Source organism: Pleurodeles waltl, chromosome 4_2, assembly GCF_031143425.1.
Source record: "Pleurodeles waltl isolate 20211129_DDA chromosome 4_2, aPleWal1.hap1.20221129, whole genome shotgun sequence".
NCBI lineage: Eukaryota > Metazoa > Chordata > Amphibia > Caudata > Salamandridae > Pleurodeles > Pleurodeles waltl.
The window spans coordinates 1,035,333,900-1,035,478,078 of record NC_090443.1 but is presented as its reverse complement, the minus strand read 5'-3'; the positions used below and the strand labels follow the sequence as shown (position 1 = coordinate 1,035,478,078).

The window sequence follows — 144,179 nt, the reverse complement described above, 5'->3', positions numbered from 1 at the left end:
ACAATACTACCACGATGTGGTACATAAACAAACAGGGAGGAGTAGGGTCGTACCTTCTCTGCAGAGAAGCTCTTCGACTATGGTCCTGGGCAAAGGACCATCCGATTTGCTTGGTAGCAAATCATTTGGCCGGGGTCTTGAATGTACGTGCGGACAGTCTCAGTCGCCAATTCTCGGCCGACCACGAGTGGCGTCTCCATCCAGATCAAGTCAGTTTAATCTTCCAGATGTGGGGGTTTCCTCGGATAGATCTGTTTGCCACTCGGGAGAACGCGCATTGTCCGTTATTCTGCAGCCTCCAGTATCCGGTGCAGGGAGCATTGGGGGACGCGTTACTGATAACCTGGTGGGACCAGTTGCTTTACGCGTTTCCCCCCATACCCTTGATTCCTCGAGTGTTGAGGAAGATTTGCCAAGACCGGGCCCAAGTCATCTTAATAGCTCCGGATTGGCCAAGGAGGGTGTGGTACTCCGACCTTCTCCAACTCTCAATGTGCCCTCCGCTCCGTCTCCCTCTCAGGGCAGACCTCCTCTTGCAGTCGCAGGGGCAGGTTTTACACCCCAACCTCCAGAGTCTACACCTACATGCCTGGAGATTGAACGGGGCAACCTGAGTTCCTTCTCTCTCCCGCCTGATGTAGTGGATGTTATATTAGCGGCCAGGCGACACTCCACTAAATCTATCTACGCTAATAGGTGGTCTAAATTTGTTATGTGGTGTGGGGAGAGACAGATTGATCCCTTACATGCTCATCTGTCGGACGTTTTGTCTTTTGCTCTGTCTCTAGCGCAGAAGGGTTGTGCAGTGGCTACCATTAAGGGTTATTTGTCGGCTTTGTCAGCCTTCATTTGTCTTCCAGATCAACCATCGTTATTTAAATCCCCTATTGTTCTCAGATTCCTGAAAGGTCTTCTAAATAAATATCCTCCAAAACCATTTGTTATGCCTCAATGGGATTTGTCCTTGGTCCTCACTTTCCTTATGGGGTCCCCTTTTGAGCCTATGCATTCTTGCCCCTTAAGGTATTTGGTTATTAAAACAGTCTTCCTGGTGGCTATAACATCTGCAAGGAGAGTGAGTGAGTTGCAGGCCTTATCGGTAAAACCCCCTTATACAACTTTTTATGGGGATAAGGTGGTGTTGAGGACCAAGGCTGCTTTCCTCCCGAAGGTTGTTTCACCCTTCCATTTGGCCCAGACAATTACTTTGTCCACGTTCTATCCTCCGCCTCATCCTTCAAAGGAGGAAGAGAGACTACATCGATTGGACCCAAAGAGGGCGTTAAGCTTCTACATTGATAGAACGAAGGACTTCAGGCTGGAGGATCAGCTGTTCATCGGATACGTGGGCAAGAGGAGAGGAAAGGCAGTCCACAAGAGAACACTCTCCAGGTGGGTTGTTCTTTGCATTAAAATCTGTTACTCTTTGGCAAAGAAGGATCCGCCTGAGGGCATTAGAGCTCATTCCACCAGAGCTAAGTCGGCCACTTCGGCCTTGGCCAGGGGTGTTCCTGTGGTCGACATCTGCAAGGCCGCAACTTGGTCGTCTCTTCACACTTTTGCGAAACATTACTGTTTGGACTCTGAGGTCAGAAGGGACGGCCATTTTGCACGGTCAGTGCTGCAGGATTTCTTGGTTTGACCATTTCGGCACCCACCACCGGGAGTGGTACTGCTTTGGGACTCTATTCATTAGGTGAGGAATCCACAGGTAGTTGTATCCATCAGAAGAACGAGTTACTTACCTTCGGTAACGACTTTTCTGGTGGATACATTAGCTACCTGTGGATTCCTCACGGTCCCACCCGCCTCCCCGTTGCCTTTCTGGTCTTACCAAGTAATCCTTGAGTGCGCTCCTCTTGGTCTTCAAGGTTGCAATAGATGTTGTATATATGGATACTTGTATATATTTATATGTATATATATATGTATATATCTTTGTGTATATACATGATTTGCATATATTTGTTGGTTTAAAAAAAAAAAAAAAAAAGAGAGTTATATTAAATCTACAGCCATTTTATTGCAATGTTGTGTATTTTACAATGTTATGGGATGTTGCCTTGCTCTTTCATTGCATTGGGTTGTTGTTCTCATGCACGTAAAAAATGTTGGTACTGACGTCGGCACGTCGGCGAGGACCTCTTATTGCCTGTATGACGTCAGACGGTGTCGCGTGGGCTAGAGTGACGTCCTCGTCGACGTGCAGAGACTAGGAAGAAGATTTCCGTCGCATGCTGGCACCATGGGAGTATTCATTAGGTGAGGAATCCACAGGTAGCTAATGTATCCACCAGAAAAGTCGTTACCGAAGGTAAGTAACTCGTTCGTCTTGCCTATACAAGAGCTACTGGCTTTGGCAATGTGTTTTGCCATGTTGTACACCAGTGTGGCTGCTGTTCAGTATGGCTAAAAGTAAGTGGCGTAGAGTGGGGAAATAGAGTGTTGTAGAGTTGAGAAGAGGGGAGTAGAATTCAGTGGTTCAGTGGCAGAGAGTGTCGTAGAGTGGAGTGGAGTAGGGTAGAATAGGGTGGAGAGGTTTGGAGTGGATTGAGGTAGTGGGGTGGATTGGATTGGAGTAGAATGGGGTGGATGGGATTGGGGTAGAGTGAGTGGATTGAGTGTAGTGGGGTAGATTGGACTGGAGAGGGGTGGGGTGGATTGAAACGGGGTGAGGTGGATGGGATTGGGATGGATTTGAGTGGGGTGGATTATATTGGTTTGGGGGGGTGGTTTCGATTGGGATGGGGTGTATTGGATTGCAGTGGGCTGGATGGATGGCATGGGTGGGGAGGACTGAACTGGGATGGGGTGGGTGGATTGGGATAGAGTGGATGGACTGGAGTAGAGTGTGGTAGATTGGAGTGAGTGGGGTGGATTAGTGTGGGGTAAAGTAGGGTGGATTGTAGTGGGGCGGATTGGAGTGGGTGGAGTGTAGTGTACTGCACAATTATGTGTTAAAACATCATTTCCAAAATTACACATGATAAAATAACAATGTCGCTTTGCAATATTTCGAGCAAGTTAATCGTCATCTTTTGAGAAGAGCGCCAACGAGCAAAAACAAAAGAAAACATGAGTGGAAAGTGAGAAAAGAGAACTTGGCAAACTAAAAGAAAGTTAGCTTTAAAAAAATTAACTTTGCCATTTTGTTGTCTTGCTGGGCATGTTTTTGCCAGTCACAAGCTTTCTGCTTGCGGGGCACTGGAAGTTAAAAAGAACAAAGTAGTCCCTCGATCACGTCAGGAGCAGCGGACAGGCACTAATTAAGTTGAATCAATCAGTGCTTCGTCCCTGCTCCACACAGAGGAACAGAAATGATGACAGGCCTGCTTTGACGAATTACGAGGCTGTAATGAAGACTGCCACGCAAACCAACAAATGGTGAGCGACAGGCGGGGTCCAAGCCCTTTACTGTACACAACAGAGTTTCGCAAGCGCATGCACTGGCAGGCTCGACCCTAAAAAATGCAGTGCTCCCAGGTGAGTGGGCGCGCCGTGTGTTAGGGAGTGAAGTGTAGAGATGTGAGGAAGTGGATTCAGGCGACAGTGAAAAGAGGTGATGAAGAGGAAAGAGATGCAGTGTAAGATATGGAGATGGAGGAGAGAAAAATGGCTAAATGTCAAAGTCATAGTGAACATAATGGGAGTAATGGAGACACCCTGATGGCCACTGCCCCTTCCACAGGCCTTGGTTGTGTTTAATTCACAGTATCATACTTTCAGAACTTAAATATTTTCAGTATTATTTATAGCAAAATCATTGTTATAGTTCATTTGTCTAAAACAGCTAGCAATCATTGACAAAGCTAATAGTTTTGGCTGGTTTTAGATGAACTTCAGTGGTTGTGTTGAACATCTAGATACAATAATAGAAAGCTGAGGGAGAGCCAAATTTCCAGTCCGGTTCCGCACTGTAGGAACCACAGAAATGTCGTTTACATTGTGTCTAAACCCCACCCTTAGTTACAAAGGTCATGCCCCTTTTACAGACGCCCCACCTCCCCCTTTAAAAAAATATTTTTATCCAACTCAAAGCCCTTGGCTTGAATAGCCTACAGTGGAGCAGTGCTTAATTTGTGCTTGCTATTTCCGGTGCAGAGCACCGGCACTTATTTTTAAGGTCTGGGGCATAATTGTGTGCCCCAAGCATTTACTGCGAGCGAAAGACACGTTTGGGAAAGAGGAAGGAAGAGAAAAACGAAAAAGTGCCACATTGGGAGAAAGCAGAAAGCTGCAACAGTGAGCTGAAGGGACAGGGAGTGGCTGTAAATGGATTAAAGAGACCCGTGTTGGCTTCAGGATTACGCTGCCTCAGTATTCAGTGTTCCCTCATTTAATTGCAGCAGCCGCGTGTTTAAGAGGAGCACTTTGGGCACCGGCACGTTTTTATTTACAAATTAAGCACTACAGTGGAGGTGCCACTTCCTACGTAAGGGTGTAAAACGCTGGTGGGCGCTGCAACTTACTTCCTCTGTCTGACAACTCCTTTTACATCCGTAGCCGCGCTCCGTGTGATCTGAGCACCCTGGGACAGTGAGCTCCTCGGAGGATAAACAAACCCTCTCACGCTGGGGGTGCCCCAGGGGAGTCACCTCTGGCACCCCGGGTACCCTGCACTGCACCTCATCTTGGCATCCGGCTCGGAGGGGCGGGGCTGGGGTGCGAGACACAGAGGGCGCACAGGGCAACTTTCCCATTTTTTTTGTCACAAATGTAAATTTGATAATTTTTTTCCTGCGTCTCCCTCTTAAAATTTCCCTAACTACCATGACCACCAATATACGTGTATAATTCTTGTTTTCTCTTCTAAATTCTCTGTCTCGAGGGTTCTGAGGTGTTGGCAGGGACTCGGGAGCACAGATAAACAAAGAGAGACGGGCCACGTACGGTTCGGGTCTTTCATCTGACAGCCTAATGCATTCTGGGAGCTGTAGTCCTGGATTCACCGCATTACTGGGACACGTTTCCTGAAAACAGATATAAAAGAAAATCACGGGACCAGAAACATTGAGGCCTGATTTAAAGTTTAATTGGCAGAATTTCTGTCTGCTGCTGCAGTGAACTTTCACCCGCCGCCACGTTATAACTTTATTTGAAGTCTTTTGTGAGGCTGGCAGTACTACAAATAAAATGCGCACCTCAAGGGCCCTTTCTGCTGGCGGAAACCCCGACCAGTGCTCCAGAGAAAAAGAATGCGCTGTTTTATAATAGAATTACCGCCACATCTGCCCAGCGGTGATTAAACTTCCGGCATTTCCGAGCTATCCCTCCACTGACGAAACCTCTGCCTCCATTTACATACACACCAGCCTGGCACAAAGTTGTGAAACCCACCAGCTGTATCAGTACAGATAATACCCATCCGAAAATGTGCCTCGACACCACACGGTGCGGGAATGAAGCAATTTAAGACTTCATACGGTGTATAAATGTGTCTATTTAAATCAACTTTGATTGTCTTGCAGCTTGCGCCTCGCGCTGTGTATTTAAGTAGTCTTCATTGTGCTTCAAACAAATGCCTCTCACTTTTAGAAAAAGAAATCATTTTGCTTACACTCGCACTGTGTGGAAATGAATCAAGTTTTTCTTGCTTATGAGTGTGATGACATGTTACACTGTTGTTGTTAAATCTGTGACACTATCATCAGTGTGGGACCATGACTAATTGTTGGAATGCCAATAAAAATAAACTTTAAAAAAAGTTGTGCCTCGCAGTGAGTGCATATGTAAGGCAACGTAATTTTGTCAACTACGCCTACGTTACTCTAATTATGTTTAGATCAGTTTCATTCTGCTGCATCACGTTTAAATTTAGGTCAAAATTACCAGTTAGTATGTATTTAACACCTCCGATAGTTAACGGATGCATTAAATACCTTAAGTGTCCTTAAATTTTGGCAGATCAAACCTGCTGAAATTTACCCACGGAGAATCCTATAGTATTTACCATATCGAGCGGATTTTGGCGCATTATACACCAAAATCCACGTTATTCCCCACAAACTCGTGATAGGTGTTATTTATTGCATTCGATAAATAACGTACATGAACCCTACCGGTACTCATAATCTGGGCTCTAGTGTTGGGTTTAACAGTGAGCCACCCCAGCACAAAATGTTGGGGTTTACTTTTCAACATAAATCTTGCTGTGCGTCAGAAAGTTGCCTCAGGTACCTCTTTATTTGTGTCAAGAAGGCTTCCATGGATGGCACGCGGGTATGTCTTGCAACCTCTCATGAATTTTGACAGAAAAGGTAAAAAAAAGTTCCCATTGTAAAAAAAACATAATAATTGGAACATAAATTGGCCTACCCACCCTGGTACTGAAGTGGACTACTTTTTAGGTGGTTGAGCGCATGGGCCCTCGGCCCCTACTGACTGTGTTCTTGCGCAGCAGCCCTGCGTCACGAGTCCCCCCAGAGGTACTCTGTGGTGGTTGTGGGTCCCCGAAAGAGTGCATGCCCAAAGAGGTGATCTTCGGATGAGTGCTGTCCCTCCCGGGCTACCATGACTGATCTGTAGCTCTGGCCTTTTTATGCACCAGGAGTCTCCAAACCGTTCTTTAATAAGAGCTCCTTATGTTTAATCGAAAGCACCCCGAGCTACAAATAAATATTACCTGTGTTGTAATTGTGGCCACATCGGACAAGAAAGCCTTAGTTGTCACCGTGCAAAACTACCACTTGTAAGGTTCTTGGTGCATTAGCTGTAATGTCAAACATTCTTTACCGGTTTGGAATGCCTCAAAGTGGATAACACACCAGCCATTGTTTTAATGCCATGGCATTAATGTAATATCATTAGTAAGAAGTCTCCCCAGTGCTGCACGATTTAACATTCAAATATCAGCACTAACTATATTTTGGAAGTTAAATCATTTTTCTCCAAACATCACCCTATGAGTTCTATACACCTTTCACATTTTATATACATATATAAACAAAAACTTTTAACTAATAATTTGGGCTGCACAGAAGGGAGCTACTTGCTGGAGAGCTTCCAGTAGCTCACAAGCTACTCGTTGGAGATGCCTGATATACACACTCTAGTGGGGAGTCTGCCTACCAGCTCTCTTTGCGTGTATCTGTGTAGTCTGTCATGAGTGGACTCTCTGACTTTCCGAGTGTAAGTGATGTGTGCGTGTGTGCCGTGCTTGGATACATGTGGAGTGGAATGCTCCTAGTTGGAGCCCCATATGTATGTAGTTTATATGGTGGTAGGATGCCTTGTAATGTTTAGTAGTAGTTATAGTTGCTGTCTCTCTTCCCTGTTCAACCCTCTCTATGCAGAAATCATTGTGTACCGGTCTGGCACTGGAATGGAGAAGTAAATATTCTTTGTGTTCACCATCCCTGCAGCAAGTCAACTCCAGCAGGTCATGAGCAGGTATGAGGTGCAAACCCTGCGCAGAGACCTGCGACCAACAGCAGAGCTGAAGGTAAACAGCTGCACAAAGACTTGCGACCAATGGCAGAGCTAAATGTGCAGGACACCTGTGCAAAGACCTGCGACCAACAGCACAGCTTAAGGGCAACACCTGTGTTAGAAATTGAGTTTCTGGTTGGCTATGGTAGGCACCTAACCCAGGCAGAACCCACCACTCTAGTCAGGGTAAGGGAGCTACACACCCAAGATACCCCCTGCTAACCCTTTTAGTAGCCTGGCCAGAGAGATCAGGCTTATCTCAGAGGTAATGTGTGAAGAGTTTGCTCAACACACAAATGACAGTACCAGCATTGACCCAGAACACTGGCGCTCCTATGAGGGTCAATATGGAACTCGTGGGGGTCGTCACGGAGGAAACCCCTTCGCTCCTCCTGAGGGGGTTGCCATGGTGATCCACTACTTCAATGCGGAGTGAACTCCAGGCCCAGCTCAAGGTAAAGAAATGCCACAGGGGGGAAGCATGCATACAACTCAAGCCATTGGAAGGTCCTGCTCACAGAGACTGGCTGCTTGCGAACGCATGGCACAGCTCCAACAGCTCACTACCTGCCACAAGACTCCCTACTCTCGGGGTGTGAGAAAGTAGCCTCTTTCTAGCATGGGTACCCCCATTTTTGGCCTGTTGGTCAGTGTGTTTGACTGTGCCACTGGGATCCGCTAGCCAGGACCCCAGTTCTTACGGTTTGTGGCCTACTTGTCAGTATGTTTCACTGTTTTTGTCAGTATGCTTGACTGTGTCACTGAGGTCCTGCTAACCAGGACCCCAATGATTATGCTTTCTCTGTTCCCAAATTTGTCTCTACATACTGGTAACCCAGTATTTCATCCCAAATTGGCATACTGGTCACCCCTTGTAAGTCTCTAGTATATGATACTTAGGACCCATATATTTTGTACTGTTGCCACCCATAGGGAGCCCATGCAAATGCTTCTAAGGACTGCCATTGCAGCCTGTGTGAAATGGTGCATGCACCATTTCACAGCCATTTACACTGCACCAGGTCACTTATAAATCACCTATATGTCAGGCCTTCCAACCCTGAAAGCTGGGTGCAAAGTACGTGTGTGAGGGCACCCCTGCACTAGCAGACGTGCTCCCATGTCATCAAGGACCATTTTCCCAGACTTTGTGAATGCGGGGATGCCATTTTACGCGTGCACTGGACATAGGTCAATACCTCTGTCGAGCTTCACAACGGTAACCCCACATATGGCCATGTAAGGTGTCTAAAAACTGGGAATTGTACCCCAATACTGATTCCAGTATTGGTTGCATACTCCCATGCACTGTGGACCCCCAGTACTACCATACCAGCCTTCTGAGGTTTTCCAGGCAGCCCCAGCTGATGCCTCCTCACAGACAGGTTTCTGCCCTCCTGTTGCTTGAGCAGCTCAAGCCCAGGAAAGCAGAACAAAGGATTTCCTTTGGGAGAGGGATTTTACACCCTCTCCCTTTGGAAAAAGATGTTACAGGCATGGGAGGGGTAGCCTCACAGAGCCTCTGGAAATGCTTTGAAGGGCACAGATGGTGCCCTCCTTGCATAATCCAATCTACACCGGTTCAGGGACCCCCAGTCCCTGCTCTGGCGTGAAACTGGACAAAGGAAAGGAGAGTGACCACTCCTGTGTCCATCACCACCCTAGGGGTGGTGCCAGAGCTTCTCCAGAGTGTCCCTGAGTTTTGCCATCTTGAAATTTAAGGTGTTGCGGCATTCTGGGAGCATCTAAGTGGCCAGTGCCAGTAGGTGATGTCAGAGCCCTCCCCTGAAAGGTGCTTACCTGGTTAGATGACTATTTAGGGTCTCTCCGCTGGGTGTTTCTTTCAGATTCAGATTGCAAGACTCCAGCAGGAATTCTCTGCATCCTATACTTCATCTTCTACCGACGGAACCAACCGCAGCGGAACCCTCCAGGAACTCTACAAACTGCAACAAAGAAGCAAAGACGACTTCTGCAACATTGTAACTTCAGCTACTGTCAGCAACTGCAACAGTTTCCAGGTCGTGCATCCTCTGAGGACTTCCTGTCTTCACCTTCCACCAGAAGAACCGAAGGAATCTCCTGTGGAGTGACAGAGTCACTTCCCTGCTTCAGCAGGCACCTTTCTGCAGCGATGACCGGTGGCATGGGTCCCCTCTCCAAATGACAAGCAAGGATCCAGCAACACAGGTGGTGGACTAAAGTGACCCCGACAGTTCCAAGGTGCAGCTATCCAACTTTGGTGGAGGTAAGAGCTTGCCTCCCCACGCAAGACAGTACCCCCTTGCATCACATGACTTGCAGTTGCCAAGGCTTGTGTGTGACCTTCCAAGAAGTTCTTCATGCACAGCACAGCTTAGGCCCCCAGCACTCTATCCTGCGATGCACAGCTTCCTGAGTGGTTCTCTGGCGGCGTGGGATCCCTTTGTGTCGTGCTGCGTGTGCCTCCATTTGCACTTTCTTTGTACCTGTGCTGTGGGACTCCTTTGTGCGCTGCCAGGTCTTCTGAGGGCTCTCTGAGTTGCTGAGGGTGCCCTCTGTCTCCCTCTCCTGGGTAGAGACCATCAGGTCCCTCCTGGTCCCGAGCAGCGCCATTTTCTGCTAACTGCGAGATTTGAGTGTGCCAAGGCTTGTTGGCGGAATCCTGCGACACAAACCAGACTGCAATCACCCATCCAGCGTGAGACATCTTCTTCACCAACCAGGAACCTGCATCTGTCTTCTTGGGTGCATAACCGACTTTGTCTTCTCACTGGTGGTTCTTCTTTTGCACCTTCATCCGGGTTAGCAGGGGCTCCCGTTCTTCCTGGACTCTTCAGTGCTTCTTGGACTTGGTCCCCTTGTGCCACAGGTCTTCAAGTCCAGGAATCCATTGTTGGTGTCTTGCAGTCGCTTCTGGTTCTTGCATAATCTTCTATCATGACTTCTTGTGTGTTTCAGGAAACTTACTGTGATTTACTCCTGCTTTCCTGGGCTCTGGGGTGGGTTCTATTACTTATATTTGGTGTTTTCTTACACTCCCCGCACCCCTCTACACACTACACTTGCCTAGGTTGGAAACCGACTTTCGCATTCCACTATTTTAGTATATGGTTTGTGTTCCCACAGGCCCATTGCAACTTATTGTGATTTTCACTATTTGCACTGATTTCTGACTTTGTACTTACCTGTTTTTGGATACTAGTGTATATATTGTGTATATCACTTACCTCCTAAGGGAGTATAGTCTCTAAGGTATTTTTGGCATTTGTGTCACCAAAATAAAGTACCTTTATTTTTGTAACACTGGAGTATTTCTATTTCATGTGTGTAAGTACTGTGTGACTACAGTGGCATTGCAAGAGCTTTGCATGTCTCCTAGGTCAGCCTTGGCTGCTCTGCTACAGCTACCTCTAAACATCCTGGCTTCTAGACACTGACTACATTTCACTAATAAGAGATAACTGGACCTGGTATAAGGTGTAAGTACCTTTGGTACCCCCTACAAACCAGGCCAGCCTCCTACACAGTACTCCGGTGTAAAGAAATGGCTCCCTGTTGCAGTTACCCCCCACTTTTTGGCTGATACTGATGCTGACTTGACTGAGAAGTGTGCTGGGACCCTGCTAACCAGGCCCCAGCACCAGTGTTCTTTCACCTAAAATATACCGTTGTCTCCACAATTGGCACAACCCTGGCACCCAGGTAAGTCCCTTGTAACTGGTACCCCTGGTACCAAGGGCCCTGATGCCAGGAAAAGGTCTCTAAGGGCTGCAGCATGTCTTATGCCACCATAGGGACCCCTCACTCAGCACAGACACACTGCTTGACAGCTTGTGTGTGCTGGTGGGGAGAAAATGACTAAGTCGACATGGCACTCCCCTCAGGGTGCCATGCCAACCTCCCACTGCCTGTGGCATAGGTAAGTCACCCCTCTAGCAGGCCTTACAGCCCTAAGGCAGGGTGCACCATACCACAGGTGAGGGCATAGGTGCATGAGCACTATGCCCCTACAGTGTCTAAGCAAAACCTTAGACATTGTAAGTGCAGGGTAGCCATAAGAGAATATGGTCTGGGAGTCTGTCAAAAACGAACTACACAGCTCCATAATGGCTACACTGAATACTGGGAAGTTTGGTATCAAATTTCTCAGAATAATAAACCCACTATGATGCCAGTGTTGGATTTATTAAAAAATGCACACAGAGGACATCTTAGAGATGCCCCCTGTATTTTACCCAATTGTTCAGTGCAGGACTGACTGGTCTGTGCCAGCCTGCTGCTGAGAGACGAGTTTCTGACCCCATGCGGTGAGAGCCTTTCTGCTCTCTGAGGACAGAAACAAGCCTGCTCTGGGTGGAGGTGCTTCACACCTCCCCCCTGCAGGAACTGTAACACCTAGCAGTGAGCCTCAAAGGCTCAAGTTTCGTGTTACAATGCCCCAGGGCACTCCAGCTAGTGGAGATGCCCGCCCCCTGGACACAGTCCCCACTTTTGGCGGCAAGTCCAGGAGAGATAATGAGAAAAACAAGGAGGAGTCACTGGCCAGTCAGGACAGCCCCTAAGGTGTCCTGAGCTGAGGTGACTCTGACTTTTAGAAATCCTCCATCTTGCAGATGGAGGATTCCCCCAATAGGAATAGGGATGTGCCCCCCTCCCCTCAGGGAGGAGGCACAAAGAGGGTGTAGCCACCCTCAAGGACAGTAGCCATTGGCTACTGCCCTCCCAGACCTAAACACACCCCTAAAATCAGTATTTAGGGGCTCCCCAGAACCTAGGAACTCAGATTCCTGCAACCTAAGAAGAAGAGGACTGCTAAGCTGAAAAACCCTGCAGAGAAGACGGAGACACCAACTGCTTTGGCCCCAGCTCTACCGGCCTGTCTCCCCACTTCTAAAGATGCTGCTCCAGCGACGCTTTCCCCAGGACCAGCGACCTCTGAATCCTCAGAGGACTGCCCTGCTCTAGAAGGACCAAGAAACTCCCAAGGACAGCGGCCCTGTTCACCCAAGACTGCAACTTTGTTTCAAAGGAGCAACTTTAAAACAACTGCTTTTCCCCCCGGAAGCGTGAGACTTGCTACTCTGCACCCAACGCCCCCGGCTCGACTTGTGGAGAAACAACACTTCAAGGAGGACTCCCCGGCGACTACGAGACCGTGAGTAGCCAGAGTTGCCCCCCCTGAGCCCCCACAGCGACGCCTGCAGAGGGAATCCCGAGGCTCCCCCTGACCGCGACTGCCTGACTCCCAGATCCCGACGCCTGGTAAAGACTCTGCACCCGCAGCCCCCAGGACCTGAAAGATCGGACCTCCAGTGCAGGAGTGACCCCCAGAGGCCCTCTCCCTTGCCCAGGTGGTGGCTACCCCGAGGACCCCCCCCCCTTGCCTGCCTGCATCGCTGAAGAGACCCCTTGGTCTCCCATTGATTTACATTGGAAACCCGACACGTGTTTGCACACTGCACCCGGCCTCCCCGTGCTGCTGAGGGTGTACTTTCTGTGCTAACTTGTGTCCCCCCCCGGTGCCCTACAAAACCCCCCTGGTCTGCCCTCCGAAGACGCGGGTACTTACCTGCTGGCAGACTGGAACCGGGGCACCCCCTTCTCCATTGAAGCCTATGCGTTTTGGGCACCACTTTGACCTCTGCACCTGACCGGCCCTGAGCTGCTGGTGTGGTAACTTTGGGGTTGCTCTGAACCCCCAACAGTGGGCTACTTTGGACCCAAACTTGAACCCAGTAGGTGGTTTACTTACCTGCAAGAACTAACAAACTCTTACTCCCCCTAGGAACTGTGAAAATTGCACTGTCTACTTTTAAAATAGCTATATGTGATTTATTTGAAAACTGTGTATGCTATTTTGATTATTCAAAGTTCCTAAAGTACCTACCTGCAATACCTTTCATTTGAAGTATTACATGTAAAATTTGAACCTGTGGTTCTTAAAATAAACTAAGAAAAGATATTTTTATATACAAAAACCTATTGCCTGGAATTGTCTCCGAGTGTGTGTTCCTCATTTATTGCGTGTGTGTGTACAACAAATGCTTAACACTACTCCTTTGATAAGCCTACTGCTCGACCACACTACCACAAAATAGAGCATTAGTATTATCTCTTTTTGGCACTATCAGGGCTCTGACAACAGGAATGGGTGCCTGCTTGTGCCCCGGGGGCACTAGGTTGTGCGCACTTCGTCCGCGCTTGTCAGCAAACTCCTCCACACGCCCCGGGCACCAGGATGAAAGAAAAAGAACACATGCTGCTTAGGGAACAGGAGAGCGCTTAGCCTGTACCCTGCAAGGCAATTACTAGTGCTTCCTCAATGCTGACTCACAGTTGGAGAAAGTCGGCAGAAAACAAAGCGCTCACCATGCCGACTCTTACTGGTCACAGTGCCTCTCATGCACTGCTCACCACATGCTGGAAACCTCAAGGACGCCCTCCTGGACCCCGGAAAACCCCTCACAAGAGTGGGGGCAGCCTATAAACCACTGGAGAACACTAGAGGCACTAAACGCATGGTGCAGGCATGCAAAAAAGCACAAGGGCCCTTGTAGCAAGGTGGCAGTCCTTCTCTCAGCCTAGCAGGCAGCAGTACAGCACTCCAAAGCAGCAAAGTCCAATTGTAGTTCCTCCTGGCAGTCCTCTGGCAAGGTGACATCTTTAGAGCCAGAAGTGTTTGGTTACAAGTCCATGCAGTGTCTTAAAACAAGGGGTACAACCCTTGTACTTATACTCAAAATGTCCTTGACCTAGGGGCCACTTCAAAAGAACGTTAGAAGTGCACAACACACCCTTTCAACCCCAGGCCTCCTGGCCCCTACATATCAGTAGGGGGTAAATAAGCCCTTTGTGTGAGGGCAGGACACAGCCTATACAAATGTAAGTGCACCCGCCTCCCTCTCTCCCAGCCCGGGAAGACCATTCAGTATTGTAGGAAAGTACCATCTTGCCTGGCATGTTACCCCCATATTTCACTGTATATATGTTGTTTTAGTTGTATGTATCACTGGGACCCTGCCAGCCAGGGCCCCAGTGGTCATATGTGTGCCCTGTATGTGTTACCTGTGTTATGACTAACTGTCTCACTGAGGCTCTGCTATCCAGAACTTCAGTGGTTATGCTCTCTCATTTCTTTCCAAATTGTCACTAATGGGCTAGTGACCAATTTTACCAATTTACATTGGCATACTGGAACACCCTTATAATTCCCTAGTATATGGTACTGAGGTACCCAGGGTATTGGGGTTCCAGGAGATCCCTATGGGCTGCAGCATTTCTTTTGCCACCCATAGGGAGCTCTGACAATTCTTACACAGGCCTGCCACTGCAGCCTGAGTGAAATAACGTCCACGTTATTTCACAGCCATTTACCACTGCACTTAAGTAACTTATAAGTCACCTATATGTCTAACCTTTACCTGGTAAAGGTTGGGTGCTAAGTTACTTAGTGTGTGGGCACCCTGGCACTAGCCAAGGTGCTCCCACATTGTTCAAGGCAAATTCCCCGGACTTTGTGAGTGCGGGGACACCATTACACGCGTGCACTATACATATGTCACAACATATGTATAGCGTCACAATGGTAACTCTAAACATGGCCATGTAACATCTCTAAGATCATGGAATTGTCTCCCCAATGCCATTCTGGCATTGGGGAGACAATTCCATGATCCCACGAGTCTCTAGCTCAGACCCGGGTACTGCCAAACTACCTTTCCCAGGGTTTCACTGCAGCTGCTGCTGCTGCCAACCCCTCAGACAGGTTTCTGCCCTCCTGGGGTCCAGCCAGGCTTGGCCCAGGAAGGCAGAACAAAGGACTTCCTCAGAGAGAGGGTGTTACACCCTCTCCCTTTGGAAAAAGGTGTCAGGGCTGGGGAGGAGTAGCCTCCCCCAGCCTCTGGAAATGCTTTGATGGGCACAGATGGTGCCCATCTCTGCATAAGCCAGTCTACACCGGTTCAGGGATCCCACAGCCCTGCTCTGGCGCGAAACTGGACAAACAAAAGGGGAGTGACCACTCCCCTGACCTGCACCTCCCCTGGGAGGTGCCCAGAGCTCCTCCAGTGTGCTCCAGACCTCTGCCATCTTGGAAACAGAGGTGCTGCTGGCACACTGGCCTGCTCTGAGTGGCCAGTGCCAGCAGGTGACGTCAGAGACTCCTTCTGATAGGCTCCTCCAGGTGTTGCTAGCCTATCCTTTCTCCTAAGTAGCCAAACCTCCTTTTCTGGCTATTTAGGGTCTCTGCTTTGGGGAATTCTTTAGATAACGAATGCAAGAGCTCATCAGAGTTCCTCTGCATCTCTCTCTTCACCTTCTGCCACGGAATCGACCGCTGACTGCTCTGGAAGCCTGCAAAACTGCAACAAAGTAGCAAAGACGACTACTGCGACCTTGTAACGCTGATCCGGCCGCCTTCTCAACTGTTTTCCTGGTGGTGCATGCTGTGGGGGTAGTCTGCCTCCTCTCTGCACTAGAAGCTCCGAAGAAATCTCCCGTGGGTCGACGGAATCTTCCCCCTGCAACCGCAGGCACCAAAAGACTGCATCACTGGTCCTCTGGGTCTCCTCTCAGCACAACGAGTGAGGTCCCTTGAACTCAGTAACTCTGTCCAAGTGACTCCCACAGTCCAGTGACTCTTCAGTCCAAGTTTGGTGGAGGTAAGTCCTTGCCTCCCCACGCTAGACTGCATTGCTGGGTACCGCGTGATTTGCAGCTGCTCCGGCTCCTGTGCACTCTTCCAGGATTTCCTTTGTGCACAGCCAAGCCTGGGTCCTCGGCACTCTAACCTGCAGTGCACGACCTCCTGAGTTGTCCTCTGGCGTCGTGGGACCTTCTTTTGTGACTTCGGGTGAGCTCCGGTTCACTCCACTTCATAGTGCCTGTTCCGGCAGTTCTGTGGATGCTGCTTGCTTCTGAGTGGGCTCTTTGTCTTGCTGGACGCCCCCTCTGTCTTCTCACGCAATTGGCGACATCCTGGTCCCTCCTGGGCCACAGCAGCATCCAAAAACCCTAACCTCGACCCTTGCAGCTAGCAAGGCTTGTTTGCGATCTTTCTGTACGGAAACACCTCTGCAAGCTTCTTCACGACGTGGGACATCCAACCTCTAAAGGGGAAGTTTCTAGCCCTTGTCGTTCTTGCAGAATCCACAGCTTCTACCATCCGGTGGCAGCTTCTTTGCACCAACAGCTGGCATTTCCTGGGCATCTGCCCACTCCCCACTTGATCGTGACTCTTGGACTTGGTCCTCTTGTTCCACAGGTACTCTCATCTAGAAATCCATCGTTGTTGCATTGCTGGTGTTTGTCTTCCTGGCAGAATTCCCCTATCACGACTTCTGTGCTCTCTGGGGAACTTAGGTGCACTTTGCACCCACTTTTCAGGGTCTTGGGGTGGGCTATTTTTCTAACCCTCACTGTTTTCTTACAGACCAGCGACCCTCTACAAGGTCACATAGGGTTGGGGTCCATTCGTGGTTCGCATTCCACTTCTAGAGTATATGGTTTGTGTTGCCCCTATCCCTATGTGCCCCCATTGCATTCTATTGTGACTACACATTGTTTGCACTGTTTTCTATTGCTATTACTGCATATTTTGGTATTGTGTACATATATCTTGTGTATATTTGCTATCCTCATACTGAGGGTACTCACTGAGATACTTTGGCATATTGTCATAAAAATAAAGTACCTTTATTTTTAGTATATCTGTGTATTGTGTTTTCTTATGATATTGTGCATATGACACCAGTGGTACTGTAGGAGCTTCACTCGTCTCCTAGTTCAGCCTAAGCTGCTCTGCTAAGCTACCTTTTCTATCAGCCTAAGCTGCTAGACACCCCTCTACACTAATAATGGATACCTGGACCTGGTGCAAGGTGTAAGTACCCCTTGGTACCCACTACATGCCAGTCCAGCCTCCTACATTGGTTGTGCAGCGGTGGGATAAGTACTTGCAACTACTTACCACTTTGTCATTTTGTACTTTTCATAAGAGAAAAATATACAAAGCAAGTTCAGTGTATGTACACCTAACCAAAAAGTTTTGCTTTTCTTCTCTTACTCCTTTGCTAAGTGCTGAAAAGTACCTCTAAAACTTTCAAAAAGTTCTTAAAAAGTTTTAAAAGTTTTTTTTTTCTGTTCCTTAAAAAGTTCTGAAACTTTTTCTTTCTTTTTCTGTCCCTTAAACCTTTTCTATAATGTCTGGTACAGGTCAAACTGTTGATCTGACCAAAGTTGCTTATGACCACCTTAGCTGGAAAGGAGCAAGGAGTCTCTGCATTGAAAGAGGTTTAGGGGTAGGGAAGAATCCCTCAAGAGAATTGTTGGTCAATATGCTCATTGAACAGGATAAGACCTTAGTTGGCACCTCTGGTGAGAGATTGGCTGATGGTTCACACTCTGATTCTGGGGCACCCCCAGTAAAGGGATTGGAAGGGAACCTTCCCAACTTGCCCCTTAGCAGGCCACCTAGCAGGGTTGGTACTGATGTGAGTTCTCATCATAGTATAGAGGTTACTCCTTTAGGCCAGGTTGTTAGAGTGCCATCGGTTAGGGACAGGTCTCCCTCTGTTCATTCTCACCATTCTTCTGTGTCAAAGCATGCCCAACCCACCCACCCTGATGACAGAGTGTTAGAAAGGGAACTCAATAGATTGAGAGTGGAAGAATCCAGGCTGAAGCTCAAGAAGCAACAGCTGGATTTAGATAGACAAGCATTTGACTTAGAAAAAGAAAGACAGAGGTTGGGGTTTGGACCCCATGGTGGCAGCAGCAGTATTACAGATAGTAATCCTGTAAAAGAGCATGATTCTAGGAATCTGCACAAGATAGTTCCCCCTTACAAGGAGGGGGATGACATTAACAAGTGGTTTGCTGCACTTGAGAGGGCCTGTAATGTACAGGGGGTCCCTCAAAGGCAGTGGGCTGCTATCCTATGGCTATCTTTCAGTGGAAAGGGTAGGGATAGGCTCCTTACTGTTAAGGAAAGTGATGCCAATGATTTTACAGTTCTTAAGAATGCACTCCTTGATGGTTATGGCTTAACCACTGAACAGTACAGGATCAAGTTCAGAGAAACCAAAAAGGATTCTTCACAAGACTGGGTAGACTTTGTTGACCATTCAGTGAAGGCCTTGGAGGGGTGGTTACATGGCAGTAAAGTTTCTGACTATGAAAGCCTGTATAACTTAATCCTGAGAGAGCATATTCTTAATAATTGTGTGTCTGATTTGTTACACCAGTACCTGGTAGACTCTGATCTGACCTCTCCCCAAGAATTGGGAAAGAAGGCAGACAAATGGGTCAGAACAAGGGTCAACAGAAAAGTTCATACAGGGGGTGACAAGGGTGGCAAGAAGAAGGATGGTAAGTCTTCTGACAAAGGTGGGGACAAATCTAAAAATGTGTCTTCATCAGGCCGACAAAAACACTCTGGTGGGGGTGGTGGGCCCAAATCCTCTTCAAATCAAAATCAAGTAAAGAAACCATGGTGCTATTTATGTAAAATAAAAGGCCATTGGACAACTGATCCCAGTTGTCCAAAGAAAAGCACCAAGCCTCCTACCACTACAACCCCTGCTGCTACACCTAGTGCCCCTAGTAATAGCAGTGGTGGTGGGAGCAAACCTACTAATAGCCAATCCAAGGGAGTAGCTGGGCTCACTTTTGGTAATTTAGTTGGGGTTGGTCTGGTTAGGGAGACCCCAGAGGCTGTGTTAGTCTCTGAGGGGGCCATTGATTTGGCCACCTTGGTTGCTTGTCCCCTTAATATGGATAAGTACAAGCAACTTCCCCTAATAAATGGTGTTGAGGTTCAGGCCTACAGGGACACAGGTGCCAGTGTTACCATGGTAATAGAGAAACTAGTCCACCCTGAACAACACCTACTTGGTCACCAGTACCAAGTGACTGATGCTCATAACAACACTCTTAGCCACCCCATGGCTGTTGTGAATCTCAACTGGGGGGGGGGGGGGGGTTACTGGTCCAAAGAAAGTTGTGGTTGCCTCAGATTTACCTCTAGACTGTCTACTAGGGAACGATTTGGAGACATCAGCTTGGGCAGAAGTGGAGTTGGATGCTCATGCAGCAATGCTGGGCATTCCAGGGCATATTTTTGCTTTAACCAGAGCTCAGGCCAAAAAGCAAAAAGGACAGGGTGACTTGGATCCTGGAAGAATGGACCAAGTGCTACCTAACGCTAGGGTTAGTAAAGGTAAAACACTACCTACTATCCCTCCCTCTACAGTGGATTCAACTTCTGAGGAAGAAGAATTTCCACCCTGTGCAGAACCTACACCAGAGGAGCTGGAAGCAGACACTGCTGAGCTTTTGGGTGGAGGGGGGCCTGCCAGGGAGGAGCTGAGTGTGGCACAGCAAACCTGTCCCACACTAGAGGGTCTAAGACAGCAAGCTGTCAAACAAGCAAATGGGGATGTCCGTGACTCTCACAGAGTTTACTGGGAGGACAACCTCTTGTATACTGAAGCAAGGGATCCAAAACCTGGAGCTGCCAGGAGATTGGTGATTCCTCAGCAATACAGAGAGTTCCTCCTAACTTTAGCCCATGACATTCCCTTAGCTGGACATTTAGGACAAATGAAAACTTAGGACAGGCTTGTCCCCTTGTTCATTGGCCTAGAATGTCAGAGGACACAAAGGAATTTTGTAAGTCCTGTGAAACCTGTCAAGCCAGTGGCAAGACAGGTGGCACTCCAAAGGCACCCCTTATTCCACTGCCTGTGGTTGGTGTTCCCTTTGAAAGGGTAGGGGTTGACATAGTTGGCCCCCTTGACCCTCCTACTGCTTCAGGCAATAGGTTTATCTTGGTGGTAGTGGACCATGCCACCAGATATCCTGAAGCAATTCCTCTAAGGACCACTACAGCTCCTGCAGTGGCAAAGGCCCGCCTGGGAATCTTTTCCAGGGTGGGCTTCCCAAAAGAGGTGGTATCAGACAGGGGAAGCAATTTCATGTCTGCTAACTTAAAGGCCATGTGGAAGGAATGTGGTGTTACATACAAGTTTACCACACTCTATCATACACAAACAAATGGACTGGTTGAGAGGTTTAATAAAACTCTCAAAGGAATGATAATGGGACTCCCTGAAAAACTCCGCAGGAGATGGGATGTCCTGTTGCCTTGCCTCCTTTTTGCTTACAGGGAGGTACCCCAGAAAGGAGTGGGCTTCAGCCCCTTTGAACTCCTATTTGGACACCCTGTAAGAGGTCCTCTAACACTTGTGAAGGAGGGTTGGGAACAACCTTTAAAAGCTCCTAAGCAAGACATAGTGGACTATGTACTTGGCCTAAGATCTAGGATGGCTGAGTACATGAAAAAGGCCAGTAAAAACCTTCAGGCCAGCCAAGAGCTCCAAAAGCAATGGCATGACCAGAAGGCTGTTCTGATTCAGTACCAACCAGGGCAGAAAGTGTGGGTCTTGGAGCCTGTGGCCCCAAGAGCACTCCAAGACAAATTGAGTGGACCCCACATAATTGTTGAAAAGAAGGGAGAAGTCACCTACTTGGTTGACTTAGGCACTGCCAGGAGTCCCCTTAGGGTGCTCCATGTCAATCGCCTGAAACCCTACTATGACAGGGCTGATCTCACCCTGCTCATGGCAACAGATGAAGGACAGGAAGAAGAGAGTGACCCTCTCCCAGATCTCTTCTCTTCCACAGAACAAGATGCTCTAGTGGAAGGTGTAGTACTGGCAGATTGTCTTACTGCTGAGCAGAAAGACCACTGCATAAATCTCCTGGGTCAGTTTTCTGAACTCTTTTCTACTGTGCCAGGCACCACTTCTTGGTGTGAGCACACTATAGATACTGGAGACAGCTTGCCTGTCAAAAGTAAGATCTATAGGCAGAGACATGTCAGAGACTGCATAAAACAAGAGGTGCAGAAAATGCTTGAACTGGGAGTGGTTGAGCACTCTGAAAGTCCATGGGCCTCTCCTGTGGTACTTGTACCAAAACCTCATTCCAAAGATGGGAAAAGGGAAATGAGATTTTGTGTTGACTACAGAGGTCTCAACCAGGTAACTAAAACTGATGCTCACCCTATACCCAGGGCAGATGAGCTAATAGATACACTGGCATCTGCCAAGTATCTAAGCACCTTTGATTTGACTGCAGGGTATTGGCAGATCAAGTTATCAGAGGATGCTAAAGCAAAAACTGCATTTTCAACCATTGGAGGGCACTACCAATTCATACCAATTTTGGATTGAAAAATGCACCTGCCACTTTTCAGAGGTTGGTGAATACAGTCCTGCAAGGGCTGGAAGCTTTTAGTGCAGCATATCTAGATGATATAGCTGTCTTTAGCTCCAGTTGGGATGATCACCGGGTCCACCTATGGAAAGTTTTGGAGGCCCTGCAGAAGGCAGGCCTCACTATCAAGGCTTCAAAGTGCCAGATAGGGCAGGGGAAAGTGGTTTATCTGGGACACCTGGTAGGTGGAGAACAGACTGCACCACTTCAGGGGAAAATCCAAACTATCATAGATTGGGTTCCCCCTATAACTCAGACTCAGGTGAGAGCCTTTTTAGGCCTCACTGGGTATTACAGCAGGTTCATAAAGAACAATGGCTCCATTGCAGCCCCTCTTAATGATCTCACATCTAAGAAAATGCCTAAAAAGGTATTATGGACAGCAAACTGTCAGAAAGCTTTTGAGGAGCTGAAGCAGGCCATGTGCTCTGCACCTGTCCTGAAAAGCCCCTGTTACTCCAAAAAATTCATTGTCCAAACTGATGCATCTGAATTAGGGGTAGGGGCAGTCTTATCACAACTTAATTCTGAGGGCCAGGATCAACCTGTTGCTTTTATCAGCAAGAGGTTGACCCCTAGTGAAAAGCGTTGGTCTGCCATAGAGAGGGAGGCCTTTGCTGTGGTCTGGGCACTGAAGAAGTTGAGGCCATACCTGTTTGGCACTCACTTCATTGTTCAGACAGACCACAAACCTCTACTTTGGCTAAAACAAATGAAAGGTGAAAATCCTAAATTGTTGAGGTGGTCCATATCCCTACAGTGAATGGACTATACAGTGGAACATAGACCTGAGAGTACCCACTCCAATGCAGATGGACTCTCCAGATATTTCCAGTTAGACAATGAAGACTCATCAGGTCATGGCTAGTCTTATTGTCCTTCGTTTGGGGGGGGGTTGAGTAGGAAAGTACCATCTTGCCTGGCATGTTACCCCCATATTTCACTGTATATATGTTGTTTTAGTTGTATGTGTCACTGGGACCCTGCCAGCCAGGGCCCCAGTGCTCATAAGTGTGCCCTGTATGTGTTACCTGTGTTATGACTAACTGTCTCACTGAGGCTCTGCTATCCAGAACCTCAGTGGTTATGCTCTCTTGTTTCTTTCCAAATTGTCACTAACAGGCTAGTGACCAATTTTACCAATTTACATTGGCATACTGGAACACCCTTATAATTCCCTAGTATATGGTACTGAGGTACCCAGGGTATTGGGGTTCCAGGAGATCCCTATGGGCTGCAGCATTTCTTTTGCCACCCATAGGGAGCTCTGACAATTCTTACACAGGCCTGCCACTGCAGCCTGAGTGAAATAACGTCCACGTTATTTCACAGCCATTTACCACTGCACTTAAGTAACTTATAAGTCACCTATATGTCTAACCTTTACCTGGTAAAGGTTGGGTGCTAAGTTACTTAGTGTGTGGGCACCCTGGCACTAGCCAAGGTGCTCCCACATTGTTCAGGGCAAATTCCCCGGACTTTGTGAGTGCGGGGACACCATTACACGCGTGCACTATACATATGTCACGACATATGTATAGCGTCACAATGGTAACTCCGAACATGGCCATGTAACATGTCTAAGATCATGGAATTGTCACCCCAATGCCATTCTGGCATTGGGGAGACAATTCCATGATCCCCTGAGTCTCTAGCTCAGACCTGGGTACTGCCAAACTACCTTTCCCGGGGTTTCACTGCAGCTGCTGCTGCTGCCAACCCCTCAGACAGGTTTCTGCCCTCCTGGGGTCCAGCCAGGCTTGGCCCAGGAAGGCAGAACAAAGGACTTCCTCAGAGAGAGGGTGTTACACCCTCTCCCTTTGGAAAAAGGTGTCAGGGCTGGGGAGGAGTAGCCTCCCCCAGCCTCTGAAAATGCTTTGATGGGCACAGATGGTGCCCATCTCTGCATAAGCCAGTCTACACCCGTTGAGGGATCCCACAGCCCTGCTCTGGCGCAAAACTGGACAAAGGAAAGGGGAGTGACCACTCCCCTGACCTGCACCTCCCCTGGGAGGTGCCCAGAGCTCCTCCAGTGTGCTCCAGACCTCTGCCATCTTGGAAACAGAGGTGCTGCTGGCACACTGGACTGCTCTGAGTGGCCAGTGCCATCAGGTGACGTCAGAGACTCCTTCTGATAGGCTCCTCCAGGTGTTGCTAGCCTATCCTCTCTCCTCAATAGCCAAACCTCCTTTTCTGGCTATTTAGGGTCTCTGCTTTGGGGAATTCTTTAGATAACGAATGCAAGAGCTCATCAGAGTTCCTCTGCATCTCTCTCTTCACCTTCTGCCACGGAATCCACAGCTGACTGCTCTGGAAGCCTGCAAAACTGCAACAAAGTAGCAAAGACGATTACTGCGACCTTGTAACGCTGATCCGGCCGCCTTCTCGACTGTTTTCCTGGTGGTGCATGCTGTGGGGGTAGTCTGCCTCCTCTCTGCACTAGAAGCTCCGAAGAAATCTCCTGTGGGTCGACGGAATCTTCCCCCTGCAACCGCAGGCACCAAAAGACTGCATCACCGGTCCTCTGGGTCTCCTCTCAGCACGACCAGCGAGGTCCCTTGAACTCAGCAACTCTGTCCAAGTGACTCCCACAGTCCAGTGACTCTTCAGTCCAAGTTTGGTGGAGGTAAGTCTTTGCCTCCCCACGCTAGACTGCATTGTTGGGTACAGCGTGATTTGCAGCTGCTCCGGCTCCTGTGCACTCTTCCAGGATTTCCTTTGTGCACAGCCAAGCCTGGGTCCCCGGCACTCTAACCTGCAGTGCACGACCTCCTGAGTTGTCCTCTGGTGTCGTGGGACCTTCTTTTGTGACTTCGGGTGAGCTCAGGTTCACTCCACTTCGTAGTGCCTGTTCCGGCACTTCTGCGGGTGCTGCTTGCTTCTGAGTGGGCTCTTTGTCTTGCTGGACACCCCCTCTGTCTCCTCAGGCAATTGGCGACATCCTGGTCCCTCCTGGGCCACAGCAGCATCCAAAAACCCTAACCGCAACCCTTGCAGCTAGCAAGGCTTGTTTGCTGTCTTTCTGCACGGAAATACCTCTGCAAGCTTCTTCAGGACGTGGGACATCCATCCTCCAAAGGGGAAGTTTCTAGCCCTTGTCGTTCTTGCAGAATCCACAGCTTCTACCATCCGGTGGCAGCTTCTTTGCACCAACAGCTGGCATTTACTGGGCATCTGCCCACTCCCGACTTGATCGTGACTCTTGGACTTGGTCCCCTTGTTCCACAGGTACTCTTGTCTGGAAATCCATCGTTGTTGCATTGCTGGTGTTTGTCTTCCTGGCAGAATTCCCCTATCACGACTTCTGTGCTCTCTGGGGAACTTAGGTGCACTTTGCACCCACTTTTCAGGGTCTTGGGGTGGGCTATTTTTCTAACCCTCACTGTTTTCTTACAGACCAGCGACCCTCTACAAGGTCACATAGGGTTGGGGTCCATTCGTGGTTCACATTCCACTTCTAGAGTACATGGTTTGTGTTGCCCCTATCCCTATGTGCCCCCATTGCATTCTATTGTGACTATACATTGTTTGCACTGTTTTCTATTGCTATTACTGCATATTTTGGTATTGTGTACATATATCTTGTGTATATTTGCTATCCTCATACTGAGGGTATTCACTGAGATACATTGGCATATTGTCATAAAAATAAAGTACCTTTATTTTTAGTATATCTGTGTATTGTGTTTTCTTATGATATTGTGCATATGACACCAGTGGTACTGTAGGAGCTTCACTCGTCTCCTAGTTCAGCCTAAGCTGCTCTGCTAAGCTACCTTTTCTATCAGCCTAAGCTGCTAGACACCCCTCTACACTAATAAGGGATACCTGGACCTGGTGCAAGGTGTAAGTACCCCTTGGTACCCACTACAAGCCAGTCCAGCCTCCTACAAGTATGCAGGTGTAATCCTGTTACACCTTCACCCTCCCTGTGTGATGGCTGTCTTGAAATTATGCACAAAGCCCAGCTGTCACTACCCTAGATGTGTATTGGAGTCAGGCTTCAAAGCACAAGAGTCATAAGCACAGTGAAATGCCCACTTTCCAAAAGGAGCATTTCCACAATAGTAATAAAAAATCCACCTACCGATAAGCAGGATTTCTCACTACCATTCCAAACATACCAAACATGCCACACTACTCCTCACAGATCAGAAATTACCACTTAGACATATGTAAGGGAATTCCCAATGCAAACCTATGAGAGGAGCAGCACTCACAGAAATGAGAAATCAAATAGGCTGTCACTACCAGGACATGCCACACAATGAAGGCACATGTCCTACCTTTTACCCACACCGCACACTGCCCATAGGGCTACCTAGGACCTACCTTAAGGGTGACCTATATGTAGTAAAAGGGGAGTTTCAGGCTTGGCAAATAACTTTAGATACCAAGTCAATGTGGAATTAAATTGTGCACACAGGCCCTGCAGTGGCAGGCCAGAGACAGGTTTAAAAGCACCGCAGGTTACCGCACCGACCCCCTCAGACCACGCCCGCAACCTCGGCTTCATATTGGACCCTCTTCTCACCATGGCCAAGCAAGTCAACGCCGTGTCCTCCGCCTGCTTCCTCACCCTCCGCATGCTCTGCAAGATCTTCCGCTGGATCCCCGCCGACACTAGAAAAACCGTGACCCACGCCCTCGTCACGAGCCGCCTGGACTACGGCAACACCCTCTATGCTGGGACCACCGCTAAACTCCAAAAACGCCTGCAACGTATTCAAAACGCCTCGGCCCGCCTCATCCTCGACGTACCCCGCAACAGCCACATCTCCGCACACCTGAGACACCTGCATTGGCTCCCAGTCAGCAAAAGGATCACCTTCCGACTTCTCACCCACACACACAAAGCCCTCCACAACAAGGGACCGGAATACCTCAACCGTCGCCTCAGCTTCTACGCCCCCACCCGTCTCCTCCGTTCCTCTGGCCTCGCGCTCGCTGCCGTCCCTCGCATCCGCCGCTCCACGGCGGGTGGGAGGTCCTTCTCCTTCCTGGCAGCCAAGACCTGGAACACCCTCCCCACCAGCCTCAGGACCACCCAGGACCACTCCGCATTCCGGAGACTCCTCAAAACCTGGCTTTTCGAGCAGCAGTAACCCCCCCTTCCCCCTAGCGCCTTGAGACCCGCACGGGTGAGTAACGCGCTTTATAAATGTTAATGATTTGATTTGAAAAGCGTACCTCTGTGGGTGGGGCAAGCTACACTGCAGGCCCACTGCCAGTATTTAATTTACAGGCCCTGTGTATATGGGATACCACTGTACAATGGACGTAAAGGTAATTTAAATGTGCCAAACAGGTGTACGTCAATCATACCAAGTTCAAAGGAGAGAGCACTTGCACTTTAGCACTGATCAGCAGTCATAAAGTGCCCAGAATCCTAACATCGACAAAAAGAGGGAAGGGACAGAAAAACAGGAGGAGGAAAGCAAATAGTTTGGGGATAACCCTGGAAATAGGGCCAGGTCCAACAACCTGCGCAAAGACCTGTGACCAATGGCAGGCATAAATATGGAGGACACCTGTGCAAAGACCTGCAACCAACAGTACAGCTTAAGGTCAACACCTGCACAAAGACCTGCAACCAACGGCAAGGTTAAAGGTGGAGGACACCTGCACAAAGACCTGCAACCAACGGCAAGGTTAAAGGTGGAGAACACCTGCACGAAGACCTGCAACCAACGGCAGGGCTAAAGGTAAACAGCTGCACAAAGACCTGCGACCAACGGCAAGGTTAAAGGTGGAGGACACCTGCACGAAGACCTGCAACCAACGGCAGGGCTAAAGGTAAACAGCTGCACAAAGACCTGCGACCAACGGCAAGGTTAAAGGTGGAGGACACCTGTGCAAAGACCTGTGACCAAGAGTCAGGGTAAAGGTGGAGGACACCTGTGCAAAGACCTGCAACCAACGGCAAGGTTAAAGGTGGAGGACACCTGTGCAAAGGCCTACAACCAACAGCAGGGCTAAAGGTAAACAGCTGCACAAAGACCTGCGACCAACGGCAAGGTTAAAGGTGGAGGACACCTGTGCAAAGACCTGTGACCAAGAGTCAGGGTAAAGGTGGAGGACACCTGTGCAAAGACCTGCAACCAACGGCAAGGTTAAAGGTGGAGGACACCTGTGCAAAGGCCTACAACCAACAGCAGGGCTAAAGGTAAACAGCTGCACAAAGACCTGCGGCCAACGGCAGGGCTAAAGGTGGAGGACAGCTGCCCACAGACGCAGCCATGAGCTGCCTGCCCAGCTCCCACGCCCCCTGTTGAGCCCATTGCTTCTGAACATAAGGTGGCCGCTTTGGCTTACTCTGAGTTCATGCTTTGACCTGGAAGTGGTGTGCATACCTGTGCAGATTAGGGGTGTTTCCAGAGGGAGGAAACTTGGTCCACCTACCATGAAGGTGCGGGACTGATGCCGCCACCATGAGGAGGAGAAGAGGTCCAGGTGCAGTGCAGAGCTTTGTTCAACAGAGACTGACGAGAGACTGCCTGACCAAGGTCATGACACCAGAGTTTCCGCCCGCGGGCCTAGCGGGAAACGCCTACACATTGTCTCTGGCTCGTTGTGCTATCTGTGCACCAACTTTGTGTAAATCCTGCTGTATTTCTCAAACTAAGCTATGTCCTAATAGGTCGATTCACAAAGTACCAAGTCATAGTACGTCGCAATTCAACCTACTTCATGAATAATAGTAAGGTAGGTCACTAATTGTGGCCCACTACAATTCGCTACCATCACAGGGGTTTCTTGACCATTCACAGGCCCTTTCTGTTTGCAAAAGGGTTACCACTCCCTTCAGTAGTTGTTAAAATACTAATGTTTTGCGACTGGATTATGGTCACAAAACTTTAATCCATTCCATTGCAAATTACTTTTTGGAAGGGATGCCCTAAAGACGTCCCTTCCAAATAGCGATTCCTAACTGCTCCCTAAACCCATTTAGAGATTCAGTAGCAATTCACTGAATCTCTAAATGGGTTCTTGTCACAACTCAGCGATTTATCGAGTCACAGCGCCTGCCACCACAAAATGTTTGCACGTCTTCCCTTTGTTCCATGATCTATCATCACAATCATCACCCCTCGCTTTTATTTTCTTGCCTCTTGTTGGTTGGATCATTTTCCTCTTGCATTTTTCCCTTGGAATATTCTGGTTCTTCTCTCCTTCATGGTATCAGGAGGACTCTGGTGCACTCCTGATTTCTCCAGCGGTAGCTTCATCTTCAGTTAAGAATTACAGGACTGCCCAGGGAGATTTCTTCCAGTTTGTGGGTTTTTGCTCTTAACTGTGACCCACCAGAGAACATACTTGTTACCTTTACAAAGATAGTTCTGTGCTGGGGGCACCGTAGCTACTGAGAGGAGTTTCTGTTTCCTTAGGCATTCAGTCAACAGGCTATCTTAGCATCTAGTCTGTGATACTCCACCTGATTTCTCAGAAGAACCACGATTTCCTCCTGTTCCTTAATTTCCTTATATACGTACATGTATCTGACTCTTCCCCGGCCGACAGACTTACTCCTGCCAGGCTCTATCCGACCCCTGGTGACCTGCAGAGGGCAGCTCATGTCCACAGCCCTTTCCACAGTTGTACTGAACTTTGGTCTAAGGGGCATATTTACAAGAAAGTGGCGCATCGGTCCCGATGCACCACTTTTCTTGCGTCACGCCTGCCCCACCTAACGACACCAAGGCAGTTGTTAGGACAACAGCGTCAACGTTTTTTATGCTATTGTGACGCTTGGCTGCACTACCGTCCAAAACGTTGACGCTAATGCAGCAAAGCACAGGGAGGCCCATTGATTAAAATGGGTGCGTCATTTTAACGCCTGCTCTGAGTAGGTGTTAAAAATGACGAACACAATGGCGCAGTGAAATGAAGTGTAAAGTTCACTGTGCCATTTTTTTGGGCCTCCCTGCGTGGGAACGCCCCCTTGCATACATTATACCTGGTGCAGGCATAATGAGGCGCAAGGGGTTACAAAGTGGCGCGTTGTGTGTATTCTGCCACTTTGTAAATATGGCGCACAGTGCGGGCAGTGCAAGTCGCTTGTAAATTTGCCCCCGGCCTGCCTTTCAAATTAACTACTGGTGCTGCCACCAGGCACCAAGCAACATGGTCTCACAACTCAAAAGTAACAAATTATTAAAGTTAAGTAGCTATGTCATTTTCTTATTACAGGTGGTTAGTGAAGTCTTAATTAAGCTGTAAGAAAATTAGAGGCCGGTATTTATACACGTAGTGCAGGCTTCCATGTAACATAAATAAATCACAGCCAGCCTTTTGAGCACATTTGTCTGCTAGGGGAAGAGGTGGGTGAAGATGTGAAACTTCCCTCAGCTTCCACGGATTTCTGTCCTGTCATGTGTCAGTCTTAAAGTTCTTGAGAAATGTACTTTACACCCACACGTGTGCTGTCCCTGGCTCCCGGGCTGCGCATGCGCAGTCTTATTTAAGCTATTTCCTGATCTCCGCGCCCTTCCTTGTAATCTCGGGTAAAGACTGACTCTTGAGGGAAATCCTTCTTAACGGTCCCAGAACCATTCCTCGCCCAGGAGCTCACTGCACCCGGACAGGTAATGGCAGGCTTAGACACCTCTCCCCCTCGCTGGTAACTCACCTCAGGTCTGACTGCATACCCCTATGCTGTCCAGTACTGGGGCACCGGAGCTCCAGCAGGGGCACTCAGTCCTGACGTGCAGCACCTCTCCTAGTACTGGGACAGAGCTCACCAGTGCCCCCCTGTTCTTATCTGCAGCGCCTCCCCTGCCCTAGTACTGGGACAGAACTCACCAGTGCCCTCAGTCCTGATCACAGCACCTCTCCTAGTACTGGGACAGAGCTGACCAGCCTAGTACTGGGACAGAGCTGACCAGCCTAGTACTGAGACAGAGCTGACCAGTGCCCCTCAGTCCTGACCACAGCACCTCTCCTAGTACTGAGACAGAACTCACCAGTGCCCTCAGTCCTGACCACAGCACCTCTCCTAGTACTGAGACAGAGCTGACCAGTGCCCCTCAGTCCTGACCTGCAGCGCCTCTCCTAGTACTGAGACAGAACTCACCAGTGCCCCTCAGTCCAGACCTGCAGCACCTCTCCTAGTACTGAGACAGAACTCACCAGTGCCCTCAGTCCTGACCACAGCACCTCTCCTAGTACTGAGACAGAACTCACCAGTGCCCTCAGTCCTGACCACAGCACCTCTCCTAGTACTGAGACAGAGCTGACCAGTGCCCCTCAGTCCTGACCTGCAGCGCCTCTCCTAGTACTGGGACTGGGACAGAGCTGACCAGTACCCTCTGTCCTGATCTGCAGCACCCCTGTGGGAGTTACCACCTCAGCTCCCCTAAGGGAGTTACCACCTCACCTTCCACTGTAGGAGTTACCACCTCAGCTCCCCTGTAGGAGTTACCACAATAAGCAGTGACTACCAGTGACCCCTGGGGGGAGGCCACGCCACGTTTGACCCTCTGCTCTTCACTCCTCAGGATGTCCAGCTTCCAGGACATTGTGGACCGTCTCAGGACCAGCTTCAACTCGGGCAAGACCCGACCCCTGGAGTACCGGATGTCCCAGCTCCAGGCCCTGAAGAGGTTCTTGGACGAGAACAAGGCCGCCATTAATGAGGCGATGGCCCAGGACTTAAGGAAGGTGAGAAGGGGTCTGAGCTCAGGAGCAGGGGGTGCAGGGGCACCTGGGCCCAGAGGCCTCAGCATCCCACTGAAGCCTGTTTATTGTTGTATTTTACTAGCCACCCAGAGGTACACGAGGCGGTCACTAATGATCCTCTGGCCTTAAACTAGGGGTGAGGAGGGGTCCGAACGCAAGAGGTGGGGCGGGGGGGATATGCACAAAGTAGCCAGGGACGAGGTGCTGGCCCAAGGCTTGCTCACGATGAGGAGGGGTCTGAGCACAAGGAGGCACATAGAAATGTCCGCAATGCAGCCATTAATGAGGGTCCGACAAAGCACTTACCTAAGCACAAGGGAGGAGGGGCATATGCACCAAGGGGCCATTATTGAGGGTCTGTCTGGCACAGGGGCTCTGCACAGGGGCCCGAGGACTCGGGATGCGGGTCTCAGCGATGCACTCAAAACACTCATAGAGCCAAAGTTATGGGGATTTGTCGTGGGGCGGCACAGAAAGTCTTCTTGCTGCGTTTCCCTACGCCAAAGGGAAAGGGCAGGAAGGCACTGTATTTATGCAATACGACGCATTCCTGTCCTTTTCCCCTGGGCTGGTGCAGTTTTGTCAGCCAAGCGCCAACTTGCACCATGGCGCAAGGGTGCCTCCGTTGCATGCAGGATTGCTTTGGCGCAAAAAGGAGCACCTTCCTGCACAAAAACAATCCATGAAGGCGTTTCCCTCTTTCTATGTGTGCTGCAGAATGCAGCACACATGGAAAGATTTAAAAGCGAGGAGAAATAAAAGTAGTTTTCCTCGTTACGCCTCACCTCCGGAGGTGTAAGGTTTTGGCGCTTCCCATGGTTTACGTGATTTTGTAAATCTGGGGCAGAGTCAAAACCCATGAGTGTTGCGTGGGAAACCCCAAGCAACGCCCATGGAACGCTTCCCTAACTCAGAGTAAGGCAACGCAGTGAATTGCACTGCCTTACTCCATATCTATGAGGCCATTCAAGGATGTGCAAAGTGCCTCATAGACATGGGTTTATAGTCTGTGTGGCCAGAGCACCAACAAAAAGTGAAGCTTGGGCGGCCATGGGGCTCATAAGTATGCCGCTTAGTGTTCAGGGAGAATACTCTGGGCGGGCAGAGTATTGCTACTCGTGGACACTTTCGCATAGATTCCAATTGTTGGGCTATCTGTAGATCACAGCGGTTCCTGCCTTCACATTGTCTCTTCTTGGAAACTGGTGTGCTAAAAATGTGTTTTCTTTTTTCTCATTCGATAAGTTTAAAACTGTTTTGGCGGTGAGGCATGTGGCTGGTTAGAGGGGGAGGGGGAGGGCTGACCTACTGGTGGTCCAAACACTTCAGCTCTACCTTTGGGATGCCCTAAAGCATTGGAGAGTAAATTCTGAAATTGTTTACTCTGTCTAAGTACTTTCTACTTCAGCTGTAAAATTTAATTTTCAGTTTCTGTTGCAGTATTAGATCTCATTTGATGATTCACCCTCTGACTGCCTAGGTGTGTCGTGTTCCCTTAAAGCTTGCCTTTTGACTCCATTACCGAAAAATTGAAGACTTCATCCTGGGGTTCTTGTCAGCTTTTAGATCAAAACTGGGATAGCCTTCTTGGCCAACAAGCTGGAGGGCAGTACAGTTATCCTTATATAGTATGTGACATGTTGGGTTTCCCGGAGGGGCTACAGCACAAAGATTGCCGCCTTTAAAGCCTTGTTCCTGCATTGGTTGGTCCTCTCTGTGGCATTCTGTACTAAAAAACTTGGCGTTTTACTTAGTATGCTGCACACTTTGATGGGATTGGATGGGATTTGGGGGAACAGTCCTCAACTGGTTAGTGGCCTTCCTTGCTGGTCTATCTCAATAGATGAGTGTAGATAGTGCCTGGCAACCCCCTTCTCTGTTTGTGGGTGTCGTTCAGGGCTCAGCCTGGTCTTCCCCATTGTAACCCTTATATGAGGCCGCTAGGAGTGATGCTCAGATCTGTACATACAGGTTCTGCTAGCATGAGAGTGACACTCACCTGTAGCATCCTTCGACTAGTTAGAACTCAATGGCAGCGCATGTGCTCAGATTCAACCCCAGGAAGCCTAGGTTTGTACTGTTTAGTCCGCAGGTCAGTGTCTGTCCTCTGCAGTATGGCTACGGGTGCTTGCTGAAGGTGGCATTACCTCAGTAACTACCCCTCAAGTCAGGTCCTTTCATTTTGCTTCTCATTCCAAGATCCTATTAAAATGGCTGCCAGTCCACGCAATCCCAGTTGCATCTTCTGAGGGGGTGTATTCATGCAGTGATCTTAGAACCAGGGGAGGGAGCCTGGTTCTGGTGGAAGGACCGAGGTTCCCTCACTCCCTTGAAGGCGGCTCTCCAATCTGCTGCCAGAGTGTCTAGGACACATGCATTCTATCCTGAGTCCCTTATTCTTGTTTATCACCCCTGGTGCTAACAGTTTAGGAAAAAAGTCCAGGTTCACCTGTCTTTTTGTAAAATAGAATTCTATCTTGGTTGCTGTTGTTGTTACAGCAGTTTTATACACTAGAAGTAGAGCAAACTCTTTTACAACCAATAAGAACATCCTTTCAACACTACAAAAAAGAAAGGCTTCCCTTAGTTAAAGTAATTTACCAAGGACTATATTAACAATATAGCCAATGCACCACTCACTGCAACTACACAAACCATCCAATATTTCTTGGGTTATATTCAATACGTATTTTTATTATGCTGAATCCATCAAAACAGCATAACATTTCTGTCTTAGAAACATCCTGCAGAAGCTGGATAAAAGGATCTCATAACGCCGAAACGCAGCATCTACTTTGTAGATACAGACTATTGTCAACTCTCTAGATAACACCTGGACGAACGAAGGATCGCCAGTTGTCCACTGGTGTTTTTATGACGGCTATCCTGTCCACCTAAGTATAACTCCTGTAGGATATAATAGTATTGATATTTTGGCAGATGGGATATCCATCACCGCTGTGACAGTGTAACCCGTCTGCCAAACTCTAAATCAGGCATTTGTTGTCTATGAATTGTGTTTCTATGTGCTATATGTTTGCTTGGTAGACTGGGTCCTCTTCATGTGCTGGGTTCTCTTCTTCATGTGCTGGGTTCTCTCTTCTTTGTGTTGGGTCCTCTCCTCCGTGTGTTGGGTCCTCTCCCTGTGTGTTTAATCCTCTCCTCCGTGTGCAGTGTCCTCTCCTCTCTGGGTCCTCTCCTCTGTGTGCTGGGTCCTCTACGTGTGCTGGGTCCTCTCCTCTATGTGCTGGGTCCTCTCTTCCTTGTGTTGGGTCCTCTCCATGTGCTCGGTCCTCTCCATGTGTTGGGTCCTCTATGCCGTGTGTTGGGTCCTCTCCTCTGTGTGCTGGCTCCTCTTCTCTTTGTGCTGGTTCCTGTCCATGTGCAAGGGTCCTTTCCTCCATGTGTTAGGTCCTCTACTCCATGTGTTGTGTCGTCTCCGTGTGCTGGGTCCTCTCCTTCCTATGGTGGGTCCTCTCCTCCGTGAGTTTGGTCCTCTCCACCGTGTGTTGGAGCCGCTCCTCTGTGTGTTTGGTCCTCTCCTCTGTGTGTTGGGTCCTCACCTCTGTGTGTTGAGTCCTCTCCTGCATGTGTTGAGTCCTTTCCTCTATGTGTTGGGTCCTCTCCTCTGTGTGCTGGGTCCTTTCTTTTCTCTGTGTGCTGGGTCCTCTCCTAGTGTATTGGGTCATCTTATCTTTGTGTTGGGTCCTCTCCTCCTTGCGCAAGGTCCTCTCCTACTTGTCCATTGTCCTCTCCTCCGTGTGTTGGGTCCTCTAATTCATGTGTTGGGTCCTCTAATCCGTGTGTTGGGTCCTCTCCTCCGTGTGTTGGGTTCTCTCCTCCGTGTGTTGGTCCTCTCCTCCGTGTGTTGGGTACTTTCCTCTGTGTGTTGGATCCTCTCCTCTGTGTGTTGGGTCCTCTCCTCTGTGTGTTGGGTCCTCTCCTCTGTATGTTGAGTCCTCTCGTTTGTGTGCTGGGCCCTCTCTTCTGTTTGCTGGGTCCTCTCCTCATGTGTTGGGTCCTCTCCTCTGTGTGTTGGGTCCTCTCCTCTGTATGTTGAGTCCTCTCGTTTGTGTGTTTGGCCCTCTCCTCTGTTTGCTGGGTCCACTCCTCATGTGTTGGGTCCTCTCCTCTGTGTGTTAGGTCCTCTCCTCCATGTGTTGGGTCCTCTCCTCCATGTGTGGGGGCCTCTCCATATGTGGGGTCCTCTCCTCCGTGTGCAGTGTCCTCTCCTCCATGTGCAGATCCTCTCCTCCATGTGCAGATTCCCTCCTCCGTGTGCTGGGTCCTCTCCTACGTGTGCAGGGTCCTCTTCTCCATGTGCAGGGTCAACTCCTCCGTGTGTTGGGTCATCTCCTCTGTGTGTTGGGTCCTCTCCATGTGCTGGGTCCTCTCCTCTGTGTGTTGGGTTCTCTCCTCCTTGTGTTGGGTCCTCCCCTTCATGTGCTGGGTCCTCCCCTTCATGTGCTGGGTCCTCTCCTCTGTGCGTTGGGTCCTCTCCTCCGTGTGTTGGGTCCTTTCCACCGTGGGTTGGGTCCTCTGCTCCGTGTGAAGTGTCCTTTCCTCTGTGTGCTGGGTCTTCTCCTATCTGAGTCCTCTCTTCCGTGTGCCTGGTGCGCTCCTCTGTGTGCTTGGTCCTCTCCTCTCTGGGTCGTCTCTTCCGTGTGCTGAGTCCCTTCCTCTGTGTGCTGGGTCCCTTCTTCTGTGTGCTGGGTCGTCTCCGTGTGCTGGGTCCTCTCCTCCATGTGTTGGCTCCTCTCCTCCGTCTGTTGGGTCCTCCTCACCGTGTGTTGGGTCCCCTTCACTGTTTGTTGGGTCCCCTTCACCTTGTGTTGGGTCCTCTTCTCGGTGTGTTGGGTCCTTTTCTCTGTGTGTTGGGTCCTCTCCTCTGTGTGTAGGGTACTCACCTCTGTGTGGTGGGTCCTCTCCTCCGTATGTTGGGTCCTCTCCTCCGTATGTTGGGTCCTCTCCTCCGTGTGTTGAGTCCTCTCCTCGTGTGTTGGATCCTCTCCTCTGTGTGTTGGGTCCTCTCCTCCTTGCGCAAGGTCCTCTCCTACTTGTCCAGCGTCCTGTCCTCCATGTGTTGGGTCCTCTAATCCATGTGCGGGGGCCTCTCCTCCATATGTGGGGTCCTCTCCTCTGTGTGCAGGGTACTCTCCTCTATGTGTGGGGGCCTCTCCTCTGTGTGCAGTGTGCTCTCCTCTGTGTGCTGGGTCCTCCCTGCCTTGTGCAGGGTCCTCTCCTTCGTGTGCAGGGTCCTATCCTCTGTGTGTTGGGTCCTCTCCTCCATGTGTTGGGTCCTCTCCATGTGCTGGGTCCTCTCCTCTGTGTGTTGGGTCCTCTCCTCCTTGTGTTGGGTCCTCTCCATGTGCTGGGTCCTCTCTTCCCTGTGTTGGGTCTTCTCTGTGTGTTGGGTCCTCTCCTAGTGTGTTGGATCCTCTCCTCCTTGTGTTGGGTCCTCTTCTCCGTGTGTTGGGTCCTCTCCTCTGTGTGTTGTATCCTCTCTTCTGTGTGTTGTATCCTCTCCTCTGTGTGTTGGGTCCTCTCCTCCATGTGTTGGATCCTCTTCTCTGTGTGTTGAGCCCTCTCCTCATGTGTTAGATCCTCTCCTCTGTGTGTTGTATCCTCTCCTCTGTGTGTTGGGTCCTCTCCTCCATGTGTTGGGTCCTCTACTTCGTGTGTTGAGCCCTCTCCTCATGTGTTAGATCCTCTCCTCTGTGAGTTGGGTCCTCTCATTTGTGTGTTGGGTCCTCTAATCCGTGTGTTGGGTCCTCTCCTCCGTGTGTTGGGTTCTCTCCTCCGTGTGTTGGGTTCTCTCCTCCGTGTGTTGGGTACTTTCCTCTGTGTGTTAGATCCTCTCCTCTGTGTGTTAGGTCCTCTCCTCTGTGTGTTGGGTCCTCTCCTCTGTGTGTTGGGTCCTCTCCTCTGTGTGTTGGGTCCTCTCCTCTGTATGTTGAGTCCTCTTGTTTGTGTGCTGGGCCCTCTCTTCTGTTTGCTGGGTCCTCTCCTCATGTGTTGGGTCCTCTCCTCTGTGTGTTGGGTCCTCTCCTCTGTATGTTGAGTCCTCTCGTTTGTGTGTTTGGCCCTCTCCTCTGTTTGCTGGGTCCACTCCTCATGTGTTGGGTCCTCTCCTCTGTGTGTTAGGTCCTCTCCTCCATGTGTTGGGTCCTCTCCTCCATGTGTGGGGGCCTCTCCATATGTGGTGTCCTCTCCTCCGCGTGCAGTGTCCTCTCCTCCATGTGCAGATCCTCTCCTCCATGGATAGATCCTCTCCTCCATGTGCAGATTCCCTCCTCCGTGTGCTGGGTCCTCTCCTACGTGTGCAGGGTCCTCTTTTCCATGTGCAGGGTCAACTCCTCCGTGTGTTGGGTCCTCTCCTCTGTGTGTTGGGTCCTCTCCATGTGCTGGGTCCTCTCCTCTGTGTGTTGGGTTCTCTCCTCCTTGTGTTGGGTCCTCTCCGTGTGCTGGGTCCTCCCCTTCATGTGCTGGGTCCTCTCCTCTGTGCGTTGGGTCCTCTCCTCCGTGTGTTGGGTCCTTTCAACCGTGGGTTGAGTCCTCTGCTCCGTGTGAAGTGTCCTTTCCTCTGTGTGCTGGGTCTTCTCCTATCTGGGTCCTCTCTTCCGTGTGCCTGGTGCGCTCCTCTGTGTGCTTGGTCCTCTCCTCTCTGGGTGCTGAGTCGTCTCTTCCGTGTGCTGGGTCCCTTCCTCTGTGTGCTGGGTCCCTTCCTCTGTGTGCTGGGTCGTCTCCGTGTGCTGGGTCCTCTCCTCCATGTGTTGGCTCCTCTCCTCCGTCTGTTGGGTCCCCTTCACCTTGTGTTGGGTCCTCTTCTCAGTGTGTTGGGTCCTTTTCTCTGTGTGTTGGGTCCTCTCCTCTGTGTGTAGGGTACTCACCTCTGTGTGTTGGGTCCTCTCCTCCGTATGTTGGGTCCTCTCCTCCGTATGTTGGGTCCTCTCCTCCGTGTGTTGAGTCCTCTCCTCGTGTGTTGGATCCTCTCCTCTGTGTGTTGGGTCCTCTCCTCCTTGCGCAAGGTCCTCTCCTACTTGTCCAGCGTCCTTTCCTCCATGTGTTGGGTCCTCTAATCCATGTGCGGGGGCCTCTCCTCCATATGTGGGGTCCTCTCCTCTGTGTGCAGGGTACTCTCTTCTATGTGTGGGGGCCTCTCCTCTGTGTGCAGTGTCCTCTCCTCCGTGTGCTGGGTCCTCCCTGCCTTGTGCAGGGTCCTCTCCTCCTTGTGCAGGGTCCTCTCCTTCGTGTGCAGGGTCCTCTCCTCCGTGTGTTGGGTCCTCTCCTCCATGTGTTGTGTCCTCTCCATGTGCTGGGTCCTCTCCTCTGTGTGTTGGGTCCTCTCCTCCTTGTGTTGGGTCCTCTCCATGTGCTGGGTCCTCTCTTCCGTGTGTTGGGTCTTCTCTGTGTGTTGGGCCCTCTCCTAGTGTGTTGGATCCTCTCCTCCTTGTGTTAGGTCCTCTTCTCTGTGTGTTGGGTCCTCTCCTCTGTGTGTTGTATCCTCTCTTCTGTGTGTTGTATCCTCTCCTCTGTGTGTTGGGTCCTCTCCTCCATGTGTTGGATCCTCTTCTCTGTGTGTTGAGCCCTCTCCTCATGTGTTAGATCCTCTCCTCTGTGTGTTGTATCCTCTCCTCTGTGTGTTGGGTCCTCTCCTCCATGTGTTGGGTCCTCTACTCCGTGTGTTGAGCCCTCTCCTCATGTGTTAGATCCTCTCCTCTGTGTGTTGGGTCCTCTCGTTTGTGTGTTGGGTCCTCTCATCCTTGCGCAAGGTCATTTCCTACTTGCCCAGTGTCCTCTCCACCATGTGTTGGGTCTTCTAATTTGTGTGTTGGGTCCTCTCCTCCATTTGTTGGATCCTCTCCTCAGTGTGTTGGATCCTTTTCTCTGTGTGTTGGGTCCTGTCCTCCGTGTGTTGAGTGCTCTCCTCCTTGCGCAAGGTCCTTTCCTACTTGTCCAGTGTCCTTCCCTCCGTGTGATGGGCCACCTTCTCTGTGTGCTGTGTCCTCTCCTCCTTGCACAAGGTCCTCTCCTACTTGTCCAGTGTTATCTCGTCCGTGTGTTGGGTCCTCTCCTCTGTGTGTTGGATCCTCTCCTCCTTGTGCATTGTCCTCTCCTCTGTGTGCTGGGTCCTCTTCTGTGTGTTTTGGGTCTTCTCCTCTTTGTTTTGGGTCCTCTTCTCTGTGTGTTGGGTTGTCTCCTCCTTGTGCAGGGTCCTCTCCTCTGTGTGTTATTTGCTTATTTACTTATTTTATTACTAGTTGTTGTGAATAGTTCATCGGACCAGAGTAAGCTACAAAACACCAAATGGACACAGGAGGGGAGTTGAAGGTGGACCTTTTGTTTCTTGGGGGTAATTGTAAGTGAGATCTAGGTGAATTTATACCTCTATTTAGGCAGAATAACTTCTTTTTGGGACCCTGTACCTCTGTCCCTTTTTACGTCTCACCTATCAAACAGCAAGAACTGTCAGGGTTCGAAAGATATTTTTATGGCTTGCCTTCTTGTTGTGTCCTTGCCCTGGAAAATAGCAGACTTGTATCCTTCCACCGCTCTGTGTTTGGGGTTAAGTAGGCCATGTGCTTCACCCACACAAAATACCTGCCTGTGCTCCATGTCGCTCTTTCCCTTATGTGCTGTTTGCTCTCTTGTGTCCTTCTCCCCACCAAACCCCCTCCACGATACGTGTTGCTCTCTACCTCACTTGCTTGCGCTCCTGCCGCCATGTTGCAGTGAGCAGATGTATCCAATTGTTGATAACTGGTCACTTAACATTCATGGGGGACAGATGAAGTCAAATGTTTTCCTGAAGGAGATGCAAACAAATGCTTCCTTCTCTTTGGTTGTTTCACATGCTGCTGATCAGAGCCTGCTGAGGAAGGAGTCCAAGGCCCTGCCCACCACCCCCACTGTATTGTGTTATGCCAGCATGGCACCCCTCCCCAGGACCTAGGGCAGTCACAGGGTTCTGCTGCTGCACACAGCTTCAGTGGAACCAAAGTCCAAAGATTCCTTCTCAGGAAAAGGCCACAAGTGTGTAAACAAACCATTGCTAATCACTGTATGACAGCTTTATTGTGTCTTTAATCATATCTCTTGGCGCAGCACAGGTCATATTTACTCTAGCACAGCCAGCAGTGAGTGAAGACATTTCCTAAGAAACTGTGAAGAAATGCTGTGCGTCATACTAATACAACACAAGCGAGACCAGAGGGGGCTGCCAAGGTGTCAGTACCTGTTGCCAGGTCAGGCAAGAATGTATTCTCAAGTATCACCACACAGTTGTATTTATCTAGAGTTCTCATATTTCCCTGCTCCCTGCAAAAGTAGCTCATTCACCACAGACTTTAGGTCTGCAGTTAGCCAAGATCTTTTAATTTCACTGAAATTATACATTTACTCATAGCATTCAACCACCCCTTCTCATTCACTGGAGGTGGTTGTGCACAACAATTGGGATTCCCTTAGACTTAGAATAACTCCCGCTCTCCGTGTCCTGTGGAACTTCATACCTTTAGATTTTGCGTATCACAGTTTGGAGGATGCATGACAGACCCCTGAAAACTCCTCTCCCTCCCTCCTTGTTAATATATGTTTGTGCAGAAGGTCTCTGAGGACAGACCGGTGGTGCCTAAAGGAAGGCCAACAGTCTCTGACTGGTGTCCGAGGAAAGATTAGGGGTACCTGAAGGCAGGTTAAAGATCACAGGTATTGTCTAAGGATCATCTGGGGGTAATCAAAGTGGATGGTGGACTTACTGGTGGTATGCACTGATCAACTGGTTATCAGAATGCTGACTTGTAGTCTCTGACAACCATGTGTCTAGAGGTATGCTGTTTTCTGAGGTGCATGTTGTAGTGCCTCATGACTACCCTGGGTTGTTTTATTGTGCATCAATAACTGACTGAGTTATATAATGACCAAATGTCTAGTGGTCTCTCTAACCACAATGAAGATCTGCAAAATCTTCTCAGCAGTGCCTGAGGGTGGGCCAGATGGGTCTGGGAGTTCACTGGGAGGGTCTAAAAGCAGACAGAAGGTCTCTTGGACTGGAGGATGGACCTGCAAAAGCTCTCCGGGTGTGTAAGTACATACCAATGGACTATGAGACTAAAGGCCTAATCCATAACTTGGTGGATGGACTTTTGTTGCTCCGTCAGTAGAAATGATCAGTCCTTCAGGACAGCAGTTAACCGTCATCCGTATTTAGGGTTCGGCCTGACGGACTGCCATCCTTCATGACAGAAGAAGGACCATCTGCTTTCTTTAGTCCTTCAGTATCAGACACCACTCCGCCAACACTGGTGAGTGGTGTCCACCATCAGAGTATAAGGGGGACCCTCACGACTGCGAATGGCAATGGCAGACGGGGTTTCTGACAGCAGACACGCACATCACTGTTGATGGACACATCCAGCAACACACACCTGCTGAAAATCAACTCAGCAAAAAAAACCTGTAGCTTTCAGTACAAAAGACACTCCTCAAACCACACAAACTATTTCCCCTCACAACACAGACTAACAGCACCACAGATCTTAGCTATCAAAAAAACAAAAAATGGCTGGAGGAAGAGCCCCATATTTGAAAATGACTTGACTGTAATGATGGATGGCCCACCTAAGGGATGAGCTCCAGTTGTTTTGAGCACAGGTCCAGACACCAGCTATGAACCAAAGAAGGGAAATATGTGCCAGAATTTTGGATAAAGTGAATGCTGTCTCCAAAGGCCGACACTCACTGGAGGACATCCGGAAGTGGCTGACAAACCTCTGGGGGACGGTCCATTTCCTCGCATCCAGGGCACACTAAGAAGACCTCGCAACTAGTGGTGAGTCTCCTAGGCCCCTCAACCCCATGCGTTGGGAGGAGAAGATGTTGTCCATACTTGACGCTGAAGGCATTGTGGGAATTCCAGGTGAAGTGAAGACTGTAAGTGCAAACACTTTTATCACTAATAATTTCAAACAGTGAGTATGTTGGGTTTGAAAAGTGCAAGGACTACTCAATTTTAATTTAATAATCAACCCACATCCATCCTCCCAGCTACATTGTAGTAAACATATAGGTGGTCATTCCGACCCTGGCGGTAAATACCGCCAGGGCCGGGGACCGCGGGAGCACCGCCAAAAGGCTGGCGGTGCTCCCTTGGGCATTCTGACCGCGGCGGTTCGGCCGCGGTCAGAAGAGGAAAACCGGCGGTCTCCCGCCGGTTTTCCGCTGCCCTGGGAATCCCCCTGCGCCGCCATGGGGGATTCCGACCCCCTCACCGCCATCCTGTTCCTGGCGGTTCTGCCCGCCAGGAACAGGATGGCGGTGAGGGGTGTTGTGGGGCCCCTGGGGGCCCCTGCAGTGCCCATGCCAGTGGCATGGGCACTGCAGGGGCCCCCGTAAGAGGGCCCCACTTTGTATTTCAGTGTCTGCATTGCAGACACTGAAATACGCGACGGGTGCCACTGTACCCGTCGCACACCCTCCACTCCGCCGGCTCCATTCGGAGCCGGCATCCTCATGGAGGGCTGTTTCCCGCTGGGCTGGCGGGCGGCCTTTTGGCGGTCGCCCGCCAGCCCAGTGGGAAACCCAGAATGACCGCTGCGGTCTTTTGACCGCGGTACGGTCTTCTGGCGGTTCCCTCCAGGCGGGCGGCTCCCGCCGCGCGCCGGGGTGAGAATGACCCCCATAGTGATGTGTTTTTATAGGACACTCAAAAGCACTGCAAAGTGGTCTGTGCCCACTGACCACAATACTGTAGCTATCTCACTCAACCGTGGCTCAACATTCCTCCATTAATACCAGGATCCAGTGGACAGAGCATCATTTGCTGTGCGTTGCCAAAGATTGTTTAGGAGTCTGTTGGAAAAATACAGTCACAGATAGTGTGCAAAGACGCAGGGGTAGTGCGCCTGTCCAGTGTAGCTCGCGGATACACACAACTCTAGAGAGGGGGGTGCGCTACACAGAATCCGTAGCCCTTGACGTCTTTACTGCACACCTGCACATTGACTGTCTGAAATTGTGTTTAGTCGGTGTATTAGTTTAATTGTTCAAAAATGTTATAAAATTATCTTTGTAGCAAAACTAAGTGATTGAGATGCTGAGCATTTGGAATGGATTCTAGCCTCCACGTTGTGGTCTGAGTATGCTGTACGCCCACACTGACGTCTCTGAGAAGCCCAAGAGTGATCATCATCGCTAACACTAGCAGACAAGTGCTCGAGGGCTCGACTTGGTACAGTGTTGCTACGGCATAGCAGGACGGACCCTGGGACAGGATAGCCAAACAACTGTAGATTCCACGACTGAGACACACTAGGCCTCCTCTGCCTGTATAGACAGGCCACTCAATATTTCTTAGGTACAGGACTCAAAATAAAAATATGACTCCTAAATTCGATCACCAGGGCGAGGAAAATTAGTGATTAGCTGTCGGACATTACAGGCATTAAAAAAAGGGCAATTGTTCAATAGAATATCCTAGCTATTTATAAAATAACCACTGTCATTTCCAATAAGTCATTTTTTTCTTTGAGATGACAGCAAGATTGCAGTCACCAGCTCAACTGTGCTGCCTACTGTTTCTGAAGATACAGGATCTCACGCCTTCAGTGGCAGCATCACTGGTGGTGATGGGTATAATATTGAAGACCAGCCTGGCCCGTCAGGTTTGTGTGGCCAGTGACCCAGGCCTCTCCCTGAGGACACAAGGCCAAGTACATACATTGGAGTCATGTTCTCAATACGGACATAAGTGCCGTCCGCAACCCTTACCGTGGGCCCTCACCCCCACCAACTGTGCCCACCCCTATCTAGGCTCCTGTGACAACAACATCCATGACATCTGCGGTGCAGCCAGGCAAAGCTACACCGGTGGCTATCCAGCCAAGGCCACAGGGTAGTTTGGAAAGCACTGGGACAGGACCTGTGGCAGGGAGGAAGGCTGAGGGAGCAATCACCAATGTGAACAGTATAAGTAAAGACATGATGGTTGCAGATATGTGGGAGGAGGTTTACTGATTACCCAGGAACCCCAAAAGACATCTTCAGGGCTAGAGGATATCTAGAGAGCCCAGACTGATCTCCCGGGTTTTGCCTGTGTGTTGTAACTCTACATTCTGAGGTGGTGCAGGGCGGCTTCAGGACATTGACCGAAGTAGTGTCTGATTTGGCTGCTGCTTTCTGTCGTTAAGTACCATCTGCTGGCAGCTTGGTCCCAAAAGCATCTCTAGCTGGCAGCTTCATCGAAAGTGGGGCACTGCTGTCTGCTGTTTAGCCCCATTCAGCTGTCCCTGCCCCCCACACTCAGGCTGCTTCAGTGCTTCTTAGGAGGGACCGTTCATCTGCCCCTGTTGAGGACAACACCAAAGAACCTACCACCAAGAGGCACAGAAAGTGATGTCTTAGTGTGAGGGTCTAGACTATTACACTTGCCCACCTGATGCCCACGCATTTCCCACTTGTTTATGAACTATTGTCTGTAAAAGGACTCTAAGCCACTTTGGCTCAGCATTCATTTCCAATCCAACATACAAGTTAACTTATATTCTCAGAAGTTGAATGTGTATTAAAATATCAGAACAATATTAAATAAATAGATTAATGAATAAAATCAATGTGGGAATGTTTTTTTTAATGAAAAGATTTGTTGACAAACCATACAAACCTCATAAAGATGTAGTCTACACACACAAAATACACATTTCATGATCAAGAACAAATTATATTAAAACTATGATTAGCATGTACAACAACCGTAATAGTGGTTTGTAAAAATAAAAATGTAATGCAAAGTGTTTGACATTCAAAAGCCCATAGAAGGAGAAAGGACACGTCAAGGGAGAGGATGTGGAGTGGAGTTGCTGACCTTGGAATTGGAGAACCAGGTATGAGTCTCGGCGCAGCTCAGCATCCTGTGATTCTTGGCAGATCATTTAGGGGGTCATTACTAGCCGCCAATGCAGTGATCCGAGCGCAATATTATGCCGCGGTTGGACTGCCAGCACCACCAGGATCGGAGATCCCGGCAGTCTGACGATTGTGGCGGTCATAATCCGCCAGGGCAACGCTGCCCTGGGGATTATGACTGTTCTCCGCCAGCAATTTCATGGCGGTAGCATCGCAATGAAAAGGTGGGTGAAGAACGGGTGCAGGGGCTGCCAGGGGGGCCCCTGCACTGCCCATGCACTTTGCATGGGCAGTGGCCCCATGGCCATCACCGTCGAAATGTTCACTGTCTGCTTTTCGGACAGTAAACATGGGGGGGTGCTGGTGCACCCTGCAGCCTACAGCATTGCTGCTGGCTTGATTATGAGCTGGAGACAACGCTGCAGGGTGTTTCCCGTTAGGCAGGCGAGCGGAAACTCAGGTTTCTGCCCTCCCGACCTAGCGGGAAACTCATAATGGGCCCGGTGGGGAGGTAGCCACATTGGCGGCAACCTCCCCATCTGAAGTTCAGCAGACGGGTAAAAACGTCCGCCAAAATTGTAATCAGGCCCTTAATCTTTCTCTGCCTAAATAAGAAAATGATTGAGTCCTTGAGTAATGTAACTGGTTCTCATGAAAAAAAGCTCCAATGCATTCGGGTCATGTTTGTGCTATATAAAACTGCAAAAAAACCATTATGTACAGATGCCTGTTTACATACAGTCCTTGCAGAGTAGAAACAATATTTAGAAGTACAGACCTAAACAGAAAAAGGTTTTGTGGCATAATTAAATATGACTATTCTACTGGAGAGCATATAATGAATCCATCTGTTTTGAAGATATAAACCCACTGTTGCAGATCAGTGACAACTGGTGCCCTAAATACAATAGGAACCTAATGGTAGACTTCAGCCACACAGGCCGTCCTTGTGTTTTCCGCAGACATTATGTTCAAGCGCAGTCACAAAATACACCAAAGTCCTAAAGATTGGCCACAGTTGGTCATATCAAGTCCAAATTCTAAGCTTTGACCCACGTACAACATATTTCAGATATCTTTCATGAAACGCATGTACACTGGCATCATGACATCACAGAGACGTAGTGTCACCCCAGTTGTTTCACAACCATCCCACCAATGGTCAAACAACTTGCAATTCAGATCACCACAAAAAGACTCACTTGCTAGTGCCCCAGCAGACGTCAGGATGAGGTGACCTGGGAAGGATGAAGAAGATATATTATGATTGTGCCCAACAGTCTATTGTCATTTGGGGCTTCATTTAAAGTTTGGTATCCCATCACAAACCTGATGGATATCCCGTCCTCCGCATTACCAGTGCATTAAATCCTATGGCACTTACAATATAGTGTCAGTCTCCAGCCGGCTCAAGTGACTGACATCCTAGATGGCATGTACTCTGCCCTGTCTGCTACACAGAGAGGTCCTGACTTTGGCAGTGGCTCTTCTGACACCAGTGCTTCCAGTACACCTGTCCCTCTTCTTTCTGACCCAACTCTACCCCCTCACTTCTTTCCACCACCTGACCCCATTACAACACCTTACCCTGTTACAACATACACCCCAAAACTCAAAACAATCCCATATCTATAAATCTCACTATCCACATCAACAATCCTCCCCAGAACCCACAGGCCCTGTTCCCTCTAAAAATACATAAATTCCCAACCAATCCAAAAATAGTAGGTGCTTCAAATGGTGGGGGAGGTGGTCCTGCGAGGAAGACATTGCTGCATAGGTGTGAAAGCAAGCACCAGGCCTGGAGCCTACTTGAGAGAGACTGTGATGTGACACCCTTTTTTTTGCCCCACCTGGACTTTGAATTCAGTTAGTGTTTAAACACTTTTTTAACCAAGAGGATAATTTTTGTTTTTCCTTTTTATTTAAATGTATAAAAAGTTACACTTGAAGCTTATGTGTCAGTTGCTATTGTTAGTGTTTTTAAAATGGCACGGTGTTTGCCACATATAATTGTGCAATATGTGGCTTATGTTAACAAGGTTTTATATGTGTTGCATTGTGGGAGATTCCCTTTCACACGTGTGTTAAAGGAACTAGGAGTGGTGGTGTGAGAGTTCAGTGCCTGTGCCATTCGGAGTGCGGGTCTGTGACTGCATTTTTCTTTATTTTTTTCGTGTTAATGTGAAGTAATACCACCAGATAATGGAGTCCAGACAAAGTAAATGCCATACAACATGTATTCCTATACCTAGAGGCTAATCATGAGAGTTCATCATCTGACATGTTAGTGTGTGTTCTTTTGTTGATATTATGTGCAAGATTTAAAGTCATAACTAAGCAATAATTGGGTTGCACACTTGTACTTTGGATACATGGTTGTACCGTCTGATTGTGGGGTGTGTGGTAAGTGGGTAAATTGAAGGCAAGGATAGCCTCAGAATGGTTGTGGGATTTATTTGAAACACTTACATTTAGAATTGTTACCAGGACACATACATTAAAAAAAAGCTAAAAAGCAGTTAGCATCACGTTTGATCTTGTATATTTTGCAAAAATGTTCATTCAGCTACTAAGGTGTGGGGGGTAGATGGGTATTTTATAGGGGTATGTAGTGTGAGGCATATGGTCAGGCAGGTTACATTGAATAAACATCTGTTATTCAGCGCCAAGATGCCTGCGGGTGAACGTGCGCTTTACAAATACACATGTTATGTTATGTTATGTTAGATATGGTTTGGTGTGCATAACGTTATGTTTGATGCGATTAGTAGGGTATTGGCAATTGTTTAGACAGTTGTACTTAACTTTTGCCTTGTTGTGCATTCTGTTGCTGTACATCCACCACTGTCAGAAATAGTCCCACGGCTAAGCGTGGCAGGGCGTATCAGGGCAATGTTGACTGAATAGGTTTTGTGTTTGTTGTAGGCAGGGTTAAGATATTTATGTTTTTTCCCCAGCACAGGTGGGGTGGATAGCCCACCATGATTTTGTTGACAGACTTTATATGGAGTGACTTTCCATCACTCCCGCCATCGTGTTTAAGGTACACCACAGATGATGGACTTGCGGTTGTCCAACCACCATTCTCTAAACAGGATTGATGGACATCAGTGGTGGTGAATGGGTAAACAGACATTTTTTGTTGACCTGTTTGCATCCGCAAAACGGTAAGTTGGGCTGTTGGGTGCCTTCGGATGTAGATGGGCCTGTCATATAGACAGATACGGGACCTTTTGGTGGTTTCTGGTGGATGGTTTCTGAAGTATGCAAGGAGGGAACTGAGATCCAACTAGTTTTTCAACCTCTTTGAGGGGATAGTGGAGGTGTTTAACGACCATATGTGGATGTCTGGAGCAGGGCTACTAGGACAGCAGTCAGCTCATTTTTCTCCATCACCTCTGTTCTGATGCTCCCTGATCTGTGATTATTTTCCAGATTCAGCAGAACAGCAAGGGGTTTACAAAAAATAATACCTCTTTTTCACTGCACGGGCCTCTGCTAGCAAGGAAAGTGACATAAAAGAACAAATGTTGATTAAAATTGTGGGAAGCACTTAAATCCAGGCTGCTTTCACTTTTATTTTCCTCATATGCACAGTTCTCTAAGGGCCAGATGTATCAAGCGATTTTGCATTTGCAAACGGTGCTAATCGCAAAATTCGGCCGTTTGCGAATGCAAAAATGCCTTTCAGAATGTATGAAAGGCATTCGCAAGTGCAGTTTTAAGGAATCGCTAAAATAGCGATTCCTTAAAATTGCGACCCCATTTAGAGAATCTCTAAATAGGAAATCCTTATTTGCGATTTCTTAAGCACATGTATCAAGCATTTCCTAAATGCGAATTGGGCATTTAGGAAATGCAATTACCACCAACAGAAGTTTGGTGGTAACCATGTGCAAATTTTAAAAATGCAATTTTAAAATTGACATGTAGCGCACACATGCCCCTAAGGCATGTGTGTGCTTCACATGTCCGTAAAAATATTTTTGGGGTGCAGCAGAGGGGGCCTTAGTCCCCCAGCACCTTGGGATTTGCATTTCCTAAATTGCGAATTCCTAACTGGAATTCGCAATTTAGGAAATGCAAAACCATTTGCAGCAGGCCCATAGGTGCAAATGGAGTTGGATTCTCTATTTGCGATTCGGTAATAGCATTTGCGAATTTTAAGAAATCGCTATTACCGAATCGCAAAAATCATGCATACCATTTTGCATTTCATAACTAGCGATTTCTTAATACACGTCTTTTCAATTTGTGCAGAAATATCTCATTCTAAGTACATCATCCAGCAAAGCCTAAAAAAACTCTATCTCTCTCCCTCTCCCTCTCACTCTCTCTCTCTCTTTTTCAATCTCTTTCTCCTACTAATACACCCACTCAAACTCTTATGCACCCACTCACAGACCCACTCAGGCCCTCACACACCCACTCACAGACCCACTCAGACAGTTACACACCCGCTCACAGACCCACTCACACTCTCACTCCCACTCACAGACCCACTGACACCCTCATGCACCCATTCACAAACCCACGCACATACTGATGCACCCACTAATACACCCACTCACACTCTTATGCACCCACTCAGACCCTCACGCACCCACTCACAGACCCACTCAGACTCTCACACACCCACTCACAGACCCACTCAGACAGTTACACACCAGCTCACAGACCCACTCACACTCTCACTCCCACTCACAGACCCACTGACACCCTCATGCACCCATTCACAAACCCACACACATACTGATGCACCCACTAATACACCCACTCACACTCTTATGCACCCACTCAGACAGTTACACACCCGCTCACAGACCCACTCACACTCTCACTCCCACTCACAGACCCACTGACACCCTCATGCACCCATTCACAAACCCACGCACATACTGATGCACCCACTAATACACCCACTCACACTCTTATGCACCCACTCAGACCCTCACGCACCCACTCACAGACCCACTCAGACTCTCACACACCCACTCACAGACCCACTGAAACCCTCATGCACGCATTCACAAACCCACGCACATACTGACGCACCCACTACAACACTGATGTAATCACTCTCACCCAGACACACACTCTCACAGCCCCTCTCACTCCGAGATACACCTTCTCACACATATTCTCACACCCAGAGAGGCTGCGGCCTACTCCCGCCACGTACGGCCAAAGGGCTGTGCATTGCATGGGATTGGGTGGTTAGGGGGGTCTATAAGTGGGTGCGTGAGGGTCTGAGTGGGGCTGTGAGGGGGTCATTGGGAGTCTGAGTGGGTCTGTGAGTGGGTGTGTGAGTGGGTGCTTAAGGGTTTGAGTGGGTGTGTGAGTGGGTGAAAGAGATTGAAAATGAGAAATTGAGAGAGAGAGAAAGAGAGTAAGAGGGAGAGAGCTAGAGAGTTTTTTAGGCTTTCGTGAATTATATACTTAGAATGAGATATTTCTTGACAAATTGCAAAAAAAAATGTATTTGTCAATTAAAAAGAGTGAGATCCCCTTTCATTATGAACCTTAAACTTTTGAAGATTGAAAACAAATTAAAGTAGGAAAATGACCACAGACAAACCTGGACTAGAACCCTCAACGTTCAGTGTGAGAGTCTGTGACCTTAACCATTATGCCACTTGTGCTGTGAAGTCATTGCATGGAGAGACCATTGCAGTGACTATGGGCCAGATGTAGGAAGCCGTTTGCATGGTGCAAACTGCGAAAATCGGTGGGTGTTCCCTTCCTATTTGCGACTCGCATCTCAATTCAGAATTGCTTTGTGACCGCGAACGCGGTCGCAAAGCAACTCGCAGTTACCACCAGTGTCACACTGGTGGTAACTCATTTGTGAATGTTGCCCAGAATGTTTTTTCAGAGCAGGCAGTGGTCCAATGGACCACTGCTTACACTGAAAAAACGAAACCAAATGGTTTCCGTATTTTTTTCATTTTGCAACTCGTTTTCCTTTAAGGAAAAGGGGCTGCAAAATGGAGGAAAAAAAACTGCTTTATTTAAAAAGCCGTCACAGACAGGGAGGTCTGCTGACTTCAGCAGGCCACCATCCCTGTGAGTGCAGGGACTCGCTATGGGGTCGCAAAATGCGACCCGCCTCATTAGTATTGATGAGGTGGGTCTTTGCGACCCCATAGCGAGTCGCAGACGGTGTCTGAGACACGTTCTGCATCCGAGATTGCGACTTGGAAATTGCGAGTCGGACAGACTCGCAATTTCCTAGTCGCAATCTTGGAGTTTGCTACATGTGGCCCATAGTCTCTCTCTTCCATCCCATTATGGAATGGAGAGAGAGAGAGAGAGAGAGAATGACAGGACTGCGGGGTGAGCCTCATGGCCACCGCGGTTCTAGCCCACTCCCCATGTCCTGCGGGAGCCGGCATTGCTCCCTAAAGCAGGGAGCTGATTTTAATAGCAGCTCCCTGCTTGCCGGGGCAATGTTTTCATCTGTCTTCCCTGCACCCATATTTGTATGCAGGGAAGACAGATGGAAACTCTGCTTTCTAGAAGCGAATATTGTTTGACAGCTCTCACTTGCAGAAGGAGGACTTAGTTTGTTTTTGTTTGGTGGAAGCTATCTGCTCCCACCAAGCAAAAGCAAACAGCTATGTCCTGGGGGTGGGCGTTCCAGGACAAAGCAGGAGCCGGCCCTGGGGGGTGGCAGTCCCCTTGGCCATCTGTGGCTCCTGAAGGGGGCCACACAGCCCCCCTCCAACTTTGCATTTAGGCCCTGTGGAGGTGGTGGTCCTTGGGGCGGCGGAGGTCCAAAACGGGCCCCTTCCGTCTTTTTTCATATCTGCCCTGGGGAGGTGGTGGTCCCCAGGGAAGCAGGGGGGCTGAGTGCCCCCCACATTTGATTTATAATGAGTGCCCGGGGATGTGCTTGTCCTTGGGGTTGTGGGGGAGAGAGGTCCCACTGCACTTACAATACGTGCCCCAGGAAGGTAATGGCCCCTGGGGCTTTGGGGGCCTGGGCCCCCATGCATTTACTTTGATTAGAGTCCAGGGGAGGTGGCAGTCCCTGGGGCTGCGAGGAGGACCACAGAGCCCGTGTTCAAAATATAAATGCCCCCGGGACCTGGCCCACCCAGGGGCTGCAGTTTAAGCAAGCGGAGTAGCCCATGCTTGTTTTTAAAAAATATTCACTAGATCTGCCGCTACTTGTGGCAAAAAGTTTAAAAAAAATGCTTTTTAGCTCTCGGGGGGTCTCTCTGGGACCCTAGCACCAGAGCTAAGGGGTCAAGATGATTCTACCCTGGCCTCTTCTTTTTTTTAACATCTTTTTTTGGGACCTGACTGCAGCCAAGTCCCAAGATGGTTGCCAACTCCTCCTTGTTAAAGTGTTGTCAACCAATCAGACCTTAGCACAAGATTTAGAGGGTTTGAGAAGCCTTTGCGTCTCTCTCTCTCTCTCTCTCTCTCTCTCTATATATATATATATATATATATATGTGTATACAAATGTGGATTTTCTTTCATTTCTAAAAAAACTACTGAATGGATTTACACCAAATAACAAAAAGGCCTCCTTCTGTGCCAAGAGCTATTTTTCTGCCAAATTTTGTGTAATTCCGCCCAGTGTTTGAGGTGCTATCACTATTCAAACATCCTATGGTAAAATGAAGAGGGGAAAACATGTTTTGAGACCCTCCCCCTTTTTCTCAGCCCCTGCTTGACTAATCACCCCGAAAATTTCCAGACAGCAGCTGAAGTGAGCACCTTTGTTTTTGGAACATTTTGTGAAGATTCATCAAACAGCCCCAAAGTTATCAGCAAAACAAAAAACACTTTTTCTATAGAAACTAGGTCCTAACTATAGCTACCTAGTAGCGATCCCCACTAGGTTATATATATATATATATATATATATATATATATATATACACACACACACATATAAAATAATTTATTTTTACATTATTTCCTATTGAGTTGACTACATGTAGTGCTGGACTTACTCCAGGTCTGAGCTGTAGTACATTTACAACTTTTTTGGATCCTTATTGGCTTTGGTAATTTGTAGTATCTGAATGGCAATGGGCTCACTCTTCCGTGAGTGGGTGCCTTTCCCTTCCTAAACCCCTCCTTACTCTTCCCTAACCCCATCCCGTTTAGCAGTGAGTGTAACTGTTTTCCAGTCACTCGCCCGTGTCCCTTCCACATTTACTACTAAGTAGCAAACTTTCGTGTGTGATGATCTCCCCAAAGAAACAATAGGAGAGGTGGAGGTGAAAATTTCCACTCAAACGTTTGTTTATTGCATTTTGTGGTAAGCAGTACCACTGAAGTCCTACAAAATGCAGTTTGTGAACAGGGCCCTAGGATTTTTTAGGCCATACTTGAAAAGCCATGACTGGGCGTTTAGCCGACATGTTACTTGGCATGTCTTTGCAGGTTCTTCTCTGCACCTTCCTTCACACCTATAGCCGTTTGTTTTTTGTATGTTGTGTGTTGCTATGCTGGTGGGGTCTTGTCTGTCGGTTGCCTTGTGCATCATAGGCCACAACAGATCAACCCTGTGCAGCTGCTATGCCAGTATTTTGGGAGAAAGAGGGAGTGGGATTGATTCTTGTGTATTGCATTCGCCCTGGATCGATGGAGCTGTCTTTTCCGCAGCTATTCATTTGGGCACGGCGTTATTATTTTCTGTTATGTGACAAAATAGTAGTAATACAAAGTGCCACTGATTTGAATGTGTATGTGTTGGGAATCAGACTCTACACATTGATGTGGAATGTTCTACCCTAAAAGCCAGCTGCTAGAAGAATTAAGCTAAGTACCGCAAGGGATAGTATTTAATTTGTCAGGGATCTTCCAAGAACTGGAAGTGTGGATAGACAAAGCAATGAGAATATTTTGAACAGAGCTGCCCATGATCACAAAGGAAGTCAGAGGAGAAAAGGTATCCAAGGTAATAAGCTTAGGAAGAACAGGCACTTGAGAGACATCCGAGCATTCTGAATAACTAACACCCATGGCACGCAAGACATACAGTTATCAGCGTTAATAGTAGTAAAGCACTCAAGGGGAATCACACGGTAAGACTGATGCTCATTAAGGGCCAGATGTAGCAAATTCCGGATTTGCGACTCGCAAATTGCGAGACGCAAATCCGGATGCAGGATGGTGTCCCTGACACCATCTGCGAGTCGCAAGGGGGTCGCAAAGGCCCACCTCAATGAGGTGGGTCGCAATTTGCGACCCCCTTGCGAGTCGCAGCACTCACAGGGATGGTGGCCTGCTGGAGACAGCAGACCACCATGTCTGTGACTGCTTTTCAATAAAGCAGTTTTTTTTTGTAATGCAGCCCGCTTTCCTTAAAGGAAAACGAGTTGCATAACACACGAAAAAATGAAAAATGTCAGTTTCATTTTTACAGAGCAGGCAGTGGTCCATAGAACCATTGCGTGCTCTGAAAAAATGTTTTCAGGGCCATTCACAAAGGGCAAAGGGGTCCCGTTGGGACCCCTTCCCTTTTGCGGATGGGTTACCACCAGTGTGACACTGCTTTGCAACCTCGTTCGTGGTCATAAAGCAATTCTGCATCGCGATGCGACTCGCAAATAGGAAGGGGAACACCCCTTCCTATTTGCGGCTTACATTCCCATTTTGCGAGTCGGTAACCAGGTTACCAACTCGCAAAATGGGAATGGGCATCGCGATGTGCATTCAAAAAGCTTGCTACATCTGGCCCTAAGTTCTTCCCCACCATTGCTATTATAAATTGTGACTGCAAAATATTCACATGTAGGACAACATGCAAAGGTAAGGTCTATAGAACTGATACTTACAGTGATGTTGTAAAAGGTAACATAAAGGTAATAGTCCTAGTTGATGAGAAGCACCACTTATATTGTGAGCTGTGCCCAAGAGTCCTGTCTATCACACAGGCACACACATGCGGTGGTAATAGCTAAGATGGAGGACTAAATTAGCAGCCATGATAGACAAGGAGCTAGAAAGAAACATTGCTTAACAGGAAAGAAGGGAAAATATGGGTAACACTTGGCAGAAAGGAACAACCAACACTCGGAAACTGGAAAGTAGAGCAGCTGGGACAAGAAGGTGGTACACAGGAAGTACGAAGTTAGGGGCAGGTAAGATAGTAACTACTGAAACAGCGGAAGTTCAGCATTACAGTGATAGCAGTAGAAGCCATCAACCGCATGGCTCACACTGGAGTGGTCGACTGCAAGGCGACAGTGCAGAGGGAAGTAAGAGCAGTTAGATGCTAAGTTATGCATCTAGAGGCCACCACTCACAACATGAACAAGGTTTGTAACGGGCAAACCAAGCTGTAAATTAAATAAAGTATTTGTTTTTGAAAATCCATCCAAAGATAAGAAATAGTTCCAAAACTTGATTCATTTACTAAACCAAACAAAAGTTAAACAATCACGGCTGGTGTTAGCAGAATAATCCAAATTACCTCAAAAGATAGTGCGAAAACAATAGAACATAAGGCGAGCGTTGGTAGGTGTGAGCTCAAATGAGGCAGTGGCAGTAGTCACACCACTGGTGTGTTGAATTTACGTGGAAAAAAAGAAAGTGATGCAGAAAAAAAAGAAAATACGTAGTAATGCACCAAGTAGCTAAGTAATGTTTGCTTGAAAAGAGCAGGTGCATTGGTGTTTGAAGATGTGCATAAAAATGTGACTGTTAATATAACAAAAGTGAAAGAAATGGATATAGCGAGTCAAAGCAAGAATTAGATGCTTCCTGCAGGCAATGGAACAAAGTGCCCACAAAATGATGAAACTGAAAGTGAGTAATAAAATCCTGCTGTTTACTATTGGTTGTTAAATTTTGTGTGCCTGATTCACAAAGGTAAACTCACACGTTTGTGTAAATGTACAATTGTTTACGATTTTCTTGTACTCACACTCATAAAGATACTGCTTGTAAATCCCTTTGTGAATAGTAAACAACCATAAACCTACACAAAAGTGAGTTTCCCTTTGTGAATCAGGCCCTCTATGTCTGCATTTGGTCAAATTATTTATTTGAAAGATTCAATAAGGAAACAATAGCACCCCATTTCAGAGACCCCTGTTTCTTTCAGGAGAAAGATACATTTTTATGTAGTTTGCACCCGTGTGTGGTACATTTTCAGTTATGTTATTTTACAGTGCTTTAAGAGAACCCGGCCCACACAGTAAGTGGCATTTTTATTCCACTGGCCTAATGTCATTGATCAATAACCCTCTGTATATTCACCATTCAGTTCCACCACGTTTTGACCAATGTACAGTGGCTCCATGTGTGCTGTTTGCTGGTTCCCCACCTGGTCATACCCACCAGGTACCACCAAAGTGCCCAACAGCACCAGAATATTTTGTATAAATTACCCTCACTCTGGTAATGCGGGCTACATCCCCGGAACAAAAAAGAAACCTGGACATCCAACTGGAATGCCATAGTATTGTGGTCCCAAGTAACAGTGGTAAATGAGAGCATTCACACACAGCTCTCTCCTGTAATCACTGACCACATCCCCACCCTACCCCCACTCCTAGAAAAGGTCCCACATCACACCACTAACCATTATTTTTCTGCTTCATTCCACTGTCCTCTTCAGCCAGAATTTGAGGTGATTATCTCTGAGACCAGCTTTGTGACCACTGAGATCAACGTCGCCTTGAACAATCTGAAGACCTGGACGAAAGATGAACCCGTAGCAAAAAACTGGGTAAGTCCTAAAGCGCCAGAGGTGGGGAAGAGAAAGCAAAGCGCTAGTGGTTAGAGTGGTCTGTCCTCTCTGAAGGGGCCTGGAGTGGTCTGCAAGTGAGAGGTAGGGCTTGGATAGGGTCAAAGTCCTGGGTAGTCAGGATTGAAAAGATGGGACACTTAAGAACTGCCTTTTGTTCCCATGAGTACTTGTGTAAATCTCTACGACCACCATTTTGGTTGAGCTTATAATCAAGATTTGGGCGCAAACATGAGTTACCCCCAAAAAACACACAATATTCCAAGTTTTGCAGCTTCGGAGATGAAAGCATGACCTTTCATCTCCTATTCCAACCTGATGAACTCTGAGAGAGGGGGAGCATAATACCAATCTGGAGAACCCTAACCCAGGAGTTTTATTATGTGAGAACAAAAAATATACCAAGTGGCCAACTCTGGCCCAAGTTGGCAATCAGCCTTATTCCAAGGGACACACTATTTGTGAAATCTGTCATTATCGGTGTTTGCACTCGCCTTTATAAAGTTCAAGCTGTGTGAAAATAGTATGTGAAAGGCAGTGTGGTGCAGGTGAACGCCGCACAAACACCCTAGCAAAGATCTTGCGTGTCCTTTTCTCTTCTTTTGCCTGCCATAATCAGCAGCAAAAACCAACCTGAAACCATGGGTAATGCCTAAAAGTCTTTATATTAACTCCATTACTCCAGGACCTTACTTGTCTCAGTCCTTAGTTTTAAGGAGCTTGTCTCCTCATGCAGACTTATGTCACCATCCTACTACTCTTTCTGATGCAGAGGAGAAGCAAACACCTCAGTATCCACCTCCCTTCTGATAGCCCTGTCATAGTAAAGCTACTTCAAATCAAAATCTCCACCAGGAGGGTCAGTGGGCTTCAATGAAGTGAGGAAGGACACAGAATAATGGAACTACTTGTAAGCAATTTTAGTTATTACCTCAGCTTTCCATCCTCGCTTTAGTCCTTGTCTTTGAGAAACACCCAAGCTCCGAACTGTTTGGAATTGTTGGATTTAGCCCTCTCTGCAGCCCCCCAAACTTTTTAGTTTGGCATTATTGAACTTGGCCCCCTCTGCAGGGTCACCCACAAACATTTTGCCTTCACAGCTCATATTGTTGCTGAATTTGTTTTTGTTGGCCTTAGGACTCTGTGCACTTTACCACTGCTAACCATTGCTAAAGCGCTTGTACTCACTCAATAAAAACATAGTCAAATCGGTTTACACCTGATTTAATTTACTCATAAGTCCCTTGTAGAGTGCCATCCCATATACCCAGGACCTGTATTTTAAATGCTACTAGCGGGACTGCAGCACTTATCGTGCCACCTACTTAAGTAGGCCCTCAAAACATGTTCCTGATCTGCCATTGCAGCCTGAATGCAGTTTTAAATTGCCATTTCAACTTCACAATATAGCCCCCTTGCCAAGCTTTAAACTCCCCTTTCATTGCATATAAGCCACCCCTAAGGTAGTCCCTAGGTAGCCCATAGGGCAGGGTGCATTACAATTAAATGGCTGGATATGTATTTGTAAGTTATACATGTCCTGGTAGTGGAAAAACTCCTTACTTTGTTTTTAACTCCTGTGATGACTTGACGACTACCTCTCCATAGCATAACATTGGGTTGCTTTATTACATTTGAGAAGTATTAAGGTTTGATTGGGAACAGATAAAAATGTAATGTGAAATCACAATAAAAAATCCTCTTTAATGGTAAATGTGAACTTTAAGTTACAATTTTAGAAATGCCACTTTTAGAAAGTTGACATTTTCCTGCCCTCACTATATGATGCCTTCAGCCTTTTCCTGGGTCACATAAATGGGTGTACTAGAAATCTGAACTTTATTTGGAGGTTATTCCTCCCACACAGTGACACAATAGGGGGATTAAATGTGCCTGAATGGGCCATCAACTGTCAGGATGGGAGAGTGGAGCTGGGCACAGCCTCACTTGCAACGGAATAGGCTGTGCCGTGCCTTCACCCAAATGACTTGTCAACACTGCATCGTTCATGCAGTCAGCTTGAAGCCAGGGCAGAGGATGCAGCAAACTTCAAGGACTTCAAAGGGAATTCCCTAGAAATGTTTCCTACTTCAAAGAAGGCACCCGGTACAAAAATAAGATTCTCAGACTCGCTGTTCCTGGACCTGAGGATTCTACAGGAGGACTGCTGTGCTGCTTTGCTGCAAGGAGGACTGCCACTGTGCTACCCTATTACTTTGCTGCCCTGCTTTCTGAAAAGGAAGACTGGACTTGCACATTTCATTCCAGACTGAAGTGGCTAGAAGGGCCAGCTGACTGACCTCCTGCTCTGAGCTACACGGACATAACAATCTCCAGAGGCTCCCTGCAACTGCCAAGCTGACCCGATGCCTGGACTTGGAACTGGACCTATCGGAACTCTGCTGGCCTGTGCTGGAGCGAGTTCCTGACCCCAAAACGTGACCTTCAGGTCCTGGACTCTTGGTATGGCATCAGTTGAGCTCTCTTCCCAAGAAAAGGAGAATTCCTGAAGTTTTGGGCTCTTTGCTACTGCGAACACATCAGTCCACACCAAGATCTTGCCACCCACGCCGACTGTCAATGCGCAGTTCCGTGAGCCTGACTCTTTGCACCACAGTGACCGCCAACAAGCCCTGGCAGTGCAAGAGCTACACTTCGTGCTACAGCATTGACAGCTCGTGGAGACCGACAACACGAAGCTCCAGCAACAACCGTCCACAACAGCCAACAGTCTCTTTGCACTACGTCCATGACGCCTGGCCTGCACTTTGTACTACATTGACGACTATCCGTGACGCTCTCCCTAGTAATCGCGGCCCCCTCCACCATGACCGTAACACTTTGTGCTGAGCTTTTGACTAAATCTTTCAACAGGACTAACCTAGACCCTGTATGTGGACAGTGCTCCATTGTGGTTGGCTTGAACTTGTGACTTTCACCTAGTCTCGCAGATAACTGCGAGTGGCACTTTGTGCTTTTAGGAGCTTTACTTACCTTAAGCCACTAAAATTGCATATCTACAGTTCTACTGATTGTTATTTTAATCTCATATAATTTATTCAGTTTTACTCTATTTTTTTTTAATTGGTGTGGGATTTTTCTTGTGTTGTGTTTTCACTTTATTACTGTTTGAAGAGCTGCATAAATACTTTACACATTGCCTCTATGTTAAGCCTGGCTGCTTTTATACCAACCTACCTGAGGGTTAAACACAGATTAATTTGGCGTTTGCTTGCAGCGTCACCTTGACAGGAATTGTGGTTGCTGCTTGAGTAGGGTTTCACCCCCACCAGTAACCCAACATCCCACAGGGATATAAAACACCAAAGACTTGGATTGAAAGCTTAGATTTATTTATTTAACCAAATTAAAGTTGCAACAGTTAAACATTCCCTACTGCTGAAAATACTTTTACTCCAAAAAGGGCTGTTGAAATCACAACAGATTCTATAAGAATTTGCCAAAGTAGAAGGGTGAGCCCAGGTACCTGCCCTACAAATCTCTGTGTGATAGACACTCCCTGAACCTCTGCCCATAAGTGGCCACACATCTGGTCAACCTACCCTCCAGGGAAAGATAGTGCTTTTCCTGAGTAAGTGCAATCAGAGATCTTATCCACCTACTCAGGGAAGACATAGATGGCTTCAAACCCTTTCTGGCTGATCCAAAATTGACAGAGTCTTTCGTTTGGAACTAATGCTGCTATTAATGATTTGTGCAGTATTTCATGCACGTCTTAATTGTCAAATACACTGCTAATATTTGTGATCTGTTTTTTTTTTGTTTTAATAATGGTTTTAGCGATCTGAGCTTGATCTTAGGTCGTGTGTTATGAGAGTCAATGTCAAAACCACATTTCTGATTTTTTGATTGTGATGGATTTTAATATCTGTACAATAATTACTGGTTGGACAAAGAGTCTCCCTTCCTGAAAAGAAGAACCGCTATGTATGTATGGACCACTATGCTCACGTCTTAAATTATGAAGACGCAAATACCCCAGTGAAACTGAATTTGGGACAAATTCTGGAAAAATCACCTTTTGTTGACTATAAAAATGTGAGCTGCCTTTGGAGAGGAAAGACAGAAACCATGTTAAGGACTTTCAACTAAGGGGATTGACTCCTAACACTCCCAGTCTCCTTGCAGACATGACTGCTAATATGAACAAGCATTGGCAAAGTCAATAGGTATCACCTTTATAATGCGAGCGCCGAGCTGTTGACTTGAACAATGTCTGTAAAGTATTGTTAAAAAAAAGCAAAAGAAAAAAATCTAAATATTGGAGGAAAAGCAAACACACATCTTTCGATGGCTTAAAATCTTTTCACTCCAGAATCTCCAAACAGAATCCAAAAATAATAAGGAAGTGTGAGAATGTGTGGGGAGGACTTCCCAAAGCCTAATTTACTTTGAGTACGATTCAGCCATTTGCTCCATTACAACCGCCCAGGGAGCAGATTCATTGGTCTCCAGGACACCAGCTCGGTGGGTGCAGCAGATGGCCCTTGTCCCAAAGTCAAAGCTTGTGCTTTCACACAATATGTGGAATGCAGGAGATAAAACAAAAACAACCTTTAAAGTGTGCTTTCAGTCAAATCCCAGTAAAAATATCCCTGTTGCCTTTTCAGACAAGCTGTGAGGTGGGAGCAACGCAGCATAGGCTGCGATTTGAGGGGTGAAGCTACGCAAGAGGGAGCGAGCTAGCAGATGCATGCACACTTAGGGAGCGCGCAATGGAAAAGCAAAAAGTAGTTCTTTAAATGTGAGCAGTGGATGGATACAAGTCAGCCAATCAAAAGGATTGTAAGGAGCCTACGCTCCAGGAGAGAGACAACAGAAAAAGAGGAAGGCAAATCATCAAATGGGAATCAAGCAAATGAAAGTGAAAAACCAACCAGCAGCACTCAGTGGGCGGGCTCTAAGCCCTCTGTAAGCACACAATAGATATTTTGCAACCCCACAGGCTACATTATCTGGTAGGCTGACCCTAAAAAGCAGCTGTCCATAAGTCTACAGCTCGAGGGAACAGCAAGTTTACAAGCAGAATGGATGAATGATTCAACACAGGCACTCGCTGTCCTCACGTCCTGTGGGGCAGTTCTGTGCTCTGCATTCACTGCACAATTCCAACTTTTCAGGAGGCTTCTCCGCCTACCTGGAGCTGGTGGGATAGCTAATGTAGCCACTGCGGGAATGCCTGTCGACCTGTACATCACAGCTCTGAATCTGAAGGTCAAACAAACGTTCATCCTTCCTTGAATGATAATATGAATGCCACCAAGTAGTACCTAACGAGGTACAATGGGATGAGTCCTCTCATTGTGAGCTATCAGTTTAATGAACAGAATGACTTGTCGTTTGTGCAGCGCCACATTGTGTTGCAATGAAATAGTTGGGTCCTGTTGATTTCTGTCATTCTTTCGGATTTCACCAGGAATTTTACAAAAATGCACATACGCTGTGTCTCTCTCTTTGTTTTGAAAATCTTCACAAATGTTGGTTACTTTATGAAATACTGTGTTTTGGTTTCCCTGACTTAGTGCCCCTACCAATCCGCATTCGTCTTCCTTTCCACTTTGTTTAAGCCCCTTTCATGCGCCCTGCTTGTCGTATAATGGGTGTCTACACGTTTTATTGTGCACTTGTGTAATTGTGCCTACCCGACCTAGAAAAAAACATAAAATAGTAAACTCTCCACGTCCAAACCTCTAAATTCAAACAACTGACAAAAGTGATGGACTGTAGAAAAGGCCAGGTTTTACACAGCTCTCAATAAGGCGAATAACCTGCTTCTAAGCGCTCCCGGACTGAGCAGGTAAAAGGCATAAACAAGTAGTGTCACACTAGTTGCTAAACTGGGTGATCCGAAATTAAATGGATGAAGTTTCTAAAAATACGAATACCACCACAAAAAATTATGCATGCATCCAGGGACGCGCTGGGGCTTTTTGTGGTGGTATTGGTGTTTTTGGTCAGAACACTTGCTGCCCCAAATTAATTACCATGTTCAAGACTCCAGGGGCTTTGGGAGTGGATGGTGTGACTTGTCTATGGCTTAGGGTGCTTCTCTATGCTTTAACCGCATATCGTCTGATATCAAGGTTACTTATCGGGATAAAGAGAGAGAAGGCGAAAGTGGTGATGTCTGTTCCCGTCTGGCCCTGTTCCTCACGGTTTCCTCCCCTTTGTATGATGGGGAGGGATGGGTAATGGGGTCTTCCCAGTGCTTATTTTGAGCCGGTGGTTTTCGGTTCTCGGCACTGGCACTTAATTGTCAACACCGGCTCTTATGACAGTTTGCCACATGGTGGCGCTGTCTGACAGATTTAGGAATTAGCACGACAGTCCATTATTAATGCAATGTACATTAAAAAGTAATAATACCTGCCGCATAAGCCATCATTATAGTGTTGGGTGCCTGGAATAGTCTGAGTTGTCACCCTTGCAAGTGTGATGGTTAGTAGGTGTGTTGGTACTGTCATTGGCAGCGCTGGCGGGGGCAATGAGTGGTGCCAGCTGCAGTGGCCTCCTGATGAGCGCCTTGGAACTTATTTTCTTTTTACAAATTAAGCACTGGTTCTTCCTCTTGTTCCATCCCCTTTACACTCCACAGTTTTGGGCAAGGAAGTCCTTTCCCATCTAACGTTAACAGCTTGAAGGTTGAAAGGTTAGGGGTACAGAGGAAGAGATTGTCTAAACTAGCCCTGCTAGTTCAGGCCTCTAAAAGACCTCCAGCTTTGCATGCCTATTCCAGACATTGTGCTGCTTTCCAGAGGTGGTGTTCATGGTTGAATTGTGACCCTGTGTCATGTAATGAGATAAAGATTTTGGATTTTCTGCCGAATGGCTTTACTTTGGGCTTGGCGGTATCTACCATTAAAACTCAATTGGCTGCAATGAAAGCCTTCAGGGAGCTGAGGAAGGGAGCAAAAGAGTTAGGGCCAGATGTAGCAAGCAGTTTTGCCCATTCTGTGTCTATGGGAAAATGTGTTCGTACATATGGACCTTTCGAGCCTTACGTCCTCAGAATGTCAAAGGGGTTTTCACCGATGGTAAATAAGATGGTTCAGTTTAATAGTCTTGGACTCAATCCAGAAACATCCTTTTGAGCCACTACAGTGTGTACCTTTACAATTCATAACTTGGAAGGCTTTTTAATGTCAAAAGACATATTGGGGACATTCTGAAAGCTTACTCAGGAATGCATTCTGCCCATTGCTTACCATTGCCTGTTTGCTTTGATGCTCAGAGTCACTTTCGTTCTATTGTCTGGCTCTATTTGCATGGCTGTGCTTGTTATATCCAGCTGTACAGTGCATGTTATATTCTGATGGATACATCTACCTGTGGATTGCTCACCTTTTGAATACTTCCAATGCACCAGCATTCAACGGAAATCTTTTCTTTCTAGCTCTCCTCGTAAACGAGGATGTCACAATGGAATGGCTCCTCACGCGACTCCATCTGACGTCATCGGAGTCATAAGAAGTCCTCGCCGGCATGCTGACTTCAGTTCCCTTTTTTCCACACCTTTGATGCTAACGTTTTTTCTACCTCTCCAGGTGTTACACTGTATTGAGGGAATTTTTTGGTCGCGTTTTCTTCGAGCTATAATGTTTCCGCCGAAGAAGCTGGGCTTTAAGCCTTGTAGGGAGTATGGGGGTCATATGTCAGTTACTGACTCTCAAAGGTCTTTGCTCTCCAGTGGAACAGATGTTTCACATCAGTCTGTTGGAGCTACGGGCGATACGTCTGGCTCTCAAGGCCTTCCTCCATTCCATTCTCTGTCAGTCGGTGCAAGTCTTGACAGACAACACTGCTGCAATGTGCTATGTCAACAAACAGGGAGAGGTAGGGTTGTTTCTTCTCTGAAGAGAGGCTCTATGACTCTGGTCCTGGGCTCAGGACCATCAGATTTTCATAGTAACAAACCATGGAGTTCTCAATGTACGTGCGGACAGTCTCATCTGGCACTTTTCAGCCGCTCATGAGTGACGTCTCAATTCGGAGGTGGTTCTTCACGTCTTCCAGTTGTGGGGAACAATTCAGATAGTACTGTTTGCCACTCACAAGAACATGCACTGCCAGTCATTCTGCTGCCTCCAGTTTCTGATGCAGGAGGATTGGGAGAGCGCATTTCAGTTGAGCTGGAGCAACCAGGTACTTTACATGTTTCCTCCCATACCCTTGGTTACTCGGTTTGTAATGAAGAGTCACCAAGACCGGGCCCAAGTCATATTAATAGCCACAGATTGGCCAAGAAGGGTGTGGTACACAGACCTCCTTCATTTCTCGCTGTGCCCTCCACTTCATCTCCCTCAGAGGGCAGACCTCCTCTCGCAGTTAAAGGGGCAGGTTCTACACCCCCACCTCCAGAGCCTGCACCTACATGCCTGGAGATTGAACAGGGCAATCTGAATTATTTTTCTGTCCCCCCAGAAGTGGTGTCTGTTATATTATCGGCCAAGCGACACTCCATCAAAACTGTCTATGCTGTAGATGGGCCAAGTTTGTTAAATGGTGTGAGGAGAGCCACATTGATCCTTTAAAGGTCCGTTTATTCAGGGTTTTACAATTTGCTCTCTCCTTGGCAGAACAAGGTTGTGGAGTTGCGACAGTGAATGGCTATCTGTGTGCACTGTCAGCATTTATTCGTTTACCTGACAACCCTCTTTATTTAAGTCCCAAATTGTTCCAAGACTTCTAAAGGGTTTGACTAATAGTTTTCCTCACACTCCGTTTATAATGCCTCAGTGGGATTTAAATTTAGTTTTAACGTACCTGATCGGTACGCCATTTGAACCATTGCATAGTTGCCCCTTGAGGCTCCATATGTTTACAAATGTTTTTTTTCATAACAATCAGCTAGGCGTGTTAGTGAGCTGCAAGCTCCAAGTGTACAACCCCTGTTTACCACTTTCCATGCTAACAAGGTGGTTCTGAGAACCAGGGCGGCTTTCCTGCCAAAGGTGGTGACTCCTTTCTATCTAGGGCAGTCCATCACCTTCCATTCTTTTACTCTCCTCCCCACCCCTCTAAGGAGGAGGAAAGGCTGCACCGCCTGACTCCAAGGAGAGCACTGAGCTTCCACGTGGGCAGGACAAGAGAGTTCAGGGCGGATGATCAGCTTTTTGTTGGCTACGTGGGCAAGATGAAGGGCAAAGCCGGCCACAAAAGAACACTATCAAGGTGGGTCATTCTTTGTATTAAAATATGTTATTCACTAGCAAAGAAGGATCCTCCTGAGGGCATTAGAGCTCATTCTACCAGAGCTACGTCTACTCCTTCTGCTTTGGCTAGAGATGTACCTGTTGTGGATATTTGCAAAGCAGCTACTTGGGCTTCCCTCCACACTGCTTGGACTCAGAAGTGAGGAAGGACGGTCATTGTGCCCGTTCAGTGCTGCAGGATTCTTGGTATAGCCAGACAGGCTCCCACCTCCAAGTGCAGGACTGCTTTAAGATTCTATTCAAAAGGTGAGGACTCCACAGGTGGATGTATCCATCAGCAGAACAAGTTACTTACCTCCGGTACTGCTTTTTTTGGTAGATACACCATCTACCTGTGGATTCCTTATGGTCCTACCCACCTCCCTGTTGCCTGTCTGCTTATGCTAAGAAAGATATGATTTGTGTATATTGTAAATATGTATGTCTGGCAAGTTGTAAGTACAGAATGTATATTTATATATAGATGTATGTGTGTATATGTGTATATATATATATATATATATATATATATATATATATATATATAATTTATTGTGTTGAGTTGCACATGTTGTACTTGTGATGGTGAGGTCCCACGTTTGCCTCGAAAGCACAGTAAAAAAAAAAAGTGGGTGAAACTGATGTCAGAATGCCGGCGAGGACTTCTTATGGTTCCGATGACGTCAGACAGAGTCGCATGCAGAGCCGTTCCATTGTGACGTCCTCATCGACGTGGAGAGCTAGAAAGAAAAGATTTCCGTCAAGTGTTGCGCATTGGACGTATTCAAAAGGTGAGGAATCCCCAGGTAGATACTGTAGCCACCGGAAAACGTATTACCTAAGGTAAGTAACTTGTTCCTGTGCTTGTATGCTTCTATCAGCCCTGCTTGGTTTTCTTTCTCTTACACTGTTATTGTTTTTGCCAAATGAAGTTGCAAACGTTGCTAATACCTGTTTAATTAAGACCTTTATTGCCTTGGTGATGGCTTAGGGAGCAGCAGCTGGCATCCATTAAGTTTTCAGCACGTTAAACGTTGCACTCCGGTTAATAAACAAACAAGCTTTTATTTTACCTTTCTCACTGTATAGACACAGGCACTGAAAAAGGAAAGATGTTTATAATGCATGCGGCAGACAGTGGGAGTTCTACCCATTTTGTGCTCATATCCAATGGAGGATGCTCATTTTTGTTTTTGGAGTCACAAATTAATTAAAATCTCTAACCAACCACGGTTCTGCGTATGTGTATTCATTTATTTTCAGTTGCCCTTGCAGCATCAATGTGTGTGTGTTCCTCCTGTGAACTCCATAAAGAACTGATCATCCATTCAGTGTTCTCTGTACAACTGATGTAAAAACTCAGTGCTTTTTTGGGGTCTAAGTGATGGAGACTCGCCTCCTCATTAGAGGCTGAGGCACAGCATAGAACACCAGCAAGATGATGGTTTGACTGATATGGAACAAAGTCACTACTTTTGGAAGAATGCCCTAGTTCGCAGAACCAGTTTGCCTGGGAAGAAGGTGGTGTACACTGTGTTGACACAAAGAGCTTGGAGCTCACTCACCTACTGTACTGACATTATGGCAATGAGGAACACCATTTTGAGGGTGAGAAGCTGCAAAGGACATCTGAGGGAGTGCACATAAAATATGCGAGGGCCGGGTTAAGGTCCCACTGCGGCACAACAAAGGGAAAAGGAGGAAACAAATGCAGCGGTGCTTTAAAAAACACATCACAACAAGTGATTTACATAATGAGGGCTGGTCCAGCAACCGTAAGAAGGGCGAAAGAGCAGACAGGTATCTTTAACCATCCCTGAAGAACAAATAACAAAAACATCGGATAACCTTGCCTGGAGGGGATCAATCTGACATGTGCTGCACCAAACCACAAATTTGTCCTAACAACAGCTGTTTACAGATTACGTCGAGAGACATCTGGCTGCCAAGATGACGTTAACCACTTCTAGGGAAAGGTCAGAGTGATTCAGGTGTCACCTCTTAATCTCCAAGCATGAAGGTGGAGATTTTGGAGGCCCTGGTGTAAGACCCTGCTTTGTTGCTGTAACAGCAGATCCCCTAAGAGTGGTAGCCCGATCTGAGGATAAACGCTCATTACTAGGAGTTCTAGATACCATATACCGAGGACCAATCCGGAGCCATTAGAATGACTTGGGCCACGATGGTCTTGATCTTCTTTAGAACTCGGGCCAAAAGAGGCATCAACAGAAAGGCCTACAGTACTCCTGAGTTCCACCCTAGGCAGGACACATCTCTTTGTGAGAGATATCTTGACAACTGCTGCGTGCATAATTTCTGACAATGTGCCCTCTCTTGGATGGTGAAGAGATCAAGCCAAGGAGAGCTTGCGCCACTTCACCCTATCATTCAGGGAGGACCTGGCCTGGCATTTCGGGCTGGACTGGTCACATGAGGAGCAAGGTCAACACTGATTTGCATAATGCAGGGTCCAAACTGAGGTGGCATGGTGGGCAAAAAACGATTGATTAGGATGCTACCCCGAGTGATTGCCAGTGGTTAGACGCATTGCAAGCATTCATCAAATCACCTTTTGTGTGTTTCATGTACATCCACCATAACCATCGCTAACCTCAAATTGTGCACCATCCCACTCAATTGTTCAATAAAATCAGAACACACCCTTGCCCACTGTCAATGACAATCTTAAATATGTTGGCTCTCTCTACTATAACCAACAACTTTCCTTGCAAACTTCACACATTGGTACCTATTACACAGCTTTCTCATACACTTAGTGTCACAGAAAATTATTCTACTCACTTTGCCATCAAATGTTGTCCCTCTTGCACTAATTCACATAATCTCTTTCTTAATGTCATTCTCTCGTAGGGGATTTCCATATATAGTCATAAGCACTGAATAGTTTCGCACGCCTGCGGGGACCCCGGAGCACTGTTCTGTAGTGTATTCTTAAGTGTAGATGTTTGCCTTTCTTGAAAAAAGGCATGTTAAGTCACTTAAGAATATCAATGTGCAGCCTAGGTGAAAGGCTACAAAGGCCAAATTGTTCATTCTTTTGGTTGGTAAGAAAAGGAAGCTGTAGTACAGATATACCTTTAAAAACATATTTATTCTAGAAATGTAGTAAAAAACATATTCTCCAACTTTATTTACAACTTCAAATGAGGATGAAACAATGCAGGGCAGTGTAGCCCATAGGCTGCCATCATACAGAATGTAAATAGAGCTGTGCCTTAAAGAAAGGAAAGTCTTCCTGTATCCCATCATGCACAGCAACAGGCAGTTGTCTCAGTTCTTTTTTCCGGCTCCTTCTGACAGGACCCTGAAGCATTGAGCTCCACCTTTCATAGCTTTTTTTTACTAAAACTCAACTAAAATCCTTTGGATTTCAATTTCACTCGACGTTTTTCATCTACAGTGAACATTTCCTAGCTTTTTCTGTCAAATTCTGACAGAAACTTTTTTTTTTGCCACCAGAATGCCTTCTCTTTTTGATAAGTGCCCTAGCTGTGGCAGGAAAAAGGCCAAAACAGACCCATATCAAGTCTGTATTATTTGCCTACCGTCAAGTCATAAACCTGATGCCTGTGACATTTGTAAAACCTTCTCCAGGAGAACCCTTCGTGACAGGGAGAAAATCCGCCTTCAGGAAAAAAAGGACAGCAGACGAAGAGGACTATCTGCCACAGAGCGAGGAGAAGGTCAGTCTTGTACCAGGGCTCTTACTGTGTCCTCTGGAGCAGCTACCAGATCTGCTCACAAGCGTCACAGGTCCCCGACGACATTGAGAGCATCGACGTTGAGACCAGGAATGGCGCCGACATGCTCGCCATCGAGAACCAGCTAGTCGTCGAGGAAGAGACATCGCTCGACGTCGACAGCCTTATCGCCGTCGAGATGGCGTAGACAGTCGCCGTCAAGAAGTTCCAGGTACAGGTCACCGTCGATGCGAAGGGGAAGATCGACGTCGGTAGACAGTACTCGTCATCGAAGACGATCGCCGTCATCCCGTCGAGGGAGATCGCCGTCGAGGAGCTCTAAACGGCGAGAGGAGTCAACGCCGAGAGGTACTCGTCGGCGTCGTACTTCGACGTAGAGAAGCGTGTCAGCATCGAGGAGGCACTCAAAGAGACCAAGGAGGGTCTATACCACCTCAGAATCCTCGGCGTCTCTTATTTTATTACCACCTTCGCCTCAGCCTTCTCCTCAACCATCGCCTCTACCACAGACACCTCTGGCAACTACAGCTCTTCCGCCGGTACCTCTTTCAGAGTCCGCCCCAGTGACTACTGCTGAATCCACAAGGCATTCTCGACGTTCTTCGAGACGCTCTTCTTCATCTCGACATAATCATCGGCATGACTCAGTTCGCAGGTCTTCTCGTTCCCACCATAGACATTCCTCCTCATCCACCACGGATTACTCTCCAACTTTATCTGACTCCCCGTCTCCGAGAGTTTCACCCATAGACGATGTAAACACCTTTCAAGAGGTCCTAATTCGCAGTGCCACCAAGTTGAACATCCCTCTGGCAGTACCCGCTCCAACAACCTCTGTCATTTTTGAGACACTACACCAGCGTTCTTCTAGACCATTACTACCGCTGGTCCCAGGACTACTTGAACCGGCAATGGACATATTTTTAACACCGTCCACAGCTAAAACTGCTCCTTCCAGGCTTATAAAGAAATATGGTCCTCCGGAGCAGGACCCTTTGTTTCTGAGGGCGGATCCAGTACCCGATTCGGTGGTAATCGTGGCTGCTAAGAAATTACATTCTACGTCTCCGTCTTCTTCTTCGCCACCGGACAAGGAGAGTAGAAAAATTGATGCCGCAGGCCCCAAAGTTTGCTCCACCTCAGCCATCACTATGAAAGCGGCTAGTGCTACTGCCCTGTTAGGCAGGTATGATCGTGCCCTTTGGGACTCTGTGCTAAAATTTGCAGAACACCTCCCTAAGGAGAAAAAGGAGGATTTTTTGGAGATCGTAAGTGAAGGTGCCATGGTCTCCAATCAAGTGATAAGCACGGCTGCAGACTCCTCTGTGTTATCCGCACATAATTATTCTCATGGAATTTCTTTGAGAAGACATGCCTGGCTACGCCTTACTTCACTTAAGCCAGAGGCGCAACAGAGGATACAAAATTTGCCCTTTTCAGTTTCCACTTTGTTTGGTTCTCATGCTGACGACGAAATGTCGAGGATGAAAATGGAACTGGACACGCTAAAAGCGGTGGGCATCGAGAGACCAAGAGAGCAACGGAAAACATTCCGTCCCTTCCACCGTAGACTCTTTACTCAAAGATTTCAAACAGCACAGTGGATGCCTTCAAGATCCCAGCAACAACAACAACATCAGAGAACCTTTTCGACCCAGCGAAAGCAAACAATGGGTCGCTCTACGCCACAAACTGCCCAAACAGCTCGTCAGGCATCAGCGTCTAAGCCCTGAATCCTCGCTTCCCCCTCCTCCGTTACCCACTCCGGTAGGGGGAAGTATCTCAAGTCATCTGGAAGAGTGGCAACGCATAGCGTCAGACGCCTGGGTGTTGAATATTGTGCGGAATGGCTACTGTATCAGGTTCATAAGCCCCCCGCCTTCTATTCCACCCAAACCGGTGAATCACCATCTCAACGCTCTCAAAGCGGAAGTAACAAACCTATCACAAAAGAAGGCGATAGAACCTGTCCCTATCAACCAGCAGGGAAAGGGAATCTATTTGAGGTACTTTCTGGTACCAAAGAGAGACAAACACGAGTTCCGTCCCATTCTAGATCTAAGGGTAACCAACAAATGGGTTCGCAGAGAGAAATTCAGGATGCTATCCTTACACCAAATCTATCCCCAACTTCGTCAAGGCGATTGGCTCTGTGCAATAGATCTCCGCGACGCTTACTTTCACTTTCCTGTGATCAAAAAGCATCGGAAGTTTTTGAGATTCCTCGTCGGAAAAAGTCATTACCAATTCACGGTGCTACCTTTCGGCCTCAAATCAGCCCCGAGGACGTTTTCCAAATGCATGGCGGTGGTGGCAGCCCATTTAAGGAAACATTGTATATTCGTCTACCCCTATCTAGACGATTGGCTCATAAAAGCATCCACATACCTAGAGGCTCAACAGCATTTCAGTTGGACTCACCAGCTACTCCAGAGACTGGGCCTTCAGGTCAACCTCTCCAAATCCACAGCAACACCTGTTCAGAGGTTGCATTACCTAGGCGCCATCATAGACACCACTCAAGGAAAGGTGTTTCCCTCAGAGGAACGACAGTTATCAATCCTCCAAAAGTGCCAGAAGCTCGAGAAAATGCCTCAGACCACTGCAAGAACGATATCCTCTCTCCTGGGCTCGATGGCTTCTTGCATCTACCTCATTCCCAATGCTGGCCTCCATATGAGACCCTTACAGGAATGTCTAGAGAATCAATGGTATCAACTAGTGGACGAGTGGGAGAACAGCATCCTCCTTTCTCCCCATGCCATACAATCTCTCAAGTGGTGGTGTTCTCCGAACAATCTTCTGAAGGGGATTCCATTCCAACAACAGCCTCTAACCCAAACCATAGTCACGGATGCATTGCTGTTCGGATGGGGAGCGCATATGGATCACCTCCAAATACAAGGCACGTGGTCGCAGAGAGAGCAACTGTATCACATCAATATTTTAGAACTTTGCGCAGTCCATCTTGCACTCAAGGCCTTCCTCCCCGCACCGAGGGCGAAAACTCTGCTTCTCCAGACGGACAACATGGCCACCATGTATTACTTAAACAAACAAGGGGGTACCAGATCTAGGACTCTGTCGACAAAGGCCCAAACAATTTGGCACTGGCTTCTAGCCAGGAACCTATCGCTAGTGGCAACTCACCTTCCGGGCATACAGAATGTCCAAGCGGATGCCCTCAGCCGAGCAATGGACGAAAACCACGAGTGGGTTTTGCACGACGACGTCTTCCGCTCCATTTTTTCCATTTGGGGTACCCCTTCTATAGACCTATTCGCAACCCCAGAAAACAAAAAATGCCAAAGCTTCGCCTCCAGGTACTACCATCCAGGAACATTGGGGAATGCCCTGTGGATAAACTGGTCAGGAGCATTTCTTTATGCCTTTCCACCGCTTCCCCTGATACCGACAGTCCTCCTCAAGCTGTCCCACCAAGATGATTCTCATCGCCCCAGAATGGCCACGCCAGTGGGGGTTTCCAGACCTCCTTCACCGGTCACTCAAACCACACATCAAATTACCTTACCGCCCCGACCTTCTCACGAAGTTTCGAGGCCAGATGACACATCCCAACCTCCCATTGTTGAATTTGGCAGCATGGCTCCTGAGTTAGTACAATATGGTCACCTGAATCTACCTCAGGACTGCATGGAGATTCTAAGGGAGGCAAAGCGCCCTTCCACAAGAACAGCTTATGCCTTCAAATGGAAAAGGTTCTGCATGTGGTGGTTGGACAAGAATGTTGACCCAATAACATGCGGAGAAGAAGCTATTCTTCCATATTGGTTAAACCTGGCGAAGTCTGGCTTACAGTTGTCATCAATAAAAGTACACCTGGCAGCTCTAACGGCATATAGATAGAGCCCTTCCCAATCCTCTTTCTTTAAAATTCCAATCATAAAAGAGTTCCTAGAAGGTTTGAAAAAGGTCTTTCCTCCCATTAGACGTCCATCTCCTCCATGGGAGCTGAATATTGTCCTCTCGCGTCTAATGCTGCATCCGTTTGAACCAATACACAAAGCATCACTCCATCATCTTACATGGAAAACTGCTTTTCTGGTTGCAGTCACTTCAGCTCGCAGGGTCAGTGAGATCCAGGCCCTTTGCGCTCAAGAACCTTATACGGTTTTTCATTCCTCAAAAGTAGTAATGAGAACACATCCAAAATTTCTACCTAAAGTCATTTCAGACTTTCACGTGAACCAGACCATCTCATTACCGACTTTCTTCCAAAATCCGTCTACTCCTGCTGAGAGAACCCTACATTCTCTCGATGTTAAAAGAATTTACTTGAATAGAACAAAGTCTTTGTGCAAATCACAGCAGCTGTTTATTAACTATGGCCCAGTTAGAACAGGTTTAGCCACCTCCAAACAATCCTTATCCAGATGGATTGTTTCTTGTATCGTATTCTGTTATCAGTTAGCAAATAAATCCCTCGATGGCAGACCAAAAGCCCATTCTACTAGGGGGAAGGCAGCAACTGTTGCTTTGATGAGAAACATTCCTTTGGAAGAAATATGCAAAGCGGCTACCTGGAAATCTGTCCACACCTTTACTAAGCATTACTGCCTTGATTCAGATGCTAGGACAGATGCTCAGGTTGGACAGGCCTCTCTTAAGAATCTATTTGTGTAATTTATTGTTTCGGTATTGTTCTGTCTACTCCACCGCGGTTATTGGGATGGGCTTGCTAATCTATTCAGTGCTTATGACTATACATGGAAATCCCCTACGAGAGAAGGAATGGTTTCTTACCTGTAACTCCAGTTCTCTCGTAGGGGTATTTCCATGATAGTCATAAGCAACCCTCCCTCCTCCCCGGTGGAGTTTACTTAAGGATATCTACAATACTTATAACAATATTGTTAATTAAAGGGATATTCAGGTTTCGTCATGTCATATTAAAAGCCTACAAAAAGAACTGAGGCAACTGCCTGTTGCTGTGCATGATGGGATACAGGAAGACTTTCCTTTCTTAAAGGCACAGCTCTATTTACATTCTGTATAATGGCAGCCTATGGGCTACACTGCCCTGCATTGTTTCATCCTCATTTGAAGTTGTAAATAAAGTTGGAGAATGTTTTTTTACTACATTTCTAGAATAAATATGTTTTTAAAGGTATATCTGTACTACAGCTTCCTTTTCTTACCAACCAAAAGAATGAACAATTTGGCCTTTGTAGCCTTTCACCTAGGCTGCACATTGATATTCTTAAGTGACTTAACAGGCCTTTTTTCAAGAAAGGCAAACATCTACACTTAAGAATACACTACAGAACAGTGCTCCGGGGTCCCCGCAGGCGTGCGGAACTATTCAGTGCTTATGACTATCATGGAAATACCCCTACGAGAGAACTGGAGTTGCAGGTAAGAAACCATTCCTTTTCTCCTCTCATCAACATTCTGTTTTCCCCAGTGGGGAGTTCAACACTTTCCAATATGGTCTCACTTCCACTTTCACACAGTCCTCTCTCACACCCGTCTACATCAACATTCTCTTAACCTAGTTCAACAACTCATCCTCCATGAGTACATGTATCCACTTCTCCTCTTATTGAACCTACACTCTTCTACTATGTCCTTCACACTAGCAATCAATTTTCTATTGTCATCTTTTCCTTCTTCCATTGGCATCAGCAACTATCAGATCCAGCCAGGAACATAATTCAATTTGAATTTATAATCTTGGAACCTGGATGCTAATCCTGCTGAAGCATTCATTGTGATCGCTGGTAAAAGGACCATCAGTAAAGCCTTATGGTTAGCCCTTTGGGTTACATTTATGCCCACTCTATATGCTCTAAAGTACTCCATAGCCCATGCAGGGACCTCATCAGTTTCGTCTTGTTGGCAAATTTTGGTGTAATACTCCACAAGACTCATAAAATACCTCAATTCATCCATATCTCGTGGCCTTGACACCTCTGTGATGGCTTTCACTAGGTCATGTTTTGATCTTGTATCTTAGGCACACGTAGCTCTAAATTTGCCACCTCTTGCTGCAAGAATCAACACTTACCCCTGCTTGAAGTTAACCTGCTTTGCTTAACTTATGCAGATCCTGTTTTAAGATTAAGTTATTTTCCTCCACACTCTTTCCAAACATTAAGATGTCATCCTGAAAGAACACCAAATTGATCCGGTCTCTAATCACAACTGTCAATTATGCACTGAAACACACTGGCAGCACTAGCAAGGCCAAACAGGAGTCAAATAAATTAAGTGAAACACCCCCGCCATCGTTCTGAATGCAGCTAATGCCTTAGACTACTGATGTAATCGCATCTGGTGGTATGCAAACTTAAGATGTAACTTCGAGAAGTATCTTGCATCTTTCATCATCAGCACCATTTCTGTAATGTTTCATAATGAGAAGGTATCTTTTGTACTTTTTCCCTTTTGCAGGGTCATCCCTAATCTTTTTGCTTCCTTCCTCCTAATTTTTCTGACCAGTTTTTGTTGGCTTTAGGACCCTGGGCACTTTACCACTGCTAACCAGTGCTAAAGTGCATATGCTCTCTGTGTAAATTGTATTGTTGATTGTTTTTCCATGATTGGCATATTTGATTTACTGGTAAGTCCCTACTACAGTGCACTAGAGGTGCCCAGGGCCTGTAAATTAAATGCTACTAGTGGGCCTGCAGCACTGATTGTGCCACCCACATTAGTAGCCCTGTAAACTTGGCTCAGACCTGCCACTGCAGTGTCTGTATGTGCAGTTTTAAACTGCCAATTCGACTTGGCAAGTGTACCCACTTGCCAGGCCTAAACCTTCCCTTTTTATACATGTAAGGCACCCCTAAGGTAGGCCCTAGGTAGCCTCATGGGCAGGGTGCATTGTATGTTAAAGGTGGGACATGTACTTATGTGTTTTACATGTCCTAACAGTGAAATACTGCCAAATTCATTTTTCACTGTTGCAAGACCTATCTCTTTCATAGGTTAACATGGGGGCTGCCTTTAAATATGATTAAAGTGCAGATTCCCTTTGGCAGGAGATAAAAATATAGAGTTTAGGGTCTCTGAGCTCACAATTTAAAAATACATCTTTTAATGAAGTTGTTTTTTAGATTGTGTGTTTGAAAATGCCACTTTAGAAAGTAGGCATTTTCTTGCTTAAACCATTCTGTGACTCTGCTTGTTTGTGGATTCCCTGTCTGGGTCAGTTTGACAGTTGGGCTTTTTGCATGTCTCCTATAGACAGTGACACAAAGGGAGCAGGGGTGTAGCCTGCATATCCTGATGGGCCATCTGGGCTGAAGGGAGTAGTGGTCACTTACACCTGAAAGGGCTGTGCCTGCCCTCACACAATGCAGTCTCCAACCTCCTGGTGTGTGTCTGGGTCCTGGCCTGGGCAAGGCAGGATCTTGAAAACAACAGAGACTTCTCTTTGAACTAGGCCTACTTCAAAGGCAGAAACGGGTATAAGAAGAGCACCCAAAACCCCTGAAAATCAGATTACTTCTGGAACCAAGAGGAACCTCTGCCAAGGAGAAGAGCTGGAAGCTGAGGAGTACTGCCCCTTTGCTTGTGACTGTGCTTTGCTGGGTTGGCCTGCAGCAGCTGCTTCTGCCTGTGAGAGGACAGACTGACTTTTGTGTGGCTTCCCACTGGTGAAGAATCTCCAAGGGCTTGAACTGAGCTTGCCTCCTGTTGTTGAAGTCTCAGGGACATCAAAGACTTCTCTCTGCCAGCACTTGGGCTTTCTGCTGAGAGTCCTGCCTGCCAAGTGGTGCCCTAACCTGTCTCTGGGCCCTTGAAAGGTGCAGCTGGTGGAAAAGGATAGAAATCTACGCAAAGACCGCCATGCAGGGAAACTTTTGACGCACCACCCGCCTCGCAGCTGAAAAACGATGCGCCACCGGCCTCGCAGCTAACATCGACGCTCCACCTGCATCGCGGCTGGAAGATCAACACAACGCGGCCAGAGAAACAACGTGCAACACCCGCAGCGGCTGCTGTTAACGATGCAAGCCCCCACGCAGCGATGTTTCTCATACCGTGCGATCGGATTTCGACGCACCATCGCTGGGTGCGGAAAATCAACGCAAACACTGCCCGGACCCGAGGTGCCCATCCGGATTGACGCATCGCTCTCTTGCAGGAGAGAAGAAACAAAGCATGCCGACCCAACCGGAGGAGGAACGGCGCATGTTCTCGCTTGCGAGTGAGAAATCAATGCATCACTGGCCTTTTCAGACGCACACTCGCTCATGTGGCTTGATTTTGACCCTACCCATGTACCTTTGTACGCTAACAACGTTCTCACTGTTTGCTAAATGATTTAAGACTCTTTTTGCTTTTCAAATTCATAACTTGACTTGTGTATGTTGGATTTTTGTCTTTTTGGTCTTGTTTTGTCCAGGTAAATAGTATCTATTTTTCTAAACCTGCGTTGTGTCATTTTGTAGTGTTTTCACTGAGTTACTGTGTGTGTTGGTACAAATACTTTATACCTTGCTTCTAAAGTTAAGCCTGCCTGCTCGTGCCAAGCTACCAAGGGAGTGAGCGGGGGTTAACTGAGGGTGATTCTCCTTTAGCCTGACTAGAGTGAGGGTCCTTGCTTGGACAGGGGGTAAACCGACTGCCAACCAAAGTCCCCATTTCTAATAGTATTTTTCACGATAGCTTGTGATACCTATGGAACTGACTCCAATAGCTCCATCACACCTTTTTCCTTAAAATGTTCTTCACTTCCTGTTGGAAAAACACCGGTATTCTCCTTGCTTTATGCTTCACCAAAGTATCTCCTTTCGAAACTAACTTGTGGAGTTACTCCTTCAATGCTCCAAAATATTCTTTGAACACATCCTTGAACTCATCCTACACCCTCTCCACCTCATCGTCAACTACCACGTCAACCACCATCACTTGATCTCTGCACTTGGAATTGATAACACTATTCAGATCATATTGGTGTACCTTCCTTTTATTGGGTGCCCCTCTGTGGCCACATTGGCCTTCTCTTTTATCGTTTTGTCTTTAAACATTATGGTGGTCCGACCGCCAGGGTCAAAGTGGCAGTCTGACTGCCGTCAAAGCGGTGGTCCAACCGCTTTAATGGCGGTCTGACCACCACATTATGACCGTGGTGGTAGTGCTGCGGTGGGACCGCCAGCACCACCAGTTCTCCTCCACAGGAGGTCTGGTAGTAGTACCGCCATGTAAAGGCTGGCAGAGGCAGGGTGCACCTGCGGTTTAACAAGCACGATAATGGAAAATTTACAGTTTTTAGTCACAGCAAGCACTTTTGCAAAAGCAGCTTGATAATTCACGAAATAGAGGGTCTTTCACAAATGGTTGCTTAGTTTTCAAAGCCCAGGGTCCCAATCAAGCACTCCTAAGACAAGGCAGAATTGCGTGCTTGCTCCCGCATTCTTATAGTTTGTGGTCAAAGAATGGAAACCTTCAAGTTTCTGTCAACAGGTTTCTACCATGCGAGCATTTTACAAAAACACAAGCATATTGTGAAAACAGCCTACAGTCAACATGCTTTGAGAAACTTGGAGGCTGCTGGTGGCACACGTCCATCCCAGCAAAGTACCACCCATCGGTGGTTAGACTAACCCCATTTTAGTGTGGCGTCTGCATCACCGCACTAAAATGCATTAGTGATGCCTCTATAGTTCTCCCCTGATTCCCTCGAGGCGCACTCACCGAAGAGCTGCATTAGCAGCAAGCGTGCTGCTGATAGGTGACTAAGAGCACACAGTGCTGCCTGAGCCTTCCGTAGCTGAAATACGCTGGCCTCAAATCTTCACAATTTCATATTAAACAATATATAAAGTTCACAGAAGAACTAAGTTTATTTAAATTAGAATTCGCCACAGGCGGACTTGTTTCAATCAAGCCAAAGCCGGTGGCCTAAGCGTCCCACGTGGTCTGTGTCAAACTCACACACACACACTTCCTATGTGGACTAGAATTACCAAGCACTGGGACAGGAATTGCTTTTAAAGAGGAGTGGACGGTTTGTCATTCATCAAGTTGAGCCTGTTTGTAGAGAAGGAAGACCAAAAGCTAATTGAACATGAGGGGTTTCATTTATTTTCTGAATTTTCTCCCTTCTCATCTTCTCTCACCCTGCTACCTGTTGTATTACCCATTTTTAAGTGTTGGCTAGATACTGCATGTGCTGTCTTGAAAGGACTGTTGTATTCAATATGTGGGCTTGAGCCCACCCATAGGCTTCCCATTTGCTGGCTCCATCGTCACTCTCATATTCTTTCCCCACATTTGTCCAAGGCATGTATGCGTCATGCCTCTTCCTGTGTTTAGCCCTACCCCGGGAGCATGGACCAGTTACTACTATCCATCCACAGTTCCATTTTAGAAACTGTCTTAGGACCTACGTTTTTCTTTGTTTATGAGCACTTCACATGATTGCTCGTGTTTTTACTCGCTCTGAGGTCCATTTCTGTAAACAGGCCTGTAAATCCTGTTCTTATCTCATCAAATTTGCTGTGCATTCAAAGACTGAGGTCAAATGTTAGACGCTGTATTCCAAGGTGCCTGTTTACTTTTCTTTCTCTGACTTCAAAGTGAGAGGATTTTTTTAAATGAATGTCCTGGTGTTGCTTGTTTTAAGAGGTGTTCTTCTGTGCATGTGGTGGCAGCAAGCCATGGACATGGATACTTACATCTTTTGCCATGTGTACTAACCACAATGGTGTCGTTGTGTAACAAATAAGGATGCTTTTCCAAAAACTCACTCGTATTCCAGCAAATCACTGAAATGTCGAAAATTGTAATATCGAAAGGGACTCATACTTCTTGAATTTGTGTGCTAAGCAATTACACTGCTCACTGTATACCAAAAGTGTGCATTCTAGGTCACAGGGTCTGTGCATGTTTTTTGTTAATTTTATCGATGGGCACTTAGGAGAACTTCAGATTCATCTTTGATACTGGCAAAAGGGCAGTTTTAGGACCTTGTGGACCTATGATCTGAGCAGGAAAGATAACCTCATAAGTTGTTCACCATATGGTATAAAATAAGGTATAAAATCCATGCAGGAAGGAAAGTCAAGAAGTTTTATTTATTTACAGTTTTATAAATGGTAAACGTTGTCACATAGAGGTGCCTTGAGAGCGCTGCTAACGTGCCAAGCGTGATGTGATATTGTGAGTAGTGTAATGGAGTGTGTGATTGGTAGCGTCAAAGAAATTATACAAATATGTGGCTGTGACGATTTCAGCACAGTCGCAGACTTACTGCATTTGCACATGGTCCACCATATGTTGCACAGTCATGGCTTTAAGTGGGATGAAAAAAGTGGGGGTCTCGAAAGAGAGGGTGACCTATGTAAATATGGGCAAGTCTTAAACACAAACTGTTATGTAATGTTGATAACATGAATAGGTAAAAATATTAATCATCTAAATTTATCAATTCTCAAAACACCTTCACTAAAATAATGTGAAACTGCACTAAATCCTTATTTCTGCTTTTCTTTTTTCTCACTTTTGTGTAGAGCGTCTTACAGACATGAAAAAGTGCCAGAGCATACAGAAACACGTTTTGGCTATACTATTTTATAACTATAATCCAATATAATGTATGACATTCATTGATATTTGTACTCACAGAAGACGGCTTTAAAATATTACAATGATTGAGTACAGTGTACGATTGGTAATACAACTGTCTATATATTAATGACCTATGCATGATAAATATATAGAACCTTAAACCCAACAATAAACTTCAGATTTCAAAGAGAACTGGATATCTGGTCTCAAGTCTTCAATCCTCAACCAGTGACTGTTAACATTTAGATATAAATACGGTGACAGAGCGGTAACTGTCACTATAGGAATCATCTTGCTCTGAACTAAGATGCTCCAAGATTACCTCTAATTATTTAGCCATTATTAATCATTAACAAAGGTCCTCCAGCTAGGAAATTGTTTAAAAGTGACTAGTATGGGTATGTTTGCCCAATAAAGAAAGCCATGCTGAAGAGCATCCCAAAAGGCAAAAAAATGGATTGGGATGCTGCCCGAGCGATAGGCGGTGGCTGAGATTAACTCAAGCACTCCATCCATCACCCTGTTATTTTACATTTCCAGAGAGAAAGAGACTCCAGGCACAGGACCCGTGAACCCACCGCGCCAAGCTTGCTGCAGTACCAGATGGTGGTGTTATTCTCCGTGAGCACCTGCACCAGCCTCCACTTGGTGCACAAACGGAAGGCTCTTAACGTCAAGTGGATGGCCCTCAGCTCCAGAAGATTGATATGGATCTGTGACTTTGCCGAAGACCTGAGGCCTCTGATCTCCCACGCACCCAGGCGGCTGCCTCAATCAGGAAGCAATGCATCAGTCACCACTGTCAGCTCTGGGTGAGGTAGAGAAGGATATGCCGCGGCCCAGCAACCACCACAGCAGGTCTTTTGCAGTCCACTTTGAAATCTGGAAATGGTTAGAGAGATTCCCTTGATGTTGGGCCCAGTGAGACTTCAGATCCCACTGCAGAGCCTGCATGTGCCGCTTGGTGCTTGACCAGCAGGATGCCTTCGGCCATCAGTCCCAGCAGCCTCAGATTCAACAGCACTGAGGTCCAGGAGAGTTGCTGAAAGGTTGGGATTATAGTCTAAATGTCCCAGGCTCTCTGGACCAAATCTAAAATGGCTCAGATAAAAGGGAGCCTTAGAGAAGGAGGTAGATGTAACTTCAGCACATTGATAATGAACCCCAGGATGTCAGGACGTTTGCCGTAGTCTAGAGGCGGGTGACGACTGCCTGAGGCAAACCCACCTTCAACACCAGTCATCGTGGTAGGGAAAAACTGGGACCCTTGACCTCTGAAGATGTGCTACAACCACTGCCGTCACTTTTGTGAACACTAGAGGGGCGCTGGTGGGACCAAGGAGGGGCACAGCGAAAAGAAAAGTGTTCCTGCCCCACTACGAATCACAGGTAATGCTGGTGGAACCACAAGACAGGAATGTGGGAATGTGTCCTGCAGGTCTAATGCCCCAGTCCAGTCTCCAAAGTCAAGGTGTCAAGGTACTGGATAACAATTTCCTCAGGAGCAGAAGATTAGCCCTCAATCCTCACCACCACTACCTGCAACAGATAACGAGTACCTGCTACACGCACCCGCGGGGGGAAAAGGGAAGGGGATAATAAGAGAGACTGTCTCAGATGCCTGGTGCTTCTACATCACTACTGGACTGGCTCTTCTAGTGCGGTAGTTTCTTGAAGAGGCACCTATAGAAAATTATTACTAAGTATTCACGTTGTGCTGTCTCCACTTTCACTCAAACAACATTACATTCAACAGTTTTACTTTACTCATTACCTGAGCTCATCTGAGAAATAGCTTCTCTCTTTTTTAGATGGGTAGAAATTTGTGTCTCTTTTATTTTAGCAAAGTTGAAACGTTCTTGTTCTACCTTCTGTTTTGCAAAGTATTACAATCTCTCTGAGGTCTTTTGGCTTGATTAACTCCTTAAATAGTCTCTCAATTCTCTGTAGGTTATGTGTTGAGATAAATACGCACACACACACTCCCCCCACAAACCCCTTCCTGGCGGTCGCTTGACAAATCTTCATGAAATTTTACAAATTTATACTTCAGTCGATTCAGCTACTGGGTGATCCATCAAGCAGGGTCCGAGAAAAAGGGGGGGTCCCAAAACACATTTTCCCCATGAATTTTCCCATAGGGATTTTGAACACGACTACATCCTGAACCGCTGGAAGGAAAAGCTAGCTTTTGGTCTGAAAGTGTGTTTTTTGTGATCCGGTGTAAATCCATTCAGTAGTTTTTGAAATATTAGAGTTTAAAAATATAGATATATAGGGATCCCGTGGATCCGGGAGGAAAAGCAAGACCGTGATTGGCTGGCCGCAACTTGACTGAAAAGTTGTGGCTGCTATTTTGTTTATCACTTTGGCTGGGAGAATGGGAAAAAAAGAGTGCAAAAACATATAAGGGGTCAGGATACAGATATCCTGATCCATAGGACACATTGAGGGGTCCCCTAGGGATTCCTCGTGGGCAAACAATTTCCCAACTGCAGAAATGGTAACCTTGGTTCATACCCAATTGGCATATTTGATCTACCTGTAAGTCCCTAGTAAAGTGCACTAAATGTGCCCATGGCCTTTAGATTGAATGCTACGAGTGGGCCTGCAGCACAGGTTGTGCCACTTACATAATTTGCTCCTTAACCATATCTCAGGCCTGCCATTGCAAGGCCTGTGTGTGCAGTTTCACTGCCACTTTGACTTGGCATTTAAAGTACTTGCCAAGACTTAAAACTTAAAATCCCCTTTTGCTACATATAAGTCACCCCTAGGGTAGGTCCTAAGTAACCCCTAGGGCAGGGTGCTGTGTAAGTAAAAGGCAGGACATATCCCTGTGTGTTTTATATGTCCTGGTAATGGAAAACTCCTAAATTCGGTTTCCACTGCTGTGAGGCCTGCTCCTTTCATAGGCTAACATTAGGGCTACCCTCAGATACTGTTTGAGTGGTAGATTCTAATCAGAAAGGTGTAAACAGGTCATATTTAGTATGGCCAGAATGGTAATACAAAACCCTGCTGACTGGTGAGGTTGGATTTTATATTACTATTTTAGAAATGCCACTTTTAGAAAGTGAGCATTTCTCTCCACTTAAAATTCATCTGTGCCTTACAGCCTGTCTCCAATCCACGTCTGGGCTGGGCTGGTTGACAGCTTCCTTGTGCATTTCACCCAGACAACCACAAACACAGGATACTCAGTCACACTTGTACACATCTGCATACTGAATGGGTCTCCCTGGGCTGGAAGGGTGGAGGGGTTGATACTTACATTTCAAAGGCTAGTGGCCTTCCCTCACACAAAGGACTGCTACCCGCCCCTACTGGGACCCTTGCAGACAGACCTGTACTGAATGGGGACCTTGTGCACTTCAAAACCACTTTGAAGTATCCCCCACTTCAGAGGCACTTTTGGGTATATTAGCTGGGTCCCTGACCCTACCAACTCAGACACTTCCAGTAACAGACACTCTGAACCAGATCCCGCAACCTGCCAAGAGTAGCTGCCTGGCTGCCCAAATAACTCACCTGGACTGCTTTGCTGTGAAGGACTACTGCCTTGCTGTTGCCCTACTGCCTTGCTGGCCTCTGGCTCTGCTGAAAAGTGCTCTCCAAGGGTTTGGATTGAGCTTGCCTCCTGTTCTTGAAGTCTCAGGGCGAAAAAGACTTCATCTCTTCAAAGGAACTCCTTGTGCAGTGAAAACTGATGCACAGCCTGCCGGAATCAACCGACAGCCTGCCTAGCGGTGAAAGAATCACCGCATCGCCAAACCGGAATGACGCAGCCCGGCTCCCGAAGTGGAGATCGACGCAGCGCCAGCGCTGCAACCGGAACTTCAAAGCACAGCCCATCGGATCGACGTATCGCCGAACCGGAACAATGCAGCCCGACTTCCTGCGTGAGGAATTGACACAGCGCCTGCCGTGCGACAGAAACTCTGATGCATCGCCCACCAGATCAACGCAGCACCTGTGACTTTGTCCTACATGCCCAGGATTTCCACAAATCGTCCCTGGACATCAAAAGGCCCGCATCGCAGTGAGGATACAAGACTGCGTGCTGGAAATCTACGCAAAGCCTTTGCAGCGTGGGAAGAATAGACGCATCATCTGTGCGCGTCCAGAAATCCGACGCACACCTACCTTTTTCCACTCATCTCTTCCTCTGCGGTCTTCGTGCATCTAATTTTGACACATACCAGGTACTTTGTGCACACAAGAGACATTTGTTGCTTTTTAAAGACTTAAGACTCTTCTTATTATTGCAACAGTGCTATTTCAACTTGTGCTTATCAAATCTTGATCGTTTTGACCTTAATTTACCCAGATAAATATCTCATATTTTTTTAAACCTGTGTGGTGTATTTTTGTGGTGTTTTTTACTGTTATTGCATGATTTATTGCACAAATACTTTACACATTGCCTCCTAAGTTAAGCCTGACTGCTCAGCGCCAAGCTACCAGAGGGTGGGCACATGATAACTTGGATTGTGTGTGATTTACCCTGACTAGGATTGTGGTCCCTACTTGGACAAGGGTGTATATCTCTGCCAACTAGAGACCCCATTTCTAACAAAGTGGCTCCTGCTGCAAGTGCAGAAAAGCCAGTTTATTTAAATCACAGCTCACTAGTAGTTGCCGTGCTGATATATCCCAGAAATTGATGCAAGGGTTTTGACACTTATGTTTTTTAGTCTGCAAGCTTTTTCCCAGTTCAGAATACTCAGTACGTGTTCAGCACACTGATATGACTCAATAATAATCTTAATCGGGGTGCTTTAAGCAGTTTTAATAATTCTCAGTATGACTTGGCTAGATGTTTTTGGGATGTGCCTGGCCTTCCCAAGAAGAGAGCACAGCTCCTTCTCCAATGCTTGCAGATTCTCTAGGTAATGAACTGGGCCACTGGTATGGTATGAACTGTGTATCCTGTCCCTTACAGGCGACAACTCTGGACACGGCCTTTATCCGGAAGGATCCATTTGGTGTGGTCCTAATCATTGGCGCCTGGAATTATCCATTACAACTAGTGCTGAACCCCCTGGTGGGGGCGATTGGTGCAGGTGAGTGTACAAGCGCATTAGTGGGACACTGTATGGCCAATGCTCTTACTCTATGCAGGGGCTTCTTTCCCTACAGCTTGTGAAGGTGTACAGGGAGACCAGGCCGCAGGTTTGGAGATGTTGTAGTACATATTAAAAATCTTAATACTATATCTCGGAAATGGGACTAGCCAGAAAGATAAATAAACAACTATTTGTAATAATTATTAAAAATCCAATTTAATGGTGAAGTCCAATTTGTAATGAATATTAAAGACAAGTAACTTAGAAAGTTACCTTTTCCCTGCCTGAAGTTCCTGGAGGCTAAATTTTTATTTGCTCTCCCACGTCTGCGAGCGCGTAGTTAGCATCTGCAGTAATGTGAGGAAGGTGTAAAGTGCCCCGCAGGAGCAAGTAATAGGCTGCACTGCTGTTGGCCTTTCTAAGCTTCCAGGAACTGGGAGAAGCATTGTGTTTTGTTTCTCATGAAGTAAGACTGAAGCATCGCAGTGATTGGTTTCCACCCTTAATGAGTGGGAGCGCCTGACATTGGATGAATGCTGCAGGGGAATCATGTCTAATTGTGAGGGGGGGTGTGGCCTGGAAAACTGCAGTCTGATCCAGGAATAGGGAGAACTTGAATGCAAGATACCTTCATGGGCACAGTGCTGCATACACCATACGGAGGTTGCCAAAGAAAGATCTCCCAAGAGCTGGAGGAAGCTGGACCAGGTGGTACCTACCCCGATGGGTGAAATAGGACACAGAGGCAACCCACTTCATAGTCCATCGGGCAGGACTGCCCCAGACTTTGAACTGTGATGTACTCAGCCTAGTTTTTCCAGCCAGAAACACTCTGAACAACCATGACTTCATAGGAAAGTACATGAAACCAACTCAGTGGACAACACTACCATCTCAATGCTGTTTGTGCGCAGCCCTCACTGGGAAAGGTAGAGGGTGCCCAAGACCAAAAACGAGGAACAGAGACAGCAGAATATTTATTATTGTCTGAAAATCAGAGGACAACAAGGTCCAGCATAAGTGAGGACTGACATATATGCATGAAACACCATAAGGCACATATCTCAGCGATAATAGACTTAGTATGTTCAGCATGTAGCCAGTGAGACGGCCCACATGCCTCCTCTGATTTATAGTCCTCTTTCCTTACCTACTGACCACAACCAGTGCTCTGCACCGTCCCACAAAAGCACAATCCTAGGCCAACACCACAGCCAGTCCTCAGCCCCATCCCACAAAGGCATGATCATAGACCACTGCCACAGCTCAGTATTTCTGCACCATCACACAGAGTCATACTTCTAGATCACTGCCATAGCTATTGCTCTGCAGTGCCCCACAGAAGTACACCCATGGACTACAACCACGGCTAGTACTCTGCACAGTCCCAGAGGCATGCTCTAAGACCACCCCAACAACTAGAGCTATGCACCATTACACAGACACACTCCCAGACCACCACCACTAGCACGCTGCGCCATCTGACAGAGGCAACTCCTAGCTGCCCTCCACAGCTCAACACTTTTTAACCATGCCACAGAGGCACGTTTCTACACCACCCTTGCACCGAGTTCTCAGCACCATTGTAAAGATGCATGCTTCTGTCAACAGCAGGTCTTCTGAAACATTCTATGGACGTAATAAAGTTGAAATGCAAAGCAATTAAAATCCCCAGAATAAAGTGACAATGATAGTCGCGGTAGACCAGATCCTAGGTGCAATTTGATGCTGACCGTGATGAAGTGCAGGTCAGATACACCAACCAGGTTAGTTGTGTTCCTGTAGCTTTAACAGTATTTCAGCCTCATGACCCTTGGAATTCACTTCTTTGTTGTGAGTACAAGCGTGAGCAGGTTCAATCTTTCTGGGCCCTTTCTGAGGTCATAGGCGGTATGTTTAATCCTCTTCTGATCTTCCTCATGTCCAGGAGTGTTCTGACGTGGGTGCCCGGAGGCACCACATTTATGCCTATCACAAGCTAATAGGTGGGAATGACTCCTGGGCACACCCTAACTAATGTGGTAAACGTTTGTGGGCAACCCTACCACCAAGGGCATTTTCAAGGTCGTGAAAGTATTTGGCGACACTAAACTGACAGCTAGGGTGTGTATGGGGAGTGTACTATGACCTCCCATATCTAACACTAAAATCCAGTTTGGGGAAGTCAGTGCAGTTACAATAAACCCAGAGACAGAAGCCTGGTAGAACAAAAGTAAGGGACAGTGCGTATACAAGCAGTGTTTTGGCATCCTGTTTCCCTTCCTTTTAAGTGCGCCCCTGAGTGTTAAATTTAAACCCAGCAGACCAAGCACCATATGGCACTGTAATGTCTAAAAGGATGCTCACATCCCCACCCTGCATATTCTGTCAGGCTTCAGAGGAATCTCTGCCCACTCAGGTCAGTCTGTTGTTTGCTTCGGGAGGCTTCGCCCTTTTTCAGATCTTTTTAAATGCTAATTATTGACTGGCAGAAGTGGCAGAGCAAATGCAAGTTTCAGGCGGGGAAAAGGTAACTTTCTAAAAGTTATATTTTCTTATTACTTATTAAAAATCTTACTTCACCATTGAATTGTTTTTTTATTAATCTTAAAAATAGTGGTTTAATTATTTTTCTCGACAGTCCCAGTCCCATTCCCAAAATGTAATATAAGGATTTTTAATCTGTACTCTGGTTGTTTTCTACTTAGGACAGCTAGTCCTGCCACAGTGCAAAATAGCTTTTGGATGCTAGTCACTGTAAGGACATGTTTACATTCAATTTCTACATGCCTTACTGTTAAATACCACACACTCTGCCCTCTGGACTGCAATGCTTACATGGGGGTGACTTACTACTATTTAAAGGGGAGGTTTTGATCTGTCAAAAGGGCTTGTTTTGATAAGTTGGATCACATCATTTAAACTGCCACAATCATGCTACAATGGTAGGCCCAAAGCCATGTTTTACACTATCACTGAGTGAATGGTACCATAGGTGCTACAGTTCACTAATGACATTTAACTTACAGGGCCTGGATACATTTTGTACCATATACTATGGATTTATACAAAGTTGAATATGCCAATTAGGAAAATGCCAATTCGAACATTTTTAATGAGGGCGCACAGGCACTTACCACTGGTTAGCATGGTTAAAGTGCACAGAGTTCTAAAACCAGCAAACATATAGGGGGTGATTCTAACCCTGGCGGTCGGTGTTAAAGCGGCGGACAACCCGCCAACAGGCTTGCGGTCAAAACAATGGAATTGTGACCCTGGCGGGAACCGCCAACACAGACAGCCACTTTAACACTCCGCCCGCCACGGCGGTACAAACAAACAGCGCGGCGGTCACCGCCAACAGCCATGCGGCAGACAATGTACCGCCCACACTATCACAACTCACCAATCCGCCACCTTTTCCGGGGCGGGAGCACCGCCGATAAAAACACGGCGGAAACACACTACGAACGGGAAAACGCACACCACTACGCACTCCAGGAGGAAGGAGGACAGCATGGAACCCGAATTAAACATCCTACCTGCTCTCGTCTACCTTCTCATCTACCACGAGTACGAAGTCCGGCGCAGACGACAACGGTGAGTACTGCACCTACGACACACGGGAGGGGGGAGGACGAAAGGTTACGGGCACACACATATGCAACCCCCCCCCCCAACTATGTACACACCAATGCAGAACAACAAGTCACAGTGACACCACCCAAACACCCCTGAAAAATGCTATGACATAATCAAATTTGGAATAAATATTTATGTACCAAAAAGCTCCTGAAAATTATCGTACAACCATGAAAGATATTTACAAGAAAACAAATGATATACACATCAGTGTATAACTGAAGTAACAAGTCCTGCACATCCTACGAATTCATCATGTCTGTGGGGCAAAGTTTTGAGAAACAAGGGCAAAGCCCACACAGGAGACCTGAGTCCTTTGGAGAGAACACTGCAGGGGCATCAGATGTAAAAACTACAGGCACCTCAGGGGGAAGGGAAGGGGGGGGCACCACAGCCACATGAGTCCACGACGCCAGATCCACGAGGAGCCACCATGCTCACTGTACCATCCTGGGGAGTGCAAAGCCACAGTCTCTCAATGTCTCTACAGTGGGTGGGCTGCCCACTGTACCATCCTGGGGAGTGCAAAGCCACAGTCTCTCAATGTCTCTACAGTGGGTGGGCTGCCCACTGTACCATCCTGGGGAGTGCAAAGCCACAGTCTCTCAATGTCTCTACAGTGGGTGGGCTGCCCACTGTACCATCCTGGGGAGTGCAAGGCCACAGTCTCTCAATGTCTCTACAGTGGGTGGGCTGCCCACTGTACCATCCTGGGGAGTGCAAAGCCACAGTCCATCAGGTGGATGACAGTCTCCACTGGTCAAGGAGGAGGCAAGGTGGGCACAGTGAACCATAAACAGTGCTTGAGACGGCGGTGCCCAGCGGAGCGGTGCTTGAGAAGAAGGGCACAGCGGAGCGGTGCTTGAGACAGCGGGGCCCAGCGGAGCGGTGCTTGAGAAGAAGGGCCCAGCGGAGCGGTGCTTGAGACGGCGGGGCCCAGCGGAGCGGTGCTTGAAAAGAAGGGCCCAGCGGAGCGGTGCTTGAGATGAAGGGCCCAGCGGAGCGGTGCTTGAGATGAAGGGCCCAGCGGAGCGGTGCTTGAGACGGCGGGGCCCAGCGGAGCGGTGCTTGAGAAGAAGGGCCCAGCGGAGCGGTGCTTGAGACGGCGGGGCCCAGCGGAGCGGTGCTTGAGAAGAAGGGCCCAGCGGAGCGGTGCTAGAGATGAAGGGCCCAGCGGAGCGGTGCTTGAGATGAAGGGCCCAGCGGAGCGGTGCTTGAGACGGCGGGGCCCAGCGGAGCGGTGCTTGAGAAGAAGGGCCCAGCGGAGCGATGCTTGAGACGGCGGGGCCCAGCGGAGCGGTGCTTGAGAAGAAGGGCCCAGCGGAGCAGTGCTTGAGATGAAGGGCCCAGCGGAGCGGTGCTTGAGATGAAGGGCCCAGCGGAGCGGTGCTTGAGATGGCGGGGCCCTCTTCAGCGGTGCCTATCTTCACGGCGGGGCCCTCTTCAGCGGTGCCTATCTTCACGGCGGGGCCCTCTTCAGCGGTGCTCTTCTGCACGGCGGGCCCTGTTCAGCGGTGCTCTTCTCCACGGCGGGCCCTGTTCAGCGGTGCTCCTCTCCACGGCGGGCCCTGTTCAGCGGTGCTCTTCTCCACGGCGGGCCCTGTTCAGCGGTGCTCCTCTCCACGGCGGGCCCTGTTCAGCGGTGCTCTTCTCCACGGCGGGCCCTGTTCAGCGGTGCTCCTCTCCACGGCGGGCCCTGTTCAGCGGTGCTCTTCTGCACCGCGGGCCCTGTTCAGCGGTGCTCCTCTCCACGGCGGGCCCTGTTCAGCGGTGCTCTTCTCCACGGCGGGACCTGTTCAGCGGTGCTCCTCTCCACGGCGGGCCCTGTTCAGCGGTGCTCTTCTCCACGGCGGGCCCTGTTCAGTGGTGCTCCTCTCCACGGCGGGCCCTGTTCAGCGGTGCTCTTCTGCACCGCGGGCCCTGTTCAGCGGTGCTCCTCTCCACCGCGGGCCCTGTTCAGCGGTGCTCCTCTCCACCGCGGGCCCTGTTCAGCGGTGCTCTTCTGCACCGCGGGCCCTGTTCAGCGGTGCTCTTCTGCACCGCGGGCCCTGTTCAGCGGTGCTCTTCTCCACGGCTGGCCCTGTTCAGCGGTGCTCCTCTCCACGGCGGGCCCTGTTCAGCGGTGCTCTTCTGCACCGCGGGCCCTGTTCAGCGGTGCTCTTCTGCACCGCGGGCCCTGTTCAGCGGTGCTCTTCTCCACGGCGGGCCCTGTTCAGCGGTGCTCATCCAGCAGGTCAAGGGAGCCAGACCTGGCCTGGACTCCCTGCTCAGTCGCCCTCGGACCGTGACGTTTCTGGACCCTTCGGGGACGGACTCCTGGCCTCCTTAGTGTCCTCCTTCCCAGCTGGGATGTGACATGTGGGGTCCACCTTCTCCGCGCTCCTGCTGCCCTTCCGCTCCTTTGATGGGGCTCTCGGGCCCTTGCCTCCCCTAGATGGTGTGGCTGGTGAAGTGGCCGCACATTGCTCCTTGGGGGCAGCCCTGTCAGTCCTCGCACGGCGGCCCTTGTTTTTGCGGGTCCTCTTGCCGGGGGGGGGGGGGCTGGACGTGTCCTTGCTGCTGATCGATGTGTCACTGCTGGCAAAGGGTGGACTCCAGATCCCATGCACAACAGTGACACTCGAAGCTGGGCTGGTGGTGGCTGCGGTGCTCTTGGGACTCTTTGCAGATGGAGGGGGGAGCTCATCGGAGGGAAAGAGGTCAAGATTAGCCATGAAAAGCTTTTTAGGTCCAAGGTAAAGGGTAGGAGAAGTGGTGATGGGAGTGGAGGAAGAGGATGTGGTTGTAGGAGAGTCAGGTGTGCTGTCATTGGGTGAAGGTGCTGGTGCTGTAGGCTGTCGTGAGGTGGATGTCTGTTGGGTGGGTGGCTGCCTGTGTTTGTGAGTCTTGGAAGAGGGGGTGACAGACACAGTGGGAGAGGACACAGGGGACGTGTACATGGCAGTGGGGGTGGTGACTGCACGAGTGTGGACTGTACTGGAGGGTGAGGTGGTGATGGAAGCACTGGCTGATGTTGGGGTGCATGCAGGTGTGAGTGTAGACGTCACAGGGAGGGAGGAGGGAGACGAGGAGGAGGAGGACACAGAGGTGGTTGTGACTGTTGGAATGTCTGCATCTGGGTGTTGCTTGGGTGAGTGTTTGTGGGATCTGTGGTGCTTGTGTCTGGATGAGCTGCTCTTGGGTGTTGAGGTGTGTGCAGGCTGGTCTGATGGTGTGGATGGGATAGGCTGAGGAACAGGAGACAGAGACAGGCTGGAGGCAGTAAGAAGAGGGAGGCTGGAAACAGGGACAATGGCTGCCGTCAGTGCTGAGGCCAGAGCAGTGAACGCTCGTTGATGGGCAGCCTGACCCGAATGAATGCCCTCCAGGTACGCATTGCTCTGTTGCACCTCCCTTTGCACACCCTGGATGGCATTCAAAAGGGTCGTCTGCCCAACAATGAGCGTCCTCACCAGGTCAATGAGCTCCGCACTGAGGGCAGCAGGGGCAACAGGGGCAGGGGCTGAGGTGCCTGGGGCGAAGGAGACGCGCGCCTTCCTGGGCGAGCGGGCACGGAGCGTAGGCTGAGGGGCTGCTGGGAGGGTGGGGCTGGTGCGCTGGGTGGCGGCTGTACCTGTAGAGGCGGGGGGCCCGGATGTTGCCGCCACCGCTAGGGAGCTCCCATCCGAGGACGTGTTGCTGTCGCTGCTCTCACCAGCGGTCCCCGTCGTGGTGCTCCCCTTGCCCTCCGGATCACTGGTGCCCTCGGTGTCTGTTCCTGGGCCCACCGGGGCCTTGTGTCCTGCAGCTCCCTCGTGCTCCGATGCCAAATCTCCTCCGCCTGATGATGCTAATGCACACATGCACAAGAAGATGAAGAGAAAGGGTGGGGGGAGAAAAAAGAAGACCAGGTTGAGTGCATGCAATGTCAACACCGTTGGCGGAGAGGACAGACACAGGAGCCTCATGCACTAAGCCGCGCATTCGGGGTACACTACTCAGTACTACTGACTAGGACAACAGGCCAAGAGACGTCAAACGCGCACATGGGTGATGCTGGACCTTCAATGGCTGTACTTGTCACCCTACAGAGGTGGGGGCCGGGGGCACAGGGCCATGCCTAAGGGAGAGGACTACACTACAGAAAGCGCCCTGGCCTAATGTCACCCACAGCCCTCCTCCCCCACCCAGACGCCTCCACTGCGCAGAAAGATAGGAGAATGTGCTGATACTCACCCCCTTGTGTCTGCTGTGATGTCTTAAAGCGCCCATCCAATTCAGGGTAGGCCACCGCCAGGATCCGGGACATCAGGGGGGTCATGGTGCGACTGGCACCCCTCCTAGGTTGGGAGGCCATCCCCAGCAGTGTTTCTGCGGTCTTCCTTGTTCCGCGGCGGATGTCCTCCCACCTCTTGCGGCAGTGGGTGCCCCGTCTGTTGTGGACCCCCAAGTTCCGGACTTCCTTGGCGATGGCACGCCAAATCTCGATCTTCTGATGGGCGCTGACCTATTTGACATGTACAGGGTGGAAAGGAGGAAATCATCAATGACCTGCATGTTAGATGTGATTGGCCCCCCCACCAACTTTGCCATATGGCACATGCTCTCATCTGTCGGGCGTTGCACTCCTCATTCGCCCCCCACCCCACCAACTTACATCCACCCCAATCCACACAGGCATAGCCCATTCCATGTGCACCCGGTGTACTCACTTGTTGGTCTGGAGGACCGTAGAGTAGCGCATACTGGGGGAGGACCCCATCCACGAGCTTCTCCAACTCTTCAGACGTGAAGGCAGGGGCCCTTTCCCCAGTCGCAACAGCCATTGTCACTTCCAGACCGAGGTCACAGCAGCACTTGCAGTATAGGTCCTCTCCTGTGGATGATCAGGTCTCGAGTGATCAATCAGCTAGGAAATGGCGGTCACGCCCGCGGCGGTGCGTACCGCGGCGGTGCGTACCGCGACCGCCGGCGCACATCGTCATTGGCTCCTGAAACCCATAGGGTTCAATGTTAACCAATGCGGCTTTGCGCCGCGGTCTTCGACCGCCTACCGCCACGGTGTGCCCCGCCAGCGCATTGACCTCACATCCCATTGTCCCACTTCACAGGTCAGGCAGCCGCCATTTCAAGGTCCTACATGGCTTAATTTTGACTGCGACACACAGGCCTAGGCCTTGCATTGCCACACATTGCCATTCTTTAACTGTGCAAGCTGTCTGTACGTACCTGTGGTTTGCCTGACTCTGTGCTCCATGTTGTCCTTCCTAGGCACCGTCCGCTGGGACTTGCGAGGAGAAGGACGAATCCTCGCGTGTACCGACCGCTGGTGGACCTGTCGACAATGGAAGAACGCCATATAATACTTCGATACAGACTTGACCGTGCCACTATCCATGAACTGTGTGCCCAGCTGGAGCCAGCCCTGATGTCCCCCATCCGCCAACCCACAGGGATTCCCCCTCTGGTGCAGGTTTTGTCAGTCCTCCATTTTTTGGCAACTGGGTCATTCCAGACAACAGTGGCCATGTCATCTGGAATGTCTCAGCCTATGTTTTCAAAGATTTTGAGCAGAGTGTTGTCTGCCCTGATGAAACTCATGCGGAGCTACATCATTTTCCCAGAGGAGGGTGACTTGCCTACAGTGAAGGGTGATTTCTATGCCCTTGGAAATATCCCCAACATCATTGGTGCCATTGATGGGACCCATGTGGCTTTGGTACCCCCAAAAGAAGATGAGCAGGTGTACAGAAACAGAAAAAGTTATCATTCGATGAATGTCCAGGTGGTCTGTTTGGCTGACCAGTACATCTCCCATGTAAATGCCAAGTTCCCAGGGTCAGTGCATGACGCGTATGTGATGCGAAATAGCAGCATCCCCTATGTGATGGAGCAGCTACAGAGACAACGTGTGTGGCTAATAGGTGACTCTGGTTACCCCAACCTGCCTTGGCTACTGACCCCAGTGAGGAATCCCCGGACCAGGGCAGAGGAACGGTACAATGAGGCCCATGGGCGAACTAGGAGGATCATCGAAAGGACCTTTGGCCTCCTGAAGGCCAGGTTTAGGTGCCTGCATATGACAGGGGGATCCCTGATGTACTCACCAAAGAAGGTGTGCCACATCATCGTGGCCTGCTGTATGCTTCACAATCTGGCATTGCGACGTCAGGTTCCTTTCCTGCAGGAGGATGGTGCAGATGGTGGTGTTGAAGCAGCTGTGGAGCCTGCGGAGAGTGAAGAGGAGGAAGACTCAGAGGACGACACAGACAACAGGGACAGAGTAATAGAACAGTATTTCCAGTAGCACACAGGTAATAATCACCCATGCCATTTTACATTTCCTGAAAGCCTCCTGCATCTCAACTTTGTCGATTTCCCCCCAGAACTATAAACATGATGTTTGATTTTCCCTTCCCTTTTCTGTGCTGTATGAGCCACTGCGTGACCTCGGCTTGGTTGGCCCATGGACTAATGCTAAGTTACCTCGGTATGTGTAATTCACAATGTTAATAATACGTAATTGATATGTAATGTGTCATACATTTGTAAATAAGACAGGCTGAGTCCTGATTGATTTCAGTGCAATGTGTGATTTATTATTAGTGCATAGATATTGGTACATGATAGTGAAACAGTGATGGGTGGGGGTGGAGTAATGTCCATGGCGGAGTCCAGTTCTCAGTCTCACAGGTGCATTGTCCATATGCCTGTGGCAGGATGGAGCAGGGGCAGTTCAAGGTTTGACAGGGTGGCAATGTGGAACAGTGGGAGGACTTTAGGGGGTATGTGATGCTGGCGGGGGACTTGACATCCTACTCTGTCGGTTTTTTTGATCTCAGGCTCCTTTTGCGGGGCGGTTGTTGTTCAGCAGGAGGTGGGGTTCTGGTGGGCTGTCGTTGTGGTGGGGCCTCCTGTCCACTAGCGCCGGCGGAGGTGGTAGGCTGTTCCTGTTCCTGGCTAGTGACAGGGGCCCTGTGTGATGCCACATGGTCCCGAAACGTGTCCTCTATACGGTTCAGGGCCTGGACTATGCTCTCCATAGCGGTTGAGATGTTGCTGAGTTGGTCGCTGAACCCCATGTAGCGTTGCTCCTGCTGTGCCTGGATCTCCTGGAACCTGGCCAGTACCGTCGCCATCGTCTCTTGTGAGTGGTGGTAGGCTGCCATGATGGTGGTGAGGGCCTCTTGGAGAGTGGGTTCCCTGGGCCTCTCCTCCCCCCCCTGTCGCACAGCAGCCCTCCGAGTTGCCCTGTTTCCCTGGGCCTCTGTCCCCTGGACGGTGTGCCCACTCCCACTGCCCCCAGGTCCCTGTTGTTGTTGGGTTGGTGGGTTACCCTGGGGGCCCTGTAGTGGTAGACACACCGCTGCTTGACCTGTCCTAGAGACAGAGGCATGGGCCCGCTGGGTGGGAGCTGTGCTGTTGTTCCCAGAGGGGGTTGGGTCTGCAGTGGCCTGTGTCTGGGTGAGGGGAACCGACTGCCCAGAGGTCCCCGATGGTCCGGGCTGGTCGTCAGGTTCCAGGTCGACAGAGCTGCTGTCATCACTAGGGGCCTGTTCCGGGGGTGGGATGGACATTTCTGGTCCCTCCTGACCGGTGTGTTGTCGTTCGGGTCCTGCATGGGGTAAGAGGGTATGGTTATTGTTTCTGTGTGTGCATTAGCTTGCGTTTTATGGGTGCCCTTGTCCCACAGTGCTGGCATTCCCTTGGGGGAGGTGTTGTGAGGGTGTTTTGTGGGGGGGGGGATGGGTATGTGCAGTGGTCATGCTTAGGTGATGGGGGTCCATAGTTTGGGGATGGCATGCAGGGGTTGGTGTTGGGTGGGTTGTGCTGGGGAGACATTCTCAGGGAGGATGTGTGCTGGGGGGTTGGGGGTGAGGGTGGGGGTTAGCATGCTGGGGGGGGGGGTGAAGTGGTTGGCCTTGTACTTACCAGAGTCCATTCCTCCGTGTACTCCAGCGAGGCCATCAGGATGCAGGATGTTTAGTACCTCTTGCTCCCATGTTGTGAATTCGGGTGGAGTGGGTGGGGGTCCCCCGCCAATCTTCTGCACTGCGATGTTGTGTCGCGAGACCATCGAGCGCACCTTCCCCCGTAGGTCGTTCCATCGTTTGCGGATGTCCTCTCGATTTCTGGGATGCTTTCCCACCGCGTTGACCCTGTCCACGATCCGCTGCCAGAGCTCCGCCTTCCTTGCTATGGTGGTGTGCTGAACCTGTGAGCCGAAGAGCTGGGGTTCCACTCTTATGATCTCCTCCACCATGACCCGGAGTTCTTGGTCCGAAAAGCGTGGGTGCCTTTGTGGTGCCATGGGGTGGTGTGTATGAGGTGTGGGGTGGTGTATGTGATGATGTGTGTGTTGGTGTGTGGTGCTTTGTGCTTCTATGTGGTGTGTGTGATGTTGTGGTGTGCCTCTGTGTGTCTGGCTATCTATTCTCTGATGTGTCTCTCTCTCCTTCGTCTCTGGTTTTTGTTGGTAGGGGTTTGTGGGTGATGTGGGTGTGTGTTTTATATGGTATTGGATGTGTGGGAGTGGTGTGTGTATGTGTTTCAGGTGTGTGCCTTTCAAATTGTCCAATGTGGTAGGGGTTTGTAAAGGTGTGTGTATTTTGACCGCGGCGGTGTGTACCGCCAATGGAATACCGCGGTTGAATGACCGCTGTGTGGATTTGCGGGTCATAATGGGATGGGCGTATTTCTGTTGGCGTGGCGGTGGAGGTTTGGTCTTCTCCAGTTTACCGCTGGCCGCTGATGTGGCGGACTGCAGTGGAGGGTGGATTTTTGGAGGTTTTGCAGTTGTGGGTCAGAATGACCCCCATAGTGTTCCAGCAAGAGGCAAAAATATTGGGTGACAAACAGAAAAGATGTATTTCCTACATTTCCAAGACCGCTACCAAAGCTAGTTCTTTGCACCATGCCACAGAGACACTCTATGACCACTGCCACCACTCAGCACTCCAACACCATCCCACACAGGCACGCTTCTAGACGACCACCACAGCTAGTGCTCTGCACCATGCCACAGAGACACTCTATGACCACTGCCACCGCTCAGCACTCCTACACCATCCCACACAGGCACGCTCCTGGACCACTACCACAGCTAGTGCTCTGCACCGTCCTATACAGGTACACTCCTACAGCACTACCACAACCAACACTCTACATCATCCCACAGGGATGTTCTCCTGCACCACCACCACAGCTACTGCTCTGCACCATGGTCCACCAGTCATCCACACCATTCCTACGCCATCCCCACCGTCATGATCTTGATCATCAGCTCAAGCCATATGTCTGGCCAAATGTGTCCATGAAGCTGAAAGCACATGGAGAGATTCCGAAACTCATGTGAGCTCATGGAATTGTTACTCACCCACAAGTACACCAGTGCTGTCCAAAGCAATAGATGAACACTAGTTTCCTTTTCTCTTGCAGGAAACTGTGCCATCCTTAAGCCATCTGAGATAAGCAGATGTACGGAGAAGCTGCTGTCCGATTTGCTGCCTCGCTACCTTGACAAGGTGCATCACTGTTACCCCTCCAGTGTTTAATATGTGTGGCCTTAGCGTATGGGTGCACCAATTTCTGATGTTTTTGACCAACAGTGGGGGTTATCCCCTTTGAACCCGGGAATGCCACAATGTATCTTCAAATATGTTTAAAAGAATTTGCAATGTTTTGTAAAAATTGATGAAGCCTGAAAAGTCTAACAAAGTAGAGGGTTGGACATGAAAAAGCTAGGAAATATTTAAATTTACTTCTGAGTTTTAACTCACAGAAATATGAGTTGCCGAGTATTTTATTTCAGTGCAGAATTTCAGGTCACAGAAATGTTATTACTGGTACCTTATTTCAGTTCTTGACTTACGTACCTAGAGGATTGTGTTTGTTTATCCCTGTTTCTTTTTATTGTTTTTTCAGAAAATCAGGTTTTCATGCCCCTTACTTTATCAACTGATTTAGATGAACTGACTACTCAGTTAAACACTCCCATATTTTAAGTTATAATTTTACACGTGCTTAAGATAATGTTTTTGTCTTTTATATTTTGCTTTCCGTGCACAAATTTAGTCACATTTGCCCTTATTGTGGTTGTATTTTTGTTTGTGTCTAAGATGTAATTTCGATTATTCTTATTTTTTGTTCTAGTTTCAGTTGCAAAAAAAAGATTTATTTTGCTGTCTGACAGTTGGTTCTCGTTCTACAGGTTTAGTACTCAATTTTAGTTGTGGCTGAGCATCAAAAATATTCCTCATTTAGGTTTTAGTTTATTGGTCCCTGGTATTCAACTTAAGTTAGAAACAAATATTTTTGTTGATGGCTATTTCAGTTTGTGCTTTGTGGTACAGAATTCACTTTGTTATCTTGATTTAGTTCTAGATTTTGATGTGTGGAAGATTGTGTGTTTTCTCTCATTGTCGTTTTTAACGGAGTTGAAGATTTACTTTTAGTACCACATCTTTAGTTGTTTGGCTGACAAACCTTTCATTTTAAGCTCTCTACTTCCCACACAAGTGCGGTACCATTTTTATCGGTAGAAGTGTACATACTCTGGGTGATACGAATTATGTGGAGACCGCAGATTCCACAGCTTTCAACTCATAGAAATGAGAGGAAAATGCACAACTGTAGCCAAACTTTGCGGTTTGCAGGACATTCTGGATAATAAAATGTATTGTCCACCCTGGGCTCACCTGGGTGTCTAGATTTCAGAAATGCCTGGGTTTAATACTTTTCCAAATGTAATCCACTGTGTAAGAAAAACACACTTTGCAAAATGCCCTCTCAAATGAATCACATTAATATGGGTAAATCCAAATACAGAGTTGTCCAAATAACCATAATCCCTAAACTCAGTATCTAGGGCACCATTAAAAAAGCCTTGGTGTTCTTCCTGCCCATTTCCATTTATTAGAACTTACCATAGGAATTGCTGCATGTTCGCTACACAATGAAATAGCACTTTGACACTGCTCAGTTGTTTGCCCTGGGTATAGCACCTGTTTTTTGACCACCAACAAACACTATGGGCCTGATTATGGCCTTGGCGGATGGGATACTTTGTCACAAATGTGACGGATATCTCGCCCGCCGTATTACAAGTTCCAGTATGTCCTATTGAACTTGTAAAACGGCGGGCGGGATATTCATCACATTTGTGACGGAGTGTCCCACCCAGTGAGGTGGAATCAGGCCCCATATATTGCTTCCACCAGAAGGGACTGGAAGGCATAACAGTATATTACTTTTGCAAATTGGCTATTGGGGCAAACAATTACATAATCCTACTTATTTTCATTTTGTTTATTGTATCAATTACTTTCGGAAAACTGTGAGCCATCTGCATGAGTGACACCTTGCTTAACTCAGAATTGTCTCTATTTTTCAGAAATGGATAGCTTGCAGTAAAAAAAAAAATGTATGTGTCTTCTGAACGCCTGGAAAGATGGTGATCTTAGCACAACAAATATTTTGTTGATGTAATTTTTCCCCCTTTTTCAAAAAAAAAAAAAGAGACCAGAAAAATGGTACTTTACCAGATACCTTTAGAATTCTAAAAAAAGAGACATATTTGCCCTAGGTAAACCTGTGGTAAAAATGTTATGAATCCTTAGGCACAAAGTGTTTCAAACATCAAAAAAGTGCTCAGCCCTGGGGCAAAGCAAAGCCTTACCACCTAAGGATTTAAACATAGTTTCAAATCTCATTTTAATTACATATTATCTTTGCCTCTATTTTAGTTTGGGAATTAGTTACACAAGTTTAGTTTTTTGGTCCATTAATTTAGTGTTAGCTTTGTTTGCACATATGCAGTTTTGATGTCCTTTAATTTAATTCTAGTTTTACTGCAAGGATTCAGGGATGGATTTGTTTTAATTGGTCATTAATCTAGCTGTGGTTACAGTATAAAGTGGATCTAGTTTAATTGCCTCATACTATTCTTTTATCCTCATTCCATACATGATGTAGTTTTAGTTCAAGTAAACATTTCCCTGAAACTTTCTTTTCCTGACCTCTTGTGAGATTTTGTTCTTTTGATTCTCCACTAGCTTTAGTAAGGGTACAGCTCGTGTAGCTTTATCCTCACTAAAGATGGGCTGTCAGGTGTGATGCTTGGAAGAAGCTGGAGAGAGAACACCTCAGAGCCTGATAAAAGAGCAGGAAAAGCTCACCCTTTCATTTCTTCTTGTCTCCTTCTCAGGATTGCTTTGCTGTGGTGTGTGGAGGACCTCAGGAGATCTCTCAGCTTCTGGACAAGAAGGTTGATTACATTTTCTTCACAGGTGAGTTCAGATCACTTTATGCACTCAAGGGTAATATTTGTGCTGCAGACGTCATCAGTGGACTGACCAGAGTAAAATACTTACCTCGGAGGGACTGTTAGCTCATAGCCAGTGTGAGTTGGTCACTCTTGCAGCACTAGAGACATTACTGATAACCTCAGAACTAATAATCCTTATGAGACCATTTCCTTTGCGCCATCAACGACTTCATTTACAACACCTGTTAGCATGTAATATCTCTTGCATTAAAAGAGGCACAGCATCCTGTATCTAATACATGAGATCACACAAAGGTGAGCCCTGATATGATGTTGTTGTGAGACCTGTTCATATTCTACGAAGATGGATCACTTTAGCATTATCCAATTGTTTTTCTCCCCAGGAAGTGCCAATGTAGGTAAAATCGTAATGGCAGCTGCAGCAAAGCATTTAACACCTCTAACACTGGAACTCGGTGGGAAGAACCCCTGCTTCATCGACAATGGGTGCAACCCCACGTCTACCGCCAACCGCCTGGCCTGGGTGCGCTTCCTCAATGCTGGTCAGACCTGTGTGGCCCCGGACTACGTGTTGTGCACCCGGGAGATGCGCGACCAGCTAGTGCCAGCCTTGAAGGCAACGCTGGAGAAGTTTTACGGAAAGGATCCGCAGCAGTCGGCGGACTTTGGACGCATCATCAATGAGCGGCATTTCCAGCGAGTGCAGGCGCTGCTGGGCAGCGGTACCATCGCCTTTGGTGGCCAGTGCGATGCGAAGGATAAGTATATTGGTACGTGGTTTGTAATTGCTCTTCCACCAGTCTCTCATTCCCATTTGGTGTCAGCACAATAAGATGGGGTATTGGGAGCCTTGGGGATTCTGAGAATACATGCTTCTCCAAAGTAGCCTCCATAAAGTTTGAAAACAAATAACTTGAAGGTCAAAAAGGGGATATTCATTTTTTGTTCATTACTATTTACAGTGGAGTCATTTTGTTAAAGAAGTGGGTCAGATAGTTTCAATTATAATTGCTCCTTCCATATATTTAAAAGCTGGACTATTATATGTGTGTGGATGATTGTCAGTTTATGTTGTATTACTGTAGAAGAGGCATTAAAGTTATTGATTTGACCAGTTTCTGGCCTAATTTAGATGGGGCAATCCTCTCATTAACTCTCCAACCTCTAAGCAAGGTGTTCTACAACTAGGCTAAACCAGCCACTCTCACTAATCAGTAGAATCTTAAATAAAAAACTTTACAATTGATCTTAGAACAAAACACATCTTCAATACTCACACTTAGGCTCCTCAGAAAATATCTTTACTTCAGACATTAAAATGTTGCTGGGACAATTATCAGGGAGGATCATCTGTACTTCATGGTAAGCAAGAACTCTACTACAAGAGTAGCTTCGCTCACCTAACAAGTAGCCGTGTCAGGTCAAAGGAAGCGTGGAGCTAAAGGAGAGCAGATACTTTCCAGGAAGGACCCTACCAGCGATGTTAGGAGGAGCTTCCCTCTGTAACTCCTGGTACTGTAAACAAGGTGCTCTTCACCTGAGCTCCACTCAGGAAACCCCAGGGTACCAACCTGAGCTCTGCCTTTGAACTGAGGAAGCTGCTCTATCACATGCAAGAAATAGTTAGTCAAAATATTTTATTTGGTCCATGAAAACCATAGAAACAATATTATAAACAGCATGCATTATAATATCCACCGATCAAATGCCTGACATATCGTAAAATTCATACTATACATGAAAATTCTTATAAAGCGCAAACTGCTAACTTGACTTAGAGTCATTCACAAGATCTGAATAACCCTCCTGATTACATTTTCAATAATGTTCTAACTTTCAGAGCCTGTTTCATAAAACTAACGACTGCTTAGCAGATGTGATTTGCGGATAAAAATTATAAAAATAAAAACAAGACTGTCTGCATTGATTACGCATAAATATTTCTAATAAAGGAGCTAAAAATGTAGGGCCTGATTAGGGTTTGGCCGAGAGGGAACTACTGAACTTACAGGCAAGCGAACCGTAGGCATGTCAGTGATGGAGATCACTCCAGCTCAGTCACTGACATACTCCTCTGACATCCCAACGCCTTATCTGCATTTTTAAAAATCAGAACAAGAACGGACCAAGAATACGGTGGGTTAGTCCTGGCCATAGGGCATTTGTCAGCATTTGGACCCATAGATCAGTATTGTTTTTATAAACATCTATTAGGACTCCATCGGGCCGGGCACCTTTCTTTTTAAGCTCTTATTAATGGCTGCCTTTTCTTTCTCTAAATCGGAGGTCTCTAACCTTGTGTGTAACAAGAGCTACTTAGGTTCAACGAAAATCATCACTTATTTAAATTTCTCTAACCTTCCAAGCTCCTATTGCCTACTTCCAAACTTCCAGGATGAGCCATCTAATGGGAAAATATTACTTCCATCCTTCACTCTAAACGTGCTACACCCAGCATCACTGTGATGCATTTATTGAGCTTATCAGGCTTCAGGGCCCTCTGCTCAGGACCAGGATCAGCTCTGGAAAGACTGTTGTAACCCAACCCAAACTGCAGAAGTTTGCAACCAGAATGGGAACATGGTTGGGTCATGGCAACTTCAGCTTCCAGTTTCATTGCATCGTATGAGCGAAATATCCTATGTTTTACATGATACCCCTGTTCAGCATCCTCCATCTTAAACTTTGGCCTTTTCATCCATTTGGTTTTACCCCATGTTCTGTTAGGCCGCAGGAGGTGGTGGCCACAGCAATACCTTTTAGCTGAGATGTTCTCTAGCTCACAGCAGGCTCAGTCCCAGGTTATAATGCATCTAGGTAACCTGAGGTCCCTTTTAAGGTTCTTTGGACCAACAAGCCATCTAGCCCTTTTCTGCAGATGGCTGTTTTACCACACTTCAAACACACCACACACTTCCTCTGGACAGCTCACCCGTCCTCATAGTGGGCATCAAAAGCAGACAGCAGTTTCCTCTCTCATTGGGGAAGAGCCCAAACTTCATGGGGCTAGAGGGTAAGTGGCTCCCTATTGGAGACTGCTGCCTCCAGGCTCAGAAGGGCCCTTATATCAACATACCTGATGGATCCATCCAGGAAGAGTGTGTGGTAATTCTAGTGAGTAAATGGGAGTCGGTCTTGTTGGTTATGTAAAAGTTTTTTATTGTTTTAACAGATACAATACTGTAATGGTCAGCTCTTGGTGGAAATGCCTATGTGCACATTTCGCAAGTGTGGGCCAACCTAGCCCACTGAGATGCAGGCACAAGCCAGGTTTTTCCAGAGTGATAGAAACACTAAAGAGAGCTATTGAAGGATGTGGTACCAATGGTGGAATTGTCACGCCTCATTTGGGAGATGCCCGCTCTTCCGCTGCAGTGCTGGGGCCCTCCCACAGCCGTGACAAGTTTATGCACTCCCTTCCTCTATTGGCCTCCCTGTTCCTCTCCTCCGGTTCTATTCTTATGCCACACAGACTGGGTCAGGGGGTTCCCATCTCAACAGTACCCCCCCCCCAACATATCTTTAAGGATTCTTTTACAGAAAGTTCCCGTTTATAGAATATAAAAGGTTGGTAAAAAGTGTATTTTAATACTAACCCCCCCCCCCCTCCCCCCCACACTTTTTGGAACTCTCTTTTGCCTAATGAATGGAACTTCTAAGTGCAATAAGCCTCTGAGCAATTGAGAGCGTTATAAAATAGAAACAGGATCAAGAGGTGACTCACTGGTGCCCTGTTCAAAGTGAAGCATCACCTCCAGTTTCTCCTGGAAAGGAACCCACAAAGATCACCAAGTCTCCACTGGACTAGTATTGTCTCCTCTTGTGGCCACCAAGCCGTCCCATCTTCTGGGGAGGCCAATGGACGAGTGACTATATCTGCTAAGTGTAAGTGTGGGCTTGTGTAAGGCTTTGTGCTTGTGTGCCTTTCTGCCTGTCACGCGTCGGTGGCTGTAGGCACATTTCTAACTATCTCAGCTTGTTATGTCTTTGGGCCTTGAAAAAGCCTGGGAGGTTGCATGTTAGGTTTCTGCTACTGTTGGCCTTTCTTTTAAATGAAAGGAGTCGGAACCCGCAGTCTTAGAGGGCTCTGGGTGCCTCTGGTCTCTATTCTGGTGTGTCACCTGAAGAAATATGACATGGATGGTACTAATGACGTGAGCTTACAGACACTATTTTATATCTGATGATGATGAGAGGAAGCACGAGAGTGTGTGTGTGTGTTCTAATTGTCCAGATGCTGACAGTATGAATTGGTAGACCTCATGCCTTCCTTGAGTCACCCTAACCATACCAACGTAGCTATGTATTTCTTCCATCCTTCCTGTCTGTTTAGCCCCTACTGTACTGGTGGACGTGAAGGAGTCAGACCCAGTGATGCAGGAGGAGATCTTTGGCCCCATCCTGCCGATCCTGACCGTCGAGAGTCTGGACGAGGCCATCGCCTTCATCAACCGGCACGAGAGACCGCTGGCACTCTACGCCTTCTCCCCTAACAGCAAGGTAATCTACTTACTCTAAATCTTTATCCAACTCCTGCTGCCCTTCAGTTGTGCAGGTGAGGTTTGTCATCTTGATCCACTTCAAGGCTGAGGGTTTAAACTTGTTTAACATATGTCTAAGAGCCTACTTCTAAACCTGCCAGTTTGGAAGGACTTTTCACCCTGTACTACAAACATGCATCCATTCTGTTTTCAGCATCAAATGATAGCTACTTTCAGGGCTGAAAACACAGCTACAGGTACTTCATAGACAGTTGTCACCACTGGAGAGGGTCCCTGCCTCATTCACTTAATTCCCGGCTGTTCACGAGGCAGCAGAGTTTTCCAAGATCATCCCACTGTTGATGTGCCCAGCCTACAACGAAAATCTTGTAAACCAAGGTTATTAAAGTGTGTCCACCCCTTTTTCACACTATTTGTCACAAAGCTCAGCAATGTCGAACTCAAAAGTGTTGTGAACTTCAAGCTGAAACCCCCAAAGATAACTATCTTGCAAACAAAGCTAAACAGGATCGCAGCTCATTGTCCACTTAAAGGCCAATCTCTGTTCTCCTTTGTTTCACCAAGATTTTGGAGATTAAAGCACATACGTAGCTCTGCCCACTTGGAACAGAACATGCTTTAATTTGATTTTCAGTGAGGGCTCTGCCCCATGCAGGTACACCGGCTGCGTTGATGAAGTTTAGAGAACTGTTCTCCACTGTAGATATGGACCAGGGCTGTAGTCTTATCCTCCAAGCAAGACCTCTGAGTGGTGTTCAGCATAATAAACCACAAAACCTCAATAAACTAGATCTCTACAATTTGTGGCATCAGAGTAAGAGTTCTTCAATGGCAGGTACCTCTCTGTTACTCCCTTCTCCAAGAGAGCCTGATTTTCTTGTCAGAGAATGGACAAGTGGTCCCCCTGGCATGACTTTTGTCGTCATAAAGTTGGGCTTCATCATCCCCATCATTGTGCGGATCAGGGTCAGAAAAATGTTGTGGTAAAGGAGATGTTCATATGAATCCTACTGAGGCTAAGGTTGAGGAGGACCTAATCTTCTAGCAGCATCAATGCATGGGCAACCGGCACGGGTTTCGACTCCGCGTGAAGAGTTGGGCTAAGTGTCACTCTGGAGTCAGGCAGCACCCGAAACTGGGCCAGGAGGCGCGGTCGACATCAGGGACGTATCTGCCGGCAGATATTAGGCTAGAGGCCTCTTTAGATCCGTGGGGCCCAGAGGTGCACGAGAGAAAGCTGTCAAGAAACCAAAACTTTGCAGCATGGCATCTTGGAAAGGCTGGTATAAATAACATAACATTGTGCCCCAGCTGAGATCTGGTAGTATTACTGTGAACCCATGTATATCTCTGCACCCCAGCCACCAAGCGCCAATCCCCCGTCTGTGCCATGTCAGCCAGGCAGCATGCAGGACACCATTCTAGTGTTTCCTGACAAAGTCAAGGTCTCTTCTAGGCCAAAATCCATATATCAGGGATGGTGAACTTGAACTCTGCTCCTGTGTTTGGTGATTTTACTTTGGCCCTCACTGATACCGCTTCTGCCATTCCTGAGTGGAGGTGTATGCAGGAGAGAGGTACAAGACAAAGGGACAGTCCATTTTTAATTGATTTCTCACTCACCCATTTTTGTATCTGATGGTATCTGCTCTTTCAAATATGGAATTTCTGGCAGAGTAACTGCATGTATTTGATTCTGTTTCTTTTGCTCTACTTTTATTCTTGTTCTTTGCCTGGTGGTTGCACATCCTCTGTCTGAGGCTGTGACATCATTGGCCAAAGACTAAACAGTACACATGAGTGTGGCTCAAAACCTGTAATACCTACAATGAATAAACTGCTGATTTTTCACCATCACAGTTTACATAGGGGTTCTTGTAGCCTTTGTCTGTTTTGCTTGTCCGCCCAGGTGTGCCATTGTATGTCCCCTCACGTTTCACAAAGGAGTTGGATCTTTATCATTATTTTAAATACTTATCGGATCATTTTACAATACCCATGCTGTGTGTCGCTGCAGGATGACCCTGTGCCTGTGGAGTGAAGTGGGGTATGTCCACAAAGAGATGTTTTGCATTCTAAGATCCGAAGGCATCACAGAACCGGTAAATGCAACAAGATGCATGTGCCACGATGCCTTTACAATGCATATGCATTTACCATGCATGGCTTTACCACGCATTCCTTTACTACAACTATACCTTTACCACGCATGCCTTAGTGTATAGAGTGGGTAACGGTTATTGGTGATAAATGCATTTTTAAGTTTAAGGGTGGGTATGGGTTTTAGAGTGATAAGGGCATTTTTAGTTTTTTTGGGTGGGTTGGGTTTTGGGGATGGTAAGTGCATTTTTAGGTTTTAGGGTAGGCATGGGTTTTGGGGTGGTAAGTGCATTTTTAGGTCTTAGGGTGGGCATGGGTTTGGGGGTGGTAAGGGTATTTTTAGGTTTTAGGGTGGGCATGGGTTTTGGGGTGGTAAGTGCATTTTTTGTATTTTAGGGTGGGTATGAGTTTTGGGTGGTAAGGTAATTTTTAGGTTTTAGGGTAGGTAGGGTTTTTGGGTGGAAAGGCGTGTTTGTGCACATATATCTACATATATATATATATATACACACACACACACAAACAAATATGGGTTTTAGAGTGATAAGGGCATTTTTAGTTTTTTTGGGTGGGTTGGGTTTTGGGGATGGTAAGTGCATTTTTAGGTTTTAGGGTGGGTATGGGTTTTGGGGATGGTAAGTGCATTTTTAGGTTTTAGGGTGGGCATGGGTTTTGGGGACGGTAAGTGCATTTTTAGGTTTTAGGGTAGGCATGGGTTTTGGGGTGGTAAGTGCATTTTTAGGTTTTAGGGTGGGCATGGGTTTGGGGGTGGTAAGGGTATTTTTAGGTTTTAGGGTGGGCATGGGTTTTGGGGTGGTAAGTGCATTTTTTGTATTTTAGGGTGGGTATGAGTTTTGGGTGGTAAGTGCATTTGTAGGTTTTAGCGTGGGTATGGGTTTTGGAGATGGTAAGTGCATTTATAGGTTTCAGGGTGGGCATGGGCATGGGTTTTGGGGATGGTAAGTGCATTTTTAGGTTTTAGGGTAGGCATGGGTTTTGGGGTGGTAAGTGCATTTTTAGGTCTTAGGGTGGGCATGGGTTTGGGGGTGGTAAGGGTATTTTTAGGTTTTAGGGTGGGCATGGGCTTTGGGGTGGTAAGTGCATTTTTTGTATTTTAGGGTGGGTATGAGTTTTGGGTGGTAAGGTAATTTTTAGGTTTTAGGGTAGGTAGGGTTTTTGGGTGGAAAGGGGTGTTTGTGCACATATATCTACATATATATATATATATACACACACACACACAAACAAATATATAGCAATATATATATATACACACACATATATATATTTATAAAATAAAATGTATGTTATACTTACCTCTACTTTTTACCATGCATATGCCTTTACCAACTATGCCGTTACTTTGAAACGTTTGTGGTAAAGACGTGTGGTAAAAGCATATGTGTGGTAAAAACATTTCGTAGTAAGTGCATTCGTGGTGATGACCATACATTGGACTTATCGCGTTGTAAAGGCATACGTTGTTAGTGCATGCGATGTTCCATCATACATCCGTTAATCATCTGTCCTCTTCTGAGGACTTGGTAGTGTAGTGATCTACTCACAAAAGAATTGTACTTTGGCTATTGGGTAGCCAGAAGGCTGTGAACCAGCAATATTAAGCATCTGATCCAGCCAAGCTGGAGTAATCTGATGAAGTAATTAGGCCGAAGACCTCCAAAAGCTTAGTGTGGTGAGTGAAGTCTTGGATACAGTGCAGCGCAGAGTCCTCATGGCCAGGAAGATGTGACCTGACCACTGTAACCCAAAGTTGAGGTGGGTAGTACAGTTCTTCAAGGTCCTAGCAGTTTTGGTAGACATTAGTCGAGGAGCTCAGTATCAATTCCATTCCAGCAGGTAAGACGGATCAGGGCTTCTGCTGGAAATCACATGATCCTTTGTAGAATCAGTAGGCTAGGGATCTCACACGTTCTCACAGAGGCAGCAAGAGAGTCAGCATCCCTAACATATGTATCACTGACTCTACCACCAAACTACATATGGTTTAGAAGTATCGCTCAGGGCGAAGGAGTTCTGGTCTTTGAAGACAAAGTCAGCACAGGCAAAAACTGTCACTTAGTAAACAGTAATCAAAAATAACAGAATTTCCAGGTCTGTGTTGTGTCCTTGTCTTCCTGTTGTTAAGCATGGCTTGCCAACTTTACATAGTGCTCAGAAAGATGCTACTAAATCATGAATTTGCATATTTGGCAAGGGAGTGGCGTGAGAGGACTTCGCTCTGCCTTGCATTTGTCTATATGCCAGTATCTAGATAAAAGATCTTTAACCTACTGAAGTTCCAGGTACACTCAGGACTGCATCCGTTAAAACCACAAACTATTCCTGCTTCAACAAATACTAAATAACAGATGCATGCTTGTTGAGCATATCCCTGTCTGCAGGGTCACCCCCAATTTTTGCCTTCACCCCCCCACCCCTGTTTTTCTGACTTTGTTTTTGTTGGCATTAGGACGCTGCACTTAAACACTAATGACCAGTGCTAATGTATTTGTGCTCTCTCCCTAAAGCATGGTAAAATTGGCATATACCTGATTGGCACAGTTAATTTACTTGTAAGTCCATAGTATATTGTACTATTTGTCGCCAGGGCTTGTTAATAAATGCTACCAGTGTGTCTGAAACACTCATTGTGGCACCCACTAAAGTAGAACTTTAAAATAATTCTCAGGCTTGCTATAGCAGACTGTAGTGCAGTTCTAAACTACCAATTTGACCTGGCACAAAAGCCTTCTTCCAAGACTAAGCCTTCCTTGTTAATACATGTAATTCACCCCTAAGATATGCCCTAAAGGCCCATAGGTCAGACTGCATTGTTTTGAAAAAGTAGCACATATGGGTTTCAGTTTTACATGTCCTGCTAGTGAAAAAATCCTAAAGTCGTGTTTCACTACTCTCAGGTCTATCACTGAACAACATTGGGTTACCTTATTTCATTTAATAAGTGCTAACTTTTGATTGTGATCAGGTAGAAATGCCATGTTTGGACTCAAATTATATTTTAAAATCCCCCTTATGGTAAAGTCTGATTTTATGTTACAATGTTGAGACTGCCACTTTTAAAACATTAGCATTTTCCTTCTCAAGAGCTTCCAAGGCCTTACAGGAGTTTCCAGCTGTCTGGGCCTTTTAATAGCTCTCAATTACGAATGTGCATTGAGAACAGACAGTGAACAATAGGGGACTAGGTGTGTACAGGATGTTCCATCTGGCCAGGGTAGTTGGGGAGGGGCTGTTGCCTGCTCCACTTACATTTTAAAGGGCTTGCCTGCAGCATACACAAAAAAACCTGGTATTAGTCTTTTGTCACCCCAGACATACTGGAGCCTTGACAGGAGAAGGGAAGAACTTTCCAGAACTAGATGTGGGGGTAGCTTAGAAGATTTCCCCACTTCAAAGGTTGGCACCAGGTATAAATATTGGACACTCAGACCCACTCTTTCAGCAAACTACTAGGCCTGTGAACATTACAGAGGAAGAACTGCCTTGTCCCCAGAGGACCGGCCTGCAGCTTGAGTCTTGCTTTGTTTTCCAGAGGAGTGCCTCACTGCTTGAGGCTTGCTTTATTCCCCAGAGGACTTCCCTGCTGTCTGCAAATGAAGAAAGGACCTTCATCCCAGGCTACTTGAGTGACTCAAAGGGTCAGTTGGCGACCTCCTGTTCTGAGCTGCTGGGACACGACAAGCTCCTGAGGCCTTCCTACAACTGTTCAGCTGACCTGCTGCAACTGGGCCTGCATCTAGACCTTCCTGAGCCCTACTTACCTCTGCTAGAGTGAGCCCCTTATCCCCAATAGGTGCCTCACCAGGTCCCAGACCCTTGGCTTGCATCAGAGTGCACTCTTGTGCAAGAAAAGGAGAAATCCTGAAGTTCTGGAATGTTCATGCCAGAATTTGAGAAAGTAAATTTACTCCAGTATTGGAACTTTCATAGATTCACATGCTTGAATCATACCCAGTTGTCGAGATGGGAGTCCCTGGTGATATACAGAAGCAGTGCTCTAATGTACATATACATTAGAGGCATTAGGCCTTTAAGTTAGTAACATATCACAATCATTTTGTAGAAATGATCCAAACTCTAGAATCCACCAATCAGGTTACACCACCCTCTAGAACCTTCCTGTGAGGAGCTGCATTCCCTCAGAGTTTCCACCACATGTCGTGCTAAGGAGTCTCCTCTGAGCTCTTCTCAGTTCCTTCTCAGGAATCCTGTTCTGAGGTGTTTTGTGGATCTCAACTGCTCATCTTCTTCACAAAACCTCAACTTTTATTCAAGTAGGTGCTTCAAACTGACCAGTATGTCAAAGACACCTAAAAGAGCTATTCAGACCTTGTGCTACCTGCATGAAGAAGAGGCTTCATGTTGATGACCCACATGACAACTGCAAATACTGCCTCTACCCGAACAATAAGACCAGAGACTACAAGGTATGTTGAACATTTTCTACAAAAACCTTAAAAGATAGAGAGGGCTGTCTTCTCCTTTGGCTACAGAGGTTAAAGACCAGAAGCAACCCTGTTTCTGATGATTAAAGTGCCTCCTCTTTTGTGGCAGTCACTAAAACTCCTGTGAAGAGACTTAGAGAGGATAACACCAATGAACCTCCAAAAAAGGCATTCAAGAAATCATCTGAGGGCTCCTCCAAATCTCATAGCCCTTCTAAGAAACATTCTGCCAAGTTGGATAAAACAAAGGCAGATTCCTTATCAAAGTCTAAAAAGGAATGTCATTCTGAGCCCCCAACACCGCCTCTACAGGTCAGGCCCAAGTTAAAAAAAAGGTCATCTGCACCGTTGATGACATCATCGACGATATTACCGACGACAGCTCAGGCGTCAACGACAACTTCTACCGTCATCACCATTTCGGTGTCGATAGCAGTGTCCACAGAGTCCTCGACGACGGTCTTGTCATCTTCGTCGAAGGTGCGCCCCATTAAGTCGCTGTTACAATCTCTGTCGACGATACACACCCCGTCGACGATCATCCCATCTTCGATGTTGCTGCGCTGAACATCCCGTCGACGATGCCACTGATGACACTACTGCCATCGACAACAACCCCATCGATGACGCACCCGTTGACGTACATATTGACGACTCCACCACCGTCGACGACGGTTCACCTGTCGTTGACAAACATTGAAACACCGGCAAAGAGACAGAGACGGTCAACACTGCCTCTTTTCTCGTCGACTATTCAGACACCTCTTAAACAACATAAAAATAATAGCTTAACACCATCTATCACATCTCCTAGTAAAGCCTCATGCCTATTACCGTCCCACTTGTTGGATGAGGATGATGCAGATGAGGATCGATTATATGGAATAGCTAGAAGCCCTTCCCAATTGCATGTCAAGTGTCAGGAATATTCAGACGATGACTCCTATTATGACCAGCAGTTTTATCACCAACCATCTCAGCCACAACAGGAACTGGTATGTCTTCCTTCTGGTTTGGTGTCGGACCTACAGGCTATGTTAACAGACTACAGTGAACGCTTCCCGGCAGAACCCACATCCATACAGCAGCAACAAACCGCCGTGATGCCAGCAACACTACAGCAACCCCAACAGCCTCAGGTCTGTCCTCCGCCTCATCCACGGAGTTCCCTCCAGGCGATGCCTTCACAAGTCACAACGTCTTCGGATGAAGAAGGAGAAGAGGGTGAGATGTGCACCGATCAAGATGAATGGGATCAATATAGCATACCAACACCTGCGTCTCCCGTTCAGCCTACAGTAGAATCCCCCCAGGAGGATATTGGTGGTTTTCACAATTTGTTGGAAAGAGCGGCCAAACGTTTTGATTTGCCAATGCCATCAGCGCAGCAGGATTGTTTCCTGTATGATTTTAAAGAGCCCTACAGAAAAACAATCAGGACTATCCCAATCATTAATCACGTATGAAACCAAGGTCTTAAGATTTTGCGCAACCCTGCAACAGTCCCGGCAGTCTTAACAAAACTAGACAAGAAATATAAGGCCATAGGCGACACTCCGGCATGTCTTATAGGTCATCCAAAGCCAGACAAGCAATGCCGCTCTAGAAACCCTTCTGCGCCTTTAACTGCCCCACCAGATAAGGAAGGAATGCGCCTCAATAACATCGGTAAACATTTTCCTTCAATGTCTGCCATTACAGTGCGAGCTGCAAACTCGCTGCCCTCCTTGGAAGGTATGACAAGCATGGCCAGGCATTGCACAGTATTTGGAAGAACTACCGGAAACCATCAAGGGTGAAGCAAAAAAGGTATTATTGGAAGGACAACGTTCTTCTGCCGAGATAATTGACTGTGCCTTCGATATTAAAGCCATGGGTTTTAAGCAATTGGATGGGGCAGCAGTCTTAAGACGACAAGGATGGCTTAAGGCCACTAATTTCCGGCCTGAGATACAGACAAAGATTTTGGATCTCCCTTATGATGGGGAAGCATTATTCGGGAAGCACACTGATAATGCGCTTCAGACTACAAAATCAGATACCGATACTGCTAGATCACTTGCCACTCCCCAGTTCAGAAAAACTGCTTTACATGGAGCCAGGGGGAGAAGCCAGCCTTCATTTCATGGAGGCTACCAGCAATATAGATATCCAGCATACTCCGCCGCTAGCCACACCAGTAGGTCGCAATATCAACAGCGGCAGCCACTTTCGGCCGCATACGGCAGGCCTCCACAAAGAGGAAAGCCTGGGAGGCAGGGCAAGGATTCCTCCAGTAGACAATGACGAGGTTCAAGCGCCGGCCACCTCTCACTTTTCCCCATCAAAACCTCATGGAACTCTGAAAAATCACCTCTGTCGTTGGCGTCAAATAACAAAAAAACAATGGGTATTAGATATAATACAATTCGGCCACCTCCTAGAGTTTATACAAATATCTCCACTCACACCTCCTTCTCAGATGCAACAAAAACATCTGTGTTTGCTCAACTTAGAAGTGGAGATTATGTTAAAAAAGGATGCAATAGAGATTGTGCCCTTTTCCCAAAAGGGGAAAGGTTTTTACTCCCGCTTCTTCTTGATCCGAAAAAGTCTTGCTTATGGAGGCCGATCCTAGATTTGAGGGAGCTAAATAAGTGCCTGAAAAAGCAAACTTTCCCCATGGTCACATTGCAGGACATCTTGCAGCAACTCAATAGGGCAGACTACATGGCTTCCTTAGACCTTCAGGACGCCTACTTTCATAAACCCATTCACCCAAGTCACAGAAGATTCCTGAGATTCACAGTAGCCGGCAAGCACTTTCAATTCAAAGTACTTCCCTTTGGCTTTAAATCCGCACTCCGGATTTTTACCAAATACATAGCTCTAGTGGCAGTTTACCCCAGTCGGAACCAACACCAAGTCTTCCCATACTTGCACGACTGGCTGGTAAAAGCACCCAATATCCAGGCCGCACACAAATCCATTGCAGCAACCTTGCGTCTTTTCAAGCAATTGGGCCTCAATCTCAATCAAGAGAAATCAGTGCTCCAGCCATCAAAATGGATAGCACTTCTGGGAGCTATATTAGACACACAGCAGGCAAAAACACACCCAACATCGGACAGGCAAGAAAAGTTGATCGCACTAGCGAAGCATCTGCAGACAAAAAAGTCTCTTTCAGTTTGATGATACAAATCATTAATAGGAATGATGTCATCTTGTATCAATCTGATTCCATACTGTCTTCATATGTGCCCACTGCAAGAGGAGCTGCACAAGCAATGGAAATAGGTGCAAGGGTCTTTCGAAGACATAATACATGTAATTCCACTAATAGTAACATCTCTCAACTGGTAGACAGTTCGTGCAAATGTCTCGGTAGGGCTACAATACTTGTCTCAAATTTCCCAGTTAAAAATAACAACATATGCATCAATGGACGGATGGGGCACATACCTACAAGACTTTCAAGATCTTCAAGTAAGCGGCAAATGGCCAACCTCTCACCGCACTCCATATCAACCTCCTCGAGGGCAGCATTTTGGCGTTGCAAGCCTTTCTTCCAAGAAGTTGCGGGACATCGATGCTTGTCAGAACAGACAATACCACAACAATGCACTATATCAACAAGCAAGGAGGAACTCCCTCCCATCTTCTATCCCAGGAAGCACAAGGCATTTGGAATTGGGGCATTCAACATTCGGTGCACATAAAAGCAGAACAGATCCTCTGAGCAGACTAATAACATCTACCCAGAATGGTGAATTAGATCAACAGACACTGAACGAAATATTCCTTCAGTGGGGCAAACCAAACTTGGATCTCTTTGTGACCTCCCAGAACGCCAAATGCCAGTTTTACGCAAGCTGGCATCACCAGAAGGGGTCATGTGGGGATGCATTTTCGATTGCTTGGTCAGGAATCTATGCTTACGCTTTTCCTCCAGTCCCTCTCCTCCCAAGGGTGATCAGCAAGATCAACTCAGAGCCCTGCCAGATAATACTAATAGTCCCTGCATGGTCATGCCAACATTGGTACACCCATTAAGATAAAGCCAATCCCATCGCTGCTCACCATGAACCAGGGCCAAGTGAGACATCCAAATCCCAAATCTCTGAGCTTGTGAGCATGGCTCCTGAGTTCATTGAATTCGGCCATTTAAACATCCCTAATGACTGCAAGGAAATACTAGCCAAAGCCCAGACGGATAGGACGAACAAAACATTCTGCCTAAAGTGGAAACGATTCTGTTTGTGGTGCAAGTCTGCTAAAGTACATCCTCTGTCTTCCTCTCCGGAAAAAATCTTACCTTACCTGTTGAATCTGTTGAATCTAGCGCGCTCAAGATTGCAACGTGCATTCATTAAAGTTCATCTGGCAGCTATCTCTCGCTTTAGAAGAATATCCGGTAAGCCATCTCTTTGGTCTCACCGGCTTATAAAGCAATTCTTAAAGGGTCTTTGTAGATCCTATCCTCCAGTCAGAGCCCCTCCTCCAGCATGGCAATTGAACACTGTTCTTGGCCAGCTCATGAAGGAACATTTTGAGCCAATCACAGAGCGGACGTGAAATATCTTGAATGGAAGGTGGCAGTCCTTCTCGTGCTTGGGTTTGCGCGTAGGGTTCGTAAAATATAAGCATTCACAATGCAGGAACCTTTTTTACAATTTAGAGATGACAGAGTCATCTTACCCACCAACCCTAAATTTATACCCTTGGTCCCCTCGGACTTTCATCTCAACGAACCTGTGGTATTGAGGACTTTCTTCCCTAGGCCGCAAACAGCGGCGGAAAGATCACTTCACTCCGTAGATCTGAAGAGATGTCTCAAGTTTTATTTGGACAGGACAAAATATTTTTGAAAAACAAACCAACTTTTCATAACTTACAGTATCCGAGAAAAGGGTTTCCAGTGACTAAACAGACTATTTCTCAGTGGGTTACAAGTGCAATTGTTCATTGCCATCTGAAAGCTGGTCTGCCTTTAGACTCTAAGGTACACGCACATTCAACTAGGACCGTTTCCATGTCCTGTGCGCTATTTTCAGGAGTGTCATTACCAGACATCTGCTGAGCTGCAACATGGAAAAAGGCACATACCTTCATGAGACACTACTGCTTGGATACTGAAACGATCAGAGATGCAGCGGTTGGACAGGCAGTCAGACATCTGTTCCAATGAAGATGAGCCATTTGGTATTACCCACCATCCGCTTTGTTACTGTATAAATGCACATTTTCAATAATTTTGGAATTCTTCTGTTATCATATTTAGAGCCAAACGTGACTGTTAAGTATGCTCATACTGTTTTATCATGCTAGAATGTTTATATAGGTAACTACAGAAAATGTGCTGCTCACTGCTTGCTGTTCTGATTCAAGCATATGAATCTATGAAAGTTCCAATACTGGAGTAAGAAATGAGTTACTTACCTGTAACTGTAGTTGTCCAGTATTGGAAATTTTCTTAGATTCACATGCGACCCACCCGCCTCCCCTGAGGGGCTCACCTTCATTTTCTCAACATGGTCTTCCCAATAGCACTAATGCTCGGAAAATCTGAGGGAACGCAGCTCCTCACAGGAGGGTTCTAGAGGGTGGTGTAACCTGATTGGTGGATTCTAGAGTTTGGTCCTTTTTTACAAAATGACTGCGATATGTTATTAAGCTAAAAGCCTAATTCCTGTAATGTATATGTACATTAGAGCATTGCTGTTGTATAACACACTGGGACTCAGGTCAACGACAAGGAAGGATTGAAGCATGCAAATCTATGAAGGTTTCCAATACTGGAGAACTATGGTTACAGGTAAGTAACTTATTTCTTTTCAGCTAACTAACCTGGTCCCTATATCCGGCCCGTGCTTCATCGCGGTCGGCCTGAACTTGTGACTTTCACCTGGTCTAACACGACCAGATGACCATGAGTGACGCTTTATTCTTCTAGGCATTATTTTATTTATTAAAATATACAGAATTATTTTCTAAATTGGTTTGGGATTTGTCACTTTATTGTGTGCTGCATAAATAATTTACACTCTGCCTCTAAGTTAAGCTTGACTGCTTTTGTGCCAAGCTGCAAGAGGGTGAAGCACAGGTTCATTTAGTGACTTTTGTGGTTCATCCTGACAAGGATTGTGATTGTTGCTTGAGTAGGGTTTACACCCTCTTCAACCAATAAGTTCATTTCTTAAATCCCTTTTAGAATCATCACCAACAGCCAGGGGAACCACAACAGTAACAGGATACAAAGATTCATGGGATCAAACCTGTTTCTTGTTCATACTACAACTGAAATAAAGATCCTTACCTTTAGCCACACTTTCAGTGAGAATGGCCAACTACACCACAAGGCATGGGCATTGGAACATGGAACGAAGATCGTTACCAGGAAAAGTAGTCTTGCGGTGAGGCAACAGATACGCCCAAGCAGTAGGATTTCCATAGGAGCCCGAGGCGGAGAAAGGCTGAAAGGCCTCTTGGTGGCTTCATCAATTAATGGCACAGTATAAATTTGCAATGTCACCGGGCAAGGGGGTCCAATAAGTTCGGACGTTATTAATAGGCCATCTATCAAAATAATGCCTCTCCTATTGGCCATCCTCTGTACTTCACTATCATATTTTGCTCAAAGACATAATAAAGAGCAGGTGGGAAACCTGCCTCCTCCACAAAGGATCACTGTTGATGGCATTCCTGAAAAAAATACTACTTTGTCTCCTCAAGTTGTAAGACCCTCTGATGGTGGACCCATCGAACTAACATTGTGTTGCATTTACTAACAGAAGGTACAGGGTGACATAGGGGTCTTGAAGTGGACAAATGTAGCCCAAGGTTATAGTCCTTTGCCCTTGAGGTAAGGGTGCTTGGTGCGGTGTCATCACTGATAGTCATCCCTAGACTGCAGACTGATTTCTTAGGGATTGGGGGGGTCCAGTGCGGAGCCATGTAAAAAATATATTGTGTCTGCCACATCTGAAAGCAGTTACTTTGTCTTCAATGCATCAAGACAGAGTTTGTTGGCACTCTCAAACTCTGGGCGTGGAAGAGGCAATCGGCAAACTGCTGAAGACACCGCCATTCTCTCACACACTGATGTGCAACTGGGTGTCATTTGTGTACATGTGGTAACTGACCAGGAGGATAAGGACCAGTGTCACCCCAGTGATGCTCTAGGTGATCTTGGTAGGGCCCATCTGTGGAGCTTTCCACATCTGTTAAATTGGTGTTTTTTGTTCCAAGTAGTTTTTCTGTTTTGTACCTTTTGTTTGGTGTTACACTAAATATCACTTGGATCTCCTTGGTGGAAAACAACCCTGTTATTGATAGGTTTCTATCTATAATTCTGGCTGTTAACATCAAACCTTGAAGCCTGGCTATTAGAATAATATGCCATAAATGTAACTATGATATGAATTTTGTAGTATGATAACGGAATTCTATTTTATATAAAAAAAACAATATTACAAATAAATTGCTTTTTGATATATTGATCTTGTTTTGATGCCCAGTGTGATGATACCTGTGGTGTTTCCTTCCTGAAATGAATGTAGTGTACCGTTTAAAACGTTTTGGGTCCTTTTTTCAGGATGAGGATAGCGGGGACGTTTAAACTGACAAAAAATCCCATCTCGTATCCATCTGTAAGTCTCTTTATATCTATTAAAGAATTTCACTAGAGACTCGAGGCACAGGCAGATTTTGTTAGGAATGCAGTTGTTCTCTGAGGGTGTCAACAATTCAAAGCTCAGTTATATTTCAGGATCAGCAGCCAGTGGCACCTTGAGAGTTACTAAAGTAAAGTTTTCTTTACTTCAAGTTTAGTAAAAACACATACCATCTACTAACCTGTCTGGCCGGTGAAGAAAGCCCATTTTTAAACATGAACCTTTCATTTAACCACATGGGAGCACCTCTCAAAGTTATTCGACAATATTGGTAGACTTTGATCCTTTTTACAAGCTCTGCAAGTGATGAGAACAGATCCTTGGTTAATCTTAAGCAACCATTTAAATTTATTGTAGGTTTTTTAAAATGTCTCCTGTAAAGCAGATTAGAAATGGAAATCTACTCCACCCCCTCTTGGTCATTGTCACTGGGACTCCTAGCACATTAGATTTTACATCTTAATTTAGAGAAATAAAAGTTGATTGCTATTGCTGTGACACATTTCTTGAGTCTTGAACGCAAGTAAATTGATCATTGGCGCACCACATTTACTTTTTATGTTATTGTTTCACTGTTGATTGATATCTTTAATACTGCTGATCCCACTCCATACCGCTTAGTAAGTCCTTCATTATTCCATAATATCAGAAAAGGAGAACGGAAGAGAGGTAAACATAGACCTAAGAAAACAGTGGCAGAAGGAAACAAGGACAGAGGAGACAGAGATGCTGAAGGATATGGACTCTGCCATCTAAAAACAGATTCTGGCCTGTAGGAAACCCACATTCAAGCTACAACACACTTTTCAGACAGCTCTCGTCACTATGAATCCATATCAATAGTGTAGGTGTGCTATATAAATACAAAGTAACATAACATATCATTAAAACGTTTTATACATTCCAAAGACTACCTATCACATACACGTAAGCCATCAAGTAACTTAGTAATATCTACTGTGGTAATCTCATATAACACAGATAATGCATTTAATTAATTACTCAAAGGAAAGTACACCTAATGCATTTAATTAATTACTCAAAGGAAAGTACATCTATTGTTTATGGGTGAGATGACAACGAAAATAGTCAACCAGTTTCGGCTATTTCACAGTTGGGGTACAGCCTTCCTCAGGCCAGAATATATATCTTCTGTATATTCATGTATGAAGCTTCTTTCATAAAAGGCCAAGGCATACACATGTTTTCGATATGTAAGGATGCCTACATATAGTAATAAAACAACAGCATATATGGGTAAATGGGCGCACCTCATACCAAGCACTGCCCCACTTCCAGAACCATAGGCCTGTTATAAATGTGCATGTTCTTTCTAGGCTTAGCTGCTTCTTTCTGATGCCATAATCCTGGAATGAAATAGTGTCCTCTATACCATGCTTAGGGAGAGGATAACAAGAAACTGCCCCGGGTCTTCTGCCCCTGCCTTTAGCACAGAGGTAAATGTCTGTGGTATTGATATTAGATAGAATTCTGCGGAGACCTCAGAGTTGTTCACTGGGTAACTAATGAGCACGATCTATGGATAAGTAGGTGCACTAGATGCTTACTTCTTGGCTAATACACACGTGTCACCAGTGAATGTTGAAAAAAGCAAATGTATTGTGCTGACGCTTCTCAGCTGTTAGGATTATCCAAGATACTGTTTCAATCTGAATAAGGATGAAACCAATAAAACATATTTGAAAAAAATAGTTCTTTGTGATTCTTCGTCTTCAGCCTCAACCCTTCATCTTTTGTTTGGCCGGCAGGTGGTGGAGACGGTGCTGGAGCGGACACGCAGCGGGGGATTCTGCGGCAATGATGGGCTGATGCACATGACGCTGCCTACGCTGCCCTTTGGGGGAAACGGTACGACGACTGCCTGTTGTGTGCTTGGCTGATGAAAGTGCAAATGAGCAGTGGTGATCCGAGATCACTTGATGCTGAACGGTATGTGTTTGTGTGTGTGTGTGTGTGTGTGTGTGTGTGTGCATGAGAGAGAGAGTGTGTGTGCATGAGTGAGTGTGTGTGTGTGTGTGCATGCATGAGAGTGTGTGGGTGGGTGGGTGAGTGTGTGTGTGTGCATGAGTGACTGTGTGTGTGTGTGTATATATGTGTGTGCATGCATGAGAGAGAGTGTGTGTGTGTGTGTGTGTGTGTGTAGGGGTGAGTGTTTGAGATTTATTCAAGTATTCCACCCATTACTTGTTTTTCTAAGTATGATGGACATGCAGTGGTCTGGAAAACAGACAGACCAGAAAATCATGGCCTTGCAATATATGAACTAAAAGGTTGTAGTTTATACAGGCATTCTGCAGAGGATCAAGGGCCACATGTACGAACTTCAGGTTTTGCGACTCGCAAATTGCGAGTCATAGCGACTCACAATTTGCAAGTCGCAAAACCTGATGTTCAACAGTGTCAATGACACTGTTTGCGATTCCCAATGGGGTCGCAAATGACCTACCTCATGAATATTCATTAGGTAGGTCGCAATTTGCGACCCCATTGGGAATGGCCACCCTCACAGGGATTGTGGCCTGCTGGAAACAGCAGACGACCATGTCTGTGACTGCTTTTAAATAAAGCAGTTTTTTTTTTTAATGCAGCCACTGCCTGCTCTGAAAAAATATTTTTGCTGCCATTCACAAAGGGGAAGGGGTCCCATGGAGACCCCTTCTCGTTTGTGAATGGGTTAGCACCAGTTTGAAACTAATTGTTTTGGACCGCATTCACGGTCACAAAACAAAACAATCATACATACCATCTGGATTCGGTATTAGGAAGGGACGCCCTTGTCACGCCACTTCCTAATACCGAATCGCAAAACCCAAACTGCGATTCGGTAACAAGTTACCGAATTGCAGTTTGGGCTTTGTACATCCCAAATAGAATTTTTCAAGTCGCAAATGGACCGATTCGCCGTTTGCGACTTGAAAAATGCTTCGTACATCTGGCCCCTAATCCTATAATTCAGGTTGCCAGTAGCACCCAGGAGCACTATTTATCAATAACCGTGAATCATGCAAATGCCATTGAGAAAAATATGTGTCACACCAGAAAGAATAGGGCTTGAATAATGTACGTCTATGTACTGAACCATACTGATATCCCAGTACTAAGACATTCATGAGGGCTCCCGCAATGCCCATCTTTTTTTACCATGCACTTATATCAGAGTTTAGGCTCTGAAGGAGAATTATTAAATATTCCAATACCTCCCTGCTGTGCAAAGCAAACCTGACCTTCCCCGAGGGAGTAAGTGGTTCAGCCCCCACAAAAAAGACTAAAAGAGGCCGAGAACATTGTTAATTTCCAGCACAGTTTCTTAGTTTTTGACTATAAAGCTATAGGTATAGCTGGCTGTTAAAACACCTGCACGTGCAATTTCATGAGGCCAGTAGCTTTAAAAAATAAATATATAATTTTCCTTCATGTCCTTATTTCGTGTTCTTTTATTTCCCATCCTACCCTTGCAAGTACATCATTAGACATGATTTCTGGCTGAGAATCTACTTTTAAGGGACAGAGGGGTAAGATTAAATGCTATAATGATCTTGCAAAAAGAAACTTCAGCTTTCAGAGAAAGGCGTCTTAAAAGCCAACACAGTATTAAGCTATAAAATTCCCAGAGCCCTGTATAAAGTACCACTCAAATATTTGCTTCCTCTATGTTTGAAAATGCAAATATTTTGTCCCCAAACATCAGTGTAAGAAATTATGGTATTATTTGGAGTGGGTGACTATCCCACCTCAAGGAATAATCACAACCCTTGTCAGAGTAAATTACTCCATCACCCTTACGGAGATATTGGATGCCTAATTTAGAAGTGACAACCAATCTGGTGGTGGTCATTTCTAAAGCATTGGCAGGAACCATCGTCACGGGGGTTCCTGTCAGTGCTTTTCATACTTTGGTACTGAGCTCCATCAACATGAGAGAGCCTTGCATCAAACTGTTTGCTATTTTCTGCGGGATTTTTCTTTTTGAAAGTAAAAAATAAAACGCCATTGGGTGGGTGTATTTAGCAGTTTTCACTGTTGCTGGCGCCCAGGTTTTTCCTGGTGGTGATGGACAGTGAGAGCTAAAATTCTAATTCCACCCATTCAAACCAGGTGGGCGAAATTACAAGTCTGCCTCCGACGGTCCTTACTCCACAGGGCCAAAGGAGGGGTTTAATCACAGTGGAAACAAAGTAGTCTCCCCCATGATTAAACCTATGGTATGCCCGCATCTAAATCAGGTGGAGGGCCGCATTCTTTGCAGTAAAGATACTCCGTTGCCATTGCGATGGAGTATCCTTACCCCCAAGAATTAAATCAGTCTTAAAGTCTTTAAATTCCTGGGCCACCCTAAGAGTACACTTCTAAAGCCCCCTATGACCACAGGGGGTGCACTTACAGACAGGTTGTCAGGCAAAGGCGACCAGCAGTGTCATTCCAGTTGCCAATGGTAAGCTGGGTACTTCCAGGAAAATGTGTCTTGTAGGTTGTGGCCTCCCTATAGCCACAGAGGAGGTCATCCATGTCTTCGTACTGGGTGCAAGAGGCAGCAGGTCTGGGCTCCTCTCAGGCCACAGACAGCCGGTCCAATCCTCTTCTGATCTTCCGCAGATCCACAGGGTGTTCTGAAGTGGGTGCCTTAGCATGGCGCATTTATGCCTAGTACAAGGTAGTGGGTGACATGATTCCTAGCCCCTCCCTAAACAATGGGGTAAACGTTTCTGGGGCCAACCAACCCACTTTTTCAGTAGTTCCTGTTTGCCCTACTGTAAACAGGCCCAAAATGCAATGTGTCAGAGAATTTCCAAGATGGCGTAAGTCTTTAGCGACACTAAGCATGGGCTATGAGTCTGTGGGGTATACTATGGGAAATTTAGTTTTCTGTCACATCTAACACTAAAATCGAGTTTGGAGTAGGTACTGTATCCACAGCAAACCCAGAGACAGAAGTCTAGTAAGACAAAAGCAGGGTCCCTCAGCAGGTGATATATGTAAACATCAGACCTGTCAAGCAGAACTTGATACTGTTGTATCAAAATGAATGCCCAAAGCTCTTACCCTGCTTATTCTGTGGTGTTCAGAGGAGCCGTCTCTGTCCATTCAGGTGAGCCTATGGTTTTCTCCTGGGAGACATTTCACATCTTTTTCACAACTATTCAAGGATCATCAAGGGCTGGGAGAAGCTGGAAAACTAATGCAAATTAGCCTACATCACCATCAGGCTGGGAAAAGGTAACTTTCTAAAACCTACTTTTCCTTAATATTTATTAGAAATCCAAATTCACCATAGCTTTAGGATCTTAAATAACTACTACAAATATTAAAAAATAATTGTTTAAATATTTATTCCCAAAATACAGTATAAGTACTTTAATCTGGTTTTCTACAAGGTACAGCTGGGCCTCCTGCAGTGAAAATAACTTTTTGGGCCTTGTCACTATAGAACATGGTAATAATAATTTTCTGCAAGCCCCACTTTTAAATACCATGCACCCTACCTTATGGGCTGTAAGGCTCGCACAGGGATGACTTACTAATATTTAAAAGAGATGTTTTTACCTGTCAAAAGGGTTTCTTTTTACTGGTCGCAGTGCATGTTTTGCACTATTACAGTCAGGTTACAGTGGTAGGCCTAAAGCCTTCTCCATCATCACCACAGGGTGCTAAGAGCCTGTGTTTGGAGGATGGTGTCAAAGGTCACCTTGTCAGTGATTAAGATTTCCAATTGTGCTCCATTCCTTACGCATGACTAAAGTCCTGCCTGATTCAAAATGACCACTGCCTTTTTTGTGACCTCTGGTTCTTTTAAAGCTAATTTTCCAACCCAAGTTAGCAATGACTGACTTCTGGGTTGATGGTTCCCTCTGAGATCTGGAGCATGTCAGAGAGATTTCTGTGATGCTGTACCCACTGTGACTTCAGGTCCCAATGCAGAGCCCCCATGTGCCAATGTGTGTGAGTTACCAGCAGGATACAGGAGGCCATGAAGGCCAGCAGCCTCAGAGTCAGTCTCACCGAAATCCAGGATAGAGGCTGAAACATCGGAATCATAGCCTGGATATCCTGGACTCGTGATTCAAGGGGGATAAGTCTGAAAATGCACTGTGTCCAGAACAGCTCCAATGAACGGGCGTGTCTGACAGGGACTCAGGCAAGACTCTGGCCCACTGATGGTGACCCCAGTGGGTGCAGGAGGTCCGCCGTAGTCTGGAGATGGGAGATGACTGCCTGGGGCGAGCCTGCCTTCAACAGCCTGTTGTTGAGGTAGAGGAAGACTGGAACCCCTGATCTCCACAGGTGTGCTACAACCACTGCCATCACCTTGGTGAACACCCTGAGGTGAGCTGTTAAGGTCAAAGTGAAGCACAGCGAAAGAAAATGCTTGTGGCCCAGTTTGAATCACAGGTAATGCCTGTGGCAGGGAAGACGGGGATTTGGAAATAAACATCCTGCAGGTCCAGCGCTGCCTTCCAGTCTCCAGTATCAAGGGCAGACAAGACCTAAGCTAACATGAGCATCTTGAACTTCTCCTTCTTCAGGAAAAAGTTGAGAAGGCTCAGGTCTAGAATAGGATGGAGCCCTCTGTCCTTTTTGGGGACCAGAAAGTAGTGGTAATAGCAACCATGACCTACTTCTGATGGTGGCACCCTCTCGATGGCTCCTCTCCACAAAAGAGCCAGTACTTCTTGATGGAGCAAGGAGATATTGTCCTCCGTCAGACGGTCATGAGAAAGTGGCTTGGGTGGGGGTAGTTTCCAGAAAGGGGATGAAGTAGCCCCATTAAACAATTTGTAGAACCCACTGTAGGAGGCTGGCCTGGCTTGTAGTGGGTACCAAGGGGTACTTACACCTTGCACCAGGCCCAGGTATCCCTTATTAGTGTAGAGGGGTGTCTAGCAGCTTAGGCTGATAGAAAAGGTAGCTTAGCAGAGCAGCTTAGGCTGAACTAGGAGACGAGTGAAGCTCCTACAGTACCACTAGTGTCATATGCACAATATCATAAGAAAACACAATACACAGATATACTAAAAATAAAGGTACTTTATTTTTATGACAATATGCCAAAGTATCTCAGTGAGTACCCTCAGTATGAGGATAGCAAATATACACAAGATATATGTACACAATACCAAAATATGCAGTAATAGCAATAGAAAACAGTGCAAACAATGTATAGTCACAATAGAATGCAATGGGGGCACATAGGGATAGGGGCAACACAAACCATATACTCTAGAAGTGGAATGCGAACCACGAATGGACCCCAAACCTATGTGACCTTGTAGAGGGTCGCTGGGACTGTAAGAAAACAGTGAGGGTTAGAAAAATAGCCCAACCCAAGACCCTGAAAAGTGGGTGCAAAGTGCACCTAAGTTCCCCAGAGAGCACAGAAGTCGTGATAGGGGAATTCTGCAAGGAAGACCAACACCAGCAATGCAACAACAATGGATTTCCAGACGAGAGTACCTGTGGAACAAGGGGACCAAGTCCAAGAGTCACGATCAAGTCGGGAGTGGGTAGATGCTCAGGAAATGCCAGCTGTGGGGGCAAAGAAGCTGCCACCGGATGGTAGAAGCTGTGGATTCTGCAAGAACGACAAGGGCTAGAAACTTCCCCTTTGGAGGATGGATGTCGCACGTCGTGAAGAATCGTGCAGAGGTGTTTCCGTGCAGAAAGACCGCAAACAAGCCTTGCTAGCTGCAGGGGTCGCGGTTAGGGTTTTTGGATGCTGCTGTGGCCCAGGAGGGACCAGGATGTCGCCAATTGCGTGAGGAGACAGAGGGGGCGTCCAGCAAGACAAAGAGCCCACTCAGAAGCAAGCAGCACCCACAGAAGTGCCGGAACAGGCACTACGAAGTGGAGTGAACCGGAGCTCACCCGAAGTCACAAAGGAGGGTCCCACGACGCCGGAGGACAACTCAGGAGGTCGTGCACTGCAGGTTAGAGTGCCGGGGACCCAGACTTGGCTGTGCACAAAGGAAATCCTGGAAGAGTGCACAGGAGCCGGAGCAGCTGCAAAACACGCGGTTCCCAGCAATGCAGTCTAGCGTGGGGAGGCAAGGACTTACCTCCACCAAACTTGGACTGAAGAGTCACTGGACTGTGGGAGTCACTTGGACAGAGTTGCTGAGTTCAAGGGACCTCGCTCGTCGTGCTGAGAGGAGACCCAGAGGACCGGTGATGCAGTTCTTAGGTGCCTGCGGTTGCAGGGGGAAGATTCTGTCGACCCACGGGAGATTTCTTCGGAGCTTCTAGTGCAGAGAGGAGGCAGACTACCCCCACAGCATGCACCACCAGGAAAACAGTCGAGAAGGCGGCCGGATCAGCGTTACAAGGTCGCAGTAGTCGTCTTTGCTACTGTGTTGCAGTTTTGCAGGCTTCCAGAGCAGTCAGCGGTCGATTCCTTGGCAGAAGGTGAAGAGAGAGATGCAGAGGAACTCTGATGAGCTCTTGCATTCGTTATCTAAAGAATTCCCCAAAGCAGAGACCCTAAATAGCCAGAAAAGGAGGTTTGGCTACTTAGGAGAGAGGATAGGCTAGCAACACCTGGAGGAGCCTATCAGAAGGAGTCTCTGACGTCACCTGTTGGCACTGGCCACTCAGAGCAGTCCAGTGTGCCAGCAGCACCTCTGTTTCCAAGATGGCAGAGGTGTGGAGCACACTGGAGGAGCTCTGGGCACCTCCCAGGGGAGGTGCAGGTCAGGGGAGTGGTCACTCCCCTTTCCTTTGTCCAGTTTCGTGCCAGAGCAGGGCTGGGGGATCCCTGAACCGGTGTAGACTGGCTTATGCAGAAATGGGCACCATCTGTGCCCATGAAAGCATTTCCAGAGGCTGGGGGAGGCTACTCCTCCCCAGCCCTAACACCTTTTTCCAAAGGGAGAGGGTGTAACACCCTCTCTCTGAGGAAGTCCTTTGTTCTGCCTTCCTGGGCCAAGCCTGGCTGGACCCCAGAGGGCAGAAACCTGTCTGAGGGGTTGGCAGCAGCTGCAGTGAAACCCCGGGAAAGGTAGTTTGGCAGTACCCGGGTCTGAGCTAGAGACTCGGGGATCATGGAATTGTCTCCCCAATGCCAGAATGGCATTGGGGTGACAATTCCATGATCTTAGACATGTTACATGGCCATGTTCGGAGTTACCATTGTGACGCTATACATATGTCGTGACATATGTATAGTGCACGCGTGTAATGGTGTCCCTGCACTCACAAAGTCCGGGGAATTAGCCCTGAACAATGTGGGGGCACCTTGGCTAGTGCCAGGGTGCCCACACACTAAGTAACTTAGCACCCAACCTTTACCAGGTAAAGGTTAGACATATAGGTGACTTATAAGTTACTTAAGTGCAGTGGTAAATGGCTGTGAAATAACGTGGACATTATTTCACTCAGGCTGCAAAGGCAGGCCTGTGTAAGAATTGTCAGAGCTCCCTATGGGTGGCAAAAGAAATGCTGCAGCCCATAGGGATCTCCTGGAACCCCAATAACCTGTGTACCTCAGTACCATATACTAGGGAATTATAAGGGTGTTCCAGTATGCCAATGTAAATTGGTGAAATTGGTCACTAGCCTGTTAGTGACAATTTGGAAAAAAAATGAGAGAGCATAACCACTTAGGTTCTGGATAGCAGAGCCTCAGTGAGACAGTTAGTCATAACACAGGTAACACATACAGGGCACACTTATGAGCACTGGGGCCCTGGCTGGCAGGGTCCTAGTGACACATAGACTAAAACAACATATATACAGTGAAATATGGGGGTAACATGCCAGGCAAGATGGTACTTTCCTACACCCACTTCTCTGATAATATGGACTGCCAGGGGGACACATGATGGTGAATCCTGCCTCCCACTGTGTGCCCAGGCTGGTATGAGGGCAGACTAAAGTGGCTTGGGGCAGTGGCTGCCAGGGAGGCGGTGGACTGGGTCAACTTATGGCTGGTGATCCCATGTTATTTATGGGAACTGCATAGGTGGCAACAAAATGGCCAGTAAGCTTGTTAACTTTGGAGGCTGGGTGGGAAAGGTCATGGTTGGTAGCCCCTACCATAGCCACGGAAGGGGTAAAAGGCAGACTGCGGTTGGTGGGGAGCTGTGGCTAGGCCCAAAGATCTGGCCATAGCCCTGCTGTCTTTAAAGCGCTCCAGTGATGAGTCTGTCTTTTTGCCGAAAAGGTGAGAGCCATCAAAGGGAATGCCCATGAGGGAAGATTGGACATCCCCTGAAAAGCCATTGGTTCTCAACCAGGTGTGCCATCTGAGTGCCACAGAAGACTCAATTGCTCGTCCTAGCTAGTCAGTTGTGCGCAGCCCACATTGTATGGTGAACTCCGCTGCATCTCGTCCATCAGCAACAGCTTGGGAGAGTATGGCTTAGGCCACAGACCAAAAGGCGCAATGTTCACTGACTGCAGTAAAAGGCTGGCAGAAGAGAACATCCTCTTGCCAAAGGTGTCCAGATTTTTAGATTCCTCATCCGGTGAAGTGATAGGGAATGTGCCTGGGTTGATTTGGGAGGTGGAGGCTTATACCACCAAGCTCACTAGGGTGGGGTGTTGGATGAGGAAAGTGGGGTCCCCTGGAGCGGGGTGATAGTGGCAGACAGTTGTCCTGTGCACAGGACCCCTGTGCAGGGCTTGGACCAGGCCCCGAGCAGGACATCTGTAAGGGCTACATTAAAAGGGAGTATAAAAGTTCAGAGGGGTAAACTCCTGGTCGAAGTACTTCTGTCATGACTTTCGTCTTGATTGCTACTGAGGGCAAATGAAGGTCCAGGACCTCAGCCGCCCTCTGCACCATCACTAGAAGTAAGGCTCCCTCCTCCGAAGCCACGATAGGAGGAGAGACCAAGCCAGTATCAGTGAGGTGTCTAACCCATTGGAATCCTCCAATTTCTCATACCAGTTGTACTCTGAGTCATCTAGGGGATGCTGGAATCCATAAGGGTCATCAGACCCCACTCATTTGTCACTCTCTTCAGGCCTGTCAAACAAAAACTGCACTGGCTCCGACTTTGAAGGCGACTCCGATCCATAGTGGAGTTGGGAATGACAATGGGATCGGCGTCACCTGAAGATGTCGGTGGCGCCGGGAATGACATCACTGGAGTGGGCTCCAGGGAAGGTCACAGTCTTGCGAGTGGAGTCGCTCCAGATCCAACACCGGGTCCATGGGGCCCAAATGGTGCCAAAGGCAAACCCAATAGTGGAAATCCAGTATGAGCCCCCGCTGAATCTGTAGAGCCCAAAGACGCTCCAGATGGGTTGGGCTACCCAAATATGAGGTACGTGGTCTTATAGTCCTCCTTAAGTTGGGTGGGGTCACTCCGGCTCTGGGGAAACTCTGATCGGCCATGGAGGAGCCAGGCCTCAAGCACTGCTGTGATTCCCGTGCTTTGTCCGAGGACTTCGACCGGCGCGGAGAAGTCGAAGAACACTTTGACTTGTTGTGCATGTGAGACTTACCTAACAATTTTAACTGGGATGACAAGCCTCGAGAGTGGCTCTGCAAATGCTCCCAGTACCTTCAGCGGGGCAAGATGAAGAACATCGCAGGGTCGTCTGATGTCAGGCGGCGAGGACCTTCAGGGATTGTTTCCTCAGTGCCTTCACGTTCTTGGGACAGCAAGGCCTTGCAGGCCTTGGAGTAGTTTTCTAGCGCAAAGCTCCACAAAAAACACAAGTGTGGGTCTGTCACAAACATCTGCCTGTTGCAGGCACCACAGTGTTTGAAATCTAGCATGCACCACAAGAAAAGATTCTCGAAAAAATCTATGACCTGATGTCCAAAAATCTCAGTCAGAAAATGACTGGTGGTAGCTCTTTCAGATCTGCGCTGACTGGCGTGGAAAGAAAAAGACTGATGTCAGGGTGCTGGGGTGGCACCTACACAGGCACCGTGCATGCCAGGCGAATGACGGAATGAACACTGACGAGGAGCCAAATGGCACCACCTACCAGCGCACACAGGTACTGCTTGAAAATTTCCAGATCCAGTTTAACGCCTGGAAGCTAGAAGTCACTATCAGATTGAAGGAGTTTCCATTAGGACCCCAACCATTTCTTTGCCAATCCCTAATACTCTTGTGGAGTTTCTCATTCCAAGGCATAAGGATTCAAAGAGAGTGAGCTCTGACTGGTTTCTAGCGCCTAGTAGGAGAACAGTGGTGTACAGACAGGCATCGGGCCTGTCATGCCTTGTTTCATATCAATGAGCACTGGTCAAGTAGGTAAGTGAGGGGACCACATCCCTCCACACTCCGCCTCCCCTGGCTTTGACTGGTGGATGGTATGTTCAGTTCCTCCACACTTCTCCCTGATGGTTCCAATTGAGGCTAGGTTGATGCTCGCACCGTCCTCCCTTAAAAGCTTGACTTCCACCATTTTCTCAGAATTTTGAGCACTATAGTGTTCCTTTGCTTTCAGTAGGTCCAGGTAAGTTCGTTATGAAGACGGTTTTTCTTTGGGGGGTGGAAAGGAGAAGCCCACCCATTGGTGGCCGCCTTTTATATACAGAGCTGTGGGGCACGTCAGTAGGTATCGGAATTATGCCGCGTTTAGGGTCAGCACAGCTGGTGCACGAACCTAGATAGAGAGGCTGGCCTCTTCGCCAACCATACTGGGTGACCTTATCTTCTGCAGGCACCACCCCAGTCACCAGGCACAGTAGTGACTGAAAGTATTCCACAGCAGCCATGCCGAGGCATGCAAAGGAGGGTGCACACTGGTGTGTCACAGAAACCTCCTTCCATTGCTCTCATGGTTATTATCACACAGGATGGAAGATACGCGTCTGGATGATTCCGGACTGGTGGAAGCCGTACAGTGTACTCATCCCAAGGTGCTTGAAGTTACCAAAAGTCAGGATTTGCTGTTCGTGTTTAAAATTTAAAAAAAACTAAAACTTCTTTCTGAGCAATGTCTACAGTAGGCGAGCAGCAGGCACTATTATGCCAGGGCCACCAACCACTATGTAAGTGATGGACTCAACGCCAATATAGAATATTATATGCCAAGAATGATGCAATTGGTGGGAAACATCATGTGAAGGATGCCTACAATATGTCAGGAATCACAGACCGCACTATGCCAGGAAACCGTAGTATCATGCCAAGGATCCCCAGCATACACAAGAATTCCCACCATTAAATAGTATCTGGGATCTGCCATACCAAAGATGCTCACAGTCAGCCAATGATGGCTAGCAGTATGCCAGGAGTGAACAGCTACATGGGGAGGATGCTCAGAGCATAACAAAGGCGGACACCATTGAGCTTGGGTCAAAATTATTCCACTGATGGACTCCACACTGTCAGTGTCAGTATATGAAGGATGGCTAGCATTGTGCCAGGGGTGTGCACCATCACGAAAACCTGCGCAGATTATGCCAAGAGCAACCCTTATGCAATAGCCAGCATTGTGCCAGGTGTGGGTGCAATAGGTCAATGGTTATCCACAGTGTGTCCTGACAGGAGGGAGCACCGTGGTGGAAATAAGATCACTGTATAACAGTCATAAAGTGATCGCCAGTCGTAAGCCAGGGGTGGGCATCATCGTGCCAAGGGTTGCCACAATACCACAGTTGTTTACGCATTATGCCAGGGGTTCTCCCACACTGCTACCGATGGTGCTACACGCCAGATGGACCGGGTGCTACAGATGACCCATGGTGGCAGAGTCCAGGTGGCGGGATACTGCCATGCCCGAGGGATGCCCTGTGATGTGGGCGCACACATAGGCAGGCTCACATGCAAGTGAACATACATGTGCACACCCCATAATTTCGAAGCCCGTAGCAATCAAGGGCTTATCCCCTTAGATCATCGTGAAAATTGACCTTCCACAGTTCTTCATATCTGGGTCTCCTCCTGTGGGTCCTGCTCCATGCATCTTGGCTCTAGACCGCCCCGCGCTCTTTCATGGCATGGCCCTACAGGGGGCTGCCAGGGTGACTGACACCGTGTGCCCTACAACACAGCCAGTCGCCAGGTGGCCACCACTTCACGGTTAACCCTGCTTCAGGCATTGCACTGTCAATGACATTGACTGTTAGGAAAGGTCCTTCTGTTGGCAGAGTGGCAATTTGGGTGGTACTACGGGGTGTTTTGCTGTAGAGCAGTGGAGTATATTTTCAGACCCAGCTCTCCCACAGAGGCCAGGTCTCACCCTGGAAAGTAGAAACTGCTTGCCCATCACACATGCTGTTTGAATAATTTTACTGCCAATAACCACAGGCAAGCTGACACTGACTTCTAGCCGTAGAGTTTCTGGATAGCTGGCAGTCTAGGCAGTTGGCTAGTAGGCCTCCTATGAAAATAAAATCCCCTGTACACTCCCATTCACTCTTTGGGCCTCTATAGACAAGTTCTGTGTAGATTCTGCATTGAGAAGCTCCTGGTTCTGTTGTGATTGAAAAACTTCGTAAGAAAGCTTCATAGTCCACACTGATCTCACTGGTTTTCTGTTCCTTCCCTTGCAGGGCAGAGCGGCATGGGCATGTACCACGGCAAGTTCAGTTTCGACACCTTCTCGCACCAGCGCGGGGTCCTCCTGCGCAGCCATGGCATGGAGAAGCTGAACACTCTACGCTACCCCCCATACACCAAGCAAAACCTGTCCCTGGTGGTGTCCACCACTGAGGTCAAGCCCAAAGGGGCCTGCGTCCTCCAGTGACGTGGGGGCTGCAGGGGCACACCTGGGGCACCGCCCGGAGCCGCCCCTCTTCTGGCACCACCAGCATATGTCACTTTATCAAATGTATGCCAAAGAGCCTTTGCCTGGCATCCCAGAGAGCAGCCTGGAGAGCATGGTGAGATGGTCATCAAGGATGGCACCTCTGGAAGGCTCTTCCTGACATCACAGTCACTACCCCCAGCCCCACTGGCTTTGTCAGCGATACCGCCATGTTGGACACTCTACTCTCAAGCCAATCCATCCTTGAAAGTCAGTCCCACCTTAACCTTTAGTGTGAAGTGTGCATCTTCAGCCTCTAATATCTGTTCAGAATAGGCTTCTCTTCATAATTAAAGTCTACCCCAAGCCCTTGATACGGATCTTTAATGTAAGTATCCTATAGATTAACTATAGATGACTGAGCACTCAAGCTGGCCAGAACGAGTAGCTCAGTCTGCCTCCGCGGCCCATCTCAGAGCTGAGTCCAGCATCTTTGGCACTGCACTCTCTCTCCTCCCTGATGCAGCACAGGAAAGAAAAAGAAATGCAATGTCTGGGAAAAACTAACGACAGCTTTTAATTGTGCCAGACATGTGGACAAATCAAGTGTGAAATGTGAGTCCTCCTTGAGTGTATTCAAATGAAGTGTCACAGCCAATGCAGAAGAGGCAAGCACCTCACAGCTTGAGAGCTTCAAACCTCAGAGCACTCTCGTGTGACCTTTCACCTCAGTGGCTTGTTCATTCACTGAGTTATCTCCAGTGAGGTGCTGGGCTTCTCCCAGTTTATCGTGAAGGCAACCACTGGCATGAACATATAAATAGGGCACCCTTTATGACACTCTGTACTCCTGAAAAGAATATAAATGCATTTTATCTTTTTAGTTGCTGCTTTGTATATTCAAATGTGAATTATATTCTGTGCTCTCGCCTCTGTTCGACACAGCATCTTACTAAGTACACCCACCTTGTTTCTGAAGAGGCATCTGCTATAGTCAGATTAATAATGTGATGCATAGATGGGCTTTGTAACACTCAGTGACAAGACACGGTATCATCAGTCTCTAGAAATGTAACTAATCACACAGGGATGCTCTGTGTGTGGAGCTGGAGGGAGGAGGGTGCATTGTCCAATGAATGAAATGCAGACCGTCCTCAGGACACCTGGACTCACATTCTGGCTGCCACTTCCCCGTAGCGAAGACGTATGAAAGGTGAATCACCGCTCCTCATCTTATGGACTTGTTGAAATGGGGAGCGCCTCCGAGGTATTCGGTGCAGAGTGTTAACCAGACAAAAGAATCCATCACTTACACGTGGCTTAAAAGACCCTAATTGTGCTCTGTATAGAAGTTTTCTATTGGTGATCTGCACTACACACATCTACACTGCACACCTCTTCACACATCTACGCTGCACACATCTACTCTACACACAACTACACTGCACACATCTACACTGCACACATCTACACACATCTACACTGCACACATCTACACACACCTACACTGCACACTTCTACTCTGTACACATCTACACTGCACACATCTACACTGCACACATCTACACACACCTACACTGCACACTTCTACTCTGTACACATCTACTCTACACACAACTACACTGCACACATCTACACTGCACACATCTACACACACCTACACTGCACACATCTACACTGCACACATCTACGCTGCACACATCTACACACATCTACTCTGCACACATCTACACTGCACACATCTACACTGCACACTTCTACTCTGTACACATCTACACTGCACACATCTACACACATCTACTCTACACACAACTACACTGCACACATCTACACTGCACACATGTACACACATCTACTCTGCACACATCTACTCTTCACACATCTACACTGCACACTTCTACTCTGTACACATCTACACTGCACACATCTACACACATCTACTCTACACACATCTACACTGCACACATCTACACGCATCTACTCTGCACACATCTACACTGCACACATCTGCACTGCACACATCTACACTGCACACATCTGCACTGCACACTTCTACACTGCACACATCTACTCTACACACAACTACACTGCACACATCTGCACTGCACACATCTACACACATCTACTCTGCACACACCAACACTGGACACATCTGCACTGCACACTTCTACACTGCACACATCTACTCTGCACACTTCTACACTGCACACATCTGCACTGCAAACACATCTACACTGCACACATCTACTCTACACACAACTACACTGCACACATCTACACACATCTACTCTGCACACATCTACACTGCACACATCTACACTGCACACATCTGCACTGCACACTTCTACACTGCACACATCTACTCTACACACAACTACACTGCACACATCTGCACTGCACACTTCTACACTGCACACATCTACTCTACACACATCTACACTGCACACATCTGCACTGCACACTTCTACACTGCACACATCTACTCTACACACAACTACACTGCACACATCTACACACATCTACTCTGCACACATCTGCACTGCACACTTCTACACTGCACACATCTACTCTACACACAACTACACTGCACACATCTGCACTGCACACATCTACACACATCTACTCTGCACACACCAACACTGGACACATCTGCACTGCACACTTCTACACTGCACACATCTACTCTGCACACTTCTACACTGCACACATCTGCACTGCACACATCTACACTGCCTAAATTTAAACTGCACACTTCTATGCTGCACACATCAACTACACTTCACACATCTACAGTGCACACATCTACAGTGCACACCTCTCACGCAGAATTGTGTATTGGCTCACTCAAGGCATGACCGCAGTCATGTTTCTTAATCCATATAATTATAAAAAATATTTTATACATTGTTAATTTTCAGAAAAGTCACGCAATGAGGTAACATCACTCACTGTACTACATCGAAACACTTGAAACATTAAAATAAACAAATGTTGTTATTTATAAGAATAATTCGTGTCTGCCCCCTCCCTGGGTTACTCAGTGGGGGGGCATTAGGGTCCACAAGGCTGTCTTCACACTGGATATGCTTATATGGTTGCTCCCCTTGTGTGGCCGACAGCTCCTCGGGGTGCTCTAGGTAATTCCTGGGCTACTGGCCATCAATCCTCGGGGTACAGCCACCAGGAAGGACAGGAGCTGCTCACTGAGGCGTGAGTGACACAGTGCCAGGGCCTCCTCAGGGCACAGTGAACCCCTGGGGAGCAGAGATTTGAAAGGGACTTTAGCAAGGGTACCTGGGTAGGAGCCAGGCCCACTGGTTGGGACCTTGGTCCCCTGGTCTCTCAGGAGTAAAGAGGGGTTGGGCGCCTCGGATGTACTGAGTGTCAATATCCCCTTCAGCAGCAGACGGGTTAGGAAGCAGGGGTTAGGTACCCAGCGGCTACTGGGTAGCCATAGCGCCTTGAGCAGTCGGGAGGAGCTGGGTGCCTCAGAACTACCGGGTACCCTGGCCTTGAGAGCATGTCACAAAAACACTCATGCACATTAGCTATGAACATTTTACTCCCTCAGCCATGTTTCCTTTCATGTCCATTCAAAGGATCTATATTGCGTAATTTACTCATGCCGAATAGCCGAATTCTGTGATGGGTGAGGCATCCAGGGCATATCATAAACCCCTGGGTGCTCAAACTGGCACATTCTAAATGAGTCTGCTCTGAGCTGTTCATTTACTAAACGGAAGCCCCTATTCACGACAAAAGTTACAAATGTACAGCGGGAGTTCTCCGCCTCCATCTGAATGTGCTTTTTCTGACTTTTCTCTAGTCATCAACATTCACAGGAGTAGATCTGGAAAGCCAAGCACGGGTTTCCTACTGCGCTTCTAGGAACACCCAGTGACTTCTCCAGGAAGGTTCCTGTTGCCACTGTGCACACTCCTCCATCACGTAGAGATCTGCACAAGGGGGTAGGATTCTCATAGTAAATACACAGTATTTATATCATCCCTGCCACGTGCCACGCATCTCGCGTTAAAATAACGCATTTTCGGTAATTTTCCTTTCATTACCGCAATGCCTGAGATTCTGACATAAGAGAATCGTCCTGAAATGCGATAAAACGGTGTAGTTCTAGTTTCTCACTTTGCAGGGACGAATAACAGCTGAGCTCTGAGTACTGTTTATCAAAGGCCACAAGAAGGCGCTTGTGTACAACTGGATATGTAAGATCCTCTATATATTCCGGCTTGCAACTATCCTCTTATCACAGAAACTCAGATCCAGACCAAACAAACTATAGAGATTTGAAAAGTGAAACACAAAGCCACACACCAGCCTGGTTAATGTAAAAAAGCACGCCCTGCTCAAACCATAGCAACAAACAGATGTGGATGTCCGACCCTAAAACAAAGCTTTTCAATATATGCCAAAAAACTGGATCAGCCTACACTGCAGTAAAAGAGAGCCCTGATTGGAGAACTGTACAGGGAGAAGTAGAGATAGGGGGAGACAAGATGGGGCCTAGGGACCTGAGCTGTTTATTTTAGAACCCCAGAAGAGGGCTTGAATCCCAGCCTCGGCTTAACATTCTCTGATTCTGAGCAAACCATCGACCTTATGCATGCCAAATAAAAATGTGTCTGATTCTCATGTAAAGCGCCCCTCGGTCAATTCACACACTAAGGACCGTTGCATACGAGAAAAGGGCATCATTTCTAAAAACAGTCTCTTGACACGGATGCAATTGTCTTATTTCACTCACAATAAAGTGTCACTCATATAGCTTGAAATGTCACACATAAACGCACTACAAATATGGGAATGTCACACATAAGGAAACTGAACACTTGGCAGCTCTGTAAACCTACATTTGTAACATTGCCTGGAGAATGAATGGCTGACCATGGACAACCGCTACTGATGTCTGCTGTCTTCATGTAACTAACTGCCTTACAGTAAGTAGTGGGCTTAAACACAAATGACACATTATTAGATACATTAGGTACACGACACATTAGGACATTACTCGCACTCCTTGTATGTACCACCCCACACCCGCACCCGCTGTTCTAATGTCTCTGTAGGGAACACCGTTTGTTCTTCTTTCTATTAAAGCCCTGGAGTAGTCACAAGTGCCTAAGATGTGCTTTTTTTTACTCCTCTCTTGAAGGTGAGGATGCCCTGAGCATCCCTTAGTAGGTTCTAGGAAAAGGCAGTATCCGGTTCTAGATCTACAGAATTTGTTTGATGATCTTGAAGAAAAGCACTAACTCCATTTTGTGAAACGCCTGCTAACACTTTGCAGTTGTGTCAAAGCGCTGAATGGGAGGTGGGTATTAATGCAAGACAGGACACATTAGCAAAGGCAAAGATACCTTGATAAAGTTACTATCACAACCATGTTTTTATATCCCCGCCTAACTGCAGGTGGTTGCTGACTATCCTTATTTTCTTTAGGACCTTGCACGTCTCTACGGAGAATGAACGCCTCTCCAATAGACTTTTAATTTAAAAGTCGGATAATCAGGAGTACAGCCATTCTAGATCTTAGCTTCCTTTGGCAGTAGAGCGTGAGATTCGATTCTATGACCATGGGTCCCGGACCACCCAGTGGACACGGAGCTTAGAAGGAGATCCTTTTAGCTGCAGAGAACCAGTTGAAGAACTTGAGAACCAGTTTAGATCTTGCCTCGCAGTGGAGGTTTGGATGAGTTTTGATTTACTGATAGCTAGTAACAATTAAAGGTCATAAAATGAATACAGACTATGAGAGTAACCTAAAAAAATCATTTTGGGCTGGAGAGAGATTAGAGTCCACAATCGTCTCAATAGTTGCCTGGGGCAGAATAATGTCCTTAGACCAGACTGTAGTGATATTATATTTTTGCCATGCTACAGAAGCACAGAAGTAATTTGGGTGTTATTGCATCATTTACTCTTACTTAGATTAAGTGATCAGAGTAGTGAATTGAATAACCAACTCACCATCTCTGGTGGCTCTCGCCACTGCTGCCAGGACACCATCAGACTGGAGAAAAAAGAAGCGAAAGAAAAATAAAAACAGGGCAACATGTCTTTTCCATCTATGTAGGCCGGATCAAGAACAAGATCCCCATAAGCGTCAGGATGACCTCATCCTGTTTCAATTTAGGAAAACGTTGAAGACTCGCCTCTTTAAAGAACACTGCATCACAATGCAGTAACATTCCACAAACAACTACGTCTTAAATCACTTGTTGAATGTATCCCCGAATTGGACTATGTACTTTTGCTCCATTGCCTTTGGATACGTTTGCGCTGTACAAAAAGTGTATAAATACATACAAACATACACCCTGTTTCTGAAACAGAAGGAGTTCGAGACATTTCAGATGTTAAGAGTGGTGATAACCTGGATTACATGGGCTACCTGCCCAAATCTATGAACACTTTGCAGGAGAAATTACAGTTACCTTAGCCAAAGTTTTTAACAATACAGTAAGATATCTTCTTACAAAATAAGGCAAAGCTCCCTTCAATTGCAGCCACTACAGGAAATATCTTTAATAAATTTGGATGCAAAGCTTAGGCTTTGGCTTAGTTCTGTAATTAAAGAATTGGTGCATAACTACGAAGTACACTCTGTTAAAAATGGATCAAACACAAACAATATTAGGCAAGTTATAGACCTAACAGACAATGTAGAGACAGGTTATTCATAATTTACTTGCAAGCTTAGACGCCAAGGCATTTGAAATTGAGGATTATGAATATTTGCAAAAAGTGTTAGGAAGAATGAACCACAGAGAATTCTCCTGCGCTACTCGTATGCCTTTTCATAAATGTTTAAAAGTCTGCATTAATATTAATACCCTGCTAACAGAGGAAGCAGCCTTGGAAAAAGGTCCTAAACATGGATGCCCTTTTTCTTCCCTTTTATTCAATGTAGCCCCCCACGGATCTGAAGTGAATCCCCAGAGCTGTCACGATGGGCATCATGGTGGATCCATGGAAACCCCCAAAAAACATCTTTTTAAACATTTGACCTGGGGTGGAGGGGTTTTCTTTGGGACTGACCCTCAAGGCCCTGGTGGTCAGGGTGACCCTACCCTGCCCCCATAAAACGTATTTTTTCATTATTTGGTAGGATTCGGGGGCAGAGTCCCTGATTCCTAAAATGGCACCCCCAAGTTTTCTCTCAGATTATGGCCAGCCAAACGCAATACGTGGTTGAACTCAGGTCCTCCGTGGTGTGAAATACACAACGCTTTTTAACCTTAATTTCACAAAAAATACTGAACGGATTCACACCAAATCACACAAAAAATGCTTTCTGGACAAAGATTTAGCTTTTTGGCAAATTTGTGTAATTGTGTTCAGCCGTTATAGCTGCAGCTGTGTCTAATTTTCCTATAGAAATTAAATGGGGAAAACATGTTGGGACCCCCATCCCTTTTTCCTCGGCCCATCTTGGTGGATAACCCTGAAACTTGCTAGAAAGGAGCTGAGTTGGAAGAACATTTTTATAGAAAGTTTTGTGAAGATTTGTCTAACAGTGCCAATGTTATTAGCAAACCAAAAATTTTACTTCCTATAGAAACGTGGTCCTTACTAGGACTACCCAGTTGCCACTGTATAATATATATATATATATATATATATATATATATATATATATATATATATATATATATATATATATATAAAAATAAAAAAATACCCTTTCAGGCTTAGAGTGCTGCATAAACTATGCAAACAACAAGCAGAGATTCCCAATTAGTTCCCAAATTTAGATGGAGAGCAGCTCCTGTACAGAGCACCCTACAACACCAGCGACACTGTGAATCTGCTCACCTTTAACGTCTGTTTTTCTAGCAAAGTTTTTAAGCATAGGAATAGCACAGTAACACCCACGCCGAGCTAGAAAGTGACAAAGTCCTCTGCCATTTCCACAGCAAAATCTTTAAGCATAGGATTAGCACAGTGAAATCCATGCCAAGCTGTAAAATTACAAAAGCTTTTATCACTCCAGGCAAAGTACTACAGTTTGAATTGGTAAAATACCATCCAAGCCAACCTGGAATGAATAAAAGCAACCCCTAACACGTGTTTCTCTATCATTATAGCTCTTCAGAGAAGTTTAGCTTTGTCCAGATACAAAGGGGCACCCAGTATGAGTCAAAACAATACACTTTCAGGCTGAGAGTGCTGCATAAATTATACAAAAAAGAAGCAGAAAACTCTGGATAGTTCTCAAATTTGGAGAGCAGCTGCTGGATAGAGCACCCTGCAACACCAGCGACACTACTAGTACAGATCTGTCCATGTGTTGAAAAGCTGTAAAGTGTTATGGTTACATTTTGGCATTTCTTCCAAGCCTAGATGAATCAC

At 47.2% G+C, this 144,179-nt stretch overlaps 1 protein-coding gene across 1 annotated transcript; it reads left to right on the top strand.

The window, feature by feature from the left end:
• The first annotated feature begins 30,164 nt into the window (after nt 1-30,164).
• On the top strand, nt 30,165-136,692 carry LOC138293660 (aldehyde dehydrogenase family 3 member B1-like). The gene is made up of 10 exons (XM_069232956.1): nt 30,165-30,272; nt 31,185-31,347; nt 56,861-56,971; nt 86,410-86,530; nt 99,572-99,657; nt 102,339-102,420; nt 102,803-103,189; nt 106,753-106,919; nt 122,909-123,008; nt 135,616-136,692. Exons 2-10 carry the CDS (start codon nt 31,186-31,188, stop codon nt 135,807-135,809), a joined length of 1,410 nt encoding a protein of 469 aa, XP_069089057.1. The 5' UTR covers nt 30,165-30,272; nt 31,185; the 3' UTR covers nt 135,810-136,692.
• The last annotated feature ends 7,487 nt before the right edge of the window (nt 136,693-144,179 follow it).

Excerpts from the sequence above, each read along its gene's own strand:
- LOC138293660 (XM_069232956.1), top strand. The coding sequence starts at position 31,186 with ATGTCCAGCTTCCAGGACATTGTGGACCGTCTCAGGACCAGCTTCAAC. Across the intron at positions 99,658-102,338 it reads TGCCTCGCTACCTTGACAAG|GATTGCTTTGCTGTGGTGTG; the intron begins GTGCATCACTGT and ends TCTCCTTCTCAG. Across the intron at positions 102,421-102,802 it reads TGATTACATTTTCTTCACAG|GAAGTGCCAATGTAGGTAAA; the intron begins GTGAGTTCAGAT and ends TTTTCTCCCCAG.